Source organism: Lynx canadensis, chromosome D2 (genome assembly GCF_007474595.2).
Source record: "Lynx canadensis isolate LIC74 chromosome D2, mLynCan4.pri.v2, whole genome shotgun sequence".
Lineage (NCBI taxonomy): Eukaryota > Metazoa > Chordata > Mammalia > Carnivora > Felidae > Lynx > Lynx canadensis.
Genome location: NC_044313.2, coordinates 48,146,850 through 48,289,361, shown reverse-complemented (window position 1 = coordinate 48,289,361; position 142,512 = coordinate 48,146,850). Strand labels below are relative to the sequence as shown.

The 142,512-nt window shown below is 52.6% G+C and overlaps 2 protein-coding genes across 4 annotated transcripts; one reads left to right on the top strand and one right to left on the bottom strand.

Annotated features, from left to right (window-relative positions):
- The first annotated feature begins 28,728 nt into the window (after positions 1–28,728).
- Positions 28,729–35,542, top strand: PPIF (peptidylprolyl isomerase F). 3 transcript variants are annotated; one of them, XM_030334952.1, is made up of 6 exons: positions 28,729–29,003; positions 30,345–30,375; positions 30,906–30,994; positions 32,726–32,822; positions 33,303–33,378; positions 34,665–35,542. In XM_030334952.1, exons 1-6 carry the CDS (start codon positions 28,818–28,820, stop codon positions 34,717–34,719), a joined length of 534 nt encoding a protein of 177 aa, XP_030190812.1. In that variant the 5' UTR covers positions 28,729–28,817; the 3' UTR covers positions 34,720–35,542. The 3 variants fall into 3 exon arrangements, with proteins under 3 accessions (XP_030190812.1, XP_030190811.1, XP_030190814.1); XM_030334951.1 differs by having other exon boundaries at positions 28,732–29,003; positions 34,584–35,542; XM_030334954.1 differs by lacking the exon at positions 28,729–29,003 and adding an exon at positions 29,613–29,668 and having other exon boundaries at positions 34,584–35,542.
- Positions 35,543–55,640: 20,098 nt separating this feature from the next.
- Positions 55,641–119,602, bottom strand: ZCCHC24 (zinc finger CCHC-type containing 24). The gene is given in 5 exon segments (XM_030334431.1): positions 55,641–59,846; positions 67,463–67,602; positions 67,605–67,626; positions 107,300–107,500; positions 119,357–119,602. Coding segments are annotated over 5 exon segments (723 nt in total). The 3' UTR covers positions 55,641–59,732.
- Positions 119,603–142,512: the final 22,910 nt, after the last annotated feature.

Sequence of the window (142,512 nt, the reverse complement as noted above, 5' to 3'; positions counted from 1 at the left end):
TATGAATTGTCTGATATCAAAAGTTAAGTCTTCTGACCCCCGCCACTAGACCAAAGGGAGATTTCTAGCTTTTAACTAAACAGACACCTGTTACAATGAGAATCCGTGTCCGGCAAAGATAAGGTCTCAGCTTTCGTGGGCTTGAGAGGCTCTGAGGTCCGACCAGGGGTCCTTTCTCCCAGCCCAGTGTCGTCCCCACGAGGCAGGAAAGACCAGCCAGAACTGGGGAGACAACTAACACATAAACCTGCACACACTGCCCTTGGAAGCACCCCAGCATCTCTCTTTAGGTTGGTTTTGTAGCCTGACATTCGAGGTGGTTCCTGGCTCCTTGGAGAGGACGTTTAATGTCCTGCCTTGCAGCAAACACCCCTCCCTTCTGGGCACAGTACCAGCTTATTTTGGGGAATCATTCTGTTCCTCTTTCTGCCCTTTCTGATATGTGAGCTGAGCTATGCTGCTGTAATAGATAAACACCACACAATTAGTGGCTTAATATAACGCCCACGTCATAGCTCGGTGTGGGTATTTCTGGTTGGGTGCCATCTGTGTGGTCACTCAAGAACTCAGGCTCTTCTCCTCTTGTAATTCTGTCCTCTTTCAGTCTTGGAGCTCTCTGAATTAGGCTGGCAGATGGGAAAGGACAGGGGTGTCCCACAGGGAGTGAGTTTGCGGGCCAGGCCCACATTCTACTGATCGGTACTCAATCGCATGGTTATACCTAGCTGCCAAGGTAGCAGGAAGGAGTTCAGAGAGAAGGCAAAGATCTGAACAAATTCAGCCTAAGAGAGAATCCTAGGGAAGGATTCTGCTTGGTCAGCTGGGCTCTGTGCCCACTCCCTGGACCAGTCGTGTGGACTATAAGGCAGGGTTGCGTCAGTACCCATGGGTTTGATGAACCCTCAGTCACTGTATCAGTTAACCTCTGCTGCATAACAAACAGCTCTTTATTATTCATAGCCTAAAACAACTACTTATTTTTCCCATGAGCCTGTGGGTTGAGGAGCAGTTCTGCTGATCTTGGCCGGGTTCTAATCTCAGTTGGCTTGCTCACGTATCTGCAGTCAGCGAGCAGGTTGGTTGAGGATGGCCTCGCTCGCATGTCTGGTAGTTGGCTTGCAGTCAACTGGGGTGATGGGGTAACTGGGCCATGTGTGTCTCATGGCCCATCGGGCTAGCCTGGGCTTGTTCAAATGGCCGTGGCAGATTATGTGAGATGAACAGGAAGTCCGCAAGACTTCTTAAAGCTCAGAATGGGGACAATATTACTTCTACCTCATTCCTTTTGTCAAAACAAGTCACAAGGGCAGCCCCGATTCAGGGCATGGGAAAACAGACTCCGCCTCCTGATGAAGAGAACTTCAATGTCACGTCGCAAGAGGTGTGAATAGAGGGAGGCGATTGCAGGGCGGACAACTGCAATCTACCACAGCCAGATTTTGCTACATGGTTCCATGGAAGTTGACAACAGCCCTACTTTGCAATCTGTCATGACTGGTCTCGGGGCGGGCCCAGAACCACGCGGGAGCGATCAGAATCCTTCCTTGGTTTTTCCATTCTGGTGCTAGAATGGAGAAACTCTTTTCCTCTCACCATAAAGTTCTGGGGTGTGAGTCTGAAAGTATCTGGCCGTCATGTCTCAGGCCACATGGAGAAGGAAGACTGCAGGTGAGGGACCGTGAGCCTGCCATGCAGAGGAACAGAGAAAAATGACCGAGAGAAAGAGGATGGCTCTCGTATTCCCCAGTCACACCCATGACTTCCTCGGTTACATGAGCCGGTGGTTCTCCTCCTCTCTAAGCTAATTTGAATTGGGTCTCCGCCAGCCACCACTGCAGCTTCTGGAGAAACAACCTGACAAATGCAAGCTCTTCCTTTTGGAATGACCTAAACCAAAACCTATAATTGCTGCAGGATTAATTTATGAAGGGGCCCTGAGAGAGATATGGACTTGGGCAGGGCTGGTGCCAGCCATCCCTCCCCACAGCTACGCCACCCCACCCCAAGAAGGGTGAGTCTCCTGGGGTCCACGGGAGAGAGGACCTGGGGACTTAGAAACTCCAAAGTCAACCTGGGTAGAGTCTCAGAGCCTGGGATCATAGCAACCATTCCAGGGCCGAGGATCGTGGGGTCCAACATCCTAGGCTTTTCTGAGTTCCTGCATCCAGACTGCATGCTTAGAAGATTCCATTGCGGCTGGACAAAGTAAGACAACTAGTGTTTATGTGAGTGAGTGAGCTTTGGGTACCAGCAGCAGAAACCAACGCCGATTACCCTAACAGAAGGATAAAGGCATTTGTTGGTAGGATGGGGGCGGGGGGGCGGAGAGGAGGGTGGAGAGGCTGGGAAGGAGGAATGGAAAATGAGCTTGTAACAGGCAGGAACACCACTCCAGACAGGCTTTCGGGAGCAGGAACTGGTAGCACAGCTTATCAGGCACAGCTATAGGAAAGAATGAATGAATTCCTGTGGCTTTTTGTTTCCTGTCCTGGTATCACATCCTGCTAGAGAACATCTGGTTCTTGGTCAAGCTGAAGGCACAGGCAAAACTATTCCCCACTTCCCTCTACACAGGCCTCTGAGGAAGATTCTAGTAGAAGGTGCCTCGGGGACCCCATTAGTTTACACCAGGAGTTCATAAACTGTGAGTCCAGAGCCAAATCCCAACCAGGTTCTTGTTTTCAGATCCCGTACGCTGAAAACGGCTTTCACATTTCTTAGCGGTTACATTTTAAATGATTACATAAGTACTTACATCATAGTCTCAATTTTGCCTCTCGGCCCCCGAAACCTAAAATATTTATTGACTGGCCCTTTAAAGAATATTTACAGACCCCTGGCTTACACAGTGGGGCTCAGGCATCTGGACATATTGATCCACAAAGACAGAAGCCGTAGAAGGAAAAAGATCTCCTCCAAAGGAAGTCAGAGAGTTGGTAGCAAGGGGAAAATTGTGGGAGACCAGACAGACTAAAGTCTGGTGTGTGTGTGTGTGTGTGTGTGTGTGTGTGTGTGAAGGCGTGCACGCATGTCTTCAGGTACAGATGTCTCCGCACCAGTTCTGTGGTCTGGGAAGAAACTTGGCAATGAAAGTGATGTGATTTGGACAGGATGCCCTTTGTTGTCATTGTCAAGCTAACAGAAGAGATACATTGCAATGCGGTCGGAGCAGGGAGGAGTGAGAGCCCTCTATGCATCAATCAACATCAAGGTGACTGTCAGGAAAAAGGTTGAGTCTATGTCAAGTGGAGAGACGTGGATGTGTCTTACAGCTTCGGGAGCCTTCAGCTACCATGAAGAAAGTCCAGCTCTTGGAAGCTGCCGTGTGGAACGGTCACATGGAGTCCCACAGAGAAATTGAGAGATGCCCACAGAGTCCTGGCTGTTCCAGCCCCACCTGTCTGTCTTTGCAGCTTCGGCACCAGCCATGGGAGTAAGGAAGTCTTCAAGATGACCGCTGCTCAGTCACCACCTGGCTGAGTCCGCAGAAGACTCCGAGAGAGAACCGCATAGCTGGGTCCAGTCAACTCCCAGATCCATGAGCACAACCAGTGGTGGCTATTACTGGAGCTGCTGCGTGGGCCTAGTTTGCACGTAGCCACAGGTCATCAAGCCAACAGCATGGAGGGAATTCATCTTTTCCATGCAGGTGTGCTGGATTTCTATTTTAGAAGAACACGGGCTTGGAGAACGGAGGGATGGGGGTAACCCTTCGCCATCCTCCCCACGCATGACCGCCAGGGCCAACCCAAACAGGACCCCTGGGATCCTGAGTAGTGCAAGGACTCTGGGGCGGCGGTGGCTTCTTCATCAATGTGACCTCTTAAGTGAGCAGGGCACCTGCCCCCAGTGGTGTGCAGATGGAGAAACGGGAACATATCCCACGAGCCCCTTTTCTCCAGGTTCAGGAGTCCCAGGTATGGGAGCTCCCTTACCTCTTGCCACAGCAGGAGAAACAGGGATGGTGACAGGACCCCAGGCGGACGAGCCCACCAACCCTTGAGTGCCTGGAAAGATCCAAGGACGGAGGTCACATAGAGGTCTCAGATACCCCACACTGCCTACTGAAGACCCAGGCCAGCCCCTGCTGCTGCCAGGACAGACCAGAAGGAACAAGTACAAGGAGTAGCCAAGTATCCAGAGGGCCGTGAGGAAGATGTCACTGTGAAGGGTGTTCTGAGCCATGATCCACATGTGAGCGTTAATCACACCGTGAAGGAGGCATACTTCCAGTCTCCTCCCCTGTGGCTTTCCTTGTAAAGTGCATATCTCCTGGGAGAGGAAGCCCAGAGGACAACCTCATGCTCAGGTGTTTGTGACTCACCTGAGTCAGGCTGAGGGCCGGGAAGGAGGCTCAGGTGATACCCAACCCTGCCACATGCCGCCCCAGCTGGAGTGATGCAAATGCCTACAGATAGTGACTCACAGGGCCAGCCCCTCCTCCATGATGTTGGTTGGGCCTGGAATCCCTTCGTGGTGTGGGGACTCCAAGCCAAAGCCTTCAGAGCTGACCAGACCACAAAGAACCTTCCCAGGGCAAACAGAAAGAGAGAGAGAGAGAGAGAGGGAGAAACCAGCTCTCTGTCAAAGTATTATAGACGGCCGTGAGACCTTGTGCACTGCAGACATTCTCCAGGACCTCAGTTACCTGATCTAGGTAGTGGGCACCCCATTCACGACTCCCCACTTGAAGTTCAGGGCAAGTGAGGGGGCAGAGAAGGGCAGGGCTGCACACGTGTTCTGTAAGCTATGGAGGGAAGTGCACGTGGAGGAGGCATCATCCTTGCTCTGACGTCAGGAGAGCTGGTCCCAGGTTCCCACCGCATGGAGCCTCCAAGCTTGTTGGGAAGGCAGACGCACCCTCATCTTGTGAAGGTCCAGAGGGGTTAGTGTTCAAACAGAAGGGTATATGGCACTATGGAAATGTCAAGAAAGCCAGCAGGGCAGGGGCTGGGTGCAAGCTTCACCTTTACCAAGCGCCCAATTAATATTTGTTTATACACATAGCCATATAAGCTCCATGAGGGATGCAGTCCATTTTGTTTGCCCAGAACAGAACCTTGGTATACAGCAGATGCCTAATAATTACATCAGTGAATGCATGAATGAATGAACGAACAGAAGAGAGGTAGGAGAAGGCTGTCAGGTGAGCGAATCACAAAGAATGAGTCAGAAGTGACGTGGAACAACAGTTCAGGAAGAAGAAACAGTATATGCAAACACTCAGGTGCATGCCGGTACCCAGCGTTTCTGGAAATGGAAGAATTCTCACCGTGCCTATAGAAGAGGGAAATGATGACTCTGGGTCTTTTCCTTGAGGACACTGGGAGCTACAGAGGGTAACTGCCTAATTAAATATGGTTGAGTTTTTTAAACAACTTTACAGAGACACAAACTATACAACCCACCCATTTAAAGTGTGCAATTCAGTGGTTTTTAATATACTCAGAGTTGTGAATCACCACAGTTGGTTTTAGAACATTTTCATTACCCCCAAAAAAGAAACCCCATGCCCATTAGCTATCATCCCTCGACCCTCCCATACCCCCCACCCCCAGGCAAGTGTTAATATACTTTCTGTCTCTATAAATTTGCCTAGTCTGGGCATTTCATATAAAGAAAATCATACACTAGGTAGTCCTTGGCGGCTGGCTTCTTTTACTTAGCATAACGTTTCAAAGATTCATCTGTGTTGTAGCATGCGTTGGTACTTGAATTCTTTTTATTGCTGAACAATATTCTAATGTATGGATCCAATACATTGAGTTTGCCCATTCATCACCTGATGAACACGTGGCTTTTAAAAGGATTTTCTATGGGGGAGCCTAGGTGCCTCAGGTGGTTGAGTGACTCTCGATTTCAGCTCAGGTCATGATCCCAAAGTTGTGGGACAGAGCCCCACATCAGGCTCTGTGCTGAGTGTGGAGGCTGCTTGGGATTCTCTCTCTCTCTCTCTGTCTCTCTCTGCCCCTCTACCCCACTCCCTCCCCCCTTCTCTCCATCTAAAATAGAGATTTAGATAGATGATTGATAGACAATAGATAGATAGATAGACAAATAATTTTTTTAATTAAAACAAATTAAAAGATTCCTCTATGGCTAAAAGTACAAGACTAACAACATCAAATGTTAACATGGATGCGGAGCAACTGGAACCCTCGTACATTACTGGTGGGAGTCTGTAATGGTACAACCACTTTGGGTAAGTTTAGCATTTCTTATACATATACATCTACTACATACCTGAGCACCTTAGCTTGTAGGCATTTCCACAAGAGAAATGCAAATACATGTCAAAACAAACACCTGCAGTATTTTTTCATAATAGTAAAACCTGTAAACAACCTCCCTGTCCATCAATTGGAGAATGGATAAGTAAACTGAGCCTTTTTCATAAAATGGAATCTTATCCAACAAGTCACACAAGATGGATGAGGGTGGAAAATATTATGCCGGGTGAAAGAAGCCAGACATAAAGAAAGGATTACATACTGTATCATTACTATGAAAGTCCATTTTTGTGTGTGAAATTCAAGACCCACAAAACTTATCCGTGGGAGAAGTCAGAACAGAGGTTATTGTAGGTGAGACATAGGTGATTTGAAGGGGGTACAAGAGAACTTTACAGGGCGATGGAAATGCTTTATACCTTGATTGGGGTGTTGGTTACACAGAGATACACATTTGTCAAAACTCTTCAAAGTCACATCCAGATGGCCAACAGGTACATGAAAAGGTGCTCAACAACATTCACCATCGGGGAAATACAATTCAAAAGTCCAACGAGATATCACCTTGCGCCTGTTAGAATGACTATTATCAAAAAGACAAGAGGTAACAAGTGTTGGCAAGGATGTGGAGAAGAGGGAGCCCTTGTGCACCATTGGTGGGAATGTAAATTAGTGTAGCCACTGTGAAAAACAGTATGGAGGTTCCTCAAAGAACTGGAAATAGAACGACCATATGTTCCAACCATTCCACTTCGGGTATGCATCTGAAGAAAACAAAACCATTAAGTCAAAAAGATATATGTGCCCTATGTTCATTACAGCATTATTTACAATAGCCAAAATATAGAAACAACCTAAATCGCCATCAATGGATGAATGGATTTAAAAAAATGTGGTACGTATATACAATGGAATACGACTCAGCCATAAAAAAAGAAGGAACTCTTGCCATTTGTGACAACATGGGTGGACCTCAAGGGCATTATGCTAAGTGAAATAAGTCCAACAGAGAAAAACAGAGACTATACGATCTCACTGATATGCAGAATCTCAAACAAACAAACACTCTATGATGCAGAGAGTGGATTGGTAGTTGCCAGACGTTGGGGGTAGGCGTGGGAGAAATGGGTGAAGGGGGCCAAAAGGTTAAATAAAAATCAGGATCCAAAAAGTTCTTGAGGTTCTGGAATAATGAGTCAAAGGAACAAATATAAGGAAGATTTCATAGCAAAGGATGTCAAGTCTCGATAGTAGGTTAAAACAAATGTTGGACAAGAAGAGGTTTGAGGATATTTGAATCATCTCATGTGAAATAAAACAAAACAAACCCTCTTTACACTCGGGGCACCTGGGTGTCTCAGTCCATTAGGCATCCAATGATTTGGGCTCAGGTTATGATCTCGAGGTTCATGGGATCGAGCCCCACGTCAGGCTCTGCGCTGACAGAGTGGAGCCTGCTCGGAATTCTCTCTCCCTCTCTCTCCTCCTTTCCTGCTCGCTTGTGCTCTTTCAAAATAAATATAAACTTTAAAAACAAAACCCTCTTTATACTCTACTCTTAAGGTCTGTGCATCGAATTGAATGTCAGTTCTACTTGAATAAAGCCAGGGATGGGGGGAGCATGCCCCAAAAGCCTGAGGAAGAAGGACCAAGGTGCTCCTAGAGCACATGGAGGGGCCTCCTGCAGCCTCTGAGGCAGGGCTGCGGCCTGGACGTAGGGCAGGGGACGCAGAATGGGGAGGGACGGTAGAGGAGCATGATGCTAAGGAGACGGCACTCCTGATCGGCAGGAGCGGGGACCGAGGGGAGAGGAGGAAGGCGAGGTGCCTTCTCTCTGCACCTGTGATGGGTTAGCCCTCAACCTGTTCCCGCTCCTCCCTGTGGCCTTCCTCCCCAGGCTGTTCCACTTCTGGGTGTTGGGAGCATCCTGCCCTGTCACCTGTGTCAGGCGTGTCTTGTGATGCTTCCTGACTCGGAGCAGCAGCACAGGTGACCGGCTCTGTGACGTCAGCAGAGTGGAGGAGGCTTTCCAGCTGTGCGCGCTGCTCTCTGGGAGAAGGGCGTGGGCCTGGCAAGCCGCCTCACCTCCTGCGTGGTTGGGGGCCCTCCCGTAAGAACCACCTGGGAGGGGGCACCTGGGTGGCTCAGTCAGTTGAGCGTCTAGCTTCAGCTCAGGTCATGATCTCACGGTTCGTGGGTTCGGGCCCCGCGTCGGGCTCTGGGCTGACACCTCGGAGCCTGGATCTACTTTGGATTCTGTGTCTCCCTCTCTCTCTGCCCCTTCCCTGCTTACGATTTCTCTCTCTCTCTCTCAAAAATAAATAAACATTAAAAAAACAAAACAAAACCACCTGGGAGGTATCACCCAACCTCCCGTGTAACAGAGGAGAGGCCCCGAGAGGGCAAGGGAGTAGCTCAGGGCAACGCACTTCTGATTTCGCTGGGTGGGCCCCTGCTGGCACCACAAAGACCCTTCCATCCCAGAGTCCCAGGTGGGAAACTCATAAGGAATTACCCTCCCCTCTGAATTGGGGCAGAGAGGCACAGAAACCCCCAGCCAGCTCCCTCTGTTTGTCTCAGCAGGTGAGGTGTGCAGTGGCCTGGGGCAGAGCTAGCAGGAGAGTCCCAGATATGTGTCACGTTGTCGTCACCTACCCTACCCAGCGGACCTCCCCATAAGCGCATCCTCTCCTTGGTATCTGATCTGGATCCCTGTCCCGGCCAAAGACCAGCCGTTATCAAGAAGTTCCTCTGAAATGTTTCATACCGAGTCCCAAGAACTGGGTATCTCGGAAGGGCCATGGTAGTGCTCCCCTTTAGGCTCCTCCCTTGACCCCACTCCCATGCCGGTGCACTGAATTCTTCCAGAATGAGCAAACTCGGATGAATTTTTTCGGATGTTTTGGATACCACAAACGTATACTATAAAAGCATAATGACTTCACACATCGTCAATGCAGAGTGTGATGAATTTTGCGCACATAACCACCACTGAGAACAAGATACAGAGCATTTCCAGAACTCCAGGAGACTACCCCCTTCCCTCCACCCCCACCCCTGAAAATCACCACTATTCTGACTTCTCTGACCACAGATTAGTTTTACCCGCTCTTGTACTTCTTACAGATGGAATCATACAGTGTATACTCTGGCGTTTTCTGCTCATGGAACCATCTGTGAGATTCACCCAGGCTGCTGTCAGCATCAGCAGTCTGTTCTGTTTGTCTTGCTAAGTGGTGTTCCACTGTGGATGTACCACAGCGTATGTATCTATTTTACTGTTAGTGGGCATTTGGGTGGTTTCCAGTTTGAAGCTTTTATGAACAGTCCTATAAAGTATTTGCATAGACTCACATACTCTTTTCTCCTGGAGACATGCCTAGGACTGGAATTTCCGGCTCATAGGAAAGCATATTTTTAGCTTTAATAGATAACTACCGGGGCACCTGGGTGGCTCAGCTGGTTGGGCGTCCGACTTCGGCTCAGGTCATGATCTCTCAGTTCGAGGGTTCGAGCCCCGCGTCGGGCTCCGTGCTGACAGCTCAGAGCCTGGAGCCTGCTTCGGATTCTGTGTCTCCCTCTCTCTCTGCCCCTCCCTCACTTGTGCTCTGTCTCTGTCTCTCTCTCTCTCTCTCAAAAGTAAATAAACATTTAAAAAGTGTAATAGATAATACCAAACAGTTTCTGAAGGAATCGTACAACTTCCTCTAACAACTTATGAAAGTTCCTGCCATGCTATATCAGCCCCAACCCTTTTTAATTCCAGCCCTTCTAATAACTGCATAACAGTACTTCCCTGGGGCTTCTTCTGGCTTTCCCCTATTGACTAATGATGTTGTGTGCCTTTTCATACGCTTATAGATCATTTGGATGCCCTTTATTTGTGTGAAATGCCTGTTCACGTCTTTCGACCAGTTGTTTACTGGGCTATCTTTTCGTGTTGTTGTATAGGAGTTCTTTGTATCTACTGGGACTGAACTTTTGTCAGATATATGTATTATGAATACCTTCTCCCAGGTTGTGGCTTTAGTTTGTATTTCATTTTTCAAGGATGTCTTTTGATGCCCAGAAGTCACTGATGTTAATGAAGTCCAAGTTTATGCTTAGCACTCTTTGCATTCCCGGTAGGAGATTTTTGAGAAGCCTTAGGTTTTGTGCTGGTAGGGGCCCGGCTTCCTTTCTGGTCTCCTTCCCATGCAAGACTCAGTCAGTCATTACTCACCAGCTGAGGCAGGCCAAGGGCAAAATACAGGCTGGCACCATCCGTCCCCCCGCCCCCAACAGGTGGAATCTGTGTGATACTCCTCGGACACTCCCAGCTACCCAAGAACAAAGGAAAGGGGTTCGAGTGCTTGCCATGGTGGTGTGGGAAAATGTGGCAAATGAAAAATTAAGTTCCCTTACTGCCTGCAGTCCACTGACAAGTCCTTGAGACCGGCAGAGTGACCTCCCTCTAGGAGCTCAGCGGCCTCGATGATGACGCTTTGCTGGGGGCAAAAGAGAACCTTGGCCTAACATTGTCCCAACCTCAAGGATCCTATAACTCTGCTTCTTTTATCTCAACTGCCCCAAGATATATGCTGGCAACCATGCTCCAAGCTATATGCCCCCCCCCCATATACATCTAAGGGGTCTCATGACTGAGGTTTTATTAAATGGTAATAAATGATGTTTCCCTAGCAACAGCTAGCCCCTCAAGGTCCTGGAAACCTTGCTTCCAAAATTCCTTAGAGACTTACTCTATCCCTGACCCCCTCCCAACCTGAGGGTATATAATGAGTTACCCGTCAGGACCGGAGTGCAGCTCTTCCTGCCTATGGGTCCTGTTCCCATGCTTTAATAAAATCACCATTTTGGCACCAAAGACGTCTGTAAGAATTCTTTCTTGGCCATCGGCTCTGGACCCCACGAACGCCTCATCCCCCAAAACTTCATCTCATCCACCCATTTACCCCTCGTCCATCCTCCACCACTAGGCACATACTCATCCATCATCTATCCGTTCATCCACCAACTACTTCCTGCCATCACTGTGAGCTGAGTGACGACAGGCATGAAGACACTGAGATTGTGGCAGAGTTATTCAGATGAACGACACCCCCAAGGAGCTCATGATCTGGTGGGAAAAATACACCATCCACAGAATCCTTCACCGATTTGCATCTAGCCTCGCGTTGTCCCGAAGTCTGCAGCTTTTATTCAGTATTCTCCAAAACTTCCATTCATCTGTCCCTGTTCCGTGACACTCTTTCCGGTACTTGTAGATCGTCCAGTTCCCATGGCTCGGAGCTACAAATAGCAAAGGTGATTCTCACTTCCCTCATTTTAGATATTTTTTTAGGTTTATTTATTTTGAGAGAGAGAGAAAGAAAGAGAAAGCGCGAGTGGGGGAGGGCCAGAGGGAGGGGGAGAGAGACAATCCTAAGCAGGATCCGCACTGTCAGCGCGGAGCCCAACTCGGGGCTCGAACTCACGAGACGTGACATCACGATCCGAGCCGAAGTCAGACGTTTAACCAACTGAGCCCCCCAGGTGCCCTCCTGTTAGATAGTTGATTGATGTGGCCTGAGATGGCAGGCGGCCCTGGCCCAGCACTGGCTCAAATCCTGCTTGTGACTGGCCCGCGCTCAGAGAAGCGGCCCCCAGCTGGGGGTGGGCGCCCACAGCCCCCTTGGGGCCGACCGGCCAGCAGTGGATGCTTGAAGGCTGGCCTTGGGGGACCGGCCGATGGCCCGATCTGGCAGTGCGCCTGCGCAGGAGCTTCGGTGGTCTGCTGGAGCTGGCTGAGAGCGAAGTGGGGGCTCGGGGGGAAGGGTGGGGCACAAGCTACGTGTGGAATGATGGCCTCCTGCCTGGCTGAAGGAAGTGGACTTCCATTCCCCCCTTGTCTCCTCTCCGGTCAAGCTGGGACCAGGGGCCTGAGAAGCTGAACCCCTCCTGGAGGCCCCTCATCGAGACTCTAGCCTCTAGCTTGCAAATGCGCCGCTGCTCCCCAGCCCGGACCTCTGCCAGCCTCCCTCCCCCAACCTCTTCCTAGGGGCAGTGGTTCAAAACCAACTAAAACAATGAAGAGCCTGCTGGCCCTGATCCTGACCAGCCAGGGCCTGGTCACTCCTCTGTGATCTGACCGCCCAGAAGCCCTGGCAGGCCTGGCTGCTGTCCTGCCTGCACAGCACCTGCCCTGTTGAGGACACTGGTCCTTTGTCGGAGGAGACGACTTGTGGGGACTGCCCTGAGGAGGGGCTCAGTCTTGCGGGCCAGGCTGGCGCCAGGCAGGACCAGGATCCTCAGCAAACAAGGCCTCCTACATAGCAGCCCGCTGGGTGGGGGCAGGACCGGGTGTAGCAGTCCAACCGCAGGGCCTGACGGGCCTGGAGCAGGGGTGGGGGACCCGAGGGTGGGCCGGCCCCGGGCCCTACCCTCAGGACCCACACTGTGCACTCACATTCATGCGGAGTCCCCTCCCCGTCTCCCCACCTCTCTGCTCCAGCCTGGCCCCTCACCGTGACCCTGCCAGGTCTGCCTCAGGGCAGACCACACTTACCAGGGGTGACTGGACCCACCCCTCTGGTCCCTCAACAGGCAGAGAAAGCCTGAGAGTGAACCCAGAAGCTTAGGGGTGACAGAGACCCCCTGCCTGACCTGACGTCAGCCCTTTGTGGGCTCTGTGGCCATGCTGATTGAGAGGCAGATCTGAGCTGAAGGGAAGATCATTCCCTCCCTTTCTCTGTGCCAGTGCCTTACCTACAGCTTCTCACTAGACCCCCACAACAACTTTCAGAGGTTGTACGGCTAAGAACAACACAAGTGACTTCCCCAAGGCTGCCTAGGCAGTTGGCAGGGAGAGCCGGTGCGAGCCCAGGCTGTCTGATTCTAGATCCCATGTCCCTAAATGGTTGGTGCAGTGGTGGAGGGTAGGGGCCACAACAGTCAGCTCGGGAATCTGCTCCTAATCCCGTAGGAGATGGGAATTACCAGTGGACTTCACAGGCAAGAGATGTGTGTTTTAAGAATGATGGCTCCAGACACGGTTTGGGCCGAGGGATCAGAGACGAAGCTGTCTCAGTAACCCGGATGCAGCCATGGACGGCGTCCTGGGCTTGCCCTTTGGGAAAGAATTTGAGGTTGGGTGGCAAGGAGTGTGTGAGCCTGCAAGGTCAGACTTGTCAAGGCCACGCTCCTCTGTAACAACTGCACACAGTGGGGATACACGCTGGCCTGGCCTTTTCAGCCAGCTGTGCCCGGGGCTCCCGTGGGTGAGCCCAGGATTGGACAGGTCTGCACGGGAGCCTGGGGCCCTCCCTGCCCAGTCCTGCTCCCGGCTCTGTCTCTCACAGGCACGGCCTCCGGGGAAACCCCTGCCTCTGCTTCTGCTTCCAGAAAGCCTACAGGACTTCGACAACAGCAGCAGTGGAAGGGGGAGCAGGGGTGGGCTGGAAAGAAACTCCGTCTCCGTGCTCCCGCTTACCACCGCCATCACTTCTGGGACCCCACTCAGCCCCTCGGCAGCCCGGTCTCCTCATGTGAAAAACGAAGCTGATGATGTCTGGAGCTATTTCCTCGTGCAGTCACTTACGGGCTTCAGTGACTGAAAGAACAGGAAGGACTCGGCACTGTGCTTAGATTAACGAAGGCACAAAGGTATTAAGATATTAGTGTTTGTTCCATTTGCAATGGATAATTTACTTTACTGTAAGCTTCCGGAGAGCAGGGACCGGGTCAGGCTCGCTCCCTAGCATATGCACAAATCTTGATGCTGAGTGATGCTGAGTGGCTGCTCCATTTAGGGTTTGCTAAATGAATACGTGGGTGGCATGGAACAGGCCAGGTAGAGGGAAGTATCAAAGGCAACACCCAGTTTGCAGCTGGGGGGCCCCGGGCAGGTGGCAGGGCCGTTGTCCGGCATCTGGGGGAAGGGGCGGTGAGGGCAGAGACATAACGAACCCTCAGTTGGCCATGTCGTCTGGAGATTCGGTAGACCCATGAGGTTAGGCGCCCAAGTAGGGCTCCTGCCAGCCCGTCCGGTGTCCTCTGCGTCTCCCCACCAGGCATTCTGGCCGACTCCAGCTACACAACAAAGCACCCCAAGGCTCGTGGCGTGAAACCATAGCGATCATTCATTATTATCAACTCTAAGGCTCGTACGGCTGACTGGACCCAGCTGGGTGGGGCTCCCGAGTGATTGCAGTCAGAGGGGCCCGGGGCTGGAGTCCTTTCAAGGGCCCCCCTCATGCACATGTGTGGCAGTTGGGACCCCAGCAGGGGCTGTCAGCTGGAGTGCCTTCAGGTGGCCCCTCTGTGTGGCCTGGGCTTCCTTACGGCATGGCAGCTGGGCATCGAAACAAGAATCAGGTGGAAGCCATGCTGCCTTTGGTCAAGGGTAGCAAGACATATGCAGCCTTACTCGTGCCACATTCTGTCAGTTAGAAGTGAGTCCCCCAGGCCAGTCCATATTCAAGCAAACGGGAAAAAGACTCCACCTCTCAATGTCAGGAGTGGCAGTGAGATTCCAGGACGTATTTTAAAACCACCCCATCAAGGAATCACGGGCAACTCAGCCCCCTCAGACTCTAGGATGAGTCCTGTTTCTCTCTCTCTCTTTTTTTAAGTTTTTCTAATGTTTACTTATTTTTGAGAGAGAGGGACAGAACGTGAGCAGGGGAGGGGCAGAGAGAGGGAGACACAGAATCCGAAGCAGGTTCCAGGCTCCGAGCCGTCAGCACAGAGCCTGACACAGGGCTCGAACCCACGAACTATGAGATCATGACCTGAGCGAAAAGTCGGACACTTAACCGACTGAGCCACCCAGGTGCCCACTTTTCTTTTTTTATTTTCTGTTTCTCTTATTTTTAAATTTTTTTTAAGTTTATTTATTTTGAGAGGGAGAGAGAGCACAACCGGGGGGGGTGCAGAGAGAGAGGGGGAGGGAGAACCCCAAGCAGCTGCGCACATCAGCGCAGATCCCAACGTAGGGCTCGAACTCACAAACCGGGAGACCATGGCCGGAGCCCAAACCAAGAGTTGGCTGCTTAACCAACCCAGGTGCCCCTAAGTCCTGTTTCTAATGGGTGCATTTGAGCAGCTCAAGTGGTAATTGGCCTGGCCAAAGAGCTCAGCATCTGTGGCATGTAATTGAGTCTTGATAATTGCTGCTCGGCGAAGAAGTGAATGCGTGAGTAAGGAAGAGAAGCAGGGAGAGTGACCCAGGTCCTGGGCAGCCTGGAACCCAGCCTCAACTGACCTTGCATCTAGCTGTCATATTTGGACCATGGGTTGTCCCCCAGTCTTCTGTGTTCTAACTCCGCTGGGCTATTCGGACTACCCGGATGGAAACCTGCCTCCCTCTCCCCAGAATTTGGCCCTGTCCCCAGGCCCACATCCTGGGGGACAGATGTCAGAGCCCTGTTATAGAAGGCTGTCATTTGCCGGTGGAAACTCCAATCAAGTCTTCTCCAAGACCCTAGCACAGGTCAGTCAGTACCTCCCTCACTGCGGGACTTCTCAGATGCCAGCTGATGGTTTAGACTCTCACATAGCTGCCCCTCCAGAGATGTTCAGCCTCATGCCAAGGCCCCTCCCAGACTACCCCTTCCAAGCCCAGAGCGGTCCTGGGATTGGGTGAGAGACAGAGAGAAGAGACAGGCCAAAAGATAAAGCCCTGGCAAGTCCACTCAAAAGGGCCAGGCAGGTGGAAAGAGGACTGAGAAGGTGATGAGAAGGAGTGATCAGAGAGGACAACGGGAACCCAGGAGACACCCAAGGACAGCCTGGTGCCAGAGAGAGCAGCCTCTGATGAGGGCTGTGTTGAAGGGCACTGGTCAGTGGCTACAGTGGTGGCCTCAGGAGCAGCCACTATAAGGAGCCAGGAGAAGCCATCGGTGAGATGAGTATGGGTGGAGCGAGGAGGGCAGAGAGCTGAGGGGTGAGCAGAGGTGAGTACGCAGAGGTGTTTGCCAATAATTTCATCACCGCCTTAGAGCCTGCCCACAAGCCTTGCAGCCTGGAAACCTTGAACTTTCAAGGGCAGCACCCCGGGAAGCTTCTCCAGTTGATGCAGTCAGAGCCCAGAACATTCCAGGGTGTGTGGGTGTTTCTCCAGAACAGGCACCAACAAAGGTCAAAAACCCTCTGTGATCGGGACGCCTGGGTGGCTCAGTGGGTCCAGAGACTGGATCTTGGTTTCGGCTCAGGTCACGACCTCACAGTTTGTGAGTTCGAGTCCCGCAGCAGGCTCTGTGCTGACAGCACAGAGCCTCTTCACGGAGCCTGCTTGGGATTCTCTGTCACTCTCTCTCTGCCCCTCCCACCTCTATCTCCCTCTCAAATAAATAAATACAACTTAAAAAAAAAAAAAAAAAACCCTCCGTGATCCTCTAATAACAGCCCAAGTCCTCAGGTGGGAGAGGCATGCAAGGACTCCAAACCCACCCACTGTACCCCTCATCACCTGATAGGGTCCTGGGTGCTCTGAGAGGTTCCAAACTAGAAGTCTTCAGTTGGTCCCAGCGGGCGTCCACAGGCGCTACACACAATAGGGGTAGAGAAGTGAGGTGGTGCCTGTCCCTTGAGGAAATGGCCAAGTAACAACAGTACCAGAAATAGGGATAGTAGTGGTCACTATTCATTGAGTACTTAGCATGCCGGACAAAGCATCTTACAGACATGGCCCCATAACAGCCCAGAGGTGGAAGGCAGAGGTCTACGGGCCCGCTACCTATAGTCTGCAGGTACAGAACTAAAGTCTATGAAGGGGGTTCCCAGCTGGAGCCTCAGTGGGATTTGGCACATCTGGGGCTGCCTGGTGAACGGGGAGCCTGGGCTGAGGAGTCTCCTGAGTGAGGACTGGAGCCAGCCTGGTCCAGGAACAAATCTCCGTCATCAGAGGGAAAGACGGTTCTGAATTCGTTCCGGCAGCGGTAAGCAGAACCGGTCCCCCCAGTCCTGCCTCTAGGAGGCTCCTGGCTGAGTTTTATGGGGTTTGAGAGGCTGACAGTACAAAAGGAGGGGAAAGAGAGGGGTTTCGCTAAAACCTTTGTGAGAGGTCGAGGCCCGAGTAGCCCTGCCGTGGGGGCTGCACTGAGGGTTGAGTGGTATCCTTCCCAAATTCATGTGTTGAAGTCTTAGCCACCAGTACTTGAAAATAGAAGGGGACCTTACTTGAAAATAAGGTATAGTTAAGATGAGGTCGTTAGGGTGCACCCCAGTCCGTTATGACTGGTGTCCTTATAAAAAGGGGAATTTTGGACGCAGGCGTAGGGGGAAGACGGCGGGAAGACACAGGTGAAGATGGCATCTACAAGCTGACGAGAGGGGCCTGGAACAGACCCTACCCTCGCAGCCCTCAGAAGGAACCCACTTTGCGGACAGCTCCATTCTCCTGGCCCCCAGAACTGTCGGACAAACTTCTGCTCTCGAAGCCCCTCGGTTTGGGGTACTTCGTTATGGCTCCTTCATGGGGGCAGAGCAGGGACGGCCCTCATCAGGAGCAGACTGCTTTTAGGGGTGCATGTGATGCCTCCCTGGGGTGGGGGGCAGGAGAGCTTGTGGGAAATCTGAATACCTGGTCAGCAGGTAGAGTCGAGTCTGAGATCTCATTAATACTGTAATCCTCCCCGTATGGCCACCCTGGTGAGTCTGCATAGACCCCCTACAATAAGAGGGCAGCAACACCACCGCCTTCAGTGAGGGAGGAAGCACATCGGCAGCAGTGGACTCGGGGTGGGGGTGGGGGGGGGGGCAAAGCCCAGTTTGTGTGCTGGAGCCCTGGCTGGGTGTTAGTGGGGCCCCCCCTAGGACGCAGGCACCGAGACGAGATTAGAGGTGAAAGAAAAATATTAAAGGAAATGCCTGTGGACGGAAATGGGGTGGGAGAAGGGGGAGGATGGGCCAGCCGTCAGGCTGTCATTCAAGTCTGACCTTGAGAGAAGGAGAGAGGGAGGGAAGGAAGTGGGGGAGGGGAAAGAGAGGGAGGGAGGGATGGGGGAGGTTCAGCTGGATGGATTCCTCTCGCGCAGCCCTTGGGGAGCCCTCTAGCCAAAACCAGTCGTCAGAGGGGCAGGTCGCTCCCAGGAGCCGGCCTTCCCTACCACCCCTGCCACACTTTGTCATTGGCTGTGGGCATGGCTCAGGGTGGGAGGTGAAGACAGATTTCAAAGTGTGGCAGCCTGGGCCGCGTCATGCCTGGTGGTCGGGGAGGCAGGCTTGAGCTGCTGTGGAGGACCTCGAAAAAACATTCGGCTTGTGGGGGTAAAGGGTGAGCTGGTGCACAAGGCTGAAGGTCCATACCTTCCTTGGACATTTCTACTCCTCTTTTTCAGTACTGTGCCTTTTTTTTTTTTTTTTTTTTTTTTTTTTTGTAGTAATCTCTCTGCCCAACATGGGGCTCAAACTCACGACCTCAGAAACAAGTGTCACCGGCCCTACTGACTGAGCCAGACAGGCCCCCCTTTATGTGGACATCTCTTCCACAACTTTCAGCGAGCTTGAACGTTGTTTTTCTTAGGATTGCTGGCCATTTTTATTTTACATTTTGTGACCTGCCTAATCTTTTCCTCTGTGTCTTTCCTACTGAGGTGTGAACATTTTTCCCGCTGATTTTCACGAACATTTTTTTGTATTAAAGTTACACATACATGTATCACATATATTTGTTTGGAAATAGTTGTTTGGAAGCCTTTTAATCATACAGTGGATAGGAATTCTAGCCCATACATCCAAGTGTGCACGAAACGTGACTAAATTTACTTTCTGTAAACAGAACTTAATTTCTTTTTCAAGTTCCTGTTTTGGCCAAATGGTGGGAACAATCTGAGTAATCTGGGGAAGGCCCTTCCCCCATCCTCCGCCCCCCACCCCCGCCCCGGCATGGCCTTTAAGTACCTGGGGTTACAGAGTGCCAGGATAGCGGGGTTAGGCAGCTGTCAGACTCGTCCTTGCAGATCCCCTAGTGTCTACTGAGGTCCTTGTTTCCATCTGGCTCTTGTCCCTGCCCCACCACGATCTTCAGGTCTGCAGGCTTACCGGGTCACTCCGTGCCCTCTTGGGCCCACCTAGGAAATTGGTTCGTGGCTCCCTATGCCACACCACGCCTGGGGGAGAGGTGGGAGGCCCACCTGCTTAGACACACCCATTCCTAGACCCTCCAGGAATGGAGGAGTCCCTTGTTCCTTTCTTGGGTTCACCTCAGAAACATGCCTCAGGATGCCCCTGCTTCTGGATCCCTTAGGCTCACCTGGCGGTTCTCATGTACCCACACCCCTCCCCAGGTCCGCTTTACCCATTTCCCCTCCACAACCTTCTTCCTCCAACCCTGAGTCCCATGTCCAGTTGAGGGTGGACGAAGGGAGAATCTGGGCAAGAAGGCTGGCCTGTCAGGCGGTCATGAACATTTTCCCAACTAATTGGCTGTGTCCTGAGGGTTTCTGGAAACCTCAGAGCCACATACTGACTTCTTGGTCATTATTTCTGAAACCTACCTGCCCCCAAAGCATGGAGAGAGAGAGGGCAATGAGAAACACCCGGGAAAGAAATACAGGTCGCTCTGCCCCAGGTGTGCCCGTGGCGTCTTTGGTTTAACATTGCTACGTAAGATTTAACAATAAACTTGTTAAAAGGTGCAGGTGTGTAAAACAGGCATGTCACCAAATAGTTTCATATTTTACTTTAGTTCCTTCCACTTGCTTCTATGCTTCAAAAGCCTTGGCACATTTTCAAACTAGTAATCATATATACCGGGAACTGCTTCTGGCTGTTACGATTTCGTGTTGTATTTCACTCACCAATACGTCAATAAACGAATCTGAGGTTGTGCCCGGCTCTTTCTGGTCCCCCAAGCTGCCTCCACCTAGATGGACCAAATCACAGCTCAGAACTGGAAGGAACCTCGTGGGTCACCTGGTCCCATCACCCACCCCCGAGGAAGGATCCTCTCCTTGGCGTCTCTCCAGTAAATTCCATGGGGAATTTACTACTTCAAAGTACCCTTGTATGATATCACTGACTGAGAGAAAGCTTTCTTGTCTAAATAAGCCCAGATCTGGCTCCTGCTGGGCTTGCTTCAGGCCTAGGGAACCCCACTGTGTACTCTGCCCATGACAGCCCTCATCACCTTGGAAATGGCATCGCGCCCACACTCCTCTCTTCTCTAGTGAACAACCTTGATTCCCAGCATCCCCGGCTCCCCTTCCAGGCAGTATCTTCTGCTGAATTTGTCGGGCCTGTCCTCATACCCCTGAGGCCTACACTGCGTTCCCCCGACGTGCCCAGACTAGCCCAGTACTAGGGCCTGTGATACTGACACGCTGTTTTAGGAATATAGCCCGCGAGTCGATCAATTTCCAGAGCCTCTGCTCATCTTTGTTATATAAATCGACACCTCTCCCAGCCTGACCTGAACCTGCTGACCTTTTGTACTAGCATTCAGCAACAGGAGAGGGTAGGGCAGCCAAGTTCTGGGATTAGGCAGAGCCGGGCCAAATATAGCTCAACCACTTATTTAACCCGAGGGAAGGCCCGTGTAACTATGGGCAGCTTACATAACCTCTGCCAGCTTTGGAGACCTCATTTATAGAGAGCAGTTAACGCTAGTACCTGGTCTTAAGGGCCACGGGAGGATTCAGAAATAACGTACATTCTCGCCGTGTGCAGTTTATGAAGCATGCAGTAAATGATAGCCGTTCATATGGTCATCAGGCAGCTAAGACCGTAGCACTGATTTTGACTGGAAGAAAAGACAAACACTCGTCGCCAGCGAAGCGCCATCTCGATTAGAGGGCAGGCAATTCGCAGGGGATTTATTCTAATAGAAGAGTGAGAAGTATAGATTCAAGAAAATCACACAGGTCAACAGGAGAAGCAAGGCCAAATAAGGGAAAAGGAGACTGCAGAAATGCAGGCTGTTTGCCTCCTTGCAATCACAGGGCAGAGAGCCCAGAGTTCAGACGAGGTCTGCCCAAGCCGCAATTTGGACTTGGCAAAGGCTCGAGTCCCACTCCTAGGGAGCCTGACAGTGGGGCCCTCTCCTTGGGACGATGATGCCAATCAGCACATGGTAAACAAAGGTGGGGTCAGGGCAGGCACCAGGCCCAACCTGGGCTGTGCTTGTGAACCTCTCGTGTCCTGCCAGCCAGCTCCTTTGCCCATTGACTCTAGGCAGGGACTGTGAGAATAAGCCCAGGGCATGTTTCTCACCTTGTGCCTGTAGGATTGGAAGGCAATGCTAGATTCTCTGGGACAAGACAGACAGCTAGTGTGTGTGGGTGGCGGGGGGGGGGGGCACGGGGAGGAAGGGGGACAGTGCAAACTTCAGAGTCAGCTGGAACTAGGTTCAAATCCAGCTCAGCCATCTGTATGTGTGGCCTTGGGCAAATCGCAGGCTCCCTCTTGGCCTCAGAGCCGTCATCTATCACGGGGGATGGCAGCCTGTCCTTTGCAGAGTTATCACAAGGACGAGATGAGAGTGTGAATCTAAGTCACCAAGCACAGGGTCAGGCTAGCTGGAAAAAAGGCACCTAGAGAGAATGATACCTGGCATAATGCATCTGAGAGCTGCTGCTCAGAGCCAACCAACTCTTGAAGGAAGACACACAGCCTAGCATAACTGAGAATAATTTCAGTCTCCACACCAGTGTGACTTTGTTGTTTTTATTTATTTATTTATTTATTTATTTATTTATTTATTCATTTATTCATTTATTCATTTATTTATTTTTCATGTTTTTTGAGAGAGAGACAGAGTGTGAGCAGGGGAGGGGGCAGAGAGAGCGGGAGATACAGAATCCGAAGCAAGCTCCAGGCTCTGAGATGTCAGCACAGAGCCCGACGCGGGGCTCGAACCCTTGAACTGAGAGATCATGACCGGAGGTGAAGTCGGACGCTTAACCAACTGAGCCACCCAGGTGCCCCTCCACACTAGTGTGACTTTGGACAGATCGCTTACCCTCTCTGGGTCCCCATTCCATCATTTGTAAGATGGGGATCATTTTCCCTGGGCAGGGTCCTCCTGAGGATGGGGGCGATGTCTCAGTGCCGAGTTGCTTCGCGCAGGGCGTGGCACGGAGTCATAAAGTGAGGTGCCGTCCCTCCCCAGAGGCCACTGCGGTACCATGGCCAAACCCCCGCTCAGGCCCTCTCCCTGACGGCTTCCTCCCTGCTCCCGCTCTCTTGCAGCATGCATGTATGCACCTTCAGAGGAACTGATATAAAAATAGCCAGCCCATGGCCCGTCTTCACCAAGACAGGGCAGCTCTGTGTCTTGGGGCCAGTTCTGTCCAACTGTGCCCGAGAGGTCTTTGCCAAGAGCAGCTGAAGACACAGGCCTGCTGAGATGGCAGATCAATGACCGGCTGTGTGTGGAGCTATGGGATCAGAGCTGGCCTTTAAAGGGCCCTGACTGGGGGCAGGATGCGTGTGTATTAGTTATCTGTTGCTGCATTGCAAATGGCCCCAATACTGGGGGGGCTCAAACCAGCACAAATTTATTATCTCACAGTTTCTGGGGTCAGGTGTCCAGGTGTGGTTTAGTTGGGTGCCTCTGACTCAGTATCTCGGGGGTTGCAATCGGGCCATCGGCGGGGGCAGCGGTCACCTCAAGGCTCCACTTGACCTGCGGGATCCACTTCCAAGCTCACTCACATGGCTGTTGGCAGGCTGCCCAAGGTCCGCGTCCAAATCCCTCACGTAGTTGCCAGACAGCCTTGGTTCCTCGCCGGGGGCCTCCATTAGCTGCCTGAGGGTCACACCACGGCAGCCAGTGAGGAGAGGGAGAGAGAGAGAGAGAGAGAGAGAAAGAGGGAGAGAGGGAGAGAGAGAAAGCCCAAGGCAGAAACCACAGTCTCTTTGTAACCTAGTCTTGGAAGTGGCATCCCATCACTGACGCCATCTTCTGTTCACTAGGAGGGAGTCATTAGGTCCAGCTCACATCCTAAGTGAGGGGAACACTGGGGACCATCTTAGTGACTGCCTCCACGGGGGTGGGCATGGAGAAAGGCAGAAAAAGGGGGAAAAAAATCATAACTTTTTTATATAGTGAAAAGAGCCCAAGCCCAGTGACCCCGGCTCAAATGCTGGCCGTTCTGCGTAGCCTTGGGCTGCCCGCCATCTTGCTACTTAGAGTCCCAGCCTCCCCTTCTAACAAGTGAGGTAACAGCTCAGCTGGCCTGGGCAAGGTGGTATGCATTCATTCATTCAGTCATTCGTTCATTCACTCGTTCCCTGGGGCCCCAGTATGGTCAAAGCCCTTCACCACATCATTCTCCTTAATATGGACGACCCTGTGGCATAGGCGTTATTAACCCCTCTTTACAGATAAGGAAACGGAGGTTCAAAGAAGCCAACAACAAACTCCCTGAGCTCACACAGCTACGTGTGATTTGGTCCAAATGTTTCCTCCTTGGTCAGGCCACCCCGGCCCCTCTCATAAAGTAGCCCTGACCGCACCCCCTCCTGCCCCCGCAGCCCCTGCAGAGCACAGCACCCGGCTTCACTCGTGTACCTAAGAGCATCTTTGTTCTCCTTTTCTTTTTTTTTTTCCTGCTGTTTTCCCTCTTCCCCATGAAAACAGAAGTCTGCTTTTTTGCCTAATAACTGCCGGATTTCGAATCCCTCGAGAAGCTGTCAGGCACCCAGCAAGGGTGCAGAGAACAGCTGGGAAGGAAATGAATGAAAGGGGAAGCCAGGTTTCCAGCAGAGTTCTGCTGTCCCAAAACCCACACGTTCAGGACCGGGGGCTGGGTGACAGTGACGCGTTCCCCCAGGGCCTGCCTCCACCATCCTTCCAAACTTTTCCCTCTGGGGGCAGCTTCTCAGGAAGACTTCCTCAGCCCCCGGGGCTGCCCACAATACAGTGGCTAGCACATACGTTCAGCAGGTATGCTTCCTCCATTCTACTCTGTTCCATTCCGTTCCATGACCGGGGGGCTTTTGCAAGAGCCAAGCAGCTGGGGAGGTGGAGCGTGGGGTGGGGGGTGAACCGGCCCTGCCTGTTGGCTGCCTCTCCCAGAGGCCCACGGCACCCACACCAGCGACTTTTAAAGCCCAGATGGACTCTGAAAGGGGAGTTTCCCCAGACCTTCCTCCTAGGCCTCTTTCTGGTCACTGTGCCCACCACCCTCCATCTGGGCCTCGAGGGAAACCTCCCCTGCCCATCTTTCCCTTCTTCCCATCATGCTCTGGTTCGCAGCGTGCTCGAGAACAGACCCACCCATGGTTCCTGGAAGCCAGCAGAGAGAGGCTGATGCATTCATACTGCTCCGTGAAGTCTGGGAACGTCACAGGGGAATGCCTGAGTGCAGCCCTCCCAGTGGCCTGTTAGCAGGTCTGGCTCACTTTCTGAGCTGTTAGCCAAGAGTCTCTCTTCTAGGCTCCCTGTCAGCTAGCTGCCCATAACAGATACTCTCCTGGGCCCCAGCCCCCACAAATGGAACCAAGAGAAATGAAGCCCAAGGCCTTTCTACCCAAGGTACATTGTCCCAGTGACTGATACTGGCAATGATCATTCGTGAACATCCACCCCTTGCCCACAGCAGGGCCACCTCCCTCCCAGCCCCTCTTGGAAAGGTCTCCAGGACCACCGTGACTTCATCCCTCACAACAGCCACAACATTCACCCCTGCCACCCACACGGGCTGCCTGGGAGAGGCTTACTCGGGAGCACTTACCATCACGTGGCACTGTAACAGTCTGTCCCGACTTCTTCTGGATCCCCAGGGCAAAGAGAGGGTTTGTCCACCTTCCCAGTAGTTCCAGGCTGTGTGACTGTGGGTAAGTCCCTGAGCCTCTTCTGAGCCTCTATACAGAGCTAGAGTTTGCTCACAGCTAGCAAACTACTGGCCCAGAGGTCCCATCTAGGTTGTGGAAATGTTGTTTACGGCTCATTCAGTGCTCAACTTTGTTTTAAAAGTAGTTCCCAACATTTAAAACTTGGGAGATTTGGGGCGCCTGGGTGGCTCAGTTGGTTGAGCGTCCAGCTTTGGCTCAGGTCATGATCTCACTGCTCATGGGTTCGAGCCCCACGTTGAGCTCTGTGCTGACAGCTCAGAGCCTGGAGCCTGCTTCAGATTCTGTGTCTCCCTCTCTCTCTGCCCCTCCCCTGCTTGTGCTCTGTCTCTCTCTCTCTCTCTCTCAAAAGTAAATAAACATTAAAAAAAATATTAAAACTTGGGAGATTTTATGGGGCACCTGGGTGGCTCAATCAGTTAAGTGTCCGACTTCGGCTCAGGTCATGATCTCACGGTTCGTGAGTTTTAGCCCCACGTTGGCTCTGTGCTGACAGCTTAAAGCCTGGAGCTGCTTTGGATTCCGTGTCTCTGTCTCTCTCTCTGCCCCATCCCCTGCTCACGCTCTCTCTCTCTCTCTCAAAAATAAACATTAAAAAAATTTTTTTAATTGGGAGATTTCCACAAAACCTAACGATTTCAGCTTTTATTGAAAAATGAGAAGACCCGGCTATACTGGGTTCATGGTCTCACATACACAATTGGCTGGCCTGGGCAGCAGCTGCCCCTTTAAGTGGGGTGTTTGGACACAGCACCACCTCCCTCTCTCCCTAGAGCCTGCCCAGTATGCTTTTACTCTTTACTTGTGTATGTCACTGCCTGCCCCCCACCCCCATAGGCATCTGAATTCACCACCCCTGAATGTCAGCATGACAGGACTGTTCTTTGGCTCTATGATGCCTAAAGGGATCCTTCAGGATCCCTAGGTGACAAAAACCATTAACACCCTGGATGAGAAGCCACTTTGGCTGAGTGGAGAGAAACTGCTGTTTCTGAGGATGACACAGAGTCTATAAATAGCCTCAGAGCCAGGTGAGTGCTGACACTTGCCCAATGTCACCTGGGCTGGGAGTCCTCGAGGGCTGGGCATGTTTCAGTTCATGGCTCAGCTCAGGCACTGTCCCTCCTCCTGATGCCACTGAGGGTGGTACGAGGAGGGACGACTTCACAGCTGAGCCCGTGGAGAAGGTGGAACTTTTCCCTGGCGTGGGTAGGAGGTAGTGATGGCATCTGATTTTCCAAAGAGAGTAGAGGAACATGAGTGGACAGGGCTGGTTCTCAGTCTGGGGTCCTATAGATGGGGACACGGGACCATCAATGGTTCCCCAGTGCTATCCAACACTGTTAGAGCTCAGCCTGGCCTTCAGGACCCTCTGTGATTGCCCGCCAACCCCCACCCCAGCCTTTCAGTTTATGGTCCATATTGTAGCCTTTCCTTGAAGGTACCCAGCCTGGCTCTGGCTCATTCCCCTTCTAGAATCTCCTTTCCACATCTTTGTGTGTCTGCCCCTCAGAGGTGGTTGTCTCCGGACCGATCCCCCAGGGAGAAACCATTTGCCCTGTCCCTTGAGCTCCACAGACTTCTGGCGAACTCCTCAGCCCCCCTCTTGCTGTGTTGTCTGTCCCAAGCTTGTCTCTCTTGCCCTCCCCACCCCATTACCAGCTCCTGAATGGCAGCGAGAAGGATCTGACCCATGCAACAAACCCTGGCCCTGGGGTCAGACAGATTCATCATCGTTCCAACACTGCACTCCCAGGAAATTCACTCTCCCATCTCTTGCAACCCATCTCTGAAATGGAACCGCCTCCCAGGCTGCAGTGGGGTGCAGACAAACTAGGGGCTGGGGAAGGGCTCTGAGGACAAAGTGTCTGAGTGAACAAAGGCAGCTCTCCCCTGTGTGAGGGCTGCTCGTGCTTCGCTGGGGGATAAACGGAGACCCTCCAAGAGCAGGCTTGAGGGACAACAGGGTACCACTAACCCACCTGGCATGGCTAAGGGCTGTGTGAGCTGAGCACCTGTCACTGCCATGCGGGCTGATTCCTCCCTCCTCGTTGCGGTCTACAGTATGCACCAATACAGGGGGGCCCTGGGAGATTGCTGAGGGCCCGGACGGGGCAGGTGGCAACACGGCTCCCTGCTCAGGCCTGTTCTGCTTCAGGGCACGAGCACCATGAGAAAGGAGGAGCCATTCCCCAGGACAGAGGGAGGCTCCATCCTGAGCTGGAACCTGGGGAGCATCTGGGCTCCCAGACCCAGCTGGGGTATCATTGAATGACCCGGCTCCTCCTGGGCCAGGAGTAGAGAAGGGGACTATGAACTTCCAGAAAAGGGCCGAGCCACAATTTTAATGAGCCTGGGACACTCTGCTCTAACCTCGTGAATTTACATGGGCCAGCATTTTGCTGCCTGACCCCTTCTCAGGAGCCGATTCGGGTCTCAGTTCAAGTCCACCTGACTCCAACGTTCAGCCCCTACCCTCCCCTCCTCTGGGGCTCCTTGGACCTCTGAGCCCCTGCAGCTGAGACCCATTGCTGTCTGAGCCCTAAACCCGAAGCAAAGACTAGAGTCCAACTATCACTGATGCTCATGGCACAGTGCTTAACAGTTGACACATTCCTCTCTCTCTTGTTCATTTTCCTCTTGAAACAGACCTGGAAACAAGCAGGGTAAGGATTACCATCATATCCTTATTCTCCAGAGGGGAAACTGAGGCTCAGAGAGGTCCGAGAAGACTGGCACAGGCTGGCAGTGGAGGATCCAGGGTGCTCCTAGCCCCGGGCAGTGCCTTCCCCCATCTGGGTCCTTGTTTTCCATTTGGAGAGTGAAGATGTTAGCCGAGATGCTCCCCCAGGGCCCCTATTGTTTACTTACCGTGGTCCTCCCATACCTACCAGGCTTTTAAGAAGCCCCCCTCAACATGTGGGGTAAATCCTTCCAGGCGGTAGTTCTCACTTCCCCTCCTCTTCTGTCTTGCCTTTTCACTCACTCATCCTTGCATTACCTATGGAATGGCCCCCACACTATGTTACCTGCAGGTGTGCTCTTAGCATGACTGGGGGAGCAAGGAAGCCAGCAGCCGGCTGCTCTAGTTATTGGAGACCAGATCTGTCAGTCTATGGGGTTGAAGGGACGGTAGTCAGACCCAGTCCTGGTGGAGGGCTGGGACCTGGCCAGACCCTTCGAGTTCCAGCAGTCGTATGGGAAGAGGATCCGATGTATAGAAGCATCTGGAGACAGGGCCAGGCTAGGACCAGGAGGCCTGTGGTCACCACCGGAGGTGTCTCTGCCTGCGTCCTCCTACCATCTTTCACTCTAATACACCTCTCATCTCCACCTTCTTTATCTCTCACCCACCGTCTCTCTTGGTCTCTGTCTGCAGGGTCTGTGGGTGGAGGGGCGCCTATACAAAGGGCGAATGTAGCCTTTTGTTATATTCAAATAGAAACACACGATGCTCATCTTTTGGAGCTAACCACGTTTCAGCATATTTTCCCTCTCTCTTTTTTCATACTGTTGGAACTCTTACAGAATGGAACCGACCTCCTTTTGCTGGGTCGTGTCTGTCCCTCAGGTCTCTGGCACCGCGGGGGACGCGTTAAGAGCAGCTCACTGGCTGCGCTGACCGCTGGGGCCGGCAGGGGTCGCCCGCGGACAGGCCCGGAGGGGCGGGTGGGGGCGGGGCCGCGAGGCGGGCCCGGCAGATAAAGGCGGCGGCGGGCGGCCCCGGCTGACTCGGCCCCCTGGGCGCGCGTGACTGTCGCAGTTACGGTCTCCGCGGGTACCGCCGCTCTCCCACCCCGACCTGCGGCCGCGATGCTGGCTCTACGCTGCGGTCCCCGCCTGCTCGGCCTGCTCCGGGTCCCGCGCTCCGCGCCGCTGCGCCTCCCCGCGGCCCGCGCCTGCAGCGGCGCCGGCGACCCGTCCCCTTCCTCCCGGAACCCGCTCGTGTACCTGGACGTGGGCGCCGACGGGGAGCCGCTCGGCCGCGTGGTGCTGGAGGTGAGAGCACCAGGCCGGGCCGCGCCGGACTGGGCGTCCGGGATGGTCCCGGAGAGCGCTGGACTTCGGCCCGGCTCCGTGCCTGACTCGCTGGGTGACCTTGCCCCCTACACCAGGGCTCTGGGCCTCAGTTTCCCCATCCCTAGCAAGGCGCATCAGATTGGTCTCTTCCGGTCTCCCCTCGGAGGCGGAAGTGGGGGGCACGTGTGGAGGTGAAAGCTCAAGGTCAGGTGGTAGACTGGGAGAGTCGGGCCCTGCTGGCTCGTCCTGGGGTAGGGGAGAGGTCCTGAGACTTCGCGTGGTCAGCTCCCAGATCCGAAGTTCAGAGGTGGGTGCGGGGGGTGCTCCGGGGACGGGGCTGCGGGCGGGCCGGGTGCTCACGTGGCTGCCCTTGCTTAACGCGTAGCTGGCCCGCTGCCCCGCCCCCTCGGTGGGGCTCGCCCCCTCGGTGGGGCTCGCCCCCTCGGTGGCGCTCGCCCCCTCGGTGGGGCTCGCCCCCTCGGTGGGGCTCGCCCCCTCGGTGGGGCTCGCCCCCTCGGTGGGGCTCGCCCCCTGCGGAGCGCCGGGGAGGGAGCCGAGGTGGTTTCCGAGCGGCCCGCCTCCTCTCGTGCGGGGCGGGCCTTAGGCCACCAGGTTGACCCAGGATGTCCTTCCTGCAAGTCGGGGTCAGTGTGCCCAGGACCCTTCACCCCAGTTCCAACCCCGCCATCCTCCCGAGGGTGGCACCCCTGTCCTGCCCCTGACTCACAAAGAAACAAATAGCGGGGTAGGTAACAGCGGAAGCTCAGGTGTAGCTCAAGCCCGACCCCGTTTTGAACCGAGAGGCCCTCGTTAAGCCTCAGTTTCCTCTTCTGGAAAATGGAGAGCACCCTCCTTGCTCCCATTTATTTTAATGGGGTGGCGCCAGGGTGGCTCTTGAGGCTGGGAGGCAAGAGGTGGGCTTGGATGGGGCTCTAGCCTACCCTTACCCACCGTCCCGCCCCCCTGCCTCTCTAAGGGGCTGGGTTGGCCCCTCTCTGGGCCTGAGGCTTTGATGCTTGGGGCCCAACTGCAGTAGCTCTGCCAGTTCTGCCCCTGGAAGTAGGCCAGGATGGCATCGTCAGCTCTTATAGATTAGGAAACGGAGGCTGCTTCCTCCCGGTTGGGGTTCAGGAAGCAGCTGGCAGAAATGATAGCTGCCTCGGCTGCCTCTTGTGGAGGGCTGGGAGCAAAAGGAATGGAGTGGCCCATGGTGCCCTCTCTGACTCCTTAGCCACTGTGGGGGATGGGTGGAGAGGAGGTTCCTTCCGTCACCTGCCTCTGGACTGACCACCTTCTCTTGTCCCTCTTCTCTCCCCACAGCTGAAGGCAGATGTCGTCCCGAAGACAGCAGGTAAGATGGGGCTGGGGGTCTTCTGAGTCTGGTCTAGGAGGAGGGAGGGGCCCAGGTGGGTGGGATGGTGAGAGAAGTTGGGACACAGAGACCTGTGACCAGATGGGAGTTCCACAGGAGGCTCAGCTGCTGTGTATCCTGGGCCAGCTTTCTGTCCCTCTCTGAGCCTCAGTGTTAGCCCTGCCCACCTGTCCACTATAGCCTCAGAATCAGTAGAAGGCACAGGTCAATTTCCTCTGGGACAACTTCCTCCCTCCTGGTGGCCAGGGGGACAGGGTAGTGGCTCCGTGGCCCGGGGACTCCCTGCCAGGAGCGTGTGCTCTTGTCACAGGGCTCAGACACTGAGCTTCGAGAAGGAGATGATTTGCCCTGGGTTACACAGCCAGAACAGACTCAGGCGTCCCAGGGTCTTTCCACACCCTGCTTACCTCCTGGGGCAGGAGCGGGAATTTGAAGAGGCACAGGCTAGAATGAGCTGTGACCCTGCAGTTGAGGCCCGGCTCTTGACTTGCTGTTCCTTCAACCCTCAGAGAACTTCAGAGCCCTGTGTACTGGGGAGAAGGGCTTCGGCTACAAAGGCTCCACCTTTCACAGAGTGATTCCGTCCTTCATGTGCCAGGTATGGTGGCCCTGCCTCAGTTCCTCTTTTGTCAGTGGGGGGTGGTAATGGGTCGCCTCGTAGGGTGGTCTTGAGGATTAATGAGGGAGCACCTGCCTGGTGTGTGGAGATACCCAATGGAGAGCGACGAATGACTGTCGGCCTGTCTTCTCACCCTGACACAGCAGAGCCTGTCTGGGCTGCCACAGCCCTTCCCTGCCCTGGCAGTGGAGCCACAGGGCAAGGGGCAGGATGGCCTGGCTGGCAGAGCCTGTTGGGGGTGGAGGTGGGGAACCAGCATTGAGGTCCGGATATGCATGGGGGACGGGGGCAGGTAGATCTTCAGGCCTTGGAGGACCAGCGTATTCAGACAGTCTCTGACTGTGTCCCCTTGAGCACTTGGCATAGGAGAGGAGGAGGGAGAAGACAGCAGAGACAAGAACACACAGGTCTGGACTTGGAGCTTCTCTTTCTGGAGAAGGGCATCTTTCTCGGTCAGATGAGTGTTCGTTAGTCACCTGTGCTGCCTGTTTTTCAAAAATACCAGTATTGGCTGTATCAGAGGTTTGGGGACAGGTGTGGACAGCAGGAACCTCCCCAGGGGTCCTCTGTTCGGTCAGACCCTGCCAAGACAGGGGTTGATGTGTTGAGGCCAGCAGACCATAGAGGCAGGGGCATGAATGTCATGACCTCTTTGAAGCCCTTCCAGCCCAGAATTCTCTCCCCTGTTCCCTCCACTCCGACCTGGGGCTGTCATCATCTTGTGGCGAGTGGCGGTGGGTTGGGACTGGGCCTGCTGACGTGTTCAATGTGGCAACTGCAGGGATGGGCAGGGAGGCTGCGGCGGGGGGACAGGTCTGGCCAAGCCTGTGGCTTTCTGCTGCAGAGGCTTTCCCAGCTCTGCCTGCGGCGGGCTGTGGATGAAGCGGGAGCTGACGTGGAGGTCTGGGCTCTTCCTCTGAATAGCAGCGGGCAGGGGCAGGGACTTGCAAGGCCGGAAGACTCTCTGAGGCATGAGTTGGGGGCACCGGAAGCTCAAGCCGGGGTTTTGAATCATCCCTCTCTGGGGACACCCTGCTGCCGTTTGTGGATGCTTAGGTCAGGCCGCTCAGGTTATCCCTCTCACCTGAGGATCAGATCTCGAGAAGATAGAGATGTTGGCAGGGAGCCGGGGCTGGGGCTGGCAGCTCTTCTGTGAAGCCTCAGGCAAGCTGTGAGGAAGGATGCCAGTCCTAGGGGGACCCCGTCCTGGGTCTCCAGGACTTAGGGGAACCGCTGGGCCTGGTGAGGGGACGATGCTGGACAGGGAGCGGGGCCTAGCATGTGCCAGCCGCTGCCACTCCCTACAGATCAGACTTGGGAACGGGGACCCCTGGCCACCTCCCTGTCCACCCTCCAAGAGTTGTGGGTAGAAAATTCTGTGTCCCTACGAATCCTCTCAGAGTGGCCATTAGATCCTTTGAGAATCATTTAAAAACTTGCCCAGGTAAAAAAAAAAAAAACAAAAAGTGAATCATTTGAAAGGCAAGGTAGTTACGGCCGAACATACTTAAGCTTTATTTTTGCTTGCTTTCCTTGTCGTTTTATTACTCCTTATATCCTTGGATTTTTTTTTTTTTTTGACCCCTGCGCCTGAGGGGCTTCTGGCTGGGTGGGCCCGAGGTGCGCCGGGGGCTCTCCCCCCAGCCCCGCAGTGGCATCCCCCTGCCGGCTCTGGGTGGCCACCGCTCAGAAGGTGCCCTGTGCTTGCAGGCGGGCGACTTCACCAACCACAATGGCACCGGGGGAAAGTCCATCTACGGAAGCCGCTTTCCTGATGAGAACTTCACACTGAAGCACGTGGGACCAGGTGAGTGGCGGCAGCCGTTCCCCAGTCGGAAAGCCCTGTGCTTTGACCTGCTGCCACCATGCCTCCCACGCCTGGGAGGTTTGCCGTCCGACCATTGCTCGCTCCATATCCGGCGACACGCCTCCCAGCCTTCAGCACTCGGGGTTGGGGTGCTGGGTTTTCCTGGAGCTTTTTCATTCTGAGCTCTCAGTTTGAAAAACAAGCCTTTCTTTGAGAAGCAAAACCCAGCCTCGTGTCACGTTGGAGACCCAAGAGGCAGCCTGCAAAAGGCCTATTCTGGCTCCGCCTCTCCTCCCTGTGGCAGCATAGGTGGACAGGCCCTGGGGAGCTGGTCGCCCTCTGGGCCCGCTTCTGCTCTTCCAGCTCCAGGATCTTCAGACTTAAACATCTTTGCCAGGGTGTGAACTGTCCGCTCTTTAGAATGACTTCCCCCGGTGAGCCGCCTCCTGGGACAGCACGGCTCACTCTTTATTTTTGCAGGTGTTCTGTCCATGGCAAATGCAGGCCCCAACACCAACGGCTCCCAGTTCTTCATCTGCACCATAAAGACAGACTGGTGAGTTCCCTGCTCCTGGCTCCTGGGGGGTGGCCTTGCAGCGAGAGGAAGCAGTGTGTGCTTCTGAGGGGAAGGTCGTGTGAGGCCAGACTGTGCCCTGGGACAGTAGGCCTCTCCTGGGCTGTGTGTCTGTATGGGAGAAGGATAAAGTTCATGGAAGGACTAAGGGAGAATTTGGGGTGTTCTTGGAAGTGTGTCTTTATCGGGTTTTCATTGTTGCTGTCAGCTGGGATTTTCTCCATGCGTCGTGCACACACGCACAAAAGGACTTTTACCAAACACGCTTGGGAAAATGCAGCAGAAGAAGTTCTCAGGCCTCAAGATGGCCTGTGGTAGAAGCCTATTTGCTTAGCTTAGCCTGTTGTTTCCCGGTTTCACGTCAGGCTTGGAATGGACCCTGGAGCCCTCTTGCCCACATGCCCGTGGATTTTAGGGATGTCTTCCCTGCTGGATTACCCACCACCTAATAAGTTCCTCTGCCCAAAGCCCGCCTGTGTCCTGGCCCTGAGGCATATAGGGTCAAGGGAACAATAGCTGGCCTGGAGCTAAGACTTAATAAAGCCCATTTCCTAGGACTTTAGGGAGACCTGAGTGGTGGGTGGATACCAGCTATCTCTAACCTCCAAGCCGGAAGGGACATAGATGTCCTTCCGGGCTGAGCAGGTCTCTGCTGGCCTTGCCTACTCTTTGCTCCTTCCATGAAACCCCTTCGTTACTGCCCTTGGAGGGTAGCCAGCGGTGGCCTTGCTGGCACTGACCGAGCTCTCTTTTGAATCCTTGGAACTCTCAAATCAAGAGCCTCTCGGGACTTATTTTCACCAGGCTCGTTATCCCAGCTCTTAGCTTGCCACTCGTGACCGTACACGGACCTCTCATTTCGTGGGAGTGGTTCGATAACCCCGTTACCCCCCTGTACTGGACAAGAATAGTTCACCTTTCATAGGTGAAGTTACCAGGATTCAGGTTAAGTGGCCCAGGGCAACACGGCGTGCGAGGCAGAGCATATGCCCTGGAAGGGAGGCCTCCTCCGGTGTATTTTGGGGAGCTCGGCAAGGCTTGATACCGGAGCTTCGAGGGGTGGGTCCAGATTCTCAGCGCGGGCTCCCTACACAGTTGCTGCCTTTGGTACAGAGTTCCCTGCCCAAGTGACCGCGATGTTGGGTGACACCGCACTACCTCTCGCTCTTACCTGACTCAACTCACAGGTTGGATGGCAAGCATGTTGTGTTTGGCCATGTCAAAGAGGGCATGGATGTCGTGAAGAAAATAGAATCTTTCGGTTCCAGGAGTGGGAAGACGTCCAAGAAGATCGTCATCACAGACTGCGGCCAGTTGAGCTGAGGTGCCATGACCAGGGCGCGAGGCTGGCGGCAGCTGCACGTGCCTGGGCTCCCCTGGGGGCCGCCTCGGGCTCCAGCAGACTTGTCTGTCCTTGTTGCACGCCGCGGTGGGGAATGTCCGATCTCCACGGGGCCCACCGCACCGCTGCCCCAGGGTCCACCCTCCCTCGCCACCCCGTTTCTGGCCATCCATCACAGACGTGATGCCATCAGGCCTTACCCGTGATCCCCCAGCCCATGTTCACCTGTGCCTTGGACATCGGGGGTGCCGAGGGGTTAGCTTCGGGTACAGGTTTCTGCCTTTTCCTTGACCGAGGGGGAAAGGCAGCCGCTGCAAAAGGGCCGCTGTATCTGTTGAACATCCTCTTCTGATTAGAATAATTTAATTAACAAGATGGACTGGAGATGAAGCTGTGACAGCCCTCTAAGCCGTGGTATGACCTCACTTGGTGGCAGAAGCCACAGAACCCCGGAGCTTGGCCTTTGGAACGTAATCGGGGCTTTTGCAAAGGGTCCTCGGCCAAGGCCTTTTATCCCAGCCACTGTGAATCCTGTTGGTTCGCCGCCGCGGTTTCTGAGGAGAGTCTGTGAGGGGAGAAGCAGACAGACCCGGGACAAACCCACTGCGAGCTGTGCCTAGTCGATGAAGTCGGGGAGAGTGGAAATGGCGTGTGCGTGCCTGGTGCTCGGGAAGACCGTCGACGTGTATTTTCCGGAGGGCTTCGATTTTTCTGTGTTTAACAAATCTGATGTATATGATACACATTTGGGGCTTTTATTTGTGTTCACTTTAAATGTGAAAATAAATCCTATTTTCTATAAAAGATCGTCTGGTGTCTGGTGGCTTTAGAAAGCAGCGTTTATCATCACCCCAGCAGCCATGGAGGGTCCTAGCGTCATCCTTATAGATGGCATGGGCTCAGACATGGGCTCTTAGCACCCGTGGGCTATCTGCGAGCACTGGTGTCGCCCCGAACCCCAGCCCCACCTCTTGGCGACCCCGAGTCTGTTTTCCTCTGCTGTATAACGTGGTAACAGTGATGCTGGGCTCACAGAATGGGGAGAGTCGGATGCGATCCGTGTCAAGTGTGTAATGTGGCACCAGGCACATCGCTGTAGTAAACACTCTCACCAGCATGATGACATCGTCCATGTGTCAAAGTCTTAGGGAAGAATCTGTGAAAATGTAAAGCTAGGTGTGGACTTCATCATCCTAGATTTGCCATTTAGATGTGGAATTCTAGGTGTTTCTGAAGTCACGGGGATGGCAGATTGGGGGTGAGAGAGAAGGATTAAGAACTCAAAGGGCCAGAGATGGAACAGTCTGGATAACAGAATAGTCACATTCCGTTCACAGCGTGATGGAGTTATTTTGTCTTGGGGTTCCTACAGTCTGATGTGTGCTCCCTGTCATTCTGAGGTCACAGTGGCTGGGGTTGGGTCGTTTGGAGTCATGGAGGGTTTTCCTGATGTCCGTTTCCATAGTTCGGCTGCGTGTTTTGGGAGCTTAGCTAGCCTAGCAGTGTTTAAACAATCTTCAAGAGCTGTAGGGGCCCTCCGCTGTACAGGGAGACCAGGGATGTGGGCCCCTGAACCCCATTTTCAGGCAGATGGCTTTTTTTCTTATTGGAGCTCTGCAAGGGGTTTCATTTGAAGGATGGGCTCTTGAGCCAAACAGTATTCATGATAACGGTGATGATGATAATTGGTCCACAAGCCAGTCCAATATTCTCCAGGGAATCTGGAGCGAGCCCTCTACTTTAACTCTCAGATGATGAGGTGGGGGTAGCCTGTTCGGCCCAAGCTTTGTGGGCTGCTCTTCCTCCATAATGCTGGCAGAAGGGGCTTCCCGACTTGGCAAGGTGCCTCCTAGGGGAGGACCCCTGTGTGGTGGCCCTCAGCTCTTCCTTTGTCATTAGGGGGAGGGTCTGGCGTGGGTGGGTCCAGACTGGAGAGCATTTCTCAGTGAGTGGCTTCTGGGAGCCAGAACTCAGCTGGGCATCCAGGGCCACTGGAACAGGACATGTAGAGAAAGTCTTGTCGCCAGTCTGAGGCCGTGAGTGGGGTCACGATTCTCCAGGTGACCCTGTGAATCCGCTGACAGAGCAGGGGCTAGAAACTCAGACTCGCCAATCCAGAGGGTTCTCTGTCGGGGGGCCTCTCAGGATGCACAGGCCCATTGGTCCTCAGGTGCCCGCATTCAGAGTTCTTGTGACTTCTGAGGTCAAAGCCACAGCTTTTTTTGTCCCTGTGGAGCCTCCTCTTGACCTCTGGGGACTCCAGGGAGGCAAGGGTGTGTCGACAAGTTTGAAAGGCAGGCCCCTTGAGTTGTGACCCGCTGGCCCCATGGTGATTTCTGAGGGGTCTCAGGTCACAGAGCCTGTGGGGCTCGTGTTTACTTCACAGAGACTTTCCTTTTCTGTGAGGGGGGAGTGAGCGAATGAGGTGTGTGTGTGCACGCACGTGCACACGCGTGCACACACGTACACGTCCATCCAGAGGAGTCTGGTGTGGGGCAGGGGAGTGGAATGTGAGAATTTCCTAAAACCAGTTTCCTGAAGGTGGGGCCGCTCGCTCAGCTCTCTTGCGAGCACCCTGCCCAAGGGCCCGTGCCTGGTCTTACTGTATAAAGCGGGAGCCTGAGCAACACACAAACAAGATGGTGACTCGCTGACACGTGTCACCCAATGCGTGAACGAAGTGGTGAGTCACACGCGTGCTCTCAGACGTCATCGTGTGATACCACAGAAGCACAACGTGTTTAATCATCCGCGATGGCATTTTTCTGAGGCAACACATGACAGCTTTTCAAAAGGACTTCACTGAGGTAGAATTCACGGAGAACCAAATTCACACATTTTCAGCGTAAAGCTCGATCGCTTTGGGCAAACGCGCACACCGAACTAAGTCCTAGAACGTTCCCATCTCTCCAGAGAGTCGCACCCCCCCCCCCATGCGCCTTCCCAGGCAACCCCTGAATCTCGTCACTGTAGATTAATCCTGCCTATTGCAGGACTTGGTACCTATGGAGTCACACAAGGCTTACTTTCTGTGCCCGGCTACTTGCGTGGAGCACGCGGGAGAACATGGGAGAATGTAACACGCTTCTGGACTCCGGTATGTTGCCCCGTGAAAAGGAATGTCTGTAAATGTTTCCCGGGTCAGGTGAGGCCTAAAGCAATGCTACTGGGAGTGCTGGGGCGCTGGCCAAACACACAGAGCCCTGGGCCACACCTGAGACCTACTGGATACAAATCTCTGTGGGTGGGACCTAGGAATCGGAATGTTAAAGTAATTCTAAAGTCTGAGAATCTGAGCAGAGGCCAGGGTGGGCAAGATTCAAAAGCAAACCACTAGACCATGAGAGTCATTGGTTACTTCTGGAAACGTTTTTTGCTGGAAGCTCTGGGAATCTGGAGCGAGCCCTCTACTTTAACTCTCAGATGATGAGGTGGGGGTAGCCTGTTCGGCCCAAGCTTTGTGGGCTGCTCTTCCTCCATAATGCTGGCAGAAGGGGCTTCCCGACTTGGCAAGGTGCCTCCTAGGGGAGGACCCCTGTGTGGTGGCCCTCAGCTCTTCCTTTGTCATTAGGAGGAGGGTCTGGCGTGGGTGGGTCCAGACTGGAGAGCATTTCTCAGTGAGTGGCTTCTGGGAGCCAGAACTCAGCTGGGCGTCCAGGGCCACTGGAACAGGACATGTAGAGAAAGTCTTGTCGCCACTGTGCCTCCCAGATCAGTCTCAGCCTTAAGAGGTTGTCCAGAATTATGATGGTATTATTATTATTGTTAGTACAACATTGTAATGGCTAATTTTGTTTCAACTTGTCTGGGCCATGGGATGCCCAGACAGTTGGTCAAGCATTTTCTGGGTGTGTCTGTGAGGGTGTTTCTGGAGGGGATTAACACTCCCATTGGTAGACTGAGTAAAGCAGATTGCCCTCCCTGGTGTGGGTGGGCCTCGTCCAATCAGTTGAAGACCAAGACAGAACCAAAGGCTAAGTAAGAGGAACTCGTCCTGCCTAACTGTGCTGGAACGTGAGCCTTCTGCCTCCCAACTGAAATATCTACTCTTCTTGGGGCTCGAGTCTGCTGGCCTGTGGACCAGAGCTTACACATCAGTGCTCTGGGCTTTCAGATCTTCAGACTTGGACTAGAATTACACCCACAGTTCTTCTGGGTCCCCAGCTTGCCAACTGCAGATCTTGGAACTCCTCAGCCCCCATGATTGTGTGAGCCAATTCCTTATAATAAATCTCATTTTACATATACATACACGTGCACGCACACACACACACACACACACACACACACATGCTGTTGGTTCAGTTTCTCCAAAGAATCCTGACTTTTCTACTTATAAAACCAAAATACACTTGTGAAAATTCAAGTGTTACATAATTATAGAATATAAAGAAATTATTTAAGTTTTATTTATTTAATGTCTACACTCAATGTGGGGCTTGAACTCACGACCCCGAGATCAAGAGTTGCATGCTCTACCAGCTGAGCCAGCCAGGCGCCCCTATAATATAGAGAATTTACATCACCCGTAACCTTATCATATTAATCGTATGGGCTTCTGCATTTGCTTAGGATATAGAACACTGCAGAAACATTCCTGTCCCAACAATAATAAAAAGATGAGTACACTATAAAGACATGACTTTTCTTGAGTGCATCAGAAAGGCAACTAGGTAATCTAAGGAGAGAGGACAGCCAAACCATCCTGCCTGTGGCAGAGCGCTGCAAAAAGATTTGCCACAAAACCAGTGAGTAAGATGAAATCAGGTAAAATTTTACTGAGGTGCTAAGACAAAGAAGGACTAGTTTGTCTGGAATGGCTAGGGGCCCTCCACCCAGAGCAAGTTCGCGTTCCCTTCCAGGATCTTTTCCCTAGACCTTCCTGCTCAGTAGAAGGGCCCCTGAGACCTGCCTTGCTGAGGCAGACCTGCAGTGCTCTTCAGCTCTGGCATGGATCCTTGCTCACTTCCTCAGATATTCTCCTATGAAGCAAAATTCTGAATCCACCAGTGAAGGGCCGTACTCCCTTCATCTCCAGGGAGACGTAAAAGCTCACCATGGCTGGGGGAAAGGTAGAAGAAAAAAAAAAATCCCATACCCTCTGGAGTGGCAAGAAACCATCCAGGGCCCAAGAACCCATACTGGTTAGCAAGCAGAAATCAGCTACCACTGGAAGGAACAACACACACCCAAGACATGCCCTAAGACTGAAGCCAGACCGGGATAACAGCATTTCCTGGCCCCACTCCAAGTATAGTCTACTGCTAGGGGAGGAGGGAAAGGCATGGAGAGAGATAACCTTCTGTGTTGCACAAAGCTGGAAGTGGAGTACGAGCACGGAGGAAAACCCTTCTGCACCTTCTGCACCCTGCTTCGCCACAAGCAGAGTTGGCCCCCAGTACAGGAAGCTGCACCTGTGGGACCCCAAAGGTAAGAACAGCAACAACAAAACCTAGGCCCAGCTCAACTCCGGACGACATCCACTAATGTCCCCACATAGACTTGAACCAAGAAGCCGCATGGCCACTTCCCAGAGTGCACACTATACTGCTGTATCCTCTATCGCACGAAGAATGTGCATCATTCAAGGCAAAAACACTGTTAATAAACAAAGCAGTCGATAGAACCAGGCTCAGATATAACCGTCCCAGATGGGAACATTAAAACAACTGTGATTAATATGTTAAAAGTATCTAGTGGGAAAGATGGACAACATGAACAGATGGGAACCAATTTTAGCAGAGAGAAATTGTAAGGAAGAGTTTAGTGGTGATACTACAAGAAAATATATACCAAAAATGATACCCAAAATGGAGAAGTCCTTTGGTGAGCTCCATGGTAAACTCAGCACAGTTGAGGAATATATCTGATTTGCTGAAGGATTATACATATGACGCTCAAAGTACAATCAACAAAAGAAACAGATAAATTGGACTTCACCAAAATTAAGATTAAAAATTTTTGTGCTGCAGAGAACACTATCACGAAAGTGAAAAACAAACCACATGAGGGGAGAAAATAATGACTGATGCTAGCGTGTAAAATAATCCAACTGCATCTATAAAGAAACTCAACACCCCCCAAAAAACGAATAATCCAGTGAAGAAATGGGCAAAAGCCTGAATAGACACTTCTCCAAAGAAGACATCCAAATGGCTAACAGACACATGAAAAAGTGTTCAGTATCACTGATCATCAGGGAAACACAAATCAAACGACAATGAGATACCACCTCACACCAGGCAGAACGGCTAATGTTAACAACTCAGGCAACAACAGATGTTGGTGACGATGCGGAGAAAGAAGGATCTCTTTTGCACTGTTGGTGGGAATGCAAGCTGGTGCAGCCACTCTGGAAAACAGTATGGAGGTTCCTCAAAAACTAAAAATAGAACTACCCTACGACCAGCAATTACACTACTAGGCATTTATCCAAGGAATACAGTTATGCTGTTTCGAAGGGACATGTGCACCCCCGTGTTTATAGCAGCACTATCAACAACAGCCAAAGTATGGAAAGAGCCCAAATGTCCAACGATAGATGAATGGATAAAGAAGATGTGGTATACATATACAATGGAGTATTACTCAGCAATCAAAAAGAATGAAATCTTGCCATTTGCAACAACATGGATGGAACTGGAGGGTATTATGCTAAGTGAAATTAGCCAGTCAGAGAGAGACTATATCATACGACTTCACTCATATGAGGAATTTAAGAGACAAAACAGATGAACATAAGGGAAGGGAAGCAAAAATAATATAAAAACAAGGAGGGGGACAAAATGGAAGAGTCTCTTAAATACAGAGAACAAACTAAGGGTTGCTGGAGGGGTGTGGGTGGGGGGGATGGGCTAAATGAGTAAGGGGCATTAGGGAGGACACTTGTTGGGTTGAGCACTGGGTGTTATACATAGGGGATGAATCACTGAATCTACTCCTGAAATCATCATAGCACTATATGCTAACTAACTGGGATGTAAATTAAAAAATTAATTAATAATTAAAAAATAGTCCAGCTGCTTTAGAACACAGTCTGGCAGTTCCTCAGATGGCCCACACACATGAGTTAACGTATGACCCAGCAATTCCATTCCTTGGTATGTACCCAAGAGAAATGAATGTCTACACAACTTTTATGCAAATGCTTAGAGTAGCATTACTGATAACAGTCCAAAGGTGGAAAGAACCCAATTGTTCATCAGTGAGCAAATGGATAAAAAGTGGTATATCCACACAGTGGAATATTATTTGGCTATAAAAAAGGGATGAAGTGCTGATACATGCTACGACCTGAGTGAACCTTGGAATATTCTACTCCGTGAGAGAAGCCAGTCACAAAACACCACAAACCGTGTGATTTCATTCGTATGAAATGTCCACAACAGGAAAATCTATAGATACAGAAAGAGATTAGTGTTTGCATAAGCTGAAGGGGTAGGTGGGGGCATGGGGGGGTAAGTGGGCAATAGGTAAAATGTATGAGGTTTCTTAATGGGATGATGGAAATCTTCTAAAATGAACTGTTCTGGTGGCTGCATATATCTGTGCATATACTTAAAACCATTGACTTGTACCCCTTTTAAAATGGATGGATTGTAGGACGTGTGAACATAGCTCAATAAATATGCTTAAAAAGTATGGTGCTTGCTTTGACAGCACATATAATATGCTAAAAATATGTATTAGCAAAGTCTCACAGTTCTTTGGGTGTAAAATCTGTTTTCTCCGGAGTCCTCTTGTTCCTCTGGAAACTGCTGAGATTTGACCTAGTTATGGGAGAGGTGGTGGTGAGTCTTGGGCACTGCCTTTCAAAGCATCTGCCCCAGTGAAGTTCTCACAGTGTCTGAGCAAAGAAGCCTGTTCCTCTCTGACACAGAAGGGCAAGGTACTTCCACTGGCAAGGGAGGGATGGAATGACATGAGGTTCAAGTTGTTAGTTTATTTGGATCCAACCAGATGTCCCTGTTACACATTTCAGGATCCCATTCTTTCCCTTTCACATGAAAAGCTTAGTGAGACTATGAATTTAAATGATGTAATTTGGCAATCTACACAATTAAATTTTTGTTTGATTTTAAGGGATTATAATCCAGTGTCTGTAAGAAATGAGAGAATCTTTTAGGGTGGTCATGGAAGCTTTCTGGTTCTTGACCAGAACTTAAGCCGAGAATTTGGCATTTTCTTTTGGTAAACGATCAAGCATTGCTCGAAAGAATTCATCCCACATCCCAACAGTCAAGTGGGGCAGCCACCTGGCCTCCCAAGGCACAGGCTTCTCTTGTTACTTAATCACAGGAGATAACATGATTAATTGTGATGTCACTGCATGCCATGCCTTACCAGCATCCATTTCCTGTTGGCATGCAGGTAGTTCAGCACTGCCTTCAACCCCAAGGGCACAGCCAAACAAATCTCTAAATCCCATTTTTGTGGGGTTATCTCTTAGGACCACTGCCATGTTAATTCTATACTGGTCAGGGTCAACAGGATACAGAAACAACACACTAATTCTAACAGGGAAAGCTGAATATAAAATTTACATACTGACCACAAAAATAGACACATAGATCAATGCATAGAGAGTCCAGAAATAGACCCACACTTTTATGGTCAATTAATCTATGACAAAGGAAGCAAGAATATAACAACCGGGAAAAGACAGTCTTTTTAATAAATGGTTCTGGGAAACTGGATAGCTATGTGCAAAGGAATGAAGCTGGACCACTTTCTTATACCATACACAAAAGTAAATGAATTAAAGACCTAAATGTGAGACCTGAAACCATAAAACTTCTAGAAGAATACATAGGTGGTACTTTCTTTGACATTAGCCATAGAAAACATTTTTCTAGATGTCTCCCGAGGCAAGGGAAACAAAGCAAAATTAAACTATTGGGGCTACACCTAAATAAAATACTTTTGCACAGCAAAGGAAACCGTCAACAAAACAAAAGGCCAGCCTACTGAGCGGAGAAGATATTTGCAAATGACATATCCAATAAGGGGTTAGTTTCCAAAATATATAAAGAACTTACACAACTCAACACCTAAAAACATAATCCAATTTAAAAATGGGGACAGAATCTAAATAGACATTTTTCCAAAGAAGACATACAGATAATCAATAGACATATGAAAAGATGCTCAATATCACTAATCATCAGAGAAATGCAAACTCAAAACCACAATGAGATATCATCTCACACCTGTAAGAATGGCTAAAATCAAAACATGAGACACAACAAGTGTTGACAAGGGTGTGGAGAAAGGGGACTTTCTTGCACTGTCAGTGGAAATGCAAACTGGTACAACCACTGTGGAAGGCAGTATGGAGCTTCCTCAAAAAAATTAAAATGGAATTATCGTATGATCCAATAATTCCACTACTGGGTATTTATCCAAAGAAAATGAAAAACAGTCTTTTGAAAATATGCACCCCATGTGTATTGCCAGCATTATTTACAATAGCCAAGATATGGAAACAGCCCCAGTGTCCATTGCTAGATGAAGGATAAAGAAGATGTGGTGTGTGTGTGGTGTGTGTGTGTGTGTGTGTGTACTATATATTATATTATATAATAACATACTACTCAGTCATAAAAAAGAATGAGCTTCTTCCATTTGCAACAACGTGGATGTTCCTAGGGGGTATAATGCTAAGTGAAACTAGTCAAAGAAAGACAAATACCAGAAGTTTTCACTCACATGTGGAATTTAAGAAACGAAACAAAAAAGACAAAAAAAACCCAGACTTTTAAAAACAGAGGGTGGACAATGAGTGAAACAGATAAAGGGGATTAAGAGTGCACTTATTGGATGAGCACTGAGAAATGTATAGAATTATTGAATCACTATATTTTACACTGAAGCTAATATAACACTATATGTTAATTATAATTGAATTTAAAAAATTATTAACCATAACATGAGTACACCTGCTAAGAGGGAAAGAGAACTCTGAAGTAAAGTGTCTCTCCAAGTGCCTTCTGCTGATAAAGTTTTATATAATCCCAGATGGCAAGGGAGAACTGTTAGAGTATCACAAACAGGGCAAGGAAGAGGGGTTTTAGAGCTAAGAGATGATGGATCAAATGTGGTGCATTGAGCATTGCTTTCTTATCCAGTCTGACAATCTCTGCCATCCAAGTAAATGTTTAAATCACTTATATTTAATGTAACTATCAATACCATTAGATTTAAATTGACCTTTGTGCTATTTATTTTCTCTTTGTCCCATCGGCTTTTTGTCCCATTCTCATCTTCTTTTGGATTGAGCTCTTCTCCATTTCATCTCCATTATTGATTTATTAGACTTCATTCTTCCTGTTATATTTTTAGTGGTTTCTCTAGAGTTTATAGTACATAGTTTAATTTACCACAGATTACCTGCAAATATATTGTACCACTTTACATATAGCGTAAGAATTGCTGGATCAGATAGTAACTTAATGCTTACTGTTTTGAGGAACTGCCAAACTGTTTTTCAAAGTGGCTACAAAATTGTACATCCTTACCAGCAGTGTATGAGGGTTTCAGTTTCTCCACAGCCTCACCACACTTCATTATCTACCTTTTCGATTCTCACCATCTTAGTAAGTGTAAAATAGTATCTCATTTCAGTTTTGATTTGACACGATGTCGAACATCCTCTCATGTGTTTGTCAGCCATTTGTATGCCTTCTTTGAAGAAATGCCTACTCAGACCCTTTGTTTTTAAATTGGATTGTCTTTTTATTGTTGAGTTGTAAGAGCTCTTTATATATTCTAGACACAAGTCCCTTATCAGATATGTGATTTGCAGAGATATTTTTACTGGGTTAAAATTCCAGGTTGGCAGTTTCTCCTTTAAGTAATCTAAAGATACCACTATCTTCTGGCCTGAATTTTTTTTTTTCTTATGAGAAGTGTGCTACCATTTTAATCTTTGTTCTTCTGTATATAATGTGCCTTTTCCCTCTATCTTCTTTTAGAATTTTCTCCCTATCCTGATTTTAAGCAATTGGATTATGATACAATATATGATTTCCTTTATGTATTTCTTGTGTTGGGTTTATTGACCTTCTCGGGTTTATAGACTTCATCAATTTTGGGAAATATTCATTAACTATTTCTTTGAACATTTCTCTTTTTCCTCTCCTTTGGGGATTTTTGTGCATTCACCTGACAGGAGTTGCCCCACAGTTCATTGATGCCCTATTCTTTTGTTTTCTTCAGTCTTTTTATATTGGTGCATTTCATTTTGTGTAGTTTCCACAACTATGTCTTCAAGTTCACCAGTCCTTTCTCCTTTTCATTTGCTGTTAATCCCATTCAGTGTATTTTTCATATCAGAGATATTTTAACATCACTAGAAGTTTGACTGAGGTATTAAAAAATGTTGTTTCCATGTTTCTTTTTGACCTAGTCATGCTTTCTTCTACTTTCTTGAAAATACAGAATATAGTTACAGTAACTTTTTTAATGTCCTTGTCTACTTAGGCCATCAACTGGGTGATTTTTCCCCTCCTCCTTGTGGATCACATATTTCTGCATCTTTATAAGCCTAACTTTTAATGGGTGACAGATATTTTACCTTATAAGTGTTGGATATTGTTGTGTCACGTACATATTCCTCAGCTTTGTTGTAGAATGCAAATAAGTTCTTTGGAGATAGTTTTATTCCTTTGAGCCTTGCTTTTGAGCTTGTTTGAGCTTTGAGGCTTGCTTTAGAGACCCGCACATCCCTTAGTGAAGGACTAAATTTGTCCCACTACCGAGGTCCTATCGTTCTAAGAATTCTGCCCTATTTATTACGAAGTTTCCCAATCTAGCTGGTGGGAACTCAAATTATTTCTGTCCCCCTGTGCACTTTGGGGATTTAGCTCTGCCTGTTCCTTTTGTCGGCTTTAGGTAATTTCCTCACATGTGCTCATCCCTGCATGCTCAGCTAACTAGTGCAGGAACCCTCTGCACATGTCTGGAGCTCTCTTAACATCTTCCTCCTCTCCATGCCATTTTCCATTCTCAGTGAAGCTGTCTTCTTTCCTGTGCTCCAATCCGAAAATTCTGCATAGCCTTGGCCCCCTAAGTTCCCCAGTCTGTCTCCTCCAGTAAGGGGGCTCGCTGGGCCGTGTGGCTTCCCCTGCCCCTCCCGGTGACCTAGAAGGTCTGTTCCCAGGTCTCACTTCATTTGCCCATGTTTCCTCTTCTCAGGAACCCTTGTTCTGTGCTGCCTTTGTCCGACAGCTGGAAACCATTGTGTTACATATTTCGTCTGTTGATTTATTTGTTTAAAGGGAGAGAGTGACTCCAGTCTGTTTCACCCCAGAAGCTGAAACCTTCTGTACTATTTGAGCTGTTTGCAAGGAGAATATATTGTCTTTGTACTTGGGTGATATACAGGTCAGCTCAGGGAGGGGGAAACAGCTACAGATGCCCACGTTCCCCTCTGAGAGAAAGCAGCCAGCCCAGCTGCCCTCAGTGAGCTGTGGGAGAGGAACATGGGTCAGACCTCAGCACTTCCTCAGTCAGCCTCGCCCATTACAGGTGTCTCCACAGCTGTCCAAGTTCCCACTGGGTCCCGGGCCTCCCCCCTCACCAGCCCCAAGACCATATGGATGATCCCAGTGCAGCCTCCGGGGTCACAGCTCAGAGGAATCATCAGAGTGAAGGATTCTAGATGGATCCTGATGCCCTAACAGTGTAAGTGGGGGAACAGGCCTGGAGGGGCATGGCAATGAGATCAGTGACGGTGGCCTGAGACCTGTTAGGTCAGACTCTGGCTCTCCTGACCCCAGAGCTTCCTACTGCACAAAACAGAAAGGTGATTAATAAAAAAGATTGGCCAATCAACGTGTTACATCACATTAATAAAGGAAAGGATGACAACCATAGGATCATTTCCATAGATGCAGAAAAAGCATTTGACAAAGTACAATATCCATTCATGATAAAAACCTTCAACAAAGTAGATTTGCAGGGAACATACCTCGACATAATAAAAAGCCATGTATGAAAAACCCACAGTAAACATCATCCTTAATGGGGGAAACTGTTTCCTCTATGGTCGGGAACAAGACAAGGCCGTCCACTCTCACCACTTTTATTCAATATGGTATGGAAGTCCTAGCCACAGCTATCAGACAATAGAAATAAAAGACATCCAAATCGTCAAGGAAGAGGTCAAACTTTCACTATTTGCAGATGACATGATACTCTATATAAAAACCCAAAAGACTCCACTCAAAAACTGCTAGAACCGATAAATGAATTCAGTAAAAACACAGGGTGCAAAATCAATGTACAGAAACCTGCTGAATTTCTATGCACCAACAATGAAGCAACAAAAGAAACTGGAATCAACCCCATTTATAATTACACCCAAAACAATAAGATACCTAGGAATAAACCTAACCAAAGAAGTGAAAGACTTGTACTCTGAAAACAATAAAACACTGAAGAAATTGAAGATAACACAAAGAAATGGAAAGACATCCCATGCTCATGGATAGGAAGAACAAACATTGTTAAAATGTCTATACTACCCAAAGCAATCTAGACATTGAATGCAGTCTCTATCAAACTAGCAAGAGCATTATTCACGGAGCTAGAAGAAACAATCACAAAATTTGTATGGAACTACAAAAGACCTCAAATAGCCAAAGCATCTTGAAAAAAACAAAGGTCAAGGCACCACAATTCTGGACTTCAAGTTATATTACAAAGCTGTAGTAATCAAAACAGTATGTACTGGTACAAAAATAGACACATAGGTCAATGGAACAGAATAGAAAACCCAGAAATGAACCCACAATTACATGGTCCATTAATCTTCGACAAAGCAGGAAAGAATATCTAATGGGAAAAAAGTCTCTTCAACAAATAGTGTTGGGAAAACTGGACCACTATCTCATACCATACACAAAAAATAAACTCAAAATGGATTAAATATCTAAATGTGAGACCTTAAACCATAAAAATCCTACAAGAGAGCACAGGCAGTAACTTCTTTGACATTGGCTGTAGCAACTTCTTTCTAGATATGTCTCCTTAGGCAAGGGAAACAAAATCAAAGTTAATCTATTGAGACTACATCAAAATAAAAGCCTTATGCACAGCAAAGGAAACAATCACAAAATTAAAAGGCAGCCTATGGAATGGAGGAAGATATTTGCAAATGACATATCTGATAAAGGGTTAGTATCCAAAATATATGAAGAACTTAACAACTCAACACTGAAAAACCGAATGATCCCATTTAAAAATGGGGAGAGGATCTAAACTGACATTTATCCAAAGAAGACATACAAATGGTCAACAGACACATGAAAAGATGCTCAACATCACTCGTCATCAGGGAAATACAAATCAAAACTACAATGAGATCTCACCTTACACCTGTCAGAATGGCTACAATGAAAAACACAAGAAACAACAGGTGTTGGCGAGGATGCAGAGAAAGGGGAACACTTTTGCAGTGTTGGTGGGAATGCAAACTGGTGCAGTCACTGTGGAAAACAGTATGGAGGATCCTCAAAAGTTAAAAATAGAACTACCCTGGGTGGCACCTGGGTGGCTCAGTTGGTTGAGCGTCTGACTTCGGCTCGGGTCATAATCTCACAGTTTTGAGTTCAAGCCCGATGTTGGGCTCTGTGCTGCCAGCTCAGAGCCTGTACCCTGCTTTGGATTCTGTGTCTCCGTCGCTCTCCGCCCCCCCCCACTCACGCTCTGTCTCTCTCTCAAAATAAACATTAAACAAATTTTTTGAATGGAACTACCCTACAATCCAGCAATCACACTGCTAGGTATTTACACAAAGATTACAAAAATAATAACTCTAAGGGATATATGCAGCCCAATGCTTATGGTAGCATTATTCACAATACCCAAATTATTGAAAGAGTCCAAGTGCCCATTGATTGAGGAATGGAAAAGAAGATGTGGTATGTATATGTATATATATGCAATGGAAAAAAAGAATGAAACCTTGCCATTGGCAAGGACATGGATGGAGCGAGAGAGTATTACGCTAAGCAAAATAAGTCGGTCTGAGAAAAAAAATAATACCGTATGATTTCATTCATTGTGGAATTTAAGAAAGTAAACAAATGAGCAAAGTGGAAAAAAAAAGAGGCAAACCAAGAAACAGATTATACAGAACAAACTGATGGTTATCAGAGGCAAGGTGGGGGGGGGATGAGTGAAATAGGCGATGGGGATTAAGGAGCGCACTTGTCGTGATGAGCACTGGGTGACGTGTGGAAGTGCTGAATGGCTATATTGTACACCTGAAACTAACATTACATTGTGTGTTAATTCACTGGAATTTAAATAAGAACTTTTAAAAAGGAAAAAAAAGGTGAACTTTTAAAACAAGAATGCTTCAAGTCCTTCTATAAGGAATTGACAAATACATTACTCACCGAACTAGTACGATCGGCTGTTCGACAAATGAGGCAGATCTCTATGCTACAGGGAAAGACGATGGTACAGACAAAGCTGGCCACAGAACAGCATGCCAAATATAACCCAGTTAACGTGTGTGTGTATGTGTACGTTACACACACAGAGATTCACGCAAGCAAAAAGGCTGCGGAATGTTACGGTCACAACCCCGACAGTAGTGATCCCTGGGGGAAGTTGGACCACTGGGTAGTTTCACATCCTACTTTCCGTTGCACTCACTTCATATCGTGCATGCATTATTTTTATAATCAAAGGGGACAAACTCAGGTATTATTACTTGACAATATTGCTCATAGGTGCATAGGTGATGAGGCCTGCAGCCCTGTGCAGCTGAGGTCAGGACTTAACCTGGAATTGGGGAGGGAAAAAAAATTCCCCAGCAGGAAGTTGCCGTCCACAGACATAGCCACCAGAGGGCAGCAGGGGACCGGCCGATTGCTGCAAAAGGACTGCAGGGTGGGGGGTGTTTGTGAACCGGCAAGGATGTCAGGGGAGAGGGAGCCTGGCCACAGGGTTTGAAGCAGCCTCCACTGTGGGTGGGGCTGGGGTCAGATTCCAAGGGAGAACGGGCAAGTTACACGGTAGGCACAGGTCTCTTGCCTCAGCACAAGGGGGAAACTGAGGCAAAAGCCCCACCAGAACTGAACTAACAAGATGTAGGTGCCTGGCCTACGGCCCGGGGAACCGACAAATCCAAGTCCCTTCCCAGAAGCAAGGCATAGGCTCCTCACCTGCCACCTGGTCAGGCAGGTGAAGGTTTCAGAACGCAGAGCTCGAGGGGCTGACAGGTAGGAGGCAAAAGGCAATCATGGCTAGGTGAGTGGGGGGGGGGGTGCTTCAGAGGCAGCACAGACCTGGGGGACTTTCACCACCTCTGTGGGCACTAAAGTAGCTAACAGTTCTTGAGCATGCTCTAGAAGTCAAGCACTTGGCTTCCTGATGTCTTTTCGTCGTTAACGGTGGCCCTCAGATCGGCGGCCATCATTCCCATCTTAGGAGGGGAGGAGACCAGGGCTCAGAGGGGGAGGCCCCTTGCTTAGGATGACAACTGACAAGCAGCGAGGCTGCAGTCCAGTGGCCCGTCCGTCTGACCCAGCACCTCTGCCACGAGGGTGGGCAGGCAGAGATGGAAGTCGAGGCAGGTGCCACGGTCCCAGACTCGGACCCCAGATTGCCCCGTAGGCTGCAGGAGCTGTGTGTGGAGGGGCCATGGAGGCTGACCCGACCGCGAGGAGTGGCCAGAGGTGGGAATGGTGGCACGAGGAGAAGGCGGGCGGTAGAGGGGAACGCTGCTCGGCCCCCAGCTTGGGTTACGTGGGGACGGGACAAAGTGCCCTTCCTGGCCCAAGATGCAGGAGGCAGGAAGATGACACGGCCAAGATGACACGGCCCTGGGGTCAGATGTCTCTGGGAGGGGTCTAGGGAGGGGCTCTACTCGTGCGGGATGATCTCGGACGAGTCACTCGACCTCCCTGGGCCTCAGCCTGACCGTCTGTCAAATGGTCCTCATGCTAGGCCCACCTCACAGGGCCGCTGCAAGGATCAGAAATGATGGTGCACGCACATCACATAGTACAGTGGCGGGCACACCAGAGGGCTTGATGGACTGTCGGCTGCATCTTACTCATTTATTCCACAGTTGGCCCTGCCAGGTGCCAGGCCGCCCTGGCTCTGGAGACGCATAGAGAAAACCCTGGCTGCCCGTCCAGAGGACCGTGGAGGGCACTGGGTGCGTGGGGGCCACCCCCCCCCCACCCGCACATACACTTTGCCTTGGCCCGGCTCCCCGCGGAGCTCATCCCCAGCCCAGGGGTGGAGAAGGCGGTCCATCAGACCCCGGGCTCCCGCCTCCTCACACGAGCCACCCTCTGGATTATTTGAAAATAAAACGCAGGCGCCGTCTCACTTGGCCCGTAAATCGTCCAGCAGCTAATAGATGAGGACGTGGTTTTCACACCCGCGAGGCCGTCGTCACGCCTCACAAAACATAGCCTCTGTCAACCGTTTGCGATACGAGGACACATTCCGCTCAGCGTCGGGCCGAGGGTTGGGACTTGGCTTCTCTCACCTTCTGCGTGGTGAGGGGCTCTCGGGGAAGGGGACAGGCAGATTCCCATGGAGCCCATCACCCTTCTGGGCCGGGGCTTCTTCCTCCCTAAAAGTGATCCTTGGGGGAGAGGGTCAGGGAGAGGGGCCGCCCGGGGGGCCCCCCGCTTGTAGTCACTGCAGCAGCACCGTCTGTCTGGAGAGTGTGACCCGGGGCTCCCCACTCCCACAGGACTCCCCAGGGGCCACAGCCACGCGTGTTGGTGGGTGGGTGTGAGTGCCTGTGTGTGAATGTGTGTGAATGTGTGTGAGTGGCGGGGTGAGGTGAGCACAGGGCCTCTAGCGGCTCTGGATAAAGTGGGTGTATTTAGAGGGGACTCTGTGCCTGAGGACAGACTGTTCCTGGCTCTGGACAGAGTTCTAGGGACAACCAGATGCCTGACTCTAGAGGCGGCTGCCTGCCCCCAGCAGATCGTACCCCCCCCCCCCGCCTCGTCCCAGCTGCTCCTGACCCTTCTCTCTCTCCCAAAGGCTGTGGGGGAGCCCGGCCCAGGCAGCGCTGGCCAGGGAGCAGCTTGGACCGGTATTTGGTTGCCTGACCCTGGGTTTCCCAGGCCAAGGAGAGAGGGCAGGCTGGGGCCTGACTCCCCGCTCATCGTGGGACCCAGCCCCAGCTCCAGGCGCTGGGAAATCCACTGGGAGTGTCTCGTCAGAATCAGAAATAGCACAGGGTGGAGGTCAGAGTACTCGGCAGAAGACCCCACTTGTCAGTCTTGGGCGCCACGGCGCTCCCTGGGCCTCCGTTTCTCCACCTGCCATGTTGGCAATATTGTTCCCTGTCCTGGCTCCTGCTACGACTGTTAGGACCACACATGGGGCCACAGAGCCAGGGAAGACACGGGCCTGTGGCCGGCCGGTTGCCTGGCCCAGCCTCCAAGCGTGGGGCCCAGCGGGAAGAGAAGGGCCATCACAGAGCGTGTCCACTGCGGCCTGCAAGCATGTCTTGATTGCCCCGACACACAGGGACGCGGCGGCCCCACATCACACATTCCGGGAAGACAGTGGTTCTAGGAGCCTTGTCTAGGTCACAGGGGGGCCCAAGGGCTCCTGGTGGTGCTGGAGCTGAGATGGGAAGGGGGGTAGGGTGGTTGAGTGCGCCTGGTCTCCCTCCCCTGTGTCTGGAGCAGGCACCGAGGGGGCTCCGTGCACCAAGGCCTGGGGGCAGGGTGCTGCCTTGGGCTCAGCCCCAGTTCTGCCTCCACAACCTTGCCCTGGGAGCGAGGACTCGGGGTTCGAACCCTGGCACCACCACGTGCCCGCTGGGTGGCCTCGGGCAAGCCTTCCTTCCTGGGGGCCTCAACTTCGCCCAGACAGAAATGGGGGGTGTGAGCGCGGGGGGCGGGGGGGGGGCAGGCGCAGGCCCAGAGCTGGGCCGTCCTCTCCTGTCCCCTGAGGTGGACTCTGCTCTCCCCGGGCCCTTGCGGCCAGCTGCCTCTGGACATGGACATTAAGTCTAACCGGAAATCCTTCCTGTCCAGGGGAATTACTGGTTTCCACAGCTCCGGGAGATGTCGAAATGCAGGCTGTGTTTGCCTCGGGTTTGTTTTCTTTCCACGGAAAACAAAGCAAAACAAACACAGGGGCGCATGCACACTGACACACAGGGCAGATCCCCGAATGTTAACCTTGAAGCCTCAGCCCCAGCACACAACGGGTGCCGAGTGTGGGAGGCTTGGTTCCCCCCTCTGACTTCCTGTGTGATCTCTGACAAGGTGTTTCTGCCTGAGCCACAGACAATGGGAGCAAGAGATCCACGTCCCCAGGGACCCCCTTCCCCCCCCCCCCCCACCGGTGGCAAGCCACGCACTGGGCCTGGTGCTCACTGAGCCATCCTATCTGCATACTATCCCTGGGGGAGCCGGGGCTCAGAGAGGCAGAGGAACTTCTCAGCTTCGCACAGCCGGGGGAGGCAGGGCTGCTGGGCACAGGGGCACTCTGACAGACCAGGACTCCAGTCCTCAGACCTGTATAGATCTGCAATTGGGAGGCCAGCACCCCTCTGTTGCTGCTGGCTGGGGGGAGGGGGGTGCCTACTGCTGACAGGTGAGAACTCTCTCCTCCTCCTACCGTGTTGGGGTTGGGTCCCCTCTCCACTCACCTGCTTGGCTGTAGGGACACCCACCAGCCAGTTCAGGCTGACTCTGGCCCCGCCTGCCACTTCGCTCCCCCCGAGGGCGGCACCTGGGGGTGAGCATGCCCATAAGCAGCAAGAGGAGACTTGGTGGCTTCTGGGACTCACGGTGCACTCCAGATAACACAGGGGGAGCATTCCCTGCTTCTGGAGCCGGGGATCTCTGCTCCTGCCTGCTCCCCGCTCCTCCCCCACTGTGGTCCCCGATCCCAAGGACCCACACTTTTTCTCTGCTCTGTCCCAGAGGCTGCAGTCTGGAGGCAAAGGCTAGCCCACAGACACACGACTTGACCTATGTACTATTTAAAATTTCAGTAAACTTGTTGCCAAAATTTAAAATTGGAAAATTTCACATAACAACCTGGGTTTCCAGCCCAAGTGGTTTATTCTCAGATGGCAGTAATTGGCTGGAGCTGTGGGATGGATGCGGCGGGAGCGTCTGCCCACCAGCCTCCGCGCTGACATCACCACTGACCCCACAGGACCATGAGGGACCGTTGCTGGCATTTCTTGGCCTTGTACATTGGACTCATCTGGGGGCTTTAAAATCCTGAGGACACAGGCCAATTTCTCAAGCGTCTCTGGGGTGGGACTGTAGCTCCCATAGTGATTCTGGTGAATAGGGAAGGGCCCCCATGTGCAGGTGGCTTCTTAAGAGCCATGACTTCCCGTCCGTGGCTCTCAGCAAGAACCCCACCTTGTGACAGCCCGGCCTCATCCTGACCTTGCTCAGAAGAGAGACCCTCTGTTCCCTCCCTGGGGACTTGCCAAGAGGCCCGGGACACTTCAGATTTCTCATGGTGTGATGCCCAGTGTGTGAGTCCCGAATTCTGGTCTTGGCAAGAAGCCCCAGTGTGGTCACGGCCGTGGGGCCTAGGGCTGCTGCCTCCAAGGGAGATTCACTCCTATATATGGTCACCCGGGAGTCCCATTGCTGAGCTAACGTGTGACCTAATGTGCTGACAATCTCGCCCAGTCTGGGGCCCAACTTGGGGAGGGCCCTCCCTCTGGAGAGAGCGTCTACTGTGGGGCAGAGGGGCTGGGAGAAGGCAGATCCACAGCATGGAGGCAGGGCAGGGACAAGATGACCCAGATTCGGGACAGCAGAAAGGCAGCTAGAAGACCCCCCCCACCCCACCCACTTGACTTCACACATCTGTGAAAACGTCCAGCTCCCCACCGATGCTCTGTGTCAACAACAAAACCCATGAGCCTCTCTCGCTTTTAAAAGTTCTTTTAATACAGCATGAAAAGGCTATATTGCTATAGGCAAGCTGTATACAGATTTTCGAGGAATAAGGCACACAACGGAATGCCATCCCGAGGGCAGCCCTTCAGAGAGGCCGGGAGCCTTCTCCACACACCCTCCGAGCTGGGCCCACGGGTTCTGTTTGTCTCTTTAGCTGGACACACACATATTAACAGATACAGACACGGACAGGGTCACCACACGGGAGTGGAGGAGGTCCAACGGCGAGGCTGGCAACAGCCATGAGCCCTTCTGCCACCAGCCCCTGGGGGACAGCTCAGCCACCTCCCTGAAGGCCGGAACGCCTCCCAAACTTCAGGGTTAGTTGTTGCACTGGGCTACAATGTAGTGATGTTGGATTAAATATTCATTTAGAGTAGATTCAAGTCTATTAGATGTTGGAGGGCAGGTGTAAGGGCTCCGGCTGACAAATCCAAGTTCAAAGAGCATGGGGCCCAGAGGCGTGGCTCAGACGGCAAAACTCCAAAGAGGGGCATCCAAAGAAGTCTGCCTCCTGCTTCGTCTTCCCTGCTGGGCCCTGCTGACCCGAGCCCTCCACCAGGCCAAGGAGGCCATCTTCGGCTCTGGCCAATCATGGAGGGGCCGGTTAGTGATAATATGCTGGCTCTGTAATACTGATACGCCCCTCTTCCCCTGGCCCACTCCCTGCCCCCCTACAAAGTTAATAACCATAATAACAAGATAATAATAAGAAGGTGCAAGAGAATGGATTACAATGCTGTGTTTGTTATCCTCAGCTGAAGAGGCTCAAAGGGGTCACTATTCCCTTTTCGGCTATGTTATCTAATAATAGCTTCCCTTAAAAAAAGCAATACTTTCCAAAATACACATATGTATAAATACAGGACATGAACATATTAATAAGTCTAAGCACTTGGATAATATGCTTGGCTACTTAATACTGATATTTTCATCCAAGGAAAACAACACAGAATAACAACAATATGGCTTAAAGAATTGCAAAGATTTTTTTTCCTCATCAGAATTATGTACCAACTTCATATAATATTCTATGTAGACAATATTTCCTTCTTAATGTAGTTCAGTTGCATACTTTTTACAGATCAAAGCATAGTAAAAAAAAAAAATCAAACCAAAAACAAAACGAAACAAAAAACCAACAACAGGAAAAAAGAGAAAAGTTATCACCATAAATATTTTCTTGCAGCTCAACCAGAAAGGTTTGCAAAATACTTCCAGAAATCTTTGTTTGATATTCTACTGCCCTCCTGAAATCTCCAAAGGTTTGAAAATGCCTCTCTTTTTGTTTTTTTTTTAATCTCAAAGATCAAGCAATTATATTTTTTCTTTTTTCTTTTCTTTTTTTTTTTTTTTTTTAAAAAAGGCCCCTCAAATATACAGACAAAAATCACTGTCGAGATTTTTCGGGAGAAGGTAACAAATTCAGTGTTGTGAGAAAAATTGGTAACCAGAAAAAATTTTAACATCTATGAATTTTCTTTTCAAAATACACACATAGTATTTTTCTTTAAAAAAAAAAAAAAAGGAATCGTGTCAAGTATAACTCAAAAAATACAAATTCACAAGTAGAGCTATCGAATACTTCATACGGGTTAAACACTGTTCTCTCTCAACTAGATCACTAGATCTACTAACTGCCAGCGATTGTCCCTTTTGAACGTACAAACCACACGCTTTCTTGTCTCCTGGGCTCCCAGGCCCTCTGAGCACTTCGTCCTCGCAGTACCCGGCCTCGACAACAGTGGCTTCTGCCGCCCATAGAGAGCTCCCCAGTTCAGCCAGAGCCGTGCAGGAGCAGGGGGTACACAGAGAGGCTGCTTTGGGGCAGGAGGGCCCCCCACGCCAGCCAGCTCTGCATAGAAGGCAGGGGCAATGACTGCCAGCTGGATAAGCCCACTGGAAAGGTCACTTTGGGGTGATATCCCATTTCCTACTGGCCCGTGGCAGGCCCGTGGACTCCAGCGGTCTGGAGCCTGGGTTCTTTTTAGGGTGTGGGCCTTCCCCACCACAGTGGGACAGTCGGCAGGCTCCGGGCGTCCTAGGGCCAGGGTCCCCCTCTGGGGCCAGGTCCCCGGAAGGGCTGGGTCCCGGTCCTCACAGCAGAGACGAGCTCACTGCCCACCACCGCGGACACTACCTTCAGCAGTGCTCTAGAATGACTGACAGCAACAGCTTCTTCCTGGGGACAGAGAGCCTTGGGCCAGGATGACTCCAGCTCACCTTGACATCATGGAGAAGACAGGAGACAGCTGGGAGGGATCCCTCAGTGGCATTCCCAGTGGAAGGGGAGGGTGTTCACAGTCGGTTCCTGGGCATTCTGCCCCTGTGGGCGGCAGGGAGGCGGCTACAGGGCTCGGGCTGGAACTAACACACTCTTGTTAAGTGCTCAGAGGGCATGGCCCCCTGATATCTACCCTGCAGCCCCCCTGGCTGCAAATACACTCACTCCGTCTCTTCAACGTGCTCCCTGGACCCCTGGTTAACACTTCACTGTAACTCCTCAGTCGTACACAGCATTTTCATTTGAAAACAAAAGGCGATTGGGCACCCGTTGGGTGACCTTGAGCCACGGTAAACACTGAATTTCAGGCCCATTTCATGGTCTGATTTTTTTTTTTTTTTTTTCCCACAGAGGCATGATGTTGGGGCAAAATCAAGTGACCCAGTCCTGACAGATGGCTCTCTCCCTCTCCCTGGGAGAAAGGAAGGATGATGGGACAACAAAATTAGGACTTCTCACCGGGGGGAGAGAGAAGAGGGAGCGTGATCCCTCCCACCAGCCAGGACAGTGTTCTGACCAACGTGACTTGCCCAGAGGCCTCCCTGCTCCCTTGGGAGGTAGGAAATCATTGTCCCCATTTTATAAATGAGAAGTTCTGTAGCTTACATCGGGGTTGCCAAGTGTGACAGGGGATCCTTCTCCCTCATTTTTGCAGGGATGGGGGACCTCAGGCGGGGCGGGGGTGACAGGGGGTGACGAGAAGACTGGCGCCCCTCAATTCTCACCTAAGTGACTGATGGGTGGCGGTGTGCAGTCTGGGACTTGGATGGCCTCTCCAAATAAGGCTCCATGTGAATCCCAGCACTGAAATGGGCCTCTGCTCTCTGGAGTCACTCTCTCACTTAACTAGTGGGGAAACTGAGGGCCGGAGATGAGAAGTTCTTCCCAAGGCTACGTAGTGTGTCAGCAGCAGGGCCAGCATTTGAACCCAGGTCTCCAGGACACCAGGCCTGCGTCTGTCCTGCCAGAGTGCCTTCCCCACTGGGCCCTTCAGCCTCGATCAGGGGGTGGCCCCTAGTGTTGGGGGGAGGTGAAGGAAAAGGGTAGGGAATGGGCCTGACAAAATCCAAGCACAAAATCCAATCCCAAGTGGAAAACACGTGTGGTGGGGGCAGGGGAGGCATTGTCTGATATGCCCCAGGTCACACCGTGGAACGCTGTCCACATTCAGTGCCTCCCTGTCCCTGACCTCTGGGTCTAGGGTATGCAATGCTAATGATGTCAGAGGCAGTCGGGTTTGGGGCTCATGGTGGGCAGGGGGCAGAGATGCCCACTCCCCAGCAGCTGCTAGAACCGGTGTCAGCTCGCCAGGATTGCTGACACAAACAGGACAGAAAAGTAGGGCTCTCTGAGTGGCTTTGCACTCAGGGCAGACTGGAAGGTTCTGGGTAGAGAAGGAGGCCTGGGTAGTCCTGGGGAGACAGTCCCCTGCAGGCTTTGGGATTCACAGTAAATTTAGTGCACTTGTGGCCAATGCAAGGCTGCTCAGCCCAAAGGGAGTCTCAGAGGAAGGGACCCTGCAGGGGACACCCAGGGCTTTATGGGGTCCTGTGTACTGACCTCCGCTCACCCTTGCCCCTTCTGCACAGACCCCAGGCCCACCTGTAGAGAGTCCCAGAGACCCGGCTTTCTGTGGGGCAGCTATGTCAGTAACACTGTCAACACACGACAAGAACCTAAGGCTGCGAGGCCCCGCCCCCACGCACGCCACACAGGGAGGGGGCGTGGTCTCTGGCTGGCAGGAAGGTGGCTGTGGGCGCAGCGGGCTGGCGGCGGCTCATTGCACTCGGCGGCAGTAGTAGCCCAGCACCTTGCACTTCTCACAGAGGTGCTGGGGGTGCTCCTTGCTCTGGTCGGACACGTCCAGGCCATCGGGCTTCTCCAGGGGTCTCTGCAGAGAGGAAGGAGGGAGTGGAGAGAAAGACAGAAACACAAACAGAAGCAGGGAGAGTGAGACAGACGCAGCGAGGGACAGCACCAGACAGACAGACAGACAGACGGGGAGGGGGTGCCCAGAGAGCGAGTCTGTAGTCACAGAGGTTGTTTGCCTAGGCGCTTGGGCCCTTCCTGCCTCTGGCCTGTTGCAGGTGCGTGTCCTGGGCTGGGGCTGGGCAGTGGGAGGGCTCCTGTACCCGAGCGACTAGTCTAGACACCACCGTGCCCTCCCCCAGGACTCTCTGAGCAAGCCCAGGACAGAGGTGGGACAGTGGGGCACAGACATCACCCAGGTGAGGAAACCGAGGCCCAGAGCAAGGAAGACCCAAGCCCAGTCTCCTGATTTCCAACACACCCAGTGCTCCTCGCCAGGCCGCTTGTCACTCCCATGCTTCGGGGTTAGGGTGGATGAGACCTCAGCTCCGTGAGGTTAGCAGCCGGTGCCCTTCATCCCAAGGCCTGGTACTGTCCGTTGAGTGGCCAAATGATCAGAACTTCACTATATGATTTTAAGGAGCCTCAGTTGCCGCACCTGTAAAGTGGGCCATCACTGCACCTCGTCTGTGGGGCCGTGGGAGGAATCAGATGTCTGGATGTTTGTACGCTAAGCAGCGTGAGGCACGTACGAGAATACGTCTGTGACATAGGGAGCTTCCCGCTCCCTCTCACTCTCCTGTCCTGGTTCTCAAAAGCCAGGAAAGATTTGTTCCCCTGGAAATTTTACGGAGGCTATTAGGCACACCTCTTGAAGCAGATAGTTTCGTGGCTGGCAGGCGAAGCCTCAGCCCAGAGCCCCCTCCTGCAGAACAGTGCCCTGCATGGATCTGGGGGGACTCAAGGGAAGCCAGCTGGGACCCACATGCTGGGGACAGGGAGCAGGAACTGCAGGCTGGTGTGAGGCCAGGGAGCCTCGGTGCCAGTGACCGTGACCAGGGATGGCCCTGGAGGGAAGCTGAGGGTGAGCACTGCCTCCTGGGCAGACCACGAACCTCTCAAAAGTAGTGCACTGGCTTTACCCAATACCTGGCCCGAAGCTGACACTCGCAGCGGTCTGGGAAATGGAAGAGTCACGGGGGTCTAGGAGATGAGCACGGGGACTGCGGATGGGCAGGGTTCTGATCCAAGGGTCATAAAACCCACCTCTGCACTTTCAAGCCTAGAGCCACACAGAGAAAGCCTGCAAAAAATGACGGGAGCCTTGGCCTTGTCTCAAGGGGTTTTGAGATGACTGGCTTTCCTGGCCAGGGGAGAGGAGAAAGAGTTTGGCTTTGTGTCAGATACGGGCTTGAACTACCTACAAGCTGTGTGACCTTGGGCAAGCCACCGACCCTCTGATCCTCAGTCTCCCCGTCTGCAGAAGGGGGCATTGATAACACTTTTCTCATGGGGCTGTTGTTACATCTCAGTGAGTAGAAAGATAGCAGATAAAAACTATTAATGTTGCTTGTTATGATTATAATGGGAAGGGGATACCACCAGGTAAAGAAAGGGTCACTGAAGCCACGATTCCAAGCTTGAAGGCCTATGAAGGCCCCATCACCTGCTCTCCCAGGCATCTCATAAATACCAACAGCACCCCATGGGCGAGCCAGGGCCGAGGACCTCCCTGCTGGCCAAGCTCCCTGGCTGAAAGAAGGGCTCCCTGACCTTGAGCTGAACTCTGGGTCCCTATACGTCCACCTGTCATCACAGCCACACAGGGGCCACACACTCTCCACTTGGCTCCCACAGGCCTGAGAGAGGTAATACTGAGGTCTCCCCTCGTCCAGATCAACTCAGCCTGGTTTCTAGCTCTCCTCCCCAACTCTTCATGCTGGCCGGGGCCCCTCCTTGAACCAGCCTTCCAGGTGGGGCCAGAGATGCCACAATAGGCAGGCCTGAGGCCACTCTTGCCCCCCATGGTTTACACCTTGCAAAGCACTGCCACACAAACCATACCATCCAACCTGACAGCCTGGCTGGGAGGGGCACATTACTCTCCCCATATGTTACAGATGAGGAAACTGAGACTTCAAGACATTAAGGGTCTTGTCCTGGGGCCTGCAGCTTCACCTATCTGCCCAGGGCTGTTGGACAACAACTTTCTCCTCCGGAGCCTCAACGTACCCTTCTGTAACCTGGGCGGGAGGTCAATAACATATACCGTATGCGTGATAGAGAGAGAAGTCGGTGTCTTAAAGCACTGTATAACCATCAAGTCAAGCTCTGCGAGACTTAGCAATTGCTGTGTGACCTCCAGAAGTTCCTTAACCTCACTGTGCCTCAACGCCCTCTTCTATTAAATGGGGCTAATAAGGGCACCTACTTGTAAGGTGGTTGTGAAGAGTAAATGAGTTAATACATGCCAAGTTAGCTGGCACATGAAAACCAAAGTGCTGGCCAGTATTAATATCACATATCATTGTTGCTATTATTAGTATTATGTAGGACTGGGGGCAGGCTGGGAGCAAGGGATCCAGCTGAGTCCCCGTGGAAACGCCCTTGCGACACCCTCACCATCCCTCCTCCTTGGCCGTGACCCTATCAGTGTCCTTTCCCTTCCCTCCATGGGTCGGGGCTCCGCTGAGTGGAGGAGCGCAGGGTGGGGGCAGGGGGGAGCCGCCAGGATGACTCCCCTCTGTGGAAGGAAAACCTTCAGCTGCTGGGATGGATCACCCCAGGGCCGCCCCCCCCCCCCAGCAGGGAGGCAGAGCCCTTCAGTGTTTTCTTCTCCTAGGGGCAGGGGAGCCGCAGCCGGAGCCTGACGGGAAACAGATGTGGCAGGAGAGGGAGGAGAGGGAACCGGAGGGTTCTCAGGGGATGGATGCCCCACAGGTCAGAGCTCAGGGGGCAGAAGAAATAAAGCAGCTCCTCTCCACCATGGGGGCCTGGGGTGGGGGTGGCGGCGAGGGCCCCAAGTCTTCCTCTGAGCTCTTCCAAGGCCCCTGATTGCTGGGGAGTCGGGTGGGGACATGCCCCTCCCCACCCAGCCTGCAACCCCTCAGAGACAGAGGAGCCAGGTGAAAAGTTCGTAGAGCCCAGGAGAGAAGATTGGGGATGCTAGGTGCTGGGACACTGGGTCCTAGGCCCCCTTAACATTGCCTGGCTGAGGGGCTTGCTCAAGCCCTGTGGTCTCTCTGGGCCTCAGTTTCCCTACTGCACACAGCAGGGTTCAACCAATAGGGCTGACGGACGGAGAGGGGAAGAGCAAAGCCACATGTTTCCGGAGGATCCTTCTGGGGTCGGACCAGTGCGGAGACTGAGCCTGAGTATGGGGGTGCCCGTGGGGGGCTGCGCTGAGACTGAATGTGGCAGGATGCTCCAAAGCACAGCTGGCCTGGGGATGGTGGCTCCTTCCTCGTGGAAGGAGCGAGGAGCCCTGCCCTGCCAGATGCTAGAGCAATATAGGGGCAGGGGCCGAGGAGGCTGGAGCCACTGCAGGGAGGCTGGCACCCTGGCCTCAGGCCTCTGGGCGAGGCCGTGCCTCTCTGCTCAGGTTGCAGAGGGTATGGGCATCATAAGGACCAAGTGAGCCTCCCAGACCCCAGCACCGACCCAAGTCCTGCCCTGACCCGCACAGCTGAGCCCCCTTGGGGGCTCCCCAGCCCAGCCCGCCCCATGACGTGGCCTCCGTGCTCCCCTTTCCCTCTGGCCCCAAACTTGATCCCTCTTCATGAAACCCAGCTTCTCTACGGACCTTGAGTCAATCACTTACACCCCTTGCCTCCCGTTCCCCCTCTGTAGAAAGGAAAGACAGCAGTGCTGACCTCGTGGGGTAGCTGAGAGGATGACGGGTATTAAGTACTGTTACAATTTTCCCATCCTTGCCCTCTCCCATCACGGGACCCACCTGCAGCCTCCTCTCTCCCTCCTGCACCCAGGAGCACGCTGAACCCTTCGCTCCAGCACACCCAGTGCCTGTGCAGCTGAGCTGAGACACGTACTGACTCCCTCCTGGCCTCAGGCCTGGGCCCCCCAGCACTTCAACAGACCGTCTCCAAGCACAGAGGCAAGTTCAACCCCATTTCCCACCCGGGGACCTTGGGAAGAAGACGGGGATTCTCAGGGCCCTGCTTCTCCTCCCTGTGAAATATGGATGAACAGAACACCCCATCTGAGGACAGAGTATACACGAGGGGTGTGTAGGGACTCAGCAGATGATGCCCAGAGGATGATTCGGGCCAGAGTTTCCCTAAATGCCAGTTGCTAACCCTGTCTGATTGAATCCCGTCACTGCAGTTGGAGAAGGGAAGGCCTAGAAGCCCTGAACTTGGTCGTCCTTCAGCACCTGCACAGATCTGGCCCCGGAGGTGCCCTCAGCCAAGTGGGTCCATGAGAGAAGGAATGAACCCCTCTGAACAGCACTGGCCATGCCCCAAGTGCCCCTGGGAGCGCGGAGTTCAACCCACAAGGTAGTGTGATCATTGTCACACATGGTGGGAAAGGTGTTTTGGACTGGCGTCTCCGACCTCAGGAATTGCCAGGAAATCAGGAACCAGGACGCCTTGTCTCCTTTGAACTGCCCACTCCTGGCCCCATTCCCTGGATGTGCTCCCCAAACACTAGGCCCACCCACTGGGTCACCAGGCCTGTCTTGGCACTGCTGGGCCTGGGTGCCCCCCTCTTTGCCGTTAGGATGTTAGTCTCTGCCCCTAAGGAGACCCCCGTCTGCTGGACCTTGATGGCCAGCTTTGAGTCTCCTTGCCCACCTGTCATAGTGTGGTTGATGGGAACCACAGAAACCCTTGGGGGAGGGGGTGGGGAGGTCTGCAAACAGAGGCAATGGAGGCCAGCATGAGGGTCATAAAATCACAAGATGTTTCAATCAGGAGAATCCTCTCAGATGGCTCCCACGTGCGCTAACAGGATAAAGCCCAAACTCCACACCATGGCCTCCGAGCCAGTCCCAGGCGCCCCCCCCCCACCTCTGCTTCACCCCTCAGCTCCACCAGTGCTCTGTGCCTGACCCTGGCCTCCCCACTTCGCACATGCTGTTCCCTCCAGCTCGGCCACCCCCACGCAGCCCCCTGCAAGCCTCCACCACAGCTCAGCCAACATCAGTGCCTCACAGGAGCCTTCCCCAAGAGCCTCAAAGCCCACCTCCCTTCCTGGCCCGCCTCTTCCACCCCTCTGCTCCTGCCATCCTTCTTGGTGACTCGGCCCACACGGGGAGGACTGGCCCTAGCCCTGGCTCCTTAGTGCCCCCGCGCCATCGTCAACGTGACCTTCTCTCCCACTGCCCCCTTGGCCACACCCTGGACTTGGTCTTCAGACCAAGAGCTGCTCTCTGTGCAGCTCCACCCGGCCTGGGCCCCGCCTCATCCTCCCTTCCCATTAGGGCCCTTCTGGCCTCCCTTCCCGGCCATCCGGCTGACATCCCAGGACCACGCACGATCACACTTCTCCAAATATGCCAGCTCTTCAGCCTTCCTCCCTCTGAATCACTGTCCTGGCAAACCTCTGCCCCCGTCCACTGACTCTGGCCCACGCCTGCCCCGTGACCCTGCTGGAGCAAGTCACAGAACCAGGCTGGTGGCGCCAGTTACAACCTCACACCTCCCGGGCCTGGGACGCAGCTAGATTTCTCTAGGAGGCCCATGTCCTCCGTCCTTCCCCGAGGCCACCACATCCCTCCTCACTCTCATTTCTCCTGAAAACCTCCTGTCCCATTTCAGAGAGAACGGAAGCCTTGGAAGTGAAGCTCCTCTTCTTTGTGCCATCAAACCCACCAGCCTTCCTGACCACTCCCACGTCCCCCCCCCTCCCATGCCATGGTAAGGCATCACCCCCTTGCTCCCATATCATCAGCCCTTTGCTTCCTTCTGGATCCTTCTCACTTGCCTGTAACATGCTCCAGGACTTCCCGTCTCCATAACACCCACTTCAATGCCACCTGCCCTCCTGTGGCTACTGCCCCATATCGCTGCTTCTCTCTACAATCAACCCCCCTTGAGAGAGTAGACAATGAAGCCTGGCCCAACAAACCCCTCCAACCCCCGTCATGGCTCCACAGCCACGGCCCCAGACAACACGTCCACTAAGAATCGACGTCTCCACTCTGTCCTTATGCCTGACCTGCAGGGCACCGGCTTAGTGGTTCTCAGACCTTAGGTGCAGTTCAACGAGATATGCATGTAAACGTGGCACCCCGTGAAATTTGAGGACCACCTCCGTGTTGCCAAATCTCCAGGGCACTTGGCCATGGCCATTATACCAGACATCTCTGCACCAACCACACCTGCCCACTTGAACGGTACACCAACCCCCCCCAACCTCCAGGACTCCATGCTCCCCGGTTGTGCTCCGTGATGGATCCTTCTCCTCCAGCTGAGCCCCCAGTGCTGGGATTCTCCAACACATGGACTGGGGAATTCTGTCTCTACTTTGTGTACATTCTGCAGGAAATCTCATCCACTCCCTACGTACCTCTAAGTCCATGATACCCGAGTATGTAGAAGCCACTGTGACTTCTCATATGAGCTTCAAAGTAAAAAATCCGACTGCCTTCTTGACGTCCGGACTTAGATTTTTCAGGAACATCTCACATGTAACATGTGTATCAGAGGACTTTTGCTTTTATCTGGGATACCTAGGTCTCACCCTGCCCTGCCCCCAGCCCAGGATGCCCACCTCAGTAAGCGCACTCCATCCACTCAAGGGTGGTATTTCTCCTGGATGCCTCTCCCTCACCTCCCACATCCAATCCGGTGACATTTTGTGTTGGACTCAGGTCCAAGGCCACCTGCTAGGTTCAGACCTTTCCCAGCGCGCACGGGACGGCATGGCTTTCCCACTGGACTCCCCCTGTTGATCAGCCAGCCCCACCAAGACTAATCTCTGCACACACCCAGAATAATCATCTCAAAGTAAAGCTGAAAGTGTTGTTCCTCGTGGGTTTCGAGAGAGCACCCACCCCACCCACCCTATTCCTCTTGCCCTGCTCTCCTGATTCTTCACTTAGGTTTGGGCCTTGAGCACCCACCCAAGTCCTTAAGGCCACGGGGCATTTGCACCTGCTGTACTGTCTTCTTTGGATGGCCTGTAACAGGTCTGGCTTCCTCCCATCCTTCAGGCACCGGAGTAAACGGGCCTCCTCTTTGCAGCCTGCAGTGAGTACATCCTCCCTGGGATGACACCTCTGTCCCCCAGGCCCCAGCATGCCCACGTGTACCTTGGCCACCAGCCCCATGCTCAGTGCCTGGTACGCTGGGGCCGTCCTGTATACATGAGTCAACTGAGTGAGCAAATGAACGAGATACGTGTTCTCTGGAGTGAGTGCCCTGCTGCCCCCCACTCCCCGCTCACAACAGCACCCCGAGCTCATTAGTACCGAAGAATTCACCGGGGGTCTGCGGTCTCAGGGTCTTGGTGAAATTGCCCCTTTACCCTCCTTCCCTGGGGAAATGGTGCTCCCTCACCCCCATTTTGGATGAGAACAACAAAGGGCCAACGTGGAGAGATCTGGTCTCCTCCTTGTCATATGAAGGAGTAAACCGAGGCCCAAGAGGGACAAAGTCACCCTCCCCCACACCGGAGGCCCTTCAGAGAGCCCCTCCCCCCGTGGCTCCCGCGCTCCCGGTGCCCGCAGCTCACCTGCTTGTGCGGGTACACGTTGATGTGGCACTTGATGCACTCCTGCCCCATGTTGGCCCAGGAGTTCCCGCTCATCCATTTTCTCTTGCACTTGGGGCACTTATACTCGCCGAAACAGCGCTTCTTGCCCTGGTACGGGTCAGACCCTCGCCTTTGGGGCGTGCCTAGAGGACAGGAAGCAAACATAGGGCGTTGGGGTCCACTGGCCCAAACTGACGCCCCTACAGGGGTCGCCCGGTCTTCCCCTTCAGCCTTCACACTCCATGTGCAGACACCTTTCGTCCCCATCCAAGGAACACCGGGCGACCCCCAGATAACACCCGGGATCCCAAGGCTGGGAGACCCACACAAGGGAGACAGAGAACAGAGGAGGCGATGGAGGGTACACATCCTTTCTAGATTTCGGGGACCAAACTGTGTGATGGTGGCCAGGAATTCCTTCTCTGACTCCGATGTCGTAAAAAGGCAGCCAGTGGTCGCATGCACCCGCACACAGGTGCTCTTTGGCCACACGGTGGTGTGGTTCAAAGGGTTATTGGGGGGGGGGGGCGCCCGGGTGGCTCAGTCCGTTGGGCGTCCTACTTCGGTTCGGGTCACTATCTCGCGGTTCGTGGGTTCAGGCCCCACATCAGGCTCCGCGCCGGCAGTGCGAAGCCTGCTTGGGATTGTCTCTCTCTTCCTCTCTCTCTGCCCCTCCTCTGCTTGCGCTCTCTTTCTCTCCAAATAATAAATAAACTTAAATGGTTATCGGAGAGGCAACGCAGGCACAACGTGTGCAACCCGGAAGGTGTATCTCCCCTCCCCCTGGTCCCGGCCACAGCTCCCCTCGTGGAGGCCTTCTTCATTTCCTTTACACCACCCTGGGATGGCTTCTGCATTTACAAACATACACACCATATAGACACACACTCACGTCCCCGTCCCTCACTCGAGGGACACCTTACACCTTCCGTTCTGCATCTTCCCTTTCTTAGCTATCTCGGGCATATTATTATTGTGAGATATGCAATAACACACCTCTTCCCTGCATCAGTACAAACGGCCCTGCCGTGTTCTGTTTAACAGCTGTATAGCGCGGCGTCTATGCGAGCTCTGCGGCGCTCGCCAAGCACCACGACAGAGCACCTGGGTTCTCCCACTCTTCCGCTATCGCAGTGCAACAATGCATAATTGTGTGTGCATGTGTGTGTGTGCGTATCACATTTTGCACGCGTGAGGGGACGTGTGGGGGATAAATCCCCAGAGATTAAACTGCGGCATCAAGGGGGATGCGCACTTTCAATTCTGAAGGATAATGACGCGTTGCCCCCGGCCCCCGCCCCCACCACCCTGCAGGGGTACCAACTTAATGTCCCATTCCCTCACCAGAATCGCTGTCACTGTTGCCAGTCTAAGAGGTAGAAAGTCTTCTCAGAGTGGCTTTGACTTGTCTTTTATGCAAGAGAGAATTCCCCGTGCATTTAAGAACCACTGTGCTTCCTTGGTTAATGTGTCACGTGGGTTGATGTATGTCCTTTGTGATTTTTTTTTTTTCTGCTGGGGTTTGTTATGTTTCTTGTTGACTTGTAACTGCACTGTACCTATTAAAGAGACTAATTCTCTCCTGCATGGTGTTTTTGGTTTTGGTTGAAGCAGCTTTAACAAGATATGATTCACAGACCCCACATTTCACCTGTACGAGGTGCACAATTCAGTGGGTTTTAGTACACTCACAGAGTTTTATATTAACCCTCACTGCAATCTAATTTTAGAACATTTGGTTGTCCCCCCCTCCCAAAAAAAGAAACCCTATATCCATTATACCCTTCTCACCTACCCAGCCCTGGGCAACCACCAATCTCCTTTCTGTCTCTAGAGATTTCCCTGTTTCTAGATGGTTCATATACGAGGAATCACACAATATCATCCTCTTGTGTCTGGCTTCTTTCCTTCAGTGCAATGCTTTTAAGGATCATCCATGTAGGAGCACGTCTCAGACCTTTATTCCGACTTGTTGCCAGATACTATCCATTGTGTGGACATGCTGTATTTTATTACTTATTCATCAGATGATAGACATTTGGGTTGTTTCTAATTTGGGGCTATCATGAGTATGCTGCGATGAACATTCACGTACAAGCTGCAAGTGTTTTATAAACTTGGATTAGTCACCTCAGTATTTGAAAATGGGACATTTCAGGGGCGCCTGGGTGGCTCAGTTGATTAAGCAGCTGACTTCGGCTCAGGTCACGATCTCGCGGTCTGTGAGTTCAAGCCCGGCGTGTGGGCTCTGTGCTGGACAGCTCAGAGCCTGGAGCTGCTTCCGATTCTGTGTCTCCCTCTCTCTCTGCCCCTCCCCTGCTTGTGTTCTCTCTCTCTCTCTCTCTCTCTCTCAAAAATAATAACATTTAAAAAAATTAAAAAAGAAAAAGAGAACGGGAGATTCCACCTAGAAATTAGGACCACATTGGTCCAGAAATCTCTCAGGTGACTATTCACTGAGGCTGAGGAGTGGCCCCATCACAATGACTGCACATCTTCCGTGTCGTCTCTGTTCCAACCAGCTGCTCCCTGCATTGCGTCACGTACTTGGCACTTGTAGGCTTTGGGTCTGACACGGGCTCTTAAACACACGTTCTCCACTGTGGATATTCAAGTGTGGGTCCTAGACTGGCATCCGCAGCATTACCTGAGAGCTTGTTATAAATGCATGGTCTCAGGCTCCACCTTAGATCGACTGAATGGGAATCTGCATTCTAACAAGAGCCCCAGGGGATCCATGTGCCATTAAGTTTAAGAAGCTCTGGGCTACAGGGTGATCCGTCTCTACAGTCATGTTTGGGCAATTGCCCATTCACAAAGTAGCACATAAAGGTTAAGAGCACAGACTCTGGACTGAAATCCCAGCTCTGTGATCTTACGCAAATTACTCGCAAAGGTAATGACACGAACCACCATCTGACTATTCTGAAGATCAAACGAGATAATACATGTAGAACACTTAGAACAGTGCCTGATACCTAAAACAGCAGTATTCATTATTATTGTTATTTACGAACATAGAATAATAGCAGCATGTAAAGCAATAATTTCTTCCTTCAGGAACCGTGTCTCTTATTCTCAAGAGCCAATACCACCACTTGGTGACAGCCTACTAGAATTTCAGGCAAATCACTGAAAGGGACATATTACTGAGTGTGTAAATCTAAATTTAGCAAGTGACAACAATACTGCCCTGATCTTTTGGGCCTGCTGCCTAATGTCTTTAGATCTTATTGGCCTTCCTGGCGGCCATTACATCCTGGGGAGGACGTTCAGTCTGAGCTCCAAGGCAGGGCTGGCTCTCAGCACTGGCAGGTCTGTGAGGGAGGCTGGTTATGCCGAGGGGAGCACTCAGCATGCAGTCGGCATCCAGGCTCCAGTCAAATTGCGGTAGAGGGGTCAACTTATGCTTTGAGCTCTGTTGGTCTGAGGTCCGTGGGTGTGCAGTGATCCTTCTGACCCCTTCTGGTGCCACCCTTCCTACCTGGTGCCTGGTACCCGCAGCTTCGAAGCAACTCTAGCTTCTATGGCCTCCCTTCCCAGTAATCCTGAAATAAATGCTAGCTGCACTCTTTCCCTGGTGTCTCCATTCATAAAGGCACCTACATTTAAAAGGTGCCTTTTAGGATGGGTAGGCACGGGGTGCCTCACCATGGTAGCCTGTGAGACTCCTTGATTGAAGGGGGAAATGTGGGGGCCATCACCAGTCAGGCCCACTCTGGGATCTGGCCCTACAGACTTCTTGATTCAGAAACTGACAGGCCCTGCAGCTGGGGCAAAGGGCAGGGGGCAGGGTATCAGAGGGAGGGGGCAAGGCATCCTGGGGTCACGCAGCAGAGTGAAAGGTGAGGAATGGGGCAGAGCCGACTATTTGGTTCCCAAAGAGTCTCTGCTTCAGAAGGAAACCCACACGAAAAAGATGATACAGAATGTGCACCAAAGACAGAAGCAGGCAGATGAGAGGAAGGAGCGAGGGGAGGGTCGGAAAGCACCACCACACCGTGTGTAATTAGAAAACCAGCCGTTCTGGAGCCATCCATCAGGGAGCGTGAACTGCTGGGCAGGGCCCAGGACAGGGGCTACCACTTCCTGCAGGACCAGATGTCCTCAGCACCCCCTTCCCACCCTGCCATCAGGCCAGGCACTGGCACCCCGCTGCGGGGACATGGCTCACACCATGGATGCCACGGCCAGGTGCCGGTGATCACATTCTGCCTCTGCTGGGACTATCTGGGGGACCCCGAGTGAGTTACTCAACCTTTCCGTGCCTTGGTCTCCTCATCTGGAAACCAGGATCGTGGTGAGGGCCCGCCTCCCCAGGCTGCTGGAAGGATGGGAGGCATTCATGCATATGAAGGTGTTAGCTGACAGCTGGACATTACAAGTGCTCACTGAGCATTAGCAATTTCAGGATGATTTTGCTCCTGGGGCTGGTGCAGGGAGGGGTAGCAGCTGCCTTCGGGGCGATGCAGAGGCTGGGCTGAGACCCGGGGGGTGTAAATCATAGGTGGAAAGCTCCCAAGATGGGAGGGCACCTGGGTAAAGGGTGGGCCCACTATCCCCAAAGATGGAGGAGGTGGCAGGCAAAACAGGGATTGCATTAGGTATTTTCACCTTCTGGAATTTTCAGGGAAGAACCAAGAAAGACAGGGAAGGCCGCGGAAGCTCTGTGGTGCTGCTGGGGGAGAACAAAGGGAAGAGCAAAGAGGGGAGACGCTTACAAGGGGCCACCTGTGTGCGGGACTTTGCGCTCAGGGCTCCACAGCCTATCAGGCTCCCGCTCGACTCTTCCCATAACCCTGTGGGGCAAGGAATATCATCAACCCATTTAACAGATGGCAAAACTAAGGCACAGGGAAGGGGCAGGACTCGCCAACAGCTTCCAGCGTCTGAGAAGCAGGACTAGGCCCAGCGGGCTTTTCCACGAGGCTACGTTTGGCTTCCCTTTTCTGTCTGTCACCCCCAAATGTGTCTCTACCACAAAGCTGAGGCCTGTACTCAGAAGAAACGTCCTCAGCCCCTCTGCTCAGCCCAGCCTGGCGGCTCTGCCCTCTGCGGGTCACAGGGGGAGAAATGGCCTGCAGGGCAGGGGTAAAGAGGCAGTGGAACGCGGGGGAAGACAGGCCAGAGGGCAGCTCTCAGCTCAGCCGCAAGGAGCCGCTTCCTGAAGGGACTTACTCCAACACTGTTTATGACTTACAGAGCAGGGCAGGGCCAAAGGGAGGAGGAATTTTGATGGAACAAAGACTTCTCTACCCCCCACACTTTCCCCCTGCCTCCTCCCAGAAAGGCCAGCCTTTCTCATAAACTTCAACATGAAACAGACGCTGACTGCCGACGGCTCTGCAGGGGCCGCCACCCGCCCGGGCTGGGAAGGATGCCAGGCCTGAACCTGCTCTCCTGACCCGGCCCCCTGCCACGTACGGCTCTGGGAATCGCATCAGCCCCGGGCACAGCTCACTGGTGCTCGACACCACCCTGGTAGCACAGACAGGCCCTCTGGGGGCCGGAGAGGCAAGATGACTGGCTCAAGGACACACAGCAAGCCAGGGACTGAGCCGGGAGGAGGGGTTGGATCCTCCGGCCTCCAGACCGTGGCTGGAATCCTTGCGGAGGGCAGCCTGGGAAGTGGGCAGTGGGGGCTGCTGTGGGGGTAGAAAGGAGAAACCTGGGCCAAGCAGCAGCTGAGAGCAAAGCTGGGCAGGTTGTGGGCAAGCCTCCTGCTTGGGAAGAGACACAGATGATGCTGACACTATCTGGGCACGGCTCCCTGGTTTTTTTTTTTTCCCAACAGCTCATGAGATTTCTTATGGTTGATGGTAAGATGGTGAGCAGCCTGTCACTGGTGGTATGCAAGCAGAGGTTGTGTAAACCACTCTCAGGGAGGCTGCCAAGGGGACTTCTGTCTCGGTCAGACAGTTGGACCAGGTTACTGTGAGGGCATTTGTAACTCTTGTTGCTGGAGAGGGCCAACTAGCAGGGGTGGAGACAGGGCACTCCCAGACACCACTGGGAGTGGGGCCAAACAGGTATGTATATTTCCTGCTAGATCCCTACAGCACAGTTTGGTGAACAGCCTTCCCGCAGCTTTTAGAAATGACCGTTCCCCCAGCAAATCTATTTCCGGGCAGCCGTCCTAAGGAAACCATCAGAGATACGGACCAACAGGGTGTTCAAGAATGTTCAGCATTGTTTATGACGTGAACAGCTACAATGAGCTAAACATTCAACACCAATGCCCTGGTGCCCTCAATGATGTTACCACCCTCGGATGAATGACAGCAAAGCCGTTGAGATGCTCATGAGGAATTTTTTTGAAGGGTTTGGGAAATGCCAATAAAGAAAACAGGACAAGGTGACAGGACATGGGCTGCTCCCAGAGTAAACCCATAAAAAGGAAAGGGTGCACGAAAAGGGCCGGTAGGAAGACAGAAGCCTTCAGAGGTTGCCTCCGGGAGACAGGATCCTCTATTCTAATTAAGGAATTGTCTTTAATGAGTAGGTGTGACTTTGGCGGTTCATCCTGCCGCTCCCTGGCCTGCGAGCCCCTCCTGCCCACGAGGGGGCGCCCTATGCTTTCCCAAGGTGGTGGCAACCCATCAGAGATGGCAACTCTACCCATACTTGTCCCCCCCCCTTTGCCCCTGCAGGTGTGGCCACTGGGGCTTGCTGGACCCTGGCCGGCCTGCTGCTGGTTCTGTTGGCCCGCACTCATGTCCATAGGGTGGCCCTGCCCCCAGCCACCCAGCAGACTTCCCACCTCCTAGATTCCATCCACTCCCTCAATTTTGAGGACAGCTGGGAAGTATCCGCACCTGTCACATGACATAGAGCTTGGCTGGTCAGTCTGCCAGTCCCTGCCCCTGTTTCCTGGAGTCCCACCCAGAGTGAGTAAGCCTTGAGGGTGAAGCTTGCTGTCCCTTTTAGATGGAGTCCCTTTTGCAGGGAGAGGACACTGTCACCTTTGGTAGCTTGTGGCAGAGAGTCCCAGGGACCCTGGGCCCAGGAGGGGGCAGCAGGGTGGGCCTGCTGAGGCTATGTCCCCTGCATGTCAGGACTCCATGCCGGGTTCTGTTCCCAAGGATGCACGGGCTCTGCTCCCTGGATATAGGGCTCTGGCTGTGGTCCCAGCTGCAGGCCTCACCCCAGCCCTGGCCGCACCACCTCTGCCTGCCTGGGAGAGCAGCCTACGCCCAGCCAAGCTCTGGGACAGAGTAACAGCCACACTCTGGTCAGGGCCTTTGTATTCCTACAACCCCTACCTTATGAGCTAAGTATGATCAGTCCCAGGTTCAGACAAGAACACTGAGGCACGAAGAGGTCAAAGTAACTTGCCCAAGGCCATACTGCCAGCAAGTGGTGGAGTCTGGATCTGAACCCAAGCCATCTGACTCAAGCCCACTCTCTCAATTGCCCTGCAACATGCCAGGATTACACACAGATAAGGAACCCGCCCAGCCAGGATGGGAAGAAACAGGAAACGGCTGCTACTGTCATGGGTCCTGGTATGCTGGGTGGTCCTGGGGGTGTCCCTTCCCCTCTCTGGGCCTCAGATTCTCCATCTCCAGAGTGAGGGTGGCACTGACCGCTAGGCAGGGTCCTCTCCGAGGTCCATAAGTCAACGTGTGCCTGGCAGGCCCATTCACACTCCCCTCTCTGCTGTGGAGCTCTAGGCCAGCCCCACGGTGCATCCAGCTGAGAGGCGAGGGGCCGCAGCCAGGAGGAGCAGGGGGAGGAAATAAGGAACAGATGGGCTCCTAACCGGCTCCCTGTCCCACCCTGTCTGCATGCTTTCTTGCAGCCGGGTGCCTGGGTACTCCTGGCCCAGAGTTGGGAGAGGAAGAGCCCCGGGTCTGAGAAGTGCGAGATGCCCTTCCCCACAGAGGCTGAAGGGGCAGGGGTGACTGGTGCATAGTCCCAGGACCCCTTGTGCAGTTTTGCTGGCCCTTCCTAGATAGTTCAAGAGGGTTCTGGGGGCTCTTTCTGGATGCTAGGCCCCCCCCCGGAGGGGGGCACTGCCCCTCTCCTGGATCCCCCTCTGTTGAGCCCCCTAGCCTTTCTCAGGCCTACCCTTTTGCCCTCCCTACTGTCTGTCTCTAGACTGGGACAATGGGGAATGAACAGGGGCTGTGGCCAGACGCCCGGGTTTGGGCCCTGGTCCTCCCATGCTCATCTCCAGTCTCTTCGCCTGCAAATGAGGGGGCTGTTCTGGAGAAGCTGAGACACTGACATTTAGTGAGCACTTAGTATGTGCCAGCTGCTTCCCAACGGCAGCCTCTCCATTTGATGGAATTGCAAAGCGAGGCCCAGAGAGGTCAAGCAACCTGTGAGTCGAGACTTGAACCCAATCTGCTAGCTCCAAAGCAACGCTTTCCACCTTCTGCACAGCCGCTCCATGAAATGGCTGTGAGAAAGTTAGAGAACAGGCCTGTTCCCAGAACGACCCCACCTCTGACCCCCAGCCCCTGGCCATCAGCTCAATTACTCAGTCATTCAACTAACATCGCCTGAGCACCTACTCTGCGCCAGGCTCGGTGGAACATTCCAGGAAGACAGATGAGGAAGGTTCTCACAGTGGGGCCTGCTAACAGGGCCAGCCCTGCGACCCTTTCTCCAACCTCGGCCCACACTGGTTATGGACACCGGCAGCCACACGCTCTGGCCCAAGTGGGACTCAACACCTGCAGAAACAGTCGTGGACCCATGTCCTCAGGCAGAGACCACATTTCACCCTCCAGGTGACAGGCACGGAGCCAGTGCTCGGCACTGGAGATTATCTCTAATCGATGCGACAGCCCTCCAAAATCATCACTCGTAACCCTAATGGCAGATAAGGAAACTGAGGCTTGGGAGAGGGGCAGCGACTTGTCTGAAGTCACATAATGAGTAAGCAATGGGGCCAGGTTCTGAGCTCAAGTCTGTCCAGTGTTGACACCCACGCGTTTCCTTCTCCTGTGCTCTGGGACACTGCTTTAGGGACCCTCCAAAGCCCCCACACTCACATGTCCACACACACACACGGCCCACAGAGGCAAGCAGGACTGGTCCAGGCAGCTGCAGGCTCTGCGGAGGCCCCAGAGGAAGCAGGGATCAGAGGGACAGGTGGGCTGGGCCACACGGCCTGTGGGCTGCCGGGAGGGAGGGGGGGCGAGGCAAGAGGCCACCCTGGGTTTCCTCTGGAGCCTCAAGGGCCCCCTTGTCTGAGCACAGGCGTCCTCGTCACCTCCCCCGGGGGCCCCCTCCCCTTTTCTGGGTTCCTGCCGCAGCACAGCATGCGCCCAGAAAGCCCAGCCTCTTGTCACCCCCTCCCACCCCGTTCCCAGCCCAAAGCCACCGCAAAAATGCCATCCTGATTCCACAACACTAGGGTTTTGTCAAAGTGCCGGGGAACAATGGAAGCTTTCACAGTGCCAGGAAAAGGTCTCAGGAAAACCCTGGGGAGGGGGGCATGGAGTGGGGGTGTGGAGAGGAGGGAAGCGCCGAGAGAGAGAGAGAGAGAGAGAGAGAGAGAGAGAGAGAGGGGAGAAAACAAGGGGGAGGCAGAGAGAGGCAGGGAAGAGAGGTGGAGTGACATCAGGAAGAGGGACAGGGAGGGTGGGGAAGGGTGAGAGTGAGCAGGACGGAGCAGAGTCTGGGAGAGGAGGGCCACAGAGTGACAGGACGAGGTGAGAGAGGAGGCGGGAAACGAAACTACAGCGGAAACGGACACCCGGAGACCAAGCCCCTCCGGGCCCCGCACCCCACCCTCATGTCTCCAGCCCGGTGCCTGTGCCCTGAGGAGCCCTGGCAAGGAGGCGGCAGAAACCCCTCTCTCCAAACCCCACCCCGAGGCCAGGCAACGTGAAGTGCTTGTGGGCTAAACTTTTTGGAAAGCCAAGACTTTTTAATCACATGAACAACCACTCCCTGAGTTATCTGTTTCCTGCTTCTGGCTTTCCTCCACCAGCAAACCACATGGATCAGAGCTTAGGGGCGGGGAGGGGAAGAGGGGCCGGTCCAAAGGGGTGAAAAACATCCGAATCATAGCGATTGCAAAAGATCTGGATTTTCCTCCCCTCCCGCGGCTGCAGAGAGAACCACTGCCCATCCCGCGGCCACTGTAGGAGATGATTGTAAGACCCGCAACCGCCCTGCGGTTTGCCCATAGCTGGATGCTACTGAGTCGGACAACCATTTGCTCCAGGTCCCTGCACGTCCCTGTTTGGGTGGCCCATTTGCTCTGCAAGCCCTTTCTTCTGACTGCCGCCTCTCCCGCTCCAGCCACAACCGGGGTTCAGCCAGGCAGTCTCCCTGTGGTTTAATGACCACAGCAGGCTGGGACACCCCCACTCCCTGCCCATCAACCTGCAGGACTGAGGCAAAACACCAAAGGCTCCTTCCCCATCAGGCCCAGATGACCTTCTTCTTCTTCTTTTTTTTAAAGGTTATTTTTTTATTTTGGAGAGTGAGAGCGAGAATGATCGTGAGTGGGGCAGAGGCAGAGAGAAAGAGGGAGACAGAGGATCCGAATCAAGCTCTGTGCTGACAGCAGCCAGCCCGATACAGGGCTCGAACTCATGAAACGGGAGATCATGACCTAAGCGGAAGTCGGGAGGCTTAACCGACTGAGCCACCCAGGTGCCCCCCCCCACCCAGATGACCTTCTAACCTCGGTTACTTGGAGGCAGCTATGCCCGCCTACAAAACTTACACTCAACGACAACAAAATCATTTTTTTTGCAAATGCTGTGTCCTTCTTGCTCCCCACCCCCCAGGCCCATGCGTTTGCTCCTACTGTTTCCTATGCCCCAAATGTTCTCTACCTCGTGAATGCCCAGGTATCCTTCAAGGCCAAGCTCAAAGGCTCCTGCCTCCCCACTCCTAGACAGAGTTAACTGCCCTCCTTGAGGTGCTTACTTCATCTTCTGAGTCCCAGGCTCCTGCACTGACAACCCTCCCCCAGAGAAGGCCCCAGCTCCCCAAACTCCCAGGGGACTCTGCGGTCTGCACCACTGGCTTGGCTGTGGGTCATGTCCCGCCCTGACCCTGCCTCCAGCATGCCACAGATTTCATCCTGAATTTAACCATTTCTGCCTTCTTATTTCCCATCAGTCTAGAAGGGTGCCGTGGGGGGCGCCTGCGTGGCTCAGTTGGTTAAGTGTCTGACTTCGACTCAGGTCATGATCTCGAAGTTCATGGGTTTGAGACCCGCGTCAGGCTCTGTGCTGACAGCTTGGAGCCTGGAGCCTGGAGCCTGTTTCGGATTCTGTGTGTCCCTCTCTCTGCCCCTCCCCCGCCTTCAAAACATGGTTTAAAAAATTTTTAGAAGTGTGCCACGGTCAAGCGGAGCACTCCGTATCTCCTGCTTCCCTCTGAGCACCCTGGGTGGGTCTTAGAGCACATGGACCGCTGAGGGGACACTGGTATGAGCAGTGCCCGTGATGGGTGAAGCATGCAGGCCGGGGCTGAGGTCACACGCCAGAGGTGGCAGTGCTGGGGCTGGGCCTGGTGTGGATCCTCCTCTCCCAGAATGCCCCTCCTGGGCTGCACTGACCACTCTGGAGGGCTGCCTCAGGCCGGCAGCGCCATTCCCATAGGCTGGCTGGTCCCCAGCTCTACATCTGAGGCCGTCCCTGGCAAGGCCAGGCCACATGTGACCAGCCCAGCCCTACCTTGCTGGAGGAAGGCTCTGTACTAATCCTAGGGGAGCTGCTGGGGACAAGAAGGTGGTAGGATACGAAGTGGCAATCTTAACCTGGGATGAGGCTTCGGTGTAAGGGCCACAGCCCTGGGAGGAGGGGACAGGGGAACTCAGCTCAAACTAGCGATGGGGAAACGTGTGGAGGGTGGCTGAGAGCCAGAAAAGAAACCTGATCTACCCTGGCCAGTAAAACGCTAAAGTCAGCAGTTTGGGGTCACTCTGGCAGGGGCCAGGGCTGGGGATCCCTCGGTTGCCTGGAGGGGCTGTCCTCACATCAGCCCCTCCTCTCTCTGGGCCTCGATCTCCTCATCTGACCACAGAGGGGTAGAAAGAGAAGTAAGCTGTCCACCTCTGAGAGCTCAGAGCAGGTGAGTGCTGGGGCTTGAGTTGCTCAGGAGACCACAACAGCCACAGACAGGAAAGGACTGTGCCAGCGCTGGCCATGCACCTGACTTGCAGGTAAGCTTTGTTGTGACCCCGTTTCCAGATGAGGAAACAGAGGCCCAGAGGGGTTTAGTCACCTGTCCAAGGTCATCAAGCAAGTAAGAGGCAGGCCTTGAACCCCGGTCTTGCTGGCTGTTGTCCAATTCCCTCATTGCCAAGCGAGGTCCAGAAGACCATGGTTTCAAGGTCACCTGTGGCAGCTGTGATTGGACAGAGCAAAAGTTAAGAGGCTCCTGGGGGCCAGCCCAGGTATCTACCAGCTTTTACTGGGGTTCCACTGCATCAGATGGTGTTGGAAATCAGAGAATGGGCTACGGGCGGAAGGGTGGGTGTGCCTGTGGACACGTGAGTGTTTGTGTGCAGGCACGCATACGTGTGCCTCTCCTGGTCGCTGCCAGGCATCAGACCACAGCACAAACCTACCTGTGGTCTTCCTCTTCGGGGTGGGGACCTAGCAGAGGAAGAGCTGCTCTTGTGTGACTTTTCCAAACGTTTACAAGGAGGCAGCAAGCCTTTCATTCCTCACCCCCACAGCCCAGGCCGCAGCTGACCTTGCTTTTCCACCCAGGGACTGAAAAAATCTTCAAAACCGTCCCTTCCCCACTGTCCCCAACGGCAAGGGTGCTCAGCGCAGTGTGGCTCTGCACGAGCTCTGCTTTGTGCCCCCAGGTGCCCCGTTCCCCTCCCCGGGTCCCAGGTTCCCCAGCTATACAAGCCTCCCAGTTCCTGCCTATGTGCAGCGTAACCTCCGCCAGCCGTTCTATCCCCGGTATAACCCCTACAGACGGGGAAGGCACAGAGAGTTTGGGAGATTTGCCTAAGGTTGCACAGCCAGGAAGTAGGAGATCCAAACCCAGGCCTGGCTGACTCCGACAGTGCCACGTGCCTCCCAGAGAGCCTCCAGCTCTGATTTTTTTGGGGTAAAAGTGTCCTTGCGCTTGTCTGTGGGCAGCCCCACAAGACAAATAACCCTTCCGGTGCCCTGAGAAGGGAGGAAAGAGAGTGTGTACCCATGTCAGGAGAGGGGGCCTAGCTACTGGTACTCCTCCTCACGTTCAACTCTGTACACACCCGTCTTGCCATCCGGAATACCTCGTCTCCCAGCCCAATCCAGGGGGGGCTTACCCCCTGGAAGCCTTCACACCTGTGAGGGAATGCGGTGTACCTGTGCCCTGCAACCTGTGCACGGGCCCCTCTGCTAGGGCTCTAGGCCAGATCCTTTGAGGCGCTGACATGGTGGCATGAGCCAGACAGACAAGGGACCTGCCTCAGGGTGGTGTGGGAACCAGGCTGACCAGTGCTAACTATCTCACTCAATCAGCAGAGTGGTCGGATCATCGACCCATTTCCTTTACTGGGGAACGAAGGCTCCTTTCCAGGGTCACACAGCTGCCTTCCGTTTCCCTGACTCCAGATGCCCAGGCTCATAAGTCTAGAGCACAGGTTGTTCCTCAGGCTTGAGCGTGCGTCAGAGCCCCCTGGGGAGTTCGTTAGAACACAGGCTGCTGGTCCCAACCCTGGGGGTGCAGAACCAATAGGCCTGGGGCGGGCCTGGGAATCTGCATCTCTAACAAGTTCCCGGTGCTGCTGCTGCTGCTGCTAGGCCGGGGACACACATTGGGAACCGTTGCTCTAGATGCGACTGCTGCCAGTCTGTTAGAGGAGCAGCGTCCATCGACACTGTCTTCTGTACCCTGCCCCCCCTCCCCACAGGCCCCTTCTACAGCCCTGGAAACCGAGGCACAGAGAGAAGGCAAATGACTAGCGCAAGCCATGCGGGGAGTGAGGGTCAGCGCCGGGAATGGAGCGCTGGGCTCCTGACCGCCGGAGCTGGGCTGGCTGCGGGACAGTCAGGCTGCTGGGCTGGAGCGGGGCGACGGCTCTTTGAACATGGGACTGGCGGCGGAGGTGGTGGCGGGGTGCTGGGGGAGGGCTGGCCTGGCTCTCCTGGCTCAGCCCCAAACCTGGGGCTCCTCGGCATCTGGAAAACCATCATGGGGAACAATGAAGGGAGCAGGGGGCCTGGCTGCTCAGGGCTCCGGCCCCGTCTGTTCAGGAGAGCAAAGGAACTCGGGGCCTACAGGCATCTCCTCCCCGCCCCCCACACGGCTGTCTGCCTCGGCCCTGGCACACACAGCTCCCAAGGGCCCGGCTATCAGGAAAAGTCAGTCCCTGAGCTACAGATGTGGGGGCGGGAGGCCAGGTTGGGTGCCCAGAAGTCAGGAGATTCTGGCTCAGCTCCCTGTCCAGGTTTAAGACTCCTCTGTAAGCTCACTACTGTGGCTCTCTGGGTCTTGGTTTCCCCACAGGAACCTCAAGTACCACCCTGACCGGGCTGGCGGCTTACCATATACTGGCATGTATGTGACCAGCTCGGTGGCTGGGCCCAGGCTGTCCCTGGGGGTCTCGCTTGTCCTCTGCAGGCCAGTGGGGGCCAAACAAGCGGGCTCGGAGTGGGGAAGGGACTGAGGAGGAATGGTCTCTGCGTGCATTTACCCCTCTCGCCACAGGGTCCTCCATTCAAGCCCTCAAACACTTCATGTATCGAGTGCCAACTATGTACAAGGCACCGGAGCAGGGCGGCTAACAAGACAGCTGGAACCCTGGCCCCCAGGAGCTTACCGTCAGGTAGGAGAGAAAAGACCAGCCATTCTCGTTCAAGGAATTACATTGGGAGAGAGGTCTGGTGCCCCCACAGACTGGAGGCACAGACCGGCGGGGCCTCTCCTTCACAGAGGGGAAGCCACACGCCGGGTCTGCCCCAGCCGCTGAAGCCTCATGACTTAGACCGTCATCCCAGCCTCAACACGCCGCACCGACATGCTCTGTGGCCTGAGACCAGCCCTTTCCCTCCCTGGCTCTCAGTGTCCCCCTGTGTCAATGAGAGGAGGGAACGGCACCAGGAAGGGCCGGTGTTGCGTGCTGTGTGGCCGCTCCCACCACCTGCTACCAGAGGACCGTGCTGAGAAGGATTCTGCAGCTGTCCCCTAGCTCCGCTCAACAGGCAAGAATGGCGTGACTGGGGTGATGACCGCCTCGCGATGCCCACGGGCTGGGAGTGACAGGCCCACACAAGTTGGCATCACTTGTGTGCTGGCATTCCTGGACTAGGTGGTCCCTGAAGATCCTTCCGGTGCGAACGTTCCACGGGGAGATAGCGCACAGGCTGGAGGAGCAGAGGAGAGTTCGAGTCCCGGCATGGGCTCTGGCTTGCTGTGAGGCCGAGACCACAGCTTCCTTCCACCTCTGGGCCTATAATAGATGCTAGTCTTGCCCTGTCTGTGCCACGTGGCTGTTGGGCCTTCAAAACGTGACCCCGGATGAAGAAGTGCTTTTTTTTTTTTTTTTAACGTTTATTTATTTTGAGAGAGAGAGACAGAGAGAGAAAGAGAGAGCACGTGCAGGGGAAAGGCAGAGAAAGAGGGAGAGAGAAAATCCCAAGCAGGCTCTGGGCTATCAGTGCAGAGCCTGCTGTGGGGCTCGATCCCATGAACCTGAGCCGAAGCCAAGAGTTGGATGCTGAACCGACTAAGAAGCTGCCCAGATGCCCTGATGCAGAAGCACTTTACGACGCTTCCTGCAGGAAGCCTTCCCTACCAGCTCTCCCGGCAGACATACCCCTGCCCACTGCGGGCCACTGTGCTTTGCACATCCCTGTTGGAGGTATTTAGGATGCCCCGCTTGGCTGGTGTGTCTGTTGCCCCCTCCTCTGTCCCCTCCCCGGACACAGAGACCGTGTGGGATTCTTCTCTGATCCCAGGGCCCAGCACGGGTGTGGCACAGAGCAGGGAGCCTCTGGGGAGGAGGGTGATGGACAAAGTGACCATTTTGGACATTACTCTCAGCCTGAAAAAAGTAGCTGGAGGAAAAAGTCAGAAGGGGTTGGGGAGACATGGGGAGGGGGGCGGGCAGCAGCCTGGCAACTTCCTGGACAAGCATGCCGGCTGATGTTCCTGGTCCTCAGTGTGGCTATTGTCCCCGCCGGTCCAGAGACTGAGCTCAATAGGGCCTCCTGTCCCTCCTTGGGCAGGCCGGCCCTCTCGGTGGCATCCCACCCGGGCAGCTGGGAGGCGAGGGCCGACACTTCCTGTCCCCACTGCAAGTGTTCAGAGGGGCAGGGGGAGGGGGGGTTCAAGACAAGTGCCCATCTATGTCCCCCAGAGGAAGGCTGCCCAGCTGGGGGAGGAGGTGGGAGAAGGGAGACCAGTGCTGGGGACTTGCTCCTCCTGTGTCTCAGCCCCTCTCCTCCCAACCAGCCCTCCCTCTGAGCTGGAGCTGTCAGGAGGGCCACTCTGGCCTTCCTGCCCTTCCTCGAAAAGCCTGAGCCCTTCCTTGCCCTCCCTCAGGGCCTCTGTCCCTACTGTTCCCTCAGCCAGGACTGCCCTTCCCACAGGCCTCCCCGATCACTTGTTCCTTGCTTCCTCTGTCTCTGTGCAAGCTGTCCCTTCCTCAGAGGGGCTGTCCCTGACGCCTTCTCTGGACCTGACCTAACCCTACAGCACATCCATTTGTATCGATTGTCATCGATCATCCCACAACAGTGGGATCTGTCATCCCACAACAGTGTGAGCTGCATCCTTCTCTTGTGTTTTTGTTCACCACGGCATGTCCCTAGCACCGGGAACAGTGCCTGGCACTCAAACACACGCCAAAATCAACTGATAAAAGTAACACACTTGAACGGTGATCTACATGTTGAGAGATGGGCTCTGCAAGAGTAGAGCCCTGTGTTTGGGGAGGACGGGACCAGGATGGCTGGGGAGGAGGCCACAGGAATTCAGGAAGAGCCAGATGCAGATGAAGTGGAGTGGGGTCCCTGTGAGAAAGGCATTTGGGGCAGAGGGCCGGGGTGGCAGGAAGCACAGGGGGCTTCCCGAGAGCCACACCACACAGGGTCCTGGGCTACACTGCAGAGTTGGACAGGAGTCCAGGAGCCATGGGGCTCGGGGAAGGGTTAAATCAGGGGTGGCAGGACTAGCCTGGCATTTCAAGCAGGTCTCCAGCAGGAGGCATGAATAACGGATTGAATGGTGGGGGGAGGGACCAGATGTGGGGACACCAGCTAGGGAGGGGCTGCGGCCAAGTGCTGGTGAGAGGAGTTGCTGGTAAAGTCTGGGGAAGGGTGGCAGAGAGGAGAAAGGTGGGGGGCTCTGGAGACAAACAGGAGACAGGGTCCCCCCTGCCCCACCCTGACTTGGGTCAGCCCTTGGGAGGGAGAGAATGACTCTGAGGTTGTCTGGCCTCAACCATCCTGTATGGCTATGGGGGTCCACCAGGGGCCCCCTCTCCGCTGATGGTTGGGGGAGGGGAAGAGGGAGGGGAGGACCAGGGGAGGGTTGATGGCGGTGCCCTGCGTTGACAGTGATGGATGGAAGGGGGACTGGCCGTCACTGGGCAGAAGGCTGTGGTAGATGTCACAGCCTCGTGACAACTATCTGTCCTGGCTCTTTCCCAGAGGCCTACCCTTAAGAGTTGCCTATAAACCTGCACCTGAGCCTGTGTAAGGTGCCCTCGGGGATAGGGTCCACCCTGTCCCAGAGCTGATGTGGAGGTGGGGCCAGCTACCCCGTGGCAGTGCTAAAATTACACATACACACACACACATACACACACACTCACACGCAGATTCCCCTGCCAGGTGAGCAAAGAGGCTCAGTGCAGGAGGGGCCACACTGGAAACAACCAAACCGCGGAGAACTCAGGCCCAAGGCGCTCCCACTGCTCCAAGTTGCCTTCGAGGCCCCAGAACAATTGATTCTTCAGAGCCCAGAAAGAAGACTCAGGGGAAGAGGTGTCGAGTCTATAAAGGGGAGAAGGCCCAGGAGGAAGAGAAAGAGCTGGAGTCCAGAGGGAAAGGCACCCTGGGCCCACAGCCCACGTGGGCACCCACAGCAGGTGATCACCGGGGTCTCCAGTGGGGGTTGAGGTGACCTCCAGCGTTGCACAGGCTGTGAGTGGCAGGGCAGAGAGCAGACTCCCGACCCGGTCCGGCGCTAGGGGAAAGTCTGAAGCAAACACAGAGAGGGAGGGAGGAAGGGCGGCCACTTGCAGACAGCCCTACCCAGCACCTCCTGGAACCACCTGTCAGCGCTGGCACCCCACCAAGCTCCTGAGAGGGCCTCTCAGAGAGCCGCCATGCCACAGGAGAGGGCTGTTCAATCTGACACTGGCCAGGAGGGCATGTCGCCCTCCCAGGGATGACAGCAGGGCAGTAACTCCGCTATAGGCAAGGCCCCCAGAAGCCCACCATCCCTGGGCCCTGGAGCTCACCCACGTGTGCTCCTTACTTGGTTCCAGACCACCTCTCCCACCCTCGCCTCACTCCCAGGAGCCCGAAGGCCAGAATCGCAGGAGTGGAAGGAACCACCCAAGAGGTCCTGGCATGTAGGAGTCCTGGAGCAAAGCCTCCTCGCTCTGCCCGCAAAGGCCGCATTGAGCCTGAGCACTGAGCGGGCCCCGGGGCAGCCACACGTCTGCAGACACGCACACGCGCACACAACCCGCACAGGGAACACCACGTACTGGCACCGCTCAAGGGCACGCACCTCAAGATGACCCTGACTGCCAGCTCCATTTTTAAGTCAGTCGACAGGGATAAGCGAATGGTTCAAGAGGCCACAGCTAGTGGGCCCTTTGCTCCAGGACTCAAAGCGAGGCCAAGGTCGCCAGGCTCCCTGTCACCCTCCAGCTCCCTGGGGCGTGGGGCTGCAGCACGCGGCAGGATGAGCCTCTAATGCAGTCGCGGAAGCCCCAGCGCATCGGTGAGGGTGTGTTGTCCATGCCGGCGACTCTGTGTTATGGGTTGCTGGGGCCCGGGGGCTGGCACATGAGCCTCTGCTCTATGCCCATCTCCCACAGCTTCAGTGGATCCGGGGCAGGCCCGCCACAGGCGGCTCTGGATTTCTCAAAATGACAAGAACTGCCTGGAAAATCGAGGAGAACCCTGCTGAAGGAAGGAAAAAAGGCAACCACTCTTCTCTGTTCTGGAAAATGTCTTTCTGCACCCCGGCTGCACGAGGAGGCAGCCACTGTCTATCTCGTGAGCCAGCCAAGTGCAGAGTGAAAGAGGGTTCCGGCTAGGCAGCTCCAGGCCCTGGATTCGAGTCCTGCCTCTGCCTCTTGCCAGGGCAGCAAGAGCTTCGGGAAGGTTCTGAACCTCTCTGAGCCCCGGTTTCCCATCGCTCAAGTGGAAATAATGACATGTGTTGGGTGGGGAGTTGAGAAGGTTTAATGAGCTTGTGAATGCAAAGTGCTTGGCCCAGAGTTGGAACTCAGTCAATGGTAGACCTCACCACCCTCATCATGACTATATGGACACCTGCCTAAAATCTCAGATGTCCAAGGCCTTTGTACTTTCTCCCCTATCTTGCCAACCTTGTAAAAACCCAGGAGAGCGCCTGAAATCCAAAGTCACGCTCCCCCAAGTGAATATAAATGAGCCCACTCAGTCTCCCTTCAGCAAACACAAGAAACGGGCAGGAGCCAGGCTCTGTGTGGCAACGGATGGGGCTGCCCCGTCCCAGTCTGTCAGATTCTCCTGTATAGAATCTCGCTTAATCCTTCAACCCAAAAAAAAAAAAAAAAAAAAAAATCTAATCTGTGAGTTAGGATCCACCAGTCTCTAGTGTGGAAAGGCCCAGAGAGGAGCAGAACTTTCTCAAGATCACACCAGCGGGTATCTCCACCCCACTCTCCCAGCCCCACCCACCTCTGCCTCCTGGTCTCCAAGACTGCCACGCGCTGGCTCATGCCAACACCAGTCCTGGGGGGAGTGTAACGGAAGACTGTGTGGTCTGGCAGGCAGGAAATGGCCAGGGGAGGTCATGTGGGACAGGGAGAGCCGCCCCTGGGCCTGGTGAAATCTGCCATACGTGTGATCCTGAATTACTGGCCTGGTCCCTGTCACCTTAGAGGACCCAAAAGTTGACTCTGTCCTATAGAAGGCCAATGATTCTGTACAGAAAGCGAGCCTAAGAACGCCTGGCTGGAAGGACCTGGCGGTAGCTGGACACTCACAGGAATGCCGGTTTGGGGCACCCGCTCCTTCCGGGCCTCAGTTTTCCCATCTGGAATCAGGGTGTGTGCATGTGGTGTGTGTTGGGGGAGGTGCTTTGGATGTGATAGACTTTAACATCTGAGCCAAAGCTGACACTGGGGAAGTGCAGTTCATTTTTGAGATGGGGCCAACGCACTGAGGAAGAAATGTTGCTGCCCGGGTAGCCACATGCCCTTTCTGCTGCATGGTTCGCACACGGCCCTCACATCTGGCCCCGCCCTCCAACTCCCCCACCCGCAGTGACAGAGCTAGAAGCCAGCGCACAGACAGCTGTGGGGTCTCCGCTTTCCACACCCCCACTCTTCCCCCAAGATGAGGCCGTCCAGGCCACACAGGGGAGGGGGCATGCGTCCAAGCCTGCACAATCACTCACCTTGTCTTGGGGAGACAAAGGCCAGGCTCCAGGCCTTGGCGGCCAACTGCATGGATGGAAGGACAGATCACAGAGTTGCTGAACTTAGAATTTTTTGAAATGTTAGTACCGTAATAGCTTAGATTCTTAGCGTCGTTAAAAGTCAGTATAACAATGTGTTAGATCAGAGCGGCAGAGAATCTCATTTTCAAGGACAACGATTAGCAGCACATTGAAACACACCACACACACACACACACACACACACACACACACACACACATAAATGTGGATGAGTTTCAAAATCACACAATTCACATATGGAACGATTATAGAACCTCAGACTCTTAACGTCTGACAACCAAGTGTCAGAATCATCCGTGTGGAAGCCTCGTTCTACAGGATAGTAAAACTCCGCAATCACGCGATCTAAGAAAGCTGTGTGACTGAACACCGCACAGTGTTAGCAGGCGGCCCCGGGAGTGTTCATCTCCAAGTTTCATGGAATCTTGTCATCGTACATTCCCAGGACCTCAGAAGGACAATGGTGGTTGTCTCACCTGCAGAGGCCCTCCCCCTGCACCAGCCTGAGCTCCCCACCACTTCATACCTAGGCAAAGATGCTTTTGTTCAGCTACACACCAGTATCACCTGGAGAACTGAAAGAATGCCATGGCAAGGCCTACCCCAGATCTACTGAGTCAGAATGTCCAACATCAAATGTTTAAAAGATCCTCGGGGTGCCTGGGGGGCTCGGACGGTTAAGCGTCTGACTCTGGATTTCAGCTCAGGTCATGATCGCACGGTTCATGGGATCGAACCCCTTCACGGGCTCTACGCTGTCAGTACACGGCTTGGGATTCTCTCTCCCTCTCTCTCTCTCCTCCCTCCCCCACTTGAGCACGCTCTCTCTCTCTCTGGCTCAAAACAAATAAATAAACAAAGATTCTCAAGGTGATTCTAATGTGAAATTCCAGTGGAGGACCACTGATCTGGTCAACTTTCTTCCACACTACAGACGAGTAAACAGAATACAAGTAACTGGTCCAAGGACACGCAGCCATGGTCCCTACACCAAGGTCAAGCCCCTTGGCCTTCACTTGCTTCCTCCATGTGGATCCCCTGTCTCCAGGGGCCCCGTTCCCAACTTGCTGTGTCTGCCTCACAGACCCCCCATTCCAGGGGTGTTCCCAATGGTCTCTGGAAACTGGGGTCTCCCAAGTGGCCCAGGATACAGTGCGATACCTGGAGGTTGCGAGGCTCACAAAACCACCCCCTCCCTTCCCCCTACCCTCAAAGCCCACCACCTTGTTTCAAAGCAGGCCTGGAGGGACACTTCAAAGATCATCAAGGTCAATCCCCAGCCTCCAGAAAGGCCTGTAATAAAGAAATACTACAGGCATAGGGAGTCAGAAGTCTGGGGTGCTCACTGTCACTGGCCTGTTGTATGGCCTTAGACGAGTCACCTGGCTGTGTCAAAACGGTCTAAGGCAATAGCTGGACCAAGAACCTCTGGAAATCTCTTCCGGCTCTGCGTTTTGACCTCATGCAACATGGCTCCACATTTAAGGGCATGAGGGCCTTCATCATCCTGTGCTGGCTCATTCCCAATTAGTAAGTTCCTTCTTCTATCCAACCTGAAACATTCCAGCCACCGTTTCACCCTTTGCCCTTCCGCATGAAGATAGAGACCATCTGGGCACAGATGCCCTTCACCTGCTCAGAGGAAATCCCCAGTCCTTGCACCCCGGCTGAGACGCACCCCCCCTCCCCTGTTGCAAGCATGGCCGGCCTTGCGGGCTCAGATGGGGGCTGTACTCCTAAGCAAACGGGGGTGGCCTCATCAGGGGCTGCCCGGAGCCACAGAGGCTGCCAGAGCCTCTCTGCCCATTCCCAATTTTAATCTGATGTGCTCCCGTAAGAAGGAGTCCTGCTGGGCCAGAGCGTTTCCTACAATGAGATGGGGCTTTCCACCCAAGAACCCCTATCAGGCTATGGGAAGGAGGCCCAAGAGGCAGCCTCAGAAATGGGGAAATGGGAGCCCAGATAGTCCCTCAGACCAAACTGTAATGTGCCTAAGGGTCACCTAAAAGCTTATGAAAAAAATGCCAATTTCTGATTCAGCCAGTCTGGGGGAGGGCCCAGGTTTCTGCCTTTCTGGCAAGCTCCCGGTCATGCTCCTGCTGGCCCATGGACCACACTTTGAGAAGCAGGCTTGTAGATGTTCAAAAATAAACATCTTTTTATTCCTAAGAGCCCCTTACTTCTGTTCAGCTTGGCTTTTGCAATTCCTTCCAACTTGTTGGCTCACCAGATCCACACAGCAGCTCTGAGGGGCAGACGGGATACCTATCACTGGGTCCACTGTGCAGGAGGGGAAACTGAGGTGTAGCCAAGAGCAAGGGGCTTGTTCAAGGCCACCCACCTCCTATGCTCCCTCCTCTAAACTCCTCCTCCCATGGTTGGTTAGAACCACATACCTTAGCAATGAGTGGCCTCACCCAACGACTCCCTGTATAGACCTACCACACAACTGTATAGACCTGGGGGTAGAAGCCAGCTCCTCTGTCCTGAGGCCTCTCAGGGGTCCCTAGGGGCCCTCACTCAACTGTGCTGAATGACGGCGGGCTGAGGTGGTGGAACGGAGGCTCAGGAATCAGCAAGGCTACAGAGCCACGTTCCTTGGGCTCAAATCCCAGCTATGCCCTTGGCTCCTGTGTGACCCTGGGGGAATTTCTTGATGTCTCTGAGGTCACTGATGATGTGCAAGGAGTCAGCACGGTCCCTGGCACATGGAAGGGGCTCAGCCTCTGTTAGCTCCCTGCCTTCCTTTCCTTCCCACATTCCAGTTCAGTCTTGTTCATTTCTTCCTTCCTTCCTCACAAATTTATGGCAGCACGGCCTCTGAAGCAAGACTGCCTGGGACTTTACCTGTGCTGTGTGACCCCCGGGCAAGTCACTTACCCCCTCTGGGCAATGGGGAAAATGGGCTCCCCAGCCCAGAGGGCTGTGGCAGGAAGTAGATGAGTCAACATGTGTAAAATGACTAGAGCAGCACCCGGACACAGTGAAGGCTCCCCGCACATGCAGCTACTGGCTTTAATGCCCCTCCATGTGACGGCCCCAGCTCTGCGGCAGGTGCTACAGTCGGCAGAGGGGGATCGATGTCGAAGCAGCAGAAGCAGTTCACATTTGCTGAGCGCTCACTGTGCACCAGGACTCCCTGGGCCCACCGGCCCCTGCCCCGAGATCATAATCAGAATACAAAATACTAAGCTGGACGTGTGAGGATCTTTGGGGGACACAAAGGAGGGAGTGACTGACAGATGAGAAGAGCTCAAAAGGCCTGTGGGAGGAGGGGACCCTTGGCCCAGTTTGAGCTTCGTGTTCCCCAGCAAGGGGCAGAGGGGCTCGGGCTTCCGTCCGCTTTGACTCCTTGTCATCATGCTCATGCCTTGGAAACACAGCCCCCTCCTCACCATCATCCCAACTTGTGGCATGAGAGACACCGGCTCCCATACAAAGCGTCCCTCCTTAGCCAAAGCCAGGGAAGCGCCAGGAGGCAAGGCAGCGAGGAAAGCCTGGGGCAAGGGCAGGGGGCAGGCTTTCTCCGCAGCCTGATCTCTGCCCAGGTCAGAGCACAGCAGGTGCATCGTGTGTCCTAGTGGATGGACCCGTTCTTGTGGGCAGAGAGGGGCAGTGGGAAAGGCTGGGCCCCTGGAATTGGGCAGACTTGGCCTGATCCTAACCAGCTGTGAGACAAGTTCCTTAACCTCTCTGTGCTGCTTTGTTACGAAACAAAAGAAGGAAGAAAGGAAGTGAGGGAGAGATGAAGAGAGAGAAGAAGGGGGCAGACGGACTGCAGAAACAGTCCAGGCTGGAGTGAGAATCCCGTCAGCCAGTGATGGAGGCACTTGGTAAGCCAGGCAAGAGGGAGGTCTCATGTCTGCCGGCTCCCCACCCCACTCCATGGGGATTCCTTCCCTGCCCCCACTGCCCCATTTTCTCTGCAGCCCAAACCTGAGCATGGGGGGCCTGTGGGGAGAGAGCCCAGCTCCTACAGGCAGGCCAGGTCAGCCGTGCCAAGTCCCCCAAACCAAAGCCACGGGATGCAGGAGAGTCCAATGCAGTCTCGGTCCCCAGGTGTCACCCCAGACGTGGTAGGAAGGGACGCTGCTGCTGTCCCAAATGTATCTCCAAGACCGGGCACAGAAGAGGGCAGGGGCCAGGGCAGCCCCCCGGCAGGCATGCAAGCCCCCAGAAGCCCACGTACCCTCACTCACCTCTAACCATTCCGGCAAACATTCTGTAAACGGCTGCTCGCTGGGTAGATGGGCAAACGGCCCGACTTTACAGTTTTCCAAGCATGTTTGCCTGCCTTGCCACCTGGATCTCACAGAGGCCCTGACACGGCTTTCTGGCTGGCCCAGTCATTCAGAGGCTCCAGCAGTGTGTGGGCTCAAGGGCAGGACAGACTGAGCCAAAGCTGAACAGCCACTGAGGGGCAGGCCTGGGACGGGAGCTCAGGACTTCTGACCCCGATGCCCATGCTTGCCCCCTCTGCAGCCAAGCAGACACAGACCCTGCCTGGGGTCGGGCCCCCGGAAAGTAGGAGAGAGAGTTGTGTGAGGACCAGCCCGGGGCTGGGCAGGGCTCAGCAAGGCAGGGGGCATGGAGGGGCACAGGAGGATGCTCAAAGGAGAGGCTACATTTGGGCTGGGCTGGGAGAAGAAGATGGAGGAAAACGAGAGTGAATTACCAGCCGAGGGCACGGCACAGGCAGAGTCCCGGGGCCCGGGAAGGCTCGGCAGAGCTCAAACGGCAAATGGACGGGGACTGCCTCCCGGAGCCGCACTGGGGCCACATTCCAGGACTGGGGCAGAGCAGAGCCCGCATAATGAGGGGAACTGTCTGTCCTCTGGGAACTAGACAGAGAGGCAGTACAGGTTGAGAGGCCACTGAAGGCCTGCGGTGGGGAGCTGGTCATGAAAAGTGTGGCTCAGAGAGAAGAGCCTAAGGGTCTAGGATGGCTGGGGAGGCGCGTGAGGGAGGAGGGTTCAGGCTGGGCTCTGAAAGAGGGTACGAGGGAAGAGATTAGGGAAGGGCACTGCTGCAGGGTCAGGGAGGGGGGAACGGCATGAGCAAAGGCAGAGGCTGAGAGTCCCAGGTGCGCATGTGGACATGCAGGTGTGGGTGTGCACCTGTGTGTGTGGTTAAGCGGCCTGGCAGGGTGAGGCGGGGGAAAAGGAAAGAGGAAGGTTCGGTGCCTGTTTCGTCTCAGGCTGCTTCTCATCTACCTCACACCCACCCTGTAAAGCCAGGCTCTTTACAAATGAGGGCAGATAAGGCCCAGGAGGCCAGCGATGTCCCAGGTAACACTAACAAGAGCTGTCATTTACTGGACGCCAAGCTCTGTATCAGTTGCTTTGCTCACACATTTCCCACAAACACCCCACAAGGTAAGTGGGCCCATTTTACAGATGCCTGGGTGCAGGTGTGCACAAGGACCCGCGGCCGGGAAAGAGCAGAAGTGTGGTCCGAGCCCAGCTCTGTGAAATTCCACTGCCCTGCACTCTCCTGTCCTCAAGGAACGTGAGGGGGTCAAGGGATGACCTCGTCAGAACCTTCACAGGGCCTGGAGAACCACCCTGAGCTACCCCAAGAGGAAAACAACTGTATGTGAGGTGCAGGCCAAGAGCCTGGCACACAGGAGGCCATGGGCAGGTGAGGAATTAATGAGTGAGTAAATGGGGGTCCTTTGGGCGTTGGGAGGAGAGAGGTCCCTTTGAGCTTGGAGGATAGGAAAAATCAGAGAAGGGCTGCCTGGAGAGAAAGCGACACTGGGGAGCTATTTCGTCCAAGGATGCAACTGCTTGGCTCCAGGCCTCCATCTATTAAGCCCTGCAGGTGGTTCAAGGACCACGGCAGGTCCTGGATCCCAGTTCTTCCAGCATCCCTGCCCCTCCAGCCCAGGGGCAGAGGATTGAGAAGGTAAGGCCAACTGACATGGCACGATTGCTGGGGGCTCCGAGTCACCATCTGTGGTCCACTTAAAAGGAGAACTGACAGCTGAGGATGTGAAACCAGCCCCTTGGACTCTTTCCTGCCAGGCCCGGGAGAGCAGGAAGGATGTACAAGTGGCTGCCCAGGGAGCCCCCACGCCCTGCACCCCACCCCTCCATCCCTCCCCCCCCCCCGCAGCTGCTCCCACTTGTCTGTGCCAGGGCCAGCAGTCGGCTGCCTGGGCCAGAGGGGAGTTGACAGCCCACAGGAGGTCTTGGGCACCTTCCGGCTAGCCCCAGTGACCTCCTCCTGGAGCTCCTACTTGGGCCAAATGGAGCTTCCAGGACCCAGTCCCTGCCTTCCTGCCCCTCAAGCAAACCTGGGTAACCCAAAGTCATAAGAGCCTGCCCCCGCCCCATCCAAAGGCTTCTGAGGAAAGCGCATGCGTGACGATCACACGACCCCAGAGGCAGCCCCCTCTGTGGGACCAGGGCGGGATGGGGGGACAGGGTCCCCTCTGATAAGCCCACAGCCTGAAGCACTTTCTCAGACCTCTGGAATGTCTTAAAACGGTCTGAAACAGCCGAGCTGGGGCTTAACAATAACAATGGTCAATAACACCACCGCAACCACTAACACGGTGCATGCGAGGTGCCAGGCTCTCTGTGCAGCGATTCAGATAAAAGTAACTCATTTATCCTCACAACATCCCACAATCTTCATCTTACAGAGGAGGAAACTGAGGCCCAGAGACATCCCGTTAATTTTCCCACAGACGCGCAGCTAACACAAAACAGTGCTAGGGGTTCAACTCAGGGGGGCTGGTGTCGGGAGCTGTGCTCGGAACTACCATGCCGCAAGGAAGGGGACTCAGAAGGCCACCACACTGGGTCTGGGGTCCTTCTCCAACGTCAGCACCTGTGCCAGTCGGCAGCCCCAACACCATCCCCCACCCACACCCATCCCGGCTAACATTCCCCGAACGCTTGAGACATTCCGGGTCCTGTGCCAAGCGCTGGAACATCACAGCCAAGCCCCTGGCCGCTCAGCCAGCCCCAGGGTTTGGCAGGAACGCTGCGATACCTGTTATGTGCACACGCAGGCCAGCAGCCGTGGGCCAGCCCTTCCTCGCTGGAGTCACAGAATGACACTGTCTTGCCTTCCTCCTTACTTTCTTCCTTCCTCACTCTATTGATCTTTCATAGCATGTAATCCTGGCCCTGTGCTGGGAAACCTCAGTTTCCCCACCAGCACACTAATGGTCTTGAGCCCAAGGATCTGCAGGGAAAATCCTGCGTACCTTCCGTCCCTCTCTGCCTGTCCCCTCTGGGCCCAGAGGAAATCCAGGCTTGCAGTGAGGTCAGGACTGGAATGGGGGGCTGGAAACCCCAGGTGGAGATCAGACATAGGCTGGTGGCCACAGCCCTCCCTGCCTCCTTCAGAAACCCCATGGACACCAGTCTGCTCTGGCCTGGGGAGCAGTCCAAGGTCTAGGGTCCAGGAGCTGTAGAGATCGGAGTGGGGGAGAAGGGGGCCTTGACCAACCTTCCCCCTTTCCCTTGCCTCTTGTCCCTCACTCGAGCGAGACCCTGAAACTATTCACATCCCCGCCTCTAAGGTTTTCAGCTATCCTAGGATCGATTCTCTCCCTGCTCTATTTTTCTTCTTCTTTTGCAATCTCCAAGTAACCCGAGCTGCCAGATGGGTGGGGGCGATGATTGTTTTCTGTCTGACATCTGGATTTCATTAGCAGCCCTGGGCATGCTGACTCAGGAACAGCAGCTCCCCTGGGCTCAGGCCCTCCCCAGACCCCTCATGGCGCCTGGTCCTTCACGGACATGGGAGGCCACAGGTGATGGCACCCCTCGGGCCTCCCCCAAAGGTATAAGCAGCCCTCCACCCCCACAAGAACATCGTGGAGAGTGACAGAGCCTGAGAGCTTGGAGAATTTCTGCTCATAGCTCAGTGCCTGATGGGAGGCTGCCAGGCTGAGTGTGGCCGGGCCTGACTGCCATGGAAGTGTGGACAGAGGGCTTAGAGATAGGACACTGGGTCCTGGCTGTACTGCCCTCATCGGACACCCCAGCCTCCGTTCATACAGAGACACTGAGTGGGCCATCGAGGCAGGGAGTCCTGCATGGCCCCAAATCGCAGATACACTTTGGAGAGGAGGAATGGTGGCCCAGCGTGGGCACCATGCCCCAGAGATGGTACTTTCTGACAGTGTCTGGAATTCCCCCCCCCACCTCCAACCTTGCTCACCCTCCCTTGTCTAATATCTGGTCTTATCATCTGTCCACGTTACTGGACTGGTTTTGTTTACCAGTCTTGCTTCCTCCAGCCCGGCCTCCAACCTGCCACCGTGAGCTTTCAAAATGCCAATCCGAGCATGTCACCTAAAACCGTTGGATGGCTTCTCCCTGCCCTCCAGATAAAGTCCAAGTTTGTGCAGCTTGGCACACAGGCCCTTCACCACCTGCTGTGGCCACACCTCCCTCTCCTCCCCACTCACTCAGAGCCCCAGCCATAGCCAAGGGCTCGCGTTCCCGGAAAGCATACCCTCGTTATTTACATGCTTGCTTGGAAGCCTTCCCCACCCCAGTTCTAGACTCCTCCTCTCTGAGGTTTCACATGAAACCCCAGGCTGAGCTGGTCCTTCCCTGCAAACCTCAACCATGGCCCTGGTCACCCTGAACAGCCAATAGTGTTTCTGTCTATCCCACTGAGGACAGAGATAGGGCCTTATCTACAACTGGTCTGGCATACAGGAGGCTTAGAAAGGGTCAGGCAACTGAAGTGTGGCCAGGGCCCAGCTCCATCCTGGACAGACTATATGTCCTGGGCAGAGGTGGCACCGAGCCAAGCCCCCACTACAAACACACATACTCACGCAGGTTCACGTGCAGCTGGCTTGGAGCAAAATGCTACCACTCACAGCCTGCCACGCTGGTGTGCAGAAGCCAACAGGAGACGCACAGATAACCCTGCAGGTGGGCCCAGCAGACAGCAACCGTGCCTCTCGTACAGCCAGCTGGGATTTTTGCTCGCACCACAGCTGCAGCCCTAACCCACTCCGGCCTTCCTGACAGACTCCCTGGGGCTGGGCCAGCAGTGCGATCTTCCACACACAACAACGTGGCCAGACCAGGCCTATTGTGGCCTCTGCTCACCTCATCCTTGTCCCTCCTTATTTCCAGTAGCCCATCTTTTTAAAGAACCCCAACTTTCTGAGAGCGTGGAGATCAAAGTCTGGACGTTAAGGCCGATAGATCATAGAACCTAATTTAAAAAGCATGGGCTCTGGCATGAAGAAGGCCTGAGTCCCAATTCTATCTTTGCTGTTTACTAGCTATGTGACTTTTGACAAGTCATTGGGCTTCTCTGGGCCTCAGCTTTATCATCTGGCAATTGATCGGATAGAGTTTTGGAGAGAATTAAGTGAGTTAATACATACTGCACATCTAGCTCAGTGGTCAACTCAATGCTTACAGACTACTATCATTGTTGTTAATGTTGTTGTTGCCCTTGAACTGGAGGACTGGCACAGGGTGGAGACAGCAGCAGGGGCAGGTTTTTCAAGAACCAAATGGCAGACTTTCTTGACTCCTGGACCTTCCAGGGCCAGTGCTGACACTGGCTGGAGAGGGACCCTGGCCCAGGCACAGCCCCACCACACAAAGAGGGGCTGCCCTTCAGCATCACTGGTAATTGGTTTCCAGCACCTTCTGCATCCGCTTCAGGGGGCTCCCAGTCTTCCTGTAGTGCCCGATCCCCCTCACACTGCCCCTGGGACATATGAGAGGCCCCATCAGTCCGATGGCTGAACTGGACACCTCTCTCCACCCTTAAGGTTGGAAAAGAATCAATTAACAGAGTACCAGGTTCCTGTACACTCAGTAGCATGTCCTGGGCTCAGCTCTGCCCTGGGCAGATTATGTGTCCTGGGTACAGAAGGGGCACTAGGCCAAGCCCCCACCACAAACACACATACCCACGCAAGCTCACATGCAGTTGGCTCAGACAAAGTACTGCCATTCAGGTCTCTGCAGCCTGCCACACTGGCTTGCAGAAGCCAACATGAGATGCACAGATAACCCTGCAGGTGGGCCCAGCAGACAGCAACCATGCCTCTTGCACAACCAGCTGGGATTTTTGCTGTCATAGAGCTGGCAGCCCCTACCCATCCCGGCCTTCCTGACTGCACCGGGGGCCTCAGAGTATCTCCTGGTTCCTGTCCCACCACCCAGGCCATTGGCAGTGAATGCCTTAACCACGGTCTCACTGCTGTCTCACTCGGAGACCGGAGCTCCACAGGCGGCTTCAGGACCTAGGCAGGGCTGCCTAGAATTCTCCACATTCTGCTCCCAGTTGGACCATTTAAGATCTTAAAAGCATCAGGTCACTTAAAAATCATTCCACAAAAGGAGAGGAGAGAAAGGAGCAGAAAAAATATTTGAAGAAATAATGGCTGAAAACTTCCCAAGTCCAGTGAAAAACTTTAAGCAACACATCCAAGCAGCTCAATAGACTCCAAGTGAACACGAAGAGATCCACAAATAGACACATCATAGTAAACTGCTGAAAACTAAAACAAGGAGAAGATGTTGAAAGCTGCAAGAGGAAAATGACATGTCATTTACAATGGAATTCTAACAATGTTAACAACTGACTTCTCATCAGAAATGATGGTGGCCAGAGGGCAGTGGGGTAACAGTCAGTGTGGTCAAAGATTAAGAAAAAACAAAAAAACCCAAAAACAAAAAAAAAAACCCTGTCAGCCAAGAATTCTATACCCTGCAAAGATATCTTTTAAAAAAATGAAAGGGAGATAAAGACATTCCCAGATAAACAAAAACACAGAATTCATTGCTGACACACACTTTCAAGAATACTATAGGAAGTTCTTCAGGCTGAAAGCCAATGACCCCAGACATAATTCAAATACACATTAAAAACAGGAGTTCTAGTAAGATGATTATGTAATTATAAATAGCACATCTGCATATTTCTTGTCCTTTCTTCTCTGATTTAAAAAGCAGATGTAGGGGCACGTAGGTAACTTAGTCGGCTAAGCGTCTGACTTTGGCTCAGGTCATGATCTTGCAGTTCGTGAGTTTAAGCCCGGCATCGGGTTCTGTGCTGACAGTTTGGAACCTGGAGCCTACTTCAGATTCTGTGTCTCCTTCTCTCTCTGCCCCTCCCCCACTCACGCTTTGTCTCTGTCTCTCAAAATAAACATTTAAAAAAATAATAATAAAAACAAATGTAGAAAACAGTATGTACGTAATGTATTACTTGTCCTATAACATAGAAATGTAAGATATTTGCCACTAATAGCACAGAGAAGGCAGGTAGAAGCAAATCTGTCTTGGGCCAAGGAAATTACTCCAGGTGATAAACTGAGTCCACAGGAACAAATGAAGAGATCTAGAAACTGGAAATAAAAAGCTACCATAACAAAAACTGTGAACATACAATTGTTCTCTTTTCTTCTTCCAGCTTCTCTAAGACACATAAAATTATATAAAGTAAGAATTATAACAAGTATCATTTAATTACAACACACATAGATGTAACATATAGAACAATAATGCCACAAACATCAGAAAAAGAGAACAGAGCTATAAAGGAGTGATATTTCTATATCTTATTGGAATTAAGTTGGTATAAATCTGAAGCAGATTTTATAGGTTAAGATATGTAACATAAGCCTGAGAGCAGCTTTAAAAAAAAAAGTGAAAAAAATCATTAAAGAAATTAAAAAGTGTACATTAGAAAAGTATCACTTAATGCAAAAGGAAGCAGTACAGGAGGAACAGAGGAACAGAGAAGACATGAGTAATTCAGAAAACAAAAAGTAAGATAGCAGACCTAAATCTGACTATATCAATAATCACATATATAAAAAGGAGCATTAATTGTTGATAATATGAATGGATCAAACAATCCAAACAAAAGGCAGGGATTTTCAGAGTGCATATAAAAAGTAAACCAAGATCCAACTGCATGCTGTCTACAGGAGACACAACTTAGATCTAAAGATATGAATATGATTTAGATCTAAAGGTATGAACATATCTTCATATGAAGATATGAAGTAAAATGATGGGCAAAGATCTATCGTGTACACAGTAACCATAAGGAAGCTGGTTATACTAACATCAGACAAATTTGACTTTAAAGCAAAAAATGTTGGGGCGTCTGGGTGGCTCAGTCAGTTTAGCGCCCAACTTTGGCTCAGGTCATGATCTTGCAGTTCATGGGTTCAAGCCCCGCATTGGGCTCTGTGCTGACAGCTCAGAGCCTGGGGCCTGCTTCAGATTCTGTGTGTATGTGTGTGTGTGTCTCTCTCTGCCCCTCCCTCATTTGCGCTCTGCCTCTATCTCTCTCTCAAAAAGTGAATAAACATTTAAAAAAAACTTTTTTAAACAAAAAATGTTACTAGAGATAAACAGGGACACTTTATCACGATAAAAGGATCAATTCATCAGAAATTGATAGACACAGATGTAGCTAACAAGGGAGCACCAAAATACATGCAATAAAAACTGGCAGAATTGAAGAAAAAAAATAGTCAATTCAACAATAATAGAGATTCCAATACTCCTATACTTACAATAATGGATACAAGAATGAGGTAGAACATTAGCAAGGGGACAGAAGACATGAAGAACATCACACCAACTAGACCTAACAGACACCTACAGAACATGCCAACAAACAACGACAGGACTCATTCTCTTCTCAAGTGCCCATGAACTGTTCTCCAGGACAGCCCAAAGGCTATGAGACAAACCGCAACAAATTTAGAAGCACTGAAATAACACAAAGTGTTATTTAACCACAATGGAATAAAACGAGAAATCATTTTTAAAAGATACTTGAGACACTCGCAAATAATGTGGATATTAGACAACACACTTCTAAACGACCAGTGGGTCACAGAAGAAATCACAAGGGAAATCAGAAAATACTCTGTGATGAATGAAAATGAAGACACAACATACAAAATTATGAGATGCAGCTCAGAGGAAAATTTGGACCTGTGAATCAATATTAAAAACGGAAGAGGGGCTCCTGGGTGGCTCAGTCGGTTAAGCATCTGACTCTTAATTTCAGCTCAGGTCATGATCTCATGATTCGTTGAGTTTCAGTCCCACATCAGGCTCTGCGCTGATAGCACAGAGCCTGCTTGTGATTCTCTCTCCTCTCTCTCTGCCCCTCCCCCTCACACGTGCACATGCACTTCTATTTTACAAATAGAAGAAAGAGGGGTGCCTGGGTGGCTCATTTGGTTGAGCATCCAACTATTGGTTTCAGCCCAGGTCACAATCCGGGCATGGGATCGAGCCCTGCATTGGGCTCCGTGCTGAGTGTGGAGCCTGCTCGAGATTCTCTTTCTCTCTCTCCCTCTGTCTCTCTGCCCGACTCATGCTCTCTCTCTAAAATAAAATAAAATAAAATAAAATAAAATAAAATAAAATAAAAATTTTTAAATAAAAAAAATAGAAGAAAGATGTAAAATCAGTAACCTAACTTTCCATCTTACAAAACTGGACAAAGAGCAGACTAAACCTGAAATAAGTTGAAGGAAGGAAATAATAAAAATTAGAATGAAAAATTGAAAGCAAAGACTCAGATATTTGCACACCCATGTTCATAGCAGCATTATTCACAATAGCTGAAAGATGAAAGCAATCCAGGATAGATAAATAGACAAACAAAATGTGGTCTACACACCACACACACACCACACACACACACACACACACATACTATTTGGCCTTTAAAAGAAAGGAAATTTTGAAACTTGCTACAACATGACTGAACCTTGAGGACATTATGCTAAGTGAAATAAGCCAATCGCAAAAGGACAAATAGTGTGATCCCACTTATGTGAGGTACCTAGAGTAGTCAAATCATAGGAACAGAATGTAGCATGGTAGTTGCCAGGGAATAGGGGAAGGAAGGAAGTGGGGGGATTATTGCTTAATGGGTACAGAGTTTCACAAAATAAAGAGAGTTCCACGGATGGATGGCGGTGATGGTTGCCCAACAGGTGAATATACAAGTGACCCTTGCACAGTGTGGGGGCTGAGGTGCCAACCACCAAAATAGTCACAAATATGTGTAAACTCTTGACTCTCCCCAAACTTAACTACTAATAAATAGCCTTACCAATAACATAGTCAACCTATATTTTGTATGTTACATGCATTCTATACTGTATACAATCAAGTTTGCTAGAGAAAAGAAACTGTCATTAAGAAAATCATAAGGAAGAGAAAATACGTTTACTGTACTGTATGGTTTTTACTGAAAAAAATCCATGTATAAATGGACCCACACAGTTCAAACCAATGTTGTCCAAGGGTCAACTGTATTTCATGCCACTGAATTGTACATGTAAAATAGTTAAGGTGGTAAATTTATGTTGTATTTATTTTACCACAATTTTTTTAAAAGATTACAGGGGAAAGTAATGTAATAGAGAACAGAAAAAACAGTACAGGCAATCAACTAAACCAAAAGTTGGTCTTTTGAAAAGTTTAACATAACTGACAAACACGTAGCTAGATTGACCAAGAAAAAAAAAAAAAAAAGACAGAAAAAGAGAGAGAAGGCTCAAATTACATGAATCAGAAACAAAAGAGGGGGACATTATAACCAACTTTAGAGAAATGAACAGGATTATAAGAGATATTATGAACAAGTGTATGCCAGTAAATTCAATAACTTAGATGAAATAAACAAATTCTATAAAGAAACAAACTACAGAAACTGACTCAAGAAGAAATAGAAAACCCAAATAGACTTATGACACAAAAAAAGACTGAATTCATAATTTTAAAAATCTGCCCACAAGAGAAAGCCCAAGTTCAGATGCCTTCACAGGTGAGTTCTACCAGACACTAAAGAAGAGTTAATAGTAATTCTTCACAAACTCTTCCAGAAAATAGAACAAGATGGAACACTTCCCAAATCATGGAACTGATAAATGCTATTACATGGATGAACCTTGAAAGCAATATGCTAAATGAAAGAATCCAGTGACAAACAACCACACATTATATGATTCTCTCTGTGTGAAATGTCCAGCATAAGCAAATCCTTAGAGATAAAAGTAGATTATTGGTTGCTAGGGGTTGGGGAACCAGGAGGTAGTGACAGCTAAAGAGTATGAGGTTTCTATTTGAGATGATAAAAATGATGTAGAGGGGCACCTGGGTGGCTCAGTCAGCTAACATCCAACTCTTGATTTCGGCTCAGGTTATGATCTCACCGTTAGTGAGTTTGAACCCTGGGCTCTGCGCTGACAGAGCAGAGACTGCTTGAGTTTCCCTCTCGTTCTCTGCCCCTCCCCCGCCTGAACTCTCTCTGTCTCTCTCAAAATAAATAAATAAACTTTAAAAAAATGTTCTCTAATTGGGGTGCCTGGCTGGCTCACTTGGTAGAACATGTGACTCTTGATCTTGGGTTCCTGAGTTTGAGCCCTACATTAGGGGTAGAGATTACTTTAAAAAATACGACCTTTTAAAAAATATCCTATAGGGGCGCCTGGGTGGCGCAGTCGGTTAAGCGTCCGACTTCAGCCAGGTCACGATCTCGCGGTCCGTGAGTTCGAGCCCCGCGGCGGGCTCTGGGCTGATGGCTCAGAGCCTGGAGCCTGTGTCCGATTCTGTGTCTCCCTCTCTCTCTGCCCCTCGCCTGTTCATGCTCTGTCTCTCTCTGTCCCAAAATTAAAAATAAAAACGTTGAAAAAAAAAATTAAAAAAAAATAAAAAAATAAATAAATAAATAAATAAATAAATAAATAAATATCCTATAATTGATTGTGGCAATGGTTGCACGGCTCTGTGAATATACTAAAAAATTACTGACTTGTCCACTTTCAATGGGTTAATTATAGGGTATGTGAATTATATCTCGCTAAGCGTGTTACCAAAACAAGCATTCCCATTCCACTTTTAAATATTTTATATATGCTGAACTCATAGTATCCCATGTGACAAAAGCCTTGCCCACCCATTCCGCCATTCCAGAAGACCTGTACTGAGCACCTGTGTGTGATATCTCGGGCCAGCATGGCGGTAGAGAGATGAATCTAGCCCAGCACCTGCCCCTGGAGCTTGTGGTCAGGTGAGGGATGGGAAGCATCTAATTATATTCCAGCCTGCCAAAATACGTAGTACCTTGCCAAATCCCTTACCTGGTACCTCTCCACTGTGACCCGAGGGAGAGAAAAAAAAAATGATGCTAACCAACATTTATTGAGCGCTTACTGTGTGCCAGACATTGTGCTAAGCACTTTCCATGCATTAGTTCCTTGAATCTGCACAACAATCCTATGAGTTAGTGTCCTCATCAGCTTCACTTTACAGATGATAAAACTCTCATGAAAGGTAGAGGGAGGTCCTCAGGCCCGCAGGAGTCTCTGATAGAATCCGGTTTGAGAGGGAGCTGGAAGAGAGCCTTGACCCGCTCAAGAGGGAAACTGAGGCCCCACAGGGCCTGGGCATCTCAGCCTGGGTTGGAATGAATGCTCAAGAAAGCAAAGAGCACTGGGGCGCCTGGGTGGCGCAGTCGGTTAAGCGTCCGACTTCAGCCAGGTCACGATCTCGCGGTCCGTGAGTTCGAGCCCCGCGTCAGGCTCTGGGCTGATGGCTCGGAGCCTGGAGCCTGTTCGATTCTGTGTCTCCCTCTCTCTCTGCCCCTCCCCCGTTCATGCTCTGTCTCTCTCTGTCCCAAAAATAAATAAACGTTGAAAAAAAAAAAAAAGAAAGCAAAGAGCACTGAAGTCCCAAGACTGGGGTTCTCATGTATATTCTGCCCTCTCCTCAGCACTTCACCTCTTTGAGACTCGGTTTGTCCAGCTGTAAAATGGGTACTCCTACTAAACTGTAAGATCAGCACTCCCACTTCTGCAGGCAGAGTTCAGAGCCCCGCACGGGCTAAGTGAATATACTGTGCAATCCAGATAAAGAAATATAGAGGAAGAACCAGGTTTTTCACTGTGCTGGAAATCGAGAGGCACTGACACCGAGGTCAGGGACACTCTGCCCCCTCGTTAGAAGAGTTCTGGTGCCTTCTGGAGAGAGGGTTGGGCATGCGCGCGCGTGTGCACACACACACGTTCCTCCACCTCTGCCTCATCATCCCTTGCCTTTGGATAGTGGTCACCCTTCTTCCACCAACCCGCCAACCCCACTCAAGCCCTCCTTCTCCTGGAAGCTTTCCCAGGCTGCCAGCTCAGCACAGGCACACCTCCTTAGAGCCCAAGAACCCCTGTTGGGGTCTGATGCCACCTGCTGCCGGGGTGAAAATTCCAGCTCCTCCGCTGACTGGCTCAATGATCCTGTGTGAGTGCCTGACTCACACAAAGCATCACGTAACATGAGGCTAATGAGAGACCTGACATGCCGGGTAGTTGTGAGCAAAGGCTGTAGGCAGGAGATGATGAGGTACGGTGAGTGACTGAGAGTGCTCTCACAGGGGCGCAGCTGGGGAAGTTACGAGGGGCCGCTGCCCGGGTGGGCCATGGGCATATCCTTGAGGAGCAACCAGATCCTTAGCTGCCTGTTTGCCCCTGGACCCATCCAGAGAACCTCTAGGGAGTAGGGGCCTTACCCTCTGCTGAGATCCCCTCGTGCCAAGGGCCCCTGGCTTACTGCGTACACTGAGGCAGACGGGGCCCATTGGAGGGGGGTCTGGAGGACAGCCGTCATGGGCCGGCCCCCATCCGCAAGGTCTGGGGTGGGCCTCTCTTAACCAGGGGTGGGGGGAGGGGGAGATCACTGGTATCCACAAATCACTGGGGATTTTACTAAAATGCAGTTATGTGGGGGGGGCACCTGGGTGACTCAGTCGGTTGAGCGTCTGACTTCGGCCCGGAGCCTGGAGCCTGCTTCGGATTCTGTGCCTCCCTCTCTCTCTGCCTCTCTCTCTCTCTCTCTCTCTCTCTCTGTCTCAAAAATAAACATTAAAGGGCGCCTGGGTGGCGCAGTCGGTTAAGCGTCTGACTTCAGCCAGGTCACGATCTCGCGGTCGGTGAGTTCGAGCCCCGCGTCAGGCTCTGGGCTGATGGCTCAGAGCCTGGAGCCTGTTTCCGATTCTGTGTCTCCCTCTCTCTCTGCCCCTCCCCCGTTCATGCTCTGTTTCTCTCTGTCCCCCCCAAAAAAATAAATAAACGTTGAAAAAAAAAATAAACATTAAAAACATTTTTTCATAAAAAAAAAAAAAGATTCTGCATTTCTAACAAGCTCCCAGGCGACACTGATGTGGCTATGCCTGGCCACACTTTGCGTAGCAAGGACCTAACGTGGGGCACGGCTGTTTCTGAGAAGAGGAGGAAGCAACAAGCCCGTCTCGGCCTCCCACTGGTCTGAAGGCACCCAGCCCCACCCAGCCACTCCCCAGGCTTCCAACATCTGGAGGGTAAGACTGCATGGATTTTCTGAGTTTCCAGGATCCCATTTCCATCACATATGTAAAATTAAAGTAAAAATACACATTATGAAAACATTAGAAAGTACGAAAAATAATAGGAAAAAAAATCACGGACCATCTTGTAACGTATTTAAAACAACGCTAACCTCTCTCCCCAAGATGCCAAAGCCATGTCGGTCAGAGAGTCCAAGGTCGTCTCGTGAGTGGGATCTGACCCGCCCCGTCACAGCGAAGCACTGAGTGGGAGACAGGGGCTGCTCCCCACACTCTCCACCTCCTGGCACCCTTCCCACCCCGAGAGAGAGATATGCCCAGCCTGCAGTGCCTGAGGCCTTCACCCAGGCCTACCCTGGGGGGCACAGAGCCGGGGGCAAGGCCCTCTCAGCTCCCCGCTCCCAGGCAAGAGACTGAGGAAAACTGCCACAGAGGACGGGAGAGGTGGGGTCGGGGGGAGGGGGTGCACATCTGGATTCCTGGCCCAGAGCCCGCATTCCTTCCCTGTGAGTGTGAGGAGATGGGGGTCTCTCTCGGGAGAGCTGCGAGGAGGCAGCTGGCCCCGCTCCTGCCCCACTGTAACAGGACCCACCCTGGCAGGAAGACTGGGGACGTGAAGGCCCAGAACCTCATCTGGGGGCCCTTTACCCAGATTGCTCGCTAGATGGTGCAGGCTCAAGCTGGGGCTCTGTCCCATCCACACCAGCCAGCCCTGCCTCAGACATACCAGAGGGGACAAAAAGGTGGGAGACCAGAGGCCCGCGTGGCCACTGGTTCGTGGAAGGGGGCTCCGGGTGGGGGGTGGGGCACTGTTCTACCCACAGAAGCTGGGCGCCTTACCTGGGGGCAGTCCTTGATGTAGTGTCCTTTGTTGAAGCACAGGTGACACAGGTAGTTGGGTGGGGGCCGCTTGCTGGGCTTGCGGGTCTCAGAGGTGAGGGTCAGGTCAGAGAAGTGCTCGGTGAGGGAGCTGAGGCCATCGGCGATGTTGTTGAGGGAGCCATAGGGCGAGGCGCTCTTGTACACACTGCTGCTCAGAGCCTGTGGGGGACAGAGGCTGTGAGGGCTCCCAAGGCCTGGGCACACTCGTTTGCAGCCGTGGCCTCGGGGGGAATTTCCGTGGGCATGTGCACTCACATACACGCTCGTGAATTCACACTGACTCTTTAGCTGCCCCTGGGCTCTGGCCGCCTGGAGCCTGAGTTCCGTGGGCAAGCCAGTTAACCACTCGGGGCCTCAGTGGCCCTGTCTGGAAAACAGGAATAATGATAGGTACCTCCCAGGGTTTCTGTGAGGCTAACACGAGGCCACAGATGTAAAGCACTTTCTCTCCCACCTGGCGCTTAGGAACCCCTGAGTCCATGCTGCTGACGGTAACGACGATTAGAGTTAGTTCTTTTACACACTGCCAGGAGGTAAGAAGGCGTAGCAGAGGGCAACCTGTTAGATTTGGGGCTTTGCCACTTCCTGGTGGCGTAACTTTAGACAAATCACTTATCTCTGAGCTGACTCAGTATCCCCTTCTTACAGGAAAGTGGAGCACCAGCTTACAGCATTGTTTCCATTGTACAGAAGAGAAGACTGAGGTTCAGCGCTCTGCCTGGTCTCCTGTGGCACGAGGCCTGTGCAGACTGCGTCCGGGGAGCCCTCGGGCCGGCCCAGGCCCGCCCTCTGGGAGCCCAGGAGGAAGTGGCCCACTTCTCCCACCTCCAGCTGACAGGAACCAGATGTCTTGCCTGGCTTCAAAGCAGGACACGGCCCAGGCCCCCCTCCTGGTGTATACAGCCTCTATTTATAGGAGTCACGGGCTCTAGGCAGCCAGGCACACTGGAATTTAGCAAAGGTAGGGCCTGTGGTGAGGCTGGCAGGGAACAGCCACGGTACCCCCTTCCCGAGGCAAGGCTGAGGCTGGAAGGAGGCAGCTTCCCCGGGAGGGTCAATGACAAACCTGGGCATGGGGCTGGGCATCCCCTGACCCCCAGCTCAGGTATCAGGAGCTCAGGAATGAACTACAGACCTCGGGGAGCCTTGGATCTAATAGGAAGACAGCCTTGTTCCTAGAAGTCCCCAGGCTGCCAGGGGAGGAGAGCCCCTGAGAGGAAGTTGCCTCAGGCTCCCTTACAAAGACGGGGCAGATGTGGGCCCAGAGTGGGGACAGTCCTTTCTGTGTTGCCTCAGTGTGGGCAGGGAAGGAGATGAGCTGAACGCAGGCCCCAGGGGATCAGGCACCCCTCCCCGCAACCAGGACAGCCGTCACTCCTCACACGCTGCGTTTACCTCAGCCCCCCTACTGGGTCTGTCTCTGGGGGTCTGGCACCCCCCCTCCCCCACTCCTAGAGAACACAGCCCTCGCCATCTAGGGGCCACCACTCTTCTTGCCTCCCTGGACACCCTGCTATGTGGACTGAGGCCAGCCCTTTCCCTCTCTGGGCCTCTGTTCCCTCTCGTGTAGGTTTACGCTGGAGCCTGGGGGGAAAAATGACACAGACACCACATCCAGGGCAGCGCGACTAAACACGCCATCAGCCTATGGTGCCTGAGCACGGACCTCAAAGGCTCCTGATGACCACCTCTGCTCCAGTGCTACCCAGGACCGGTGGACGATACCACGCAAACTTGCATTCAGTGTGAGGGTGGTTCTCCAGCTCTCAGATGAGCCAAGACAGAGTGGTTCATCCTGAGAGGCAGAGCCCCCCCCCCCACCATCCCCGGAGGTGCGCGAGCCAATTCTGAGCAATCTTAAGGGGTGCGGGGAGGGGTCCAGTGGCAAGGGGATTAGATGATACCAGTCACATCTACTGAGCGCTTACAATGTCCCAGGTACTGGAAACTTTACACGTATTAAGATAGCTGGTGCTCAGCACAATCCCATGAGTCACTGTCCCCATTTTACAGATTAGATGAGTATGTCCAAACGTGTGTTGCATGACTCGAGAAACTTTTAACAAATACGGAGTACCGGGCCCCACCTCGGACCTACCAAGGCAGTCACCTGGGACCAAGGGCCTGGAATCTACACCGTTTTATTGTGGTTAAGATCTACGTTACAGAAAGCCAACCGTTTTAATTATTATTTTTAAAAATTTTTTAATGTTCATTTATTTTTGAGAGGGGGGGAGGGGCAGAGAGAGAGGGAGTGACAGAATCCGATCCAGAGCTCCAGGCTCTGAGCTGTCAGCACAGAGCCCGACGAGGGGCTTGAACCCGTGAACCCACATGAGATCATGACCCGAGCCGAAGCCGGACGCTTCACCGACTGGGCCACCCAGGCGTCCCCGTTTTTATTATTTTTTAAGTGTGCAGTCCAGTGGCACCAAATACATTCCCATTATTGGGCAAAATCACCACCATCAACTCGAGTACCTTTTCACCATCCCAAACTGAAACCCTCTCCCCAGTAAACACTAACTCCGGCTCCCCCTCCCCCCAGCCCAAATCTGCTTTTTATAAGCTCCCCCAGGAAGTTCGCTACAGACGGCCCAGCCCTACCTGGCCTTGGGAGCACCTGGACTTTCCAACCACCGAGGTCTCTCCTTAGCTTGACTCGAGGCCTCTCCCCACCCGAACTGGCCTGAGGGAGAACAGCATCACCACAGCCTCCCAGAGAAAAGTTCATCCAAACAAGAAACTCCAAGCTCCAAATGGTGTGACTCATCCTCATGGCTGGGAAACGCAATTTCACAAATAACAACCCTCTTCGTTTCCCCCCCCCCCATTCTTCTTTTCTTTCTTCTCCCCTCCCCCTGCCACCCCCCCTCTGGAGAAGATTTAAGCTAGTCCACAGGAATCGGGACTGTTTTGGTAGCAGACTGTCCAGAGGAAGGGGAAGTTTGGTGGGTGCCAGAAAGTACATTAATTACACCCTGAACAGCCTCTCCCCCGTTTGTGGCCACACCGTCCTGCCCACGGGTGACCCCGCGGGTGTTCCCGGGCAGCCAGAGGCCTCTGAGCAGCCTGTCCCGTCCCTGGCAGCTTGACGCCCCCACCCACCAGCTCAGGCGCTCACAGCTCGTGTCGCGCCGGCAGCTCCAGGTCAGAGAAGCGAGGTCAGAGCTCCTCACAGCCTCTCTCACCCCTAGTGTGCCCTGGCCTGGCCCTCCTGGCTGCTCCAGCTCCCTTCCCCCAGCCCCGGTTCAAGATGACACCACCTGAGAGCTGAAAGGACAGAGCAGGCAGCTGACTTGGCCACTCTCGTGTTCCAGACGGAGAAACTGAGGCCCAGAGAGGCCCAGGGGCACAGGCGAGGGCACACAGCCAGGCCTGAGGGCCAGGAGTCCTGCTTGCCGGCTGGCTGAAAGGGCGGGTGAGGCTGCAACCTGTTTCCTCTCCAAAGACCCAAGGAGCTGGGGCCGTGGAGGTGAAAGGCGAGTTGCCTCTTCCACAGCCTATGGCGACTGGATGGAGCAGAGGCCAGGACACGCGGTGTCCCCTCCCCTCCGGCTGCGGAGCGAGGCCTGGCCTCTTGGGCTTCCCGTCTGTAAAATGCAACATGGAACAGGGAAGGCGGGCAAAACTGGTGATCCCCGCAGTCCTACTTCCTTAAGGTCCAGACACCAGCTACTGAAAGACACCCCCGGAGCCCGCACACAGACGGCACTCAGTCGCCGTGGGCCCACCTGTTCCGAGTCCTGCTGCCTGGAGCTGGAGGGCAAGGCCCGGCAGGAGCAGCCCCTCGTCAGTCAGCCCCTAACTCCCAAACAGCCCCAGTGTCCCACGGGGCATCCGCTGTCCCCCCTCTAGTTCTGCACTTACTATCCCCACCCCCGGGATGCCCTGTCTGTGTCCATCCAAACCTCCTCCAGGACCTGGCTCCCAATCTGGTTATAACTTTAATGGTGTGGCCCTGAACCCACCCCCTCCTCCTACTCAGGCCTTGGGCTCCACGGGACAGTGTGAAAAGCACAGACTGAGGTGCTCCTGAGAGACGCCCTGCCTCCTCCGAGGGCCTCCTGGACTCCCGGCCGTAGCCCTGTCTGTCAGGACTAGGCCTGGTGGGGATCACCCCATGACTCAGCTGCCCTTGGCTGAAGGAGCGCTGAGGTCCCTCTCTAATCTCTTCACGCAGTAAGTCTCTTCGCTTCCCCGCGAGGCTGGGCATATCCAAAGGCAAAGATTCTGCAACGTCCCATCACCCCAGATTCCAGACTGTTCCTGCCGCTGCTCATACCTACAACTGTCCTGGGTGCAGATAATCACAGGCGCTGAAGGGCCAGGGGGCCCCACTTGACAGACGAGGTAACGGATGTCCTAACACCTTAGAGATATAGGTTGGGGTGTCCAAGTTGCCATGGACAAAGTGAAAGACACTCTCACCCCAGATTAAGCTGCTCAGGGCACTGGTTGAGGGAAGCCCCACTACTGTGCTGAGTGGAAGCCTCTGGGCCCAGATCACCATCCTGGAGGAAGAGACCACCTTGCCCTCCCCCCTCCTCCCAGCAGCCAGCAGGTAGGGTGGGGTTTTCACACCATATCTGGGGGATAGAGCATCCAGCTTCTGCCCATTGCTAGAACTTCCCCAAGGCTCTGGCATGGCTGTTGCAGAAAAACAGAGGGGAAGATGCTGAAATCTATTCTGATCCTGCTTGTTTCGTACACTCGGCTGGATCCTTTCCCTTTCTTGGTTTTCTTATACCTGCAAGAACACCATTTGGATGGGCATTTTTGGCTCCGTTTTACGGAGCTGGACACTGAGGCTCAGAGAGGCTGCGTAACTTGCTCAAGGTAAAACAGCCACCATGTGGCTAAGGGGAGATTCACACCCACATCAGTTGGCCTGTTATATTTCGGCTCCCACATGGCCTCCAAGGCTTAACTTCTCCTACGTTAAGGAGAGCCAGAGGAAAAGAACAGGTGTGGACCACTCTCCTTGGGCCTGTGACATCGTACTGTCAAGCCTCTTGGCCCTGGCAAGATGAGACACCAGCTTTTCTGGGCTACGTGAGGGGTCTAGGTCCTCAGGCTGGGGGTTCTGCGGGAGTGGAGGCAAGGATTTCCAGGGCTGACTCCCCACTCCCAGCCCCCAGGACAGTAAGAGGGCCTAGCAGGAGGGGGGCAAACAGGAGTCAGGGAAAGTGCATAGAAGCTTCCAAAGGCAGCCTAGAAGGAATGCCCACAGAAAACAACGCAGCGATGGGCAAGGGCGAGGCAATGAGAAGGGGAACATCCGAGGAAGTCCTGCCCCTCCCAGGCCAGAGATGGCCCCGAAGTGGGGGGACTCTCTGATCCTAATCCCCAGCTCTGTGGGGGTTCTTTCAACAGCGAGACAACTGCTTTCTTATCCCCAAAAGCCACCCCTATCCCCTGCTTCCATACACACAGATACGTGCATGAAAACACGCGTATCCACGTACACATTCACACCCCTGTCTTTAACACAAGAAACCACTCATTTCACAAGTGACTCCGCCCCTTCTCCAAGGGGATCCGCACTTCTTCTCCCCCAGGGTCTGTCTGGGGCTCTCGCCCCCAGAGTCCCACACGAACAGGGAGAGGAGACAACCTGTTGATAGGATGGGGACTTGGCCAATGGAGAGTGAATTCACATGTTGACTAAAGATTTCTCGGGTATGGTGAGAGCCCAGACCTGCTCCTGTTTCCAAGGTCCGAAGCTGACCTGTGGGCCAAGAAGGTGGCAGGCCTAGCCATGCCAGAGCAGCAACCCCTCACCCAGAAACCCCCAGGGCGCCACGGCCTCCCGGAGGCCCATTCACCCACGCGTGCAAAACACAATCCCTGTCCACAGCCAGAGCTCAGTGAAAGATTCTCACTTAAGGAAACAGTCCATGCTCTTTTTGGCAGGGCGAGTGGGGAGAGAGAAACGGGGAAAGGACCTGGAGAGGGAGGAGCACAGTGGCAGCAGGGCTCCGCTGAAAGGACCCAGGAAGACCCTCCCTCCCCATCCGGTCCCTCCTGCTCTCGCCCAGGTCACCGCTCACCTCAGAGGTGCTCCCATTCTGCAGCCATAGGCACTCTGTGCAGCCAGAGCGTAAGCACTGGGGACCAGCTGTCTCTCACTTCTAGAACGCACTCGTGGAATGAGCACAGAAAGCATGCATTTGACAACCTAAGGACTGAAAGGCACCCTAGTATTTAGCCAGTCTGGGAGTACCACCGAGGCTTGCAGCCTCTATAGAAGGGGGCCTTGATCTGAGATCTATTGTCGGCACGTGGGTGCCATGATCTCCTTGAAATCACACGCAAGGGCGCGTGTCTGTGTGTGCCCGCATGCCTGTGCTCTGGGCACTCGTGCCTCGGAGAAGAGCTCGCGCTGTCTCCGATTCTCGAAGAGATCCACTACCACAGAAGGCAAAGAACCATGAGCACACCTAAGTTTCTGCTCGGACACCTCTAGCGACAGGGCTTTACTATCTCCCAAGTCAGCTCTTTCCAAGTAATCAAGCAAAATCCATAAACATTTCCCCCGTAAGGTGGAACAGGAGATGAGGTACGGGGATGCACATCGTCACAGGTCTAGAGAGGGAAGAGAGGGGGAGTCAGTGCAATGCAAATCATCCATCCACCCATCCACTCAGTGACCGAGCACCTAGTAAGTCCCAGGCGCTGCCTGAGCATCGGCTGCTAGGACTTACAGGTTCGAGAAGCGTGCTGACGACGTAGCTGTCCAGACACACGCAAGTACAGAGTAGGTCCCTCAGCAATAGCAATGGTCATGACACGCCTCCCCGGAAGCACGCACGGCGTGTCTGCCACGGGCCACAGAAGCCAGAGGGAGGTGTGCGCCCCGTGGCAGCTGGGGAAAGCCTCTCGGAGAAGGGGCAGCCACGTGCACCAGAAAGAAGTTGGAATCTGCCAAGGTGTTGAGGGCAGGCAAGACCCAGGGCAAAGCTTAGCGTCTGCACTAAGCTTCCCGGCATGGCCAGAGGAGGACAGAATAAAAGATTATACACCACCACACCCACGCCCACATATACACAGCGCAGATCAAGCCTCCTGAGACCTGAGCTGGGGCCCTGGTGCTGTCACTGATCCCCTGATGGTATCATCCTCCTGTTGGAGAGCCTTTTCCCCACCTGGACAAGGGGGACACTGCACACAGGCTATGATATGAGACAAAAGTGTTGCCAAATGCTCCGTGCCCATCGTCTGACTCTCGCGAGCCAGGGCTCCCTTGGACTTCCGTCATGGCTTCAGGGAGCCCCGTGCTTGGTTTCTGGGGAGCGGCTGGAGCAGGGACACAGCAGGAAACCTGGTACCCGTGACCAACGCCTACCACTGCTCAAAAGGTTCGGGATCAGGGACAGAATATCAGAGGCCCTGCGGCTTGACAGAACGCCTCTGGAGACTGGCCGCCCTGCACTGGGGCCCAGAGAATGATCGAGGTGACAGCCAGCAGGATGAGCCACAAGGGACAATTGTAGCTGGAGCATGGAAGAGTTCCAGACACAGCTCTGCCACTGACATGCTGGGTGACTCTCCAGGCCTGTTTTCTCTCCTGTAAAATGGGAGCTATGAAAAAAAGAGATGCCAAGAAAAAAGCACTCCCCAAGAGTAAGGGATGGCTACTCGAGACCATCTTCCCCTCAAGGCCCCCCTTTCGGTGCTGACAGGGCCTGGCCCTCTGCCTCTGCTAATTACAAATTACTAATCCTGCCTGCTTTCCTCCCTCCCACCTGACTCAGAAGGTCCACAAGGTGTGGCCTCCCCTCTGAGTCCAGGCCTGCCTAGTCAACTCAATTTGATGGAGGGAGGGCCAGGCCACCTCAGCCTACAGGCCCTCGGATGACGGTCCTCCTTGCCTGAGTCAGAGCTCCTCCCAGGACTTGGTGCTGCCCCCTCCCCCCACCACACGCACACAAAGGCCACAAACGTTGCTAGGAACCAAGAGCAGCTCCAGAAGCCCACTCTCAGTTCCACTGAGACAAACTCCATCCTCACACAGATATGTGGCTTTGCCAGGGCAGCACAGGTGACACACAAAACCTTCAGAAGACTGTCAAGACCTGGGGGCCCTTTAAAGCAGGACACCTTAGGTGCTCCTCTGAGGGTCTAACAGCCAGCCCTGTCTGCAGAAGGGCTGAAGCCCTGTCCACAGAGTCTTGTGATAGCATTACTGCTGATCTCCAAACTCCAGTGGACAGACCAGGGCAGTGAAGGGGGAGGGGGGGATCTCTGGTGCCACAGAAGTTAGTGCCGGGACCCGAGGTGGGGGTAGGAGGAGGGCGTGGGTTAACAGCCAAAACCTCCTAAGGGTTGGAAGAGATGTCCTTCAACAGAGCAGTCCCTGGGCCGGGAGGTGTTCAGAAAAACGCTATCAAAGGTTCTAGGCCGAAAGCATTCTCTGGTCAGATAGTGATGGAACTGTTGGGTTGAAGGAAAGTGAACAAGTTTCACACCACGGGGCTTTCTCAGCGCCTTCATGGTGCTGGGGGACACTGTGCGTCTCCAAGGGAAGGACAGGCCGCTCTGCTTTCCAAACGTATTTGACCCCAAAGCCCTGCCCCTGGCCTCCACAAACCATCGTTTGACTGTAGGGCCACATCTATCTCTCCCTGGAGGAAGAGGGAAAAATAATGGCCACTCTAGGATTCTGACCTGGAGGGGGACAGCTAGATCTCCTCTTGAGGGGGTACAGGGACTACCCAGGAGGGGTTCTGGACATCCCTCTGAGGGGCCCAAGAGCTAATGCTCAGCAAGGAGGGGTACCTCCCCATTTCTGGAGGTGGAGTCCCACAGCCCCCACACTGCTGTGAATTTAAATTCCAGGCTAAACTTGGCAGGGAAGATCTCCCCACGCCACCCAACCCCCACTCCCTCTACGAACAGCCCTCCTTCCTCGGGTAAGAGAGGAGGGGCTCAGCCAGGAGCCTCAGGAGTCTCCCTCCAAAGACATATAGTTGTTGCTAAAGATCAGGGGTTGGAACCAAAGGGCACAGGGCCCAGACTCTAGACCGAGGCCTTTTTAAAAAACTGCCCCAAAGTGCCTGTGCCTGCTTTGGCCTGGCATCCTTACCACAAGCTGAGAAGCTGAAGAGCCCCCACCAGCGCCCAGGTCACCTCCTGGTGCCCGCTCCTGGACTTGTACATGAACTCTGCCATCTCTCTCTGCTCCCAGGGCCACTGTTCCACTCAGAACCCTTGGCTTATCTTCAGCTTCCAGAGCTGAGGTTCCAGGGGCACAATGGGCTTCTGTGCCCCCATGTCCTCAACCCCCCCGCCCAAATCCCAGCTGCATTCATGGTGTTTTGCTATTGTGGTGGGAGCAGCCTGGGGGTGGTGCAGGAGGGGGTGGGCTCTTGGCACAGGGACTGGTGCAGACAGGCTGTGGTCAGCGGTCAGCATGCAAGTCACATCCGCAGGCACTGCCACCAGGCCTGCCAGGCCTTGCACAGAATGGCGATGCTCCTGAGTCCCTGGGTCCCTTCATAGAGTCCCCTCTGGCCTGCCCATGATTTGCTTCTTCTCCAACCAGCCCCTTGGTGGCATTCAGGTGGGGGGTATTTTTTCATGCCTTCTCTGCCAGTTGCTATTTTGGAGCCATATTAGGTCACTGGCTAAGCCCTGGACACAGGAAAGCCCAGGAGCACAGCTGGGGCTCCAACAGGGTTTAGGAGGCGAAGCGGGTGAGGGGTGAGAATGAGTGAGTCTGAAGCCAAGAAAGCCTTCCGGAAGTCAGCAGGCACAGACCTCTAGCCCCTCCAAGGAAGCCACTGGCCTGTGAGTGTAGGAGAAGCCCCTCTGACCTGTCTATTTGCATCTCTCTCAAATCCCACGTAGACCACCCCAAGGGACAGCAGAGACTAAATTCAATGGATGGGTAAACCGAGGCCCAGACCAAGAAAGACAGAGGGTTCCCCCAAAGTCAGGTCATAAGAGACTCTTTTCCACCATTGCTCTGCATAACTTTTACCAGCTGCTTTTACACTTGTCCCAGAGAAGGAATATACCGCTTCACGGGGAACCCGAGGTGAGTGGTAGTGAAGTGACTGGAGACGGGTTTCACTGAGATCCAGCTGGGATCCTGGATGTCAGACATTTCCAAGAGAAATGTCCTACTCCTGCAAGAGACTCTGGATGGCCCCCAAACTCCCAGGCCTCTCAGCAGGGACCCACATTTGGGGAAGAAAGCCACCAATGGTAGGAACAGAGGGAGGCCTCTCAAGGCCGATTGGGGACCCCCACTTGACCTGTGAGAGGCGAGAGGTCATGGTCATGTGGGTCATGATCACCCTTCTCCCTTGGGATTTCCACAGCACCCCCATGAAATCACCTACCTTTCAAATTGTATCATCTCATCTGTCTTCTAATCTGGGGCCCCCACTGGCCTGTTCCTGATTCCTAAAGGCCCCACACATCACTCAACAAATGTCTGGCAAAATAACAACTAAAAAGACCCAGGCACTGAAGAAACATCCACAAACTGTACCCCAAAGTCACTGGTCACCGAAGCCAGTTCCCCGAAGAGATGACAAGGTCTCTTATGAGAAAGACAGATTCCCAGCCAAGAACGATTCTTCCCGTGGAGAGCGTGCTCTATAGTTTACAAAGAGCTCTGGTATACAAATGCTTTTGCCTGGCACCAAGGGCTGGCTTTTCAGACTCATCTCCCGCGACTATGCCCAACTGGCCCAACACAGGCCAACCAATCCTCGTCTCAGCTCGCCTGGTATTGGCCCACCTCTAGGCCTTAGGCCAGCGTTTTATATGCCCATGTCCTCCCTAGTCGGTACTGACAGAGTTGAACACATTATGGGACCAAAAAGGGAGACCCTCTGCTTTCCCCCTCCTGTCCCCAGCACACTCACGCATACACAGGCCCTTCTCCCCGACCCATTCAGAACCCTGCCTCTCCTAAAATTAACTGCTGTGCTCGGGTCTAGAAGGAAAAGGAACCCTCAAGTGTGTCCTCTCCTCCACCCCTTCCCCCCTGCACTTTTGCAGGGAGAGCTTCCAGAAGAAGGATGAGTGAAGGCCACAGAAGGGTATCTGCAATTCCCAAAAGAGGTATGAGTAAATGGGACTGGGGGAGGAGGAGGAACCCAGCTGAAGAGACAGAGGAGGGGTATCTAGGAAAGCTCTGGAAATGACCCCTGAAAAGAGGCTCGGAGGTCCTGGCAATCTGTGTATTTATCTGGCTGGGGAAGATGCCCTGCCCCTTCCACTTTGTAACTGAATCCCCCAACAGGCAGACTTTGCAAAGCAGCCGTCCCAGGTTTCTGGAGAAGGCACTGGGCAGCTGAAACCTCTCCCCCTGGCTAGCCCCCCTCCAAGAGCTCAAGAGGATTTCCCTTTCATTTCCTTCCAGGCTGGGAGGGCGGGGGACAGCGCAGTCTGTGGGGTCAAGCCCTCAAAAACCACTTCCTATGTGGCTGGGGGAGGGCAAGCAGCCGGAGGATGTATCTGGGGGTCCCTGCGTAAGAACAGCAGGAAAAGCCCTGCTCTCCAGGGTGCCCCTTGGGTCGGCCACCACCGAGGTCGGCGGAGGACAAGATTTTAGGCCCCTGCCGAGGAGCTCTGAGCAGAATCTGCACTCCCGGTCCCAGCAAGCGGTGGCCAAGAGGGGGGTGGGGTTGGGCGTGGGAAGGACACTTGGAAGGGGCTCTCCGCCCTGGCCGCGCCCCGGCTGTCTGGAGAGAATCCGGAGCCCCCCGCCCAGCCGGGACTCCCCCCGGGCCCCTTTGAGCAGGGCGCTCCAGGCTGGGAGAGGGGGCAAGAGGGCCCCGCCCGCGCCTGAGCTGCTCCGAGCCGGGCTCAGCCGGGAGGTGACGCGCTCCCGGCGCCCCGGGGACATCGGGCGGCGAGTTTGGCAGAGCTGAGCGAAGCCAAGCCAAGCAGGGCCGGGCAATACGGAGCCGGGCCGGGCCAGGCCAGGAAGAGCGGGGCGGATAGGAAAAGGCCCCGCGCGGTCGACGGAGGGCGGGGGCGCGCGGGGGCACCCACCTCTCCGCGCTGCAGCTGGAAGAAGCTGTTGAGATAGCTGGAGTGCAGGGGCGAGCCCAGCTGCTCCGGGCGGCCCTTCCCGAAGGCCAGCTCAGGGGGCGCGGCGCCGGCGGGCGGCTCCGGCCGGAAGGCATCGAAGGCACTCGCCTGGTGCGTGTCCTGCAGCGACAGGTAGACCCAGTTGAGCAGCTGGGCGGGTTGGTACACCGAAGCGGCGCTCGTGTCGATGGCCGACAGCAGGCTCATTTTGCGGCGGCGGTGCCGGCCCCTCCCCGGGCGCCCGCTCGCGCCCCCCCCTCCGCAGCGGAGGGGCGGGCACCGGGGAGCCTGCGCCCACTGCCCACCGCCCGAGCCCCGACGGCGATCGCCCAGTGCCGTGCGCCCAGCGCGCTGCCCGCAGCCGCCGCCGCCGCCGCCGCCTCCCCCCGACTGCGGCCGCAGCGCGCGCGGGCGGAGGAAGGAGGCAGCGAAAGTTGGGCAGGAAACTTTTGGGCCCGCCCCCTCCGCGCCGCCCGCCCCGCCCCGCCCCGCGATCCGCTATCTGCCTCAGTGCTGACCCCTCTGGCGGCCGCTCCCGAGGTGGGGTCCACGGAGGCCCCGCCCTTTCTGCACCGTCCTCGCCTTCCATTGGCCGCCTCATTGAATATGGAGTAGTGGGGCAGCGCGAGGGGGGAAATAAGGCACCCCTGCGTTTGCAGTATTCTGCTGGCCCGCCCGTGGGCGGTGCCCTCCCAGGCCCCACCCCGCCCGGCTCCCCGAGCCTTCGGGAGCTCAGGGCAGCCCCGGCCTAATCAATCTGCTCTCGCTCTGCTCTGCGCTCTTTGGTCTCTCGTTCTTTCCAAATCCTCTGCGATTACTTCATTTTTACTCGTTTCTCCTGTCCTTTTTTCCTTCCTTTCTCTTACTGTCTCCGCTCTCTCTCGGACGAATACCTCCTGTGCCCCAGTCTCTGTCTGGCTCGTCGTCTTTTTCTGTGGTTCTGTTTGTCCAAGTGTGTGTGTGGTGTGTGTGTCGTCTTTTCTATTTCCGTCTAGTCTGATGTGTTTGTCTTCTCCCCCTCCCCTCCCAGACACGCGCGCGCGCACACACACACACACACACACACACACACACACACGGCTCCCGCCCCCCCCCCCCCCCCCCGCCCCTCGCTATCACCGTAGGACCCTCCCCCTCCCACTTAATTCCTTCCATCTGCGGAATCGCTTTGCGGGCCAGCTCCGCCTAGGGGGGCCCGGGTTCCTGCCCCAGGAAGGACTCCCCGCCTCCTTCCCTCGCGTTCCCCCCTCCCCCTCTCCCTTCTCCTATTTCTGCTCTGGGCCGGCCTTTTCCTCCGCCCCGACCCCCCGGCCCCAGCCCAACCCGTTGCTTCGGCGGGCCGCCAGGACCCCAGATGGGGCTGGGGGAGCTCGGGAAGACGACTGTCACCCACGGTCCAGGGTGACCCAACTATTCCGAGTATGCCTGGGGGATCCTCCGCCTGACACAGCCCAAAACCCCGGGGCCTTCACCCTCTCAGTCTGGGGTAGTCATCCGGCGCCTGCGCTGTGCCATCGCCAGGAACCTGGCGGCTAGGCGCCTGGAGGGGACCGAGTCACCTCTCCCACCTCACCCCTTAGCTCTGGAGCCGTTCCGCCCCGGCGTTCAAGTGTCAGGTTGGCCACCCTCCAGCTCAGTAACCTCGGTATGGCACCTAACCTCTGCGAGCAAGCCTATTTTCTCTTCTGTAAAATGAGGACCGTAACCGTCCTACCTCTGGGTTTGTGAGCTGTTTGTAACCTGATTAGTGTGCGTTTGCTAAGCAGAAGACATTCCATAAAAGCTCTCCACCACTCCCCTCCTCCAGGATTTCTCCCACTACTGCACAGACAACATCTGTGGGTGCGTGCTTGGACCTGAAAGGCCTTCAGGGATGTGCCCCCCTTTCCCACCAACCAAGAACCCCTTCCAAGCTTTTGTCTCAGATCACTTGATGATGTTTTCAAAGATTCTGTCTATCAAAGAATTTGCAATTATTAATACAAATGATAGTGCATATGCCAGTCACATCTCAATGTATTTTTATTCGTCAGAGACCTACGTATACAATACCCTTTATATTTCAAATAAGTATTAAATCTATTTGTTTAAACAGGGGTATTATATTTCAAATAAGTATTAAATCTATTTGTTTAAAGATTTGTTAAATCTATTTGTTTAAACAGGGGGTACACATTTGTTAGAAATAAGTGTGATAACCAGTTTACTACTGGAAATAATTGGGGTCATCTCTGGAACCCTGCTGCTGTCTTTGAGGTTCTGAGATGGGAGGAGAAAGAATAGGATTTGAAACCACTGGTTTTGATTTTCCCTGGACATTTTAGAGAAAGCCGCTGTTCAGAGAGGGGACATGTTCAATTGCACAAGCAAGCAGTTGGGGAGCCCAGATGAGCCTACCTAGGCCCAGCCCAGAGCTCTCTGTCTCTGCCCCCCTCCCCCAACTCTCCTCCTTGGTGAAAGTAGTCTTGTTATGTTGCGGTGCTGGCATTTTTCCCCTAGTGTGGATGGCAAATTCACATGGCTCGAGGGGCCAGGCAGGTCCCACCAGGTATAAGGCAATAAATGGGAAGCAGTGGGGCCTGCAGAGAACCTCGGTGCTAGCTACACAAAACCTTTCTGTCACTAGGCCTGAAACTATCTCTGTCACCTGCCTGGAGAGACGTCTGCTCCGGGGTCCCCTGTCTCTTAGTGATTTGATGCTGTGAGGGTTCTTGTCATACCTGGCAACCATGCTGGTGGCCTCTGCCTCCTTTACCCCCTGCCTCCCCACCCCTGTCCCATAGTTCCTACACAGGGCCTGCTGCATAAAAAGTAGGTGATCCAGAACTGTTTGCTACATGGATGGCTGGATGGAGGGTTGGAGAGGTGGCCAGATTACGCTCCCCTTTGGAGCTTGCATGGCTTCTCTGGCTTTACACTTTGCTTCCTCCTCTTGCCTACAGCACACGTGCCCAACACGTGGACTCTATACCCAGTAAGTAATCAATAAATTTGAGCAACTGACAGGCAGTTTGCCGGGGTAGCAGCTGATTGATCTGAGGTCAGCCCCTCAGCCAGTCCCTCAAGATTCCCTGAAACAGCACTTCCTGTGGGATGGGAGGTGATGGGTAAGGATCACCAGATGGGTATGGGGGGCCTGGAGAGCAGGCTCAGAAGACACACCCAGGCCTAAACTCTGTGCCTCCCCTGTCCCCATCATGTGCACATCAAGAAACCTTGCATTTAAAATGTCAGAGGTCCTGGCCCAAACCTTCACTTCCCAGAGGAGGAGGTCCCATGGCCCAGAGAAGGAAAGGGACTTGCCCAAGGTCACCCAGGAAGCCTAATGGCTAAGCCACCTGCTTGTAATCTGCTCCACATCCTCCCTCTCCTCTCATTGGTCCTCTTCTGGAAGTCTTCTGGTGCGGCGGCCCTGGCCCCAGAAACACAGGGAAGACAGGACTTCCAGGTGAGGCTTGGGTCCCTGCCCCCTTCCCTTTCTGGCAACTCTGTTACCTCATGGTCTCCAGAATGGGACAACGGTGAGAAGACAGGATTTGGAGAAAAGAGAGCTGGCCAAGTGGCCTTGGGCAAGTCTCTGCCCTCTCTGTAAACCTCCATTTTCTCAATTACCGACTGACATGGTCAAGTGAGGGTGTGAACAGGAGGAAGGTGCTTTGCTAACTGTGAATAAGCAGTCATTTGAAAGGGAAGCGTGGTTTTGGCAATTTCAACAAGAGAAATACCCAATTTACCTGGAGTGGTGGTCGGGAGGAAAAGGGCCCATGTAGGGAAGTGTCTATTCCTAAAGTCCCAGACAACAGTCTGATAGATGTTTGGGGAAGTTGCAAACCAAGAGCTTTGAGCTCAGAGAAACAAGAGAAACTTTGGAAGGAAGAGCAAGCAGAGGTCTTCATGGGGGAATCAGCCTTCGGTTTGGGCTTGAGAGACACCAGACACGAGCAGAGGAAGAAGAGGGGGCTTCACGATGCTGTGCTCATTGATGCTGCTGCTTTCTTCAAAATGCATCACATCGTGACTTACAACGTGAAAGAATCCCTAACCCTCTTGAACCTGCCCACACTCCATGCCTCAGGAATAAACAGCAAAGTGCACCCTGGGAAGGCTGAGTTTGGCCTCTCCTCTGGGCCAAGGCTAGGCATTGGGTTCCTTTGGGCTGTGTGTTGACACAGAAGGTGTCAGCTTACAGCAGTGATAGCAAAATGGCAAATACTCTCCCTGCGGGCGCCACTGCCCCATCCCCCATCCAGGACAGAAATCCCTGAGTGCAGAACTCTTCCCCAGACATGACTTCAGATTCCTTCTCAACACAGTGCTCGGCGTCACCACGAAGGGTGGAGTTGACTCAGAAGATGAAGACTATTTGCCATCTCCTCTTCCTGGGGACGTAGCATCCTTGTGGCCCCGGGCAGAGGACTCAGCGACTGCCAGTTGGATTTCAGCATCTTTGTGCAGTGCTCTGATGGTAAAACCATAGGGACCGCCTGACCACTCCAGGCCCCACCCACAGACTCTTGACCATAAGAGAACCACAAGAAGTGGGGAGATCCCTGAACCTTAAACTCAGCCAGCCACTCCATGTAGGTTCTGAGTGGTGCAAAGTGCCTGGGCCTTTGGAGACTGTCCCTTTCCTAGCTGTGACTTCGGTGAGTTGATTATCCTCTGCTGGACAGTTTGCTCATGTGTCACATCTTCCCACTGTTGCTTGAATCTCAGGACACAGGAAGACATTGGACCCTCCAATGACCTTGGCCTCCAGAAGGCCCTCAGAGATTGCTTGCTTGATTTCAAAGCTGGACACTGTGCATGGGCATGAGGGGCAACGGCCTGGATGTCAGAAGCCTAGGGTTCCCTGCCCTACCCTTGTGCATGGCCTGGGGCAAGCTTGCAGAAGGCCCTGGACCTCTCATTCCTAGAAGTCATAGGGAGCAGGCCGAGCAGGCCCCTACTCACTGAGGAATGACCCTCAGAAAAGTGCTGGGGCAGAGATGAGCCCTTCCTCACGCAGCAGCTATGGGAAACCATGACTTGCCTCCTCTCCTTCCAATTTCACCTCCACTTTAAAAAACAATCCATACACATTTTATCAATAGCCCCTCAGCAAACCTCAATCACGTGGAGATACCCCAGGTCTCCAGGGCTGGAAAGAAGATGCCTGGTCACTCTGGACCAGTGATCGAAATGTGGTCATGTCTCATTGTGGAGCACGTGGCAGAGAGGGGTGGGAGGGGTGTGGCCCTGGAGTTCCCATGTATTTAGGCTTATGAAGCATCTGTTTTAAAAAACAGGAATTAAAACATTCCACCTAAAGCGGAGTGCACAGAGCTCTCTACGTCGTTTTGGGGAAAAGTCCTGTCTACATCGTAGAATGGAAGAAAGCTTGCTGACGGAGACTTTGGGAGGGGCCAAAACTGCCTCCCCACTCACCCTGTGGCCTTTCTTGCCTGCTAAGAAAATCTTTCCATGGCTGCCCACTGAATACAATCCAAACACTTGAGCGTGACACATGACATTCAAGGCCCTTTTGACCTCTGACTGCTGACCACCTTTCTGTGCTAATTGCAAGTACAAGCTACCTTCCCGCTCCTGTACCACATGTGTACCCCACCCTCCAGCCAAGTGAAACAACTGGCCTTTCCTTCTCATGCAAGGCCTTCCTTGCCTCACGGCTTCACACATGCTGTTCCCTGCCAGGAAGAGCCTCCTCTTTTGCCTCCCTGGCAGTCAGTCTTCTCTCACCTTTCAAAACCTCACGGAAAAAAAATGACTTTCTCAAAGCCACCTTTTGTAATCATAACCCCACTCCCACCCTCATACCCATCCATTCAATATTCTTTTTTAGGGGATGTTCACATGGCGTTATGATATTCGTAAAATGGTCAGTCCTCCCCTCCCACCCCCTTCCAGCCAGCAACACCACTGGGCTATGTGCTCCTTTGGCTGACCCAGCCCTGGAGCAGAGCAGGCTGCCTATTTACTTAAGGAATGAGTGAATACACTCAGAAAGCCTTTGTGGTTTGTGGACTTAGAGACAGGAGACTGTCGAATCTGGTCTGGAACAACTCAGAGCCTCGAGGATGGCCGAAACACAGGGGGGCTCTGGCAAGGAGGGTCACTGGTCACTAAACATCCATGTCCTCCCTCCATTTCCCAGCCTCCTTTGCAGCTGGGGACGGCATGGGACTTGTTCTCAACAATGGGACCGTGAGTAGAAGCAGTGTGTCTCTGATGAGGCAGAAAGAGTAGGCGTGGGTTCTCCGTGTTTTCTCTCCCCCATTCTTGAGGTGGGACGTGAAAGACTCCAAGGCAGAAGAGGCCAGATCGCTCAATCAGCACTGCAGGAGATCTGCGGCAGAGAACCTTCCAGACTGTGATGTGCACTACAGACAAGCCTTCTGGTGTTCAGCCACGAGATTAGGGACTTATTTGCTACAGTAGCGGATCCCGATCTAGCTCAGCTAGTAGAGGGGCTCAAAGATGATCTAGTCCCCAAACCTCATCTCACCCATTTGAAAACTAGTATTAGGAAGAGAAAAATCGCATAGCTTCTGGTTCTGGGGTTTTGAGCTGGCCCCCTGAAAAATTAGCTGGTGGCAGCAGTCAAGTCTTCTGATGTCCAATGCCAACTTTGTCCCTCTCCCCCAGCCCAGGTGCATTGAAGGGCTTTGACCGTAATCCTCACTTTGTAACATTATTTTGTGATTAAATATTTATGAATATAATAAGCTCCTGTGAACAAACCAGCTAACATAAAAAAACTAAAACCTTGGCAATAACATATGTATATATATACACATACCTATATATATATATATATGTATGTATATATATATACGTATATGTGTGTATGTATGTATATATATATGTATATATATATATATATATATATAGGTGTGTGTGCGTGTGTGTGTATATATATATATATATATATACAAATGTGTGTGTGTGTGTGTATACACACACACACACACACACACACACACACACCTATGAGGTCTACCCCTAGCCAATCCCCCCCAGGACCCCCAACATAACATAATCACCTTCTGGAATCATTTCCCTGCTTTCCTAATTGGATAGTTTTGTCTCATATATGTGTATTCTAAAAACGTATCTTTGATTTGTTGTTTAACATTATTAAAAGGGCATCGCGGGGGCGCCTGGGTGGCGCAGTCGGTTAAGCGTCCGACTTCAGCCAGGTCACGATCTCGCGGTCCGTGAGTTCGAGCCCCGCGTCAGGCTCTGGGCTGATGGCTCAGAGCCTGGAGCCTGTTTCCGATTCTGTGTCTCCCTCTCTCTCTGCCCCTCCCCCGTTCATGCTCTGTCTCTCTCTGTCGCAAAAATAAATAAACGTTGAAAAAAAAATTAAAAAAAAATAAAAATAAAAATAAAAATAAAAGGGCATCGTGCAGTTTTAAATCTTTGTGACTTACTTATTCCGCTTACCATAGTACTGCTCAACTTTAATCATGCTGAAGTTATGCTACCACTGTAAATTTGTTCATTTGGATTGCTGTACTCTATCCCATCGTGTAACTATAGCACGGTTTAATCAGCCACTCTCCTATAATGGTTCTTGCAACAGTGCAGTTAGGACTCTTCCTGACATACATTCATAAGAGTCATCTCTTGAGTATATGTATTTGCTGCATTGTAGGATACATAGGTGTTCACCTTTACCAGATACTATAAATGTTATCCGGCATAAGGGGCCCTGTGGGCCCACACCCTCCCCAAACTCGATTCCAAACTTTTTTATTTTGCCCAATGTGTATGCAGGTGGTTCTCTGGACACTGTGGCAGGCTCCCTGAATTCCCCGGACCTCAGTTTCCAAATCTGCTGAAGGGAAGTGATACTCAGAGTGCCCACAAAGCTCCCAAACTGAAGATGATATGGAGACAGGGTGATGTTCGTGCACGAGACATGAAGCCAGGGAGTAGAAAGTTGGCCTTGCTTCACAGCAGACAGCTACTCCTTCTGATGCTGCAGGACCTGGCAGGATAGGCCATTTCAGAGAAGGAACAACTGAGACTCAGAGCTATGTCATCAACGTGCTGAAATATGGGAAGCAGAAGCAGGCAGAACATGAGCGGTCAGGGCTGGGAAAGATTCAGGCCCTCCAGAGTGGCCAGCTCCTCAGAGACCCGTGCCTGGCGGGGGGTGGGGGGGGTGGCGGTTTCCTGTTGGCTCATGCGGTGATATTAAGTCAAGGGGATTGTTTTCCCTGGTCTCTGCCATTGATAAGACAGAGGAAAACAGCTCCAACAATAACACTGATGCCGCCAGCCCTTCCTGCCACTTGCCTTCCTGGTTGGAGTCCTTCTCTCCTGTGCTCTTTCCTCCCTCTCCTTCCAGAGACTGTGATTTGGGTGCAGACACCATGGGAGGGGGGCGGGGAACCAAGGAGCAGAGGGGGAGGTCCGTTCCCACCTTCGTGACCTCAGTGGGTTCGCTGCCCCTTCTTACCTTGGACCTTCAGCCTGTCAGAGCTCAAAAGGCTCCAGGACAGTGGTGTCCTAGAGCCAACTCACACAGACTGGCTAGAGCTGACTGCTACATGTTTACAGGCTTTGTAAGCCAGTGGTTAAACACAGCATTATTAAATGTTAAATTATATCCAATTACAATTAACTTACTTTGGAAAAAAGGTAATAAATACTCAAAACTCATCGAGTCCTAATTACTTTGTGACATTTTACTGTTATCCATGCTCTTGAGGCGACTTATGTGTAGTATTTTCATGGAGGAAATGCTACATGATACTGTGCTGCTGCGCCTCTCTTCCCAGCGTATGTCTGTCACGTACGTACGACCTTGAAACTGCGGGCAGTATTTATACCCTGGAAATCAGCGAAGGCTACAAATCGAGGATCTCTCCCCCTCCTAGAGCCAGTTGTTAAACATTAACCAGGATGCCGCTGCTCCTAGGCATTCCCTCAAACCTCCCTCTGAGGCCCTGATGGTCCAGAGAGGGCTTGAGATCTGCCTAAGGCCACACAGTGAGTCATATACACAATATACATATACATATGTACATATACATATACAATATATAGAGTACAGCAATAAAAATTATGTGTGTGTGTGTACATACACACACACACACACACACACACACAATTTTTACCAAAAAAGCAGATCAAAACCGGCATCTACTCTTTACTGTCTGAATTCTGCCTTTGTGTTTCAACTCCGCAATATAATGTGGACATCTCTTCAAGTCAAGATTCATCCTTCTCCAAAAGACGGAGTACCTCTTTCCTTAACAGAGGTACATTTTGCTCAGACAGACTTGCTTTAAATCTCAGCTCCGGCAGGTATTTGCTATGTGACTAAGGATGAGGAAAGTAACCTCTCTGTGCCTCTTCTATAAAATGAAGACAATAGTAACACCTATTCCATTGCATTGTCCTGCGAGTGAAATGAATAAGTGTAATGCTCTTAACACTGCCTGGCACAGAGTAAGCTCTGAGTAGCTATTAACTAAGTTTTTTTTGTTTTTGTTTTTTGGTTTTTGGTTTTTTTTAACCTTAATGTTTCACCATGGGTTGCTTTCTACCTGTTGTGTCCTTTCTTTGGAGCTGATGCTAAGCCTGGAGCAGGAACAATTAAGAGGAGTGAAAGCGTGCTGAAATTAACATCGCCCCAACAGAACTCTTGATTACCTGCAAATCTGCTGCCTCCCCATGGTAACCCCTGTCAGTAATCAGCACTGCTGTTCCCCAGCAATCCAAGCCAAAAACTAAGTCATTACTAATTCCTCCCCCTCTCTCCTTTTACATCGAATTCATTAATAAGTCCTGTCCATGCTGCTTCTAAAATATATCCCATGTCTGCCCATCTGCCTCTGTCTTCACCGCCAACATCCCAGTCCAATCCTCTACCCTTTTGTGTCCAGATTTGTGCAACACCCTCCTCACTGGTCTTCGGGCTGCTCCTCTTGCTTCCCCTCTCCCCCGACAATGTATTTTATACCCAAGGGCCCGAGTAATAGTCTAAAAGCAGGGTAATCTATAGGACACAACCAATTAGTGGGCATGACACCAATCTATGGGTCATGACCTGATTTTCATTTTAATGAAATAGAAGAATTGGGACTATCAGAACACGTTGCACAAGATATCTATTGTTTTGTGATACTTTTATTTTAACATGCTTAAAACACATATGTTTGTATACATACCTGGTGTACCTGCTCATTATGTAATATGTACTCCTTTTATTTTCTATTCTTTCCTTTTCTTTTTTTGTGATAGGAACACTTAACATAAGATCTACCCTCTTAGCAAAATTTTAAGTATACAGTATAGTTAACTGCAGGCACTCTGCTGTCTGGTAGATCTCTAGGACTTAGTCATCTCCTATACCTGAAACTTTGTGCCCATGTCCCCCTCCTCTCAGCCCCTGGCAACCATGATCTTCTCTGCTTCTATGAGTTTGACTATATTAGTTTCCTCACGTAAGTGGTATAAGCAGTATTTGTCTTTCCGAGCCTGGTTTATTGCATTTAGCACAATGTCCTCAACATGTATTTCTGAAGCCACTGTTTTAAAACATCTATCAGATGCTATTACAGTGCCATTCAAAATCCTTCAATAGTTTCCAGCCCACTAGAACAAAGCCCAGATTCCTAACCCTTTCCACGGGCTCTTAAGGACCACCCTCCCTCTTTCAGACACCGGTCTTCGTTTTGTTCTTCTAACACATTCAGCTTGTCTGCTCCTTAGGGTTTCTGTACTAGCCGTCTCCACTGCCTGGACCTCTCAGCCCCAAATACGTGCCTGGCTGCCCAATTCACTTGGGCTTCAACTCAAACATTGCCTCCCCACTCATGTGTTTGTTCACTTATTTGTTGTCTGTCTCTCCCCACTCCACCCACCTACAAACCAGGATGTAAGCCCCATGAAGACAGACACCTTGCCCAGCACACGGCATGCTGCCTGGCACATAGTGGGGCATCACTTCATGTTGGTGAGTCAATGAACTGACCCCAGCACCTAGGGCAGCACTCGCTGTCTCCTTACAACCGGAGATGAGCTAGAAGCTCTCCCTGAGCCCCTCCTCAGAACCACCCTTGTGAACCTTTACCTAACTCACCCCCTCAGAGTGATAAGAGATGCCATAAGGTCACTGAGGGAGTGTACAGAATGACGAGAGCATGACACTGTCCCCTGCTGCCCCCGGGCTCCCCGGCCTGGAGCCAACGGCTTTGTTCTCGAGCCTACTTCGGGCCCCAGCCCTGTGGGAGTTCCGGCTCCCCTGAACCTTTAATCGGGTGGTTTGGCACCTTTATTCCTTTTGGCGCTGGTATTTTATTTTGCTGTATTGTATTTTATTTTGTCTGTATTTCATTTCACTTCAGCATTTTATAATAACAATCCACAGCTCCTGTGTCCTGGCGAAGGCAAATGATTTACTAGCAGATCCTGAGCTTTGGTCATTTCTCTACTCCCTGCATCTCCCCCCCTCCCCAGTGAAGGCTCTCTCTGGGCGGATTCCCCTCCCCCTGCATCCCGCCTGCTTGGGAAGTAGGCACCATGCTCCCCTCGGGCCTGCGGGGTGCGATTTGGGGCTTGCCACTGCTCCCCCGCCCCCACCTTGCAAGAGCCGATGCCCTCCCCAGAGACCCCCATTTGTGGGCCCCAACTCCAGAGCCGCACAAAGCCTCCCCGAACTTCGGCTTTCTCCTCGGCACTTTGGGTATTGGGACCTGTGCTGTGCTACTTCCTCGGGCTGAGAGGATCCAATGAAAATGACAGGTGTGAGCACCATTTGTGGACTGAGGCTCCAGCTGTTTGTGAGCAAGTGTGAACAGTCATGAGCAGAAAGCATTCTTGCTTACCCCCCTGATGCTCCTGTCCAGAAGCTGACTCTGCTGTTTTTTTTTTAATTTATTTAAATCCAAGTTAGTTAACATAGAGTGTAATAAATGGTTTCCAGAGTAGAATTTAGTGATTCGCCACTTACATACAACACCCAGTGCTCATCCCAACGCATGCCCTCCGTAATGCCCCTCACCCATTTAGCCCGTCCCCCATCCAACACCTCTCCAGCTACCCTCAGTTTGTTCTCTGTATTTAAGAGTCTCTTATGGGTTGTCTCCCTCTCTGTTTCTACCTTATTTTTCCTTCCCTTCCCCTATGTTCATCTGTTGTGTTTCTTAAATTCCACATATGAGTGAAATCATATGATACTTACCTTTCTCTGACTTATTTCGCTTAGCATCATACACTCTAGGTCCATCCGAGTCATTGCAAAAAGTGATTTCATTCTTTTTTGATCGCCGAGTAATATTCCATTGTATGTATATACCACACCTTTATCCATTCATCAGCCAATGGACATTTGGGCTCTTTCCATAATTTGACCATGGTTGATAGTGCGACTTTGCTGGTTTTGAGCCCTTTCCCCAAGCTGGCCACTCTCCTTGGGTGGATACTCTTCTCTCTGCCTGGCTCAGACCTGGCCCCGCCCTCGCTGCCTCCCAGGTCATTAACCAGGCTCTCTGATTCATACGGCTACTCATCTGCCTTCTGGATCACCAGGTTCAGCAAAACAAAACAAATAAACAAACAAATGAAAAAAAAAAAAAAAAAGAGGCTGCCCAGCTCGTTTGAATTCACATGAACAATGAAAAAAAAAAATTTTTTAGTGTAAGTGTATCCTCTGCAATAACTACTTGTTTATTTGAAATTCGAGTTTAACTGGGTGTCCTGTATCTTATCTGCAACCCTACTTCAGGGCTTTCCTGAATTTGCTGTGGGGTCAATCAACTAAGTCACACCCTGTCTTGGTTTCATTTTCTGAAAGGGAAACACAATAGATAACTCTGAAGAAAGTTATGAGGCTGAAAAAGAAATGCTTGAGAAAGTCCAAAAAGTATGACTCATGGAGGAGGCTGAGCAAATCTCATTTTCCACCAGGTCTGGAGGTATCACCTGATCTTCCACTGTCCCCAGACAAGCTTCCCATGCAGACTTCTCTGTCTTTAAAGCGCCTGCCCGGTGAGCTTCTTGGCATTGGTCATGCCACCTCGTCCCACTCTGTGTTCAGCTGCCTGCGTGCCCCATCGGTCCCTAATGGCTTTACACTAGGCACTTCTACTCCATCCTGAGGCCTGCCAGAGGCCTGAGTGGCTGAGCATTAGAATGATCACATGTCGGGGCGCCTGGGTGGCTCAGTCGGTTGAGCGTCCAACTTCAGCTCAGGTCATGATCTCACGGTCCGTGAGTTTGAGCCCCACGTCGGGCTCTGTGCTGACAGCCTGGAGCCTTGAGCCTGCTTCGGTTTCTGTGTCTCCCTCTCTCTCTGACCCTCCCCCGTTCATGCTCTCTCTCTGTCTCAAAAATTTAAAAAAATAAAAAAAAAAGAATGATCACATGTCTCGGTTTGCCCAAAGAAAGCCTCCTTTACCTTGCAAAATTACACGGTAAAGTACCTGCTGCCCCATCATCACCCCACCCTCTCAGTTCCTTAACTGTTTAATCTCCGGGGACTGGTCACTTCCACTTCCAGTTACTTCCACTGCCCTCCGGTCCCCACACTCTGGCCATGTCACCCGGGACCACATGGCCTCTGACATTGAAAACACAAACATCTCTCTTTGACCACAACTCGGTGGCCAGCATGGGGAAAGGACTCATAACCAGCAAAGTTGCGTTACCACTATCTCCTTCTGACTGGGTGATAACTCAGCTTCTCTTACTCCCCTTTTTTCCTTTCTTCCTCATCTACTTTCCATGTCTTGGCACATCTTGTCAATCACTCTGGTAAACATCCCTCTCGTCCCATTGGCCTGCCATCTCACCTGGGTGAGAAATTTCCAGTACGGATCCATCCGTCATCAGCCTTCTCTGGACTGGCCTGGGCTGCCAAGGGATGCTGGAGAACGTCACATGATCGCACAGTCTGAAGCCACTGAATTCTTGGTCTTGGAAATGGCAGGATGTGCTTCTGGAGGGACGCCCTGGCTACAATGCAGAGCATAGACTGGAGAGGAGGGCCTAGCAAGCAGGAAACCAGAGAGGAGTTACTCATTCACCAAGACTTTACTAAGTACCTGCTTTTGGTCATTATCGTGATCATCATTAAAGCTTTCATTAATTGCAAGGGCCATGGGACCAAGAGGGGAGGATGCAGTCATGAGTTGTCAAGGAGGGTTTGGCAGGATACAGGGCATTTGCAAGAGCAAAGCTCTAGGGAAACACCCAGCTTTCTGGCTTGGGTCACTGGCTGGATGGTCAGGCCTTACTGAGACTGCAAATATGGGGAGAGAAGGGAAGCAAGTTTTCGGGGGGGGGGGGAGAGGAACCCAGCATGGGCAGGCTGAGTTTGGGGCACCCTAAGGCCCCAGGTGAATGGGTGGACAGATCTGGGGCTGATTGGCTAGCCAAATCTTCAGGAGAGACATCTGGGCTGAGGTGCCAATGTGGGAGATTCAAGAATAGATTAGAGCAAGACTGGACTGAAAGTTGGCTCTGCAGTAAATGATTACGATACCTTCCATTTATCAAGCCCATCCCATCAGACGTTAGACACTTAGAGACCACACTTCCTTTGCTCGCACGGCCACCCTATGACATCAGTGACATCATTTTCCCAGATGCAGGGGAGACATGCAAAGGCGTTAAACGACTTACCCCAAATCAGACTTGGATCAAGTGGTCATCCAACATGCAAACTGTTCTGACACCAAAACCCAGGCTCTTTCCATTGCCTCTGAGTTTAGTAGGGACATGGGACGCTTGATCCAAACACCAACCCAAACACTCACAGTGTTCCGGGCCAAGAGCTGAGGTCCAGGACAGAGAGCCCTGTGTGGCCTGGCACAAGAGCATGGTAGGAGCTTTCTAAATGATGCCAGACTGGAATGTGCTAGTGAGTCTTGCCAAAACCCATGGGTGTGGGCAGCTTGGAATCTGAGGCTGGTCAGCTGTGGTCCCCATCCACCGGCTCAGAGCTGGTTTGCCCTGGCATGGCTTAGGAAGATCCCCAGAGACAAGAGTCCCACGGGGGTCAGCTCTAAGTCAGCTGACCAGAAAGAGCTGTGGCCACAGAGGGTCTCTAGAGACCAGGAGCCGAGCAGGGAGCTGAACAGGGAACCCTGTTCCGTTCTCTTGTCTGCCTGACTCAACCGTGTTATGGCCCTTAGCCTGAGCTGAGGGCGCTAGAGTCTTGCTCTTGCCCAGGGAGCACAGTTTACCCTCTTGGAGTAGGAGAGGCCAACTCTCAGCCCCCATCTTCTTCCCAGCACAAACCGCTGCCCTTGGCCTGGTACAAAGCCAGGCTTAGTGGAAATTCTTTCTACTGGTGGGCATGTTCCAAGCAGGTCAGCCACTCCTGACCCCCTCCATCATGTCCAAGGGTCTGCCCCTTCTCTGGGGCCTTCATGTCAAAATCAGGTTAGACCCAAGGGAAGACTTACTGGCCCCTGGATCATTATCATCACCGTCATTGAAGCTTTAATTAATTGCACAGTATAAACTTGTTTTTCAGAATTGGTCACTGCCCTGGGAATTTGTAATCTGAGACAGGCTTGTTCAAGATGCAAGCAATAGAAAAGACATTTACAAACCTCAGACAGAAATCAGAACGATACAGATGGAAAGACTCTCAACTTAAGGTTAAAGACTGAGTTTATCTTTGCTATGCCACCAAAAGCATAAGTAACAAAAGAAAAAAATAGAAAAGTTGGACTTCATCAAAATTAAAAATGTTTGTACTTTAGAGGGCACGATCGAGAAAGTAAAAAGGCAACCAACAGAATGGGAGAAAAACACTGGCAAGTCATACATCCGATGAGGAATCCGTATGCAGAATATGCAAAGAATTATTGCAACCTATTAATAAAAGGACAAATGCCATTAAAAAAAAATAGGCAAAGGATCTGAGTAGACATTTCTCCAAAGAAGAGATACTAATGGCCAGGGAGCACATGAGAAGATGCTCCACATCATTAGTCACCGGGGAAAGGCAAATCAAAACCACCGTGAGATGCCACCCACCAGAATGGCTGTTTTATAAAAAAGGAAAATAACAAGTGTTGGTGGGGGCGTGGGGAAATTGGGGGTGGGAATGGAAAATGGTGCAGCTGTTGGAGGAGGAAACAGTTTGGTGGTTCCTCAAAGGCGTAAACACAGAATTACCGTATGACCCAGCAATTCCACTCCCAGGTGTACCCCGGGACAACTGAAAACAGGGACTCAAACAAATACTTGCACACGCGTGTTCATAGCAGCACTATTCCCAGTAGCCCAAAGGTGCAAACAGCCCAAATGTTCACCGGCTGATGGATGGATAAGCAAAATGTGAATAGTACTGGGCCATCAAAAGGAATGAAGTGAAGATACATGCTACAACGTAAACCCTGAAACGTGTCTCTGAGCGAAAAAGCCATACACAGAAGACCTCACTTTGTATAATTCCATTTATACGGAATGTCCAGAAGAGGCACATGGACAGATATTGAGAAAGCAGTTTAGGGGTAGCCAGGAGCTGGGGAGAGCAGGGGCGAAGATGGGGGATGATCACTAACGGGTACGGGGTTTCTTTTCCAGTGATGACAATGCCATGAACTGGCCAGCGGTGACGCTGACACAAACATGTGACTATACTAAGAAACCACTGAATGGTAGACCTTAAAGAGACGAATTTACGTTTGTGAATTGTATCTCAACTTTTTAAAAAGGCTGAGTGTGGGGCGCCCGGGTGGCTCGGTCAGTTAGGTGTCCGACTCTTGATTACGGCTCAGGTCGTGATCTGGCGGTTCGTGGGATCAAGCCTCACGTCAGGCTCTGTGTTGACAGCTTGGGATTCTCTATCTGTCCTTCTCTCTCTCTCTCTGCCCCTCCTCGGCTCATTCTCCACCACCCCCCCTCTCTCGCTCTCTCTCTGTCTCTCTCCCTCAAAATAAATAAACTTTAAAAAGGCTGAGTGTAAACTCCCAGGTCCCGTAGGGACACCTTCTCCCCTGCGTTGGGTGAACCCGGGCTGCGTTGACAGAACAGGACCGTGGAGGAATGGGGACCCTATCAAAGCAGCTTGAGCAAAAGGGAAAATATTCCAGGGAGATGCTACCTGAGAGCAGGCAGTGCAGGACTCTGGAGGAGTGAAAACAGGAAGGGAAAGCTGTGGGGAACCAAGACAGGCTGCCTCCCAGCCTCCCTGGGAGCACTGCCCCAAGCTTCACCTCCGCTTACGTAAGAATCCTCATGACTGCCCTCAAAGGCTCTATTTACCTCCAGGGCTCAGCACTGGCTAATATCTTGACACTGACCATCTATACTCCAATTCTAGGAGACACAATTAGATTGGACCGATCCAGTTTCTGGATTGATTCCCCCAGGGGTCAAATGCCCACCCACAGTCTAATCAGTTGGACCTCAGAAGAGGCTGGGAAACACGGGCTGCTCCTTTGGCATTCTGAGGATGATTCGCGCCTCTAAGGGGTGGGACAGGCAGGGCTAAAGGGCACCTGATCCAGGGACCCAATCATACTGTGTCTTTTATCTCTGCTTCTCTCTGCGTGTCAGCTTTGTTCTCTCACTGCAGGCTGGCGCTTTCCACGTGGCTTCCAGCAGCTCCAGATCTACACACGTTGGAGGAAGGAAGATTCTTCCACTTCCAACATGATAAATGCCAGGGAAGAAGCCTGGTTAGCCCAGCTTAGGTCATGGAGAAGGCCATGACCTTCTCCATGAGAAGGAGGTCATGGAGGTCAATGGAAACCCAGGGGATGAGTAGTCATCAGGCAAGGTGCTCCCTCTATACACATGTGAAAGGGGTCGGGACAGTTCCCAAGAACAGAGCGGGAAGTCAGAACCCAGATGTCTTCTATGGGGTCTATAAAAGTTAGAGGCTGGGAGTAGATAGGACCACTACCCTATCTGATCAGTATATGAGGGCGTCTTGGAGGAAGGCAGGAGGAATGTTTCCATGATAAAAGAGTTACCATCTGGTGCCTTCAAAGTTGCAGTGTTACTAGAACAAAAGATTAGTAAGCATCTCCACAGAGTCTGACAATCTGGGGAGGGTCAAGGGAAGCTTTCACCAATGAAACTCCATAATACACACATATGTTAAGAACCCAGTGTATTCTGGGTACGTTCACATCCCCAAAGCACCTCCACGAATGAGTTCCTTCCCTGTTTTTCAGATAAGGGAAACTGAGGTTCTGAGGGGCAAAATCACTCGCCCCCAGTGGAGCACAATCTTTTGAAGGACTCCTGAGTCGGGCTTGGATTCTTTCCATTGCTGTGTGCTTCTTCTCTCTTTGCAGACCCCTGAGGTGAGGAGAGGTCAGGACAGGGGCAGGGTGTGGGGCCTTGCTGAATGTGGCCTGATGGGACAGGCCTAGACCTCAGGGGCTATAGCCACAGGGCACGTGGCCATTACCGGGCACTTTAGAGCTCCCGTGGGAGCTGCTCGGGTGGGAGGCTGGCAGAGTGTTTGTGTGTCTGCGAGGTCATATCCTCTGAGTAAACACATCCATGAGGGAACCCGGGCTCCTCCCTGTGACTGAGACCATTTGATTTGCCTCTGAGCAGTAAACTGTGGCTGACTTGCAGACTGGTTGATACTTCTGGAGAAGAAACCCATCTGATGCTCAACCGTCTCCAAGATGCCTGCCTGACGACCTCCCCCAACCCCCCACTCCAGATGTTGGGGCTCTTCTGTGGCCACCACCTTGGAGGTGACAGGCCTGGCCGTGGTCAGCTTGTTCTAGAGAAGTCCTGCGGGAAATGTAATAACTGTTTACGCATCCCAGTGGGACTCAGATTTAGGGCAAACGAAGCAGATGTGTCCTAGAAACCCTAGAGAAAACACAGAAAGGAAGATTCCAACCTGGTACGATGAGAGTCTTCTAGTGGTTAGAGATGTCTCTAGGACAAACGTGGGGTGCTGGGTGAGTAGCGGGCTCCCTATCGCTGGAAGTGTATGGGCTGAGATGGAATATCACCTTGGAGGACAGACAAGGAGCAGCACCGGTGGAATATTCTGTGTGACAAAGTCCTCTCCCCGCCCTGAGCTTGCTTGCAAGTTTCTTTACTCCTCCCCTTCCAAGCTTGATTTCCGTTCCATTCCTTTTGTTCTAGAGAATACTCATGTGATGAACTTTGTCGTTTGCTCCCCAGCATCCTCCCTCCCTCCCAGCTTTCCAGAACAGCTGCCATTCTGTTCTGGTGGAACTGGCCCCTCCCCAGCCCTGAGGGGGGAGACCCTGGTTCCCCCCAGCCAATCAGCGTGACTCTATCTCTTGCCACATGATAGGTTGCCGGGTGGGCAGTAAGTGAAGACAAAGGCCATCAGGCTGGAGTATTCTCCCGGGCGCAGGTTCAGGTTCAGGTGTGGGCATGGGGGCCCAGCAGGACAAACCCGAGTGCACCCCAGGACCACGGCGTGCCAGCTGTGGAAAGGACCGCTCCCTCCCAGGGACATGACTGAGGAAGCACACTCTTGGGGTGACAGATACACTCAGCGCCCTCCCCGTGTCCCCTCCCTGTCCCATTCCCAGTTGCCAGCTCTTGCTTGTTTCGGTCTGGTTTGGTTTGGGTCTGAGGCTTCTTTTTTTGGCTGCCGGAGCCTACTCTGCCTGCTCCCGGGGCAGGCCGGGAGTACCAGGGCCACTCGGGGATAACTCTGTACATGGTTCTTCACCGTTCCCCCAAATTCCTCAGTGGGCCTGCACTCCAGCCCTCTAAAGTTACTTTTCTAGAAAACCCTTTATGGGTTCTTTCCCTTCCCTATCTTACTTTTGCCATCTTCCTGCTCCAGTTTCCTGGAATCACTTCCCAAATAAACTACCTCATCCTACACCCTCTTCTCAGGATCTGGGGGAAATCTACCCCATAAGTACCTGGACTGCTGCTGACGGCCCTCCTGAGACCTCATGAGAGCCAGTGTTAGTTTGAGAGCAGGACCATGAAGAAGGAGGGGCAGGAGAACGAAGAAAAGTGGGTCCCTGCGGGCATCAATGAGCTGTGGGATCCATCCTTGAGGGAAGTCTGCCTTTCCTCTAGACATTTCATTTCTGTGACCTGCACATTTTCTTTCTAGTTTAAACCGGCTGGAGTTGGGGTTTCTGTCGTTTGCACCCAAGAGCGTCGTGACCTACATAATTCACAACATGGAGAGCCCCAGGCACAGCCTCGCAGGTGGGGATGGTGGACAGGGAATGCCGGATGAGATGGAAAGAGCGTGCCGTGGAGGACAGAGCCACATGGGCCTCTCAGCTCGGCCACATAGCACAGCCACTCCCTTGTCCTCTGCAAGGCTTGCTTCTTCGTCTGTAAAACAGGAGGGTGCTGGAGGAGAAGCAGGCTTGGAGGCCGTGCGCGGGCAAGAGTCAGAAACCGGTTGGAGCTCTGAGAGGTCCTGTCATTCTAGGAAGATTCTTCAGTCACCTCGTCAACCGGCACAGATGTTTCTCTTTCTTCATATGATGAAGATCAGGGACCTAAAATCTAAACTTCTCCGAGAAAGCTAGAAAGGCACTGTTTGTCCCACTGGAATGGCGGGTTTGCTAAAGTTGTTGCTGTGGGCTATATAAATTTAAGAGCAGGGGAAATACTAAAACATCTGTTCATCTGATGCACATGCATGTGGCAGTCCAAGGCTTGGTTGCGGTGTAGTGACTCTTGGGACGGGCTATTCCATGTATAAGGAATTCTGGGCAAAGCCCAAGCCTTAGAAGAAGAGACTCTGTCTTGATTTCATTGGTGGTGCTTGCTTGAGACATCTCATGTGGCATTTATATGTTTATGTTGAAAATAACTCATTTGAGGGGCGCCTGAGTGGCCCAGTCGGCTGGGCGTCCGACTTCGGCTCAGATCATGGTCTCCCGGTTGGTGGGTTCGAGCCCCACGTCACGCTCTGTGCTGACAGCTCAGAGCCTGGAGCCTGCTTCAGATTCTGTGTCTCCCTCTCTCTCTGCCCCTCCCCCGATCTCTCTCTCTCTCCTCTCTCTCAAAAATAAATAAACATTAAAACATTGGGGCGCCTGGGTGGCTCAGTTGGTTGAGCGACCGACTTCGGCTCAGGTCATGATCTCACGGTTTGCGAGTTCGAGCCCCGCATCAGGGTCCGTGCCGACAGCTCAGAGCCTAGAGCCTGCTTCAGATTCTGTGTCTCCCTCTCTCTGCCCCTCCCCCACTCATGCTCTGTCTCTCTCTGTCTCAGAAATAAATAAACATTAAAACATTTAAAAAAAATAAAAATTAAAAACGTAAATCATTTGAACGGGTCAGACAATAACATGATAATTTAAATATTGGCTTCCTTTCCTGCAGGCTTGATTTGCTTGGTGACCAACTTACTAGTGACTAGTTAACTAGGTAGGTCATTCAGGCGAGTCAAATTAGCACAAAAGAAACATGTCGCTTTTAAATATACGTGACAGTAGTAACACATGCACTTTCTTAAACTCTCCTGCTGAATTTAAGTGCAAAGAGGACAATCGCCAATCTTAAAGTCCTCCCAGTTGCTGCAAATCATCACATGCTTCTGAGGTTATGTCGGAATCCTGTTTAATTTAACATTTTTCTGCCTGTTTTGCAGACTGACCAAGTACTTCAGTTTTTAGGGCTGGTTGGCTCTTAAAGAATCCTTTCAGAGCAGTGCTTGGAATATAACATTATAAGCTTCTCCACAACCGAAAATGTGTGTGTGTGTGTGTGTGTGTGTGTGTGTGTAAACCAAACCTAAAAAGCTGATAACAGCTGCTTAGAAGTAGTATTTATTTCAGAATCATGCGTAAACGTGAGAATAACTTAAGTATGGATCCTAGTTTAGTTTTTTATGTAATTGCACAATTGTATTTGTGCTGCTGTTGTATTAGAAAAAATTTTCAATATCACCTTGAAATAGAAATGTGTATTTTAAGTACTAAGGCAAAGGTAAATGAAAAACACTTTTTAAATTCGTTTTTAACGTTTATTCATTTTTGATAGAGAGAGAGAGGGAGGGAGGGAGGGAGCGTGAACGGAGGAGGGGCAGAGAGCGAGGGAGACACAGAACCCGAAGCAGGCTCCAGGCTCCGAGCTGTCCTCATACAGCCCAACTTGGGGCTCGAACCCACAAACTATGAGATCATGACCTAAGCTGAAGTCAGGCACTTAACCCACTGAGCCACAGGCACCCTGAAAAACACTTTCTAATGTATGAACTTTGTTTATTTTTCTTCGTAAGAATCATAAATGTTAGCAAATTACCTATAACTGAAGTGATTAGCGATTTATCAGCAAGGTGGTTTGGTCAGATATTATACACAAATTTTGGTGTGCTCTGAAATGCTTTATTGCACTTGTGACATTTTCTTATCTAACCTGAATTTACATTCCATGTTGCTAACATGGTAAATGTAGTATTATTAAAGTAAGTGAGCACATCAAAAAATAAACCAATAAATCAATAAATTAATTACTTAAAATAGGAGGGTGTTACCACCCTTTCAGGATTATGGTGAGTTTTGAAAAAAAATAACACCTGAAAAGTAGCCAATATGTAGCAAATATTCAATGAACAGTAGTTATCACTGATAATAGAAGGAGAAAGAGAGAAAGGAGAAGGAAGAGTAGGATTTAATCTTAAAGCCCTTGAAGACTCTACGGCACGCACAGAAGGTCAGGGTTGGGACGGAAACCGGGAGTGGTCCGGTCTGACTGGAGAGAAGGCTCTTTCTTGGGACACACAGGAGGTAAGGAGAGTAGGGGACAGCTGCAGACCACTTTCTGAGCACTATTCTAAGCCCTTGTCACTTACTAATTAGGTTAATCGTCATGAAAGCCCAAGAGGCACACGCCATGATGACCATCACTTACCATTCTCCAGAGAAGGAAACAGAGGCACAGAGAGGTTGGGTAACTTGCCCGAAGTCTCACAGCAAGTGCACTGGCAGAGTCGGACGGGAACACAGGCACTCTGGCTTCAGAGCCTCCGCTCCTCACCTCGGTGCTCCACCAACTGCAGCCCCCAAATAAGGGTCACACTGAGTGGCTTTCATGACAGGACTGGGAGTTTCTATCCCACAGACACTGCAGATTTACTGGCACAGGCCTGGGGACAGTGAGAACATTGCATAAGCCCCTGGTCATTGGTGAAATAGCTGTGGAGTCATCCT

Excerpts from the sequence above, each read along its gene's own strand:
- PPIF (XM_030334951.1), top strand. The coding sequence starts at position 28,818 with ATGCTGGCTCTACGCTGCGGTCCCCGCCTGCTCGGCCTGCTCCGGGTC. Across the intron at positions 29,004-30,344 it reads TCGGCCGCGTGGTGCTGGAG|CTGAAGGCAGATGTCGTCCC; the intron begins GTGAGAGCACCA and ends CTCTCCCCACAG. Across the intron at positions 30,376-30,905 it reads TGTCGTCCCGAAGACAGCAG|AGAACTTCAGAGCCCTGTGT; the intron begins GTAAGATGGGGC and ends TTCAACCCTCAG.